The sequence below is a fragment of the Oryctolagus cuniculus genome, chromosome 18 (assembly GCF_964237555.1).
Source record: "Oryctolagus cuniculus chromosome 18, mOryCun1.1, whole genome shotgun sequence".
In the NCBI taxonomy this organism is placed as follows: Eukaryota; Metazoa; Chordata; class Mammalia; order Lagomorpha; family Leporidae; genus Oryctolagus; species Oryctolagus cuniculus.
Genome location: NC_091449.1, coordinates 39,049,425 through 39,189,166, shown reverse-complemented (window position 1 = coordinate 39,189,166; position 139,742 = coordinate 39,049,425). Strand labels below are relative to the sequence as shown.

Genomic DNA, 139,742 nt, shown 5'->3' with positions numbered 1-139,742 from the left:
CAACTAGCACAAATCAACGCACAAATGGAGATCAGGTGGATATAACCATAGGAATAATAAAGGGTGGGATTGACAGGAGCCAAGAGTTGGATCTGAAAGTCAAAGAGCCAGGGCATGTGGCAGCTTCCAGCAGCTGGGAGAGGCAGTGACAGATTCTCCAGTGGAGAATTCATTGACTGATTAATGAGATGCAATGTGATAGAGAAGGAGAGACAGAGAGAGAGAAATTCCATGTGCTGCCTCATCTCCAAAGGCAGACAGAGCTGGACCAGGCAGAACCAGGATCTGGGAACTTGTCCAGCTCTCCCACAAGGGTGCAGGGGCCCTCTCCAAGGCTGTCAGCTGCTGCCTCCCAGGCTCTTTGGCAGGAAGCTGGATCAGAGCAGAGTGGCCAGGCCTGGAACTTACATTCTGACATGAGACGCAGACGCCCCAGTGTGGGGCTCCATGGGATGCGCAGCCATGGAGCCCCCATGTCAAGGTCGGTCTGATAGCTGTTGCTGTGTCTTTATCACAAGGCGGATGTTGCTAGTTTCAGTTAGGGCAATGCTTTCCCATGGTCAGGACGTTCCAGAGGAGTTGAGAATGTGGTAAACAACAAGATGGCTCCGAGGACCGCGCGGTGAGCCTGCCTGCTGCGTGACACCTCATCTGATTGGCCCGAGGACGCATGCACACTGCGTGAACAGACGACGGATTGGAGTGTTCCGTGCATGGACTTGAGCCCGCTTGCAATTGGCCAGATTTTGTATATAAGCTATGTGCTGAGGAAGGAGGGGGCTTTCCTGTCCACTCTCCTCCTTTCATTCTTTCTCTGTCCCTGTTATTTTCCCATTAAAAGTCTGCTGAAGACCGATGAGCTGCGAACAGTGTCGTTCCTTTGCGGGCAAGGGAGCGGCAAGTGGTGCCGTGACTCGGATCCGGACCACTTTCTCCACGCAGGAATAGGTAAGGAACAAAGGGTAAGCGTGCGAGTGCACGGAAATCCAGCTGGGGAAAGAATAGAAACCGCGGTTCCGTCGAGGAAAGACGGGGAAATTAAGCGCCAGAAAAAAGGGTAAAGGAATCCCTTAAAAGGCGGGAGTACAAAGTGTTAAGAAACGCCAGGAAATAGGCGGAAACTTCCTTTTTACCTCGAAATGGACAATACTCAGAAACTTCCTTTTTACCTCCAAATGGACTATTCTCCGTCCACCACTAGGTTGCACATGCTGTTGAGCTGCTTGTTAAAAGCTGCGGGGACGCCCGTTAAGGCGGCCACAGTATGTGCATTCACTAGGGCTGTTGCCAAGACGTCACCACGGTTTGTGGAAGGTGGCCAATTAGATGAGCAACAGTGGCGGAGAGTAGGGGGACAGTTGAGAGCAGCCAGAGAGCCGGCAGAAATACTTAGATTATGGCAACTCATTGAACAGACACTTCAGCACCCCACTGAGAGCATAGGGCTTTTACTTGATGAAGGATGCGAGCTCCTAGAGAAGGTTCAGGAGGAGTCTCGGCATGATAGTCAGTCTAGTGACTGTGGTAGTCAGTGGGACAGGAAACAGACGGACAAAGGTCCCTGTAGGGACCAGCCACCGGATGAGACAGAGAAAAATTCAGTGAAGGACCATCCCCCATCGAGTGCACCCCTGCGCTCGAGGGGGCCATCTCATTTATATCCCAGTTTGACTAGGCTAGCAAATTTGTGCTTAGAGGACGAACCGCCGCCGTGGTATCGTCCATTGACTCTCCCTAAATCGGCCCCTAGAAAAAAGAAAAAAAAAAAAAAAGCTATAAAGACTCCATTACAAATACAGAAAATAGGGTTAAACAAGGCGAGCCATAGAACAGTTCATTAATGCTATAAAAATAGTCAGTCCTTGGTTCGCAAAAGGAGTCGTGAATAAGCAACATTGGGATTTCCTCAGAAAAAACTTAAATGTGCATTTAAAGAAACAAAGCAAGCCGTGACAAAGGCTGTGAAAACTTTGTTACAGATGTAGAAAATAGGGTTAAAGAAACAAACTGTAGAGCAGCTTATCAGTGCTGTTGAAACAATTAGTCCTTGGTTTGCTGAAGAAGGTGTTGTGGATAAGAAACACTGGGAGTAAAAAATATAGATCAGTGTACACTGGACAGCCCTCACCTTGCATTTAAATATTTCATTTAAAGTAAATGTTCTCTGTTATAAAGTTAATATTACTATGTGCAATGAGAAATTGTGGTGACAAAGTGTCCGGACTACCCATTTTGTTTTTGTTTTATGTACTAACTCTACCCCTATTATTGATAGGAATGCTTGGACAGATTATGCTTGGTTTGCTTCACAAAAAAAAAAAATATATATATATATATATATAAATCAAGATATGCCGCAAGTAGTTAAGATTCCACACACCTGTAGAAATGTAATAATTACAAATAATAAGAGGCTAGTTCCCTCAGATATGTTTCAATTTATCCTTGAAACATATTGAATATTATTGTGTTTTATTGCTGGATGTATATTTGTATAGAAAATTTGTATTATATTCGTATGATGTATTAATTATGCCTATACCTTGGTGCAACTCTAGGGCCAAATGTAAGGACAGATTTTTGGGATGGAGAGGCTTGTGTCTTTGTTTGGCTCTGATAAACAAGTAACTTGTCTGCCAGATAACCTTCTCCTGCTCCTTGGGAGCCTGGCCAGCTCCCCGGGAGGGGATAAAGGAATATTTTCTGATAAACAGGTGGGCATGCTTCGTGTCTCGGCTCTCTGGCCAAGATCCGGGATGGGACGCACTGCTTGCCTAAGATCTTGGCAATGAGCCACCCTTGTCCTTGGGGGCTTTAAGGAGGAGCCGGAGCAAGCCTCTGCTGCTGCTGTTTCATCCCGGGGGAACACGCAGTCAAGCTGAACGTTAAACGTGCCCATGATGATTACTAATAATGTTTGATTCTCAGTATGGATCTTTTTCTGGTGCTGTGTAAAAATTGCTTAGTAATGCCCATAGTACTGTAAATTCTACAAAACATAAGTACAACGCAAATATGAATCGATTGGCTATTGTGGCTGAGGTGTTCTGTAACAGTCCCTTTAATAAAAAATTAACAAAATAAATTAATTTAAAAAACAGAACATTCAGGACCTGCCACTCTGCTTGGTATGTCATTACAAAAATCAACAAGGAGGACTATGCCTGGTAAATGAGGGTGCTATCAATGTGGGCAACAGGGACATGTACAAATATTGTCCAAAAGTCAAACATCAAAAAAGCCCCTCCTCCTGGGATTTGCCCCTGGTGCTAAAGGGAAAGGCATTGGACCAATAAATGTCACTCCAAAACTGATAAAAATGATAATTCCTTAAATAAATAGAGTTCAGAAAACTAAAAGTGGGACTGGCCCCAGGCCCCATCCCAACAAATTTTGGGGGCCATGACATTTGTTCCTCAACAGAACAGCCTAAATCCATCAATTTCCCCCACGGAGCCATAGAGGGTAGTGCAGGACTGGACCTCAGTGCCACCTCCTATACAGTATTGACCCCTGAGATGGGCCCACAAGGCCTCCCTACTGGGATTTTTGGTCCTTTGCCAACTGGGATTTTTGGTCTCCTACTGGGCAGAAGTAGTATAACTATGAAAGGGTTACAGGTTTTTCCTGGAGTTATAAACACTGACTTTACTGGTGAGATAAAAATTATGACTCAAGCCAATAATGTAACTTTACCTCCAGGACAATGCATTGCTCACTTGATTCTGTTCCCCTTCTCTTCAATTGGTAGGTCTTTTTTAAATAAAAGAGAAAATAACGGTTTTGGATCTTCTAATGCTTATTGAATACAACCCATAACTAAGGACTGACCCAAATTTTTCTTAAAACTAAATAAAAAGTTATTCAGTGGTCTTTTAGATACTGGAGCTGATGTCTCTGTTATTTCAGCAGCAAGCTGGCCCACAAATTGGAAAAAAAGAAAATTACCATAACTCAATTGCAAGGTATTGGTCGGAGTCAAAGATTAACACAAAGTTCCAAATTGCTACAACGGGAGGATAAAGCAGGTAATGCTGGAGCCTGTCGCCCCTATATTTTGGCTGCATTACTTGTTAATCTCTGGAGACATGATATTCTAACTCAAATGGGGGCTTTCATACATAGTCCAAGTAAGATTATTACCATTAACATACTTCAACAAGGTCATTTGCCAGGTAAGGGTTTAGACAAACAACAAAGCATCGCATCTCCAGTTACTTTAACTGTCAATCATGACCAGAGAGGCTTAGGTTTCCCTTGATGGCTACTGGTCAGCCTGTGCCCCATGCAAAAAATAAAATAAAATAAAAATCAGATAATCCCGTGTGGGTGGATCAGTGGCCTTTACTACAGGAAAAGATAACTGCTGCACAGATATTGGTGAAAGAACAATTAACAGCAGGACATATAGTTCCTTCTAATTCTCCTTGGAATAGTCCTATTTTTGTTATCAGAAAAAAAAAATCTGGGAGATAGCGATTGCTTCCAGGCCTTAGGGCTGTTAATGCTACTGTGGAAATTATGGGGGCTTTACAACCAGGTTTACCATTGCCTACTGCAATTCCAAAGGACTCTTATATTGCAATAATAGATTTAAAAGATTATTTTTATACTATACCTTTACATCCAAAAGATTGTCCCCGATTTGCTTTCAGTGTTCCATCAGTAAATTTTCAAGAACCTATACAAAGATGCCAATGGAGGATCTTACCTCAAAAAATGGCTAATAGCCCTACTTTGTGCCAACAATTCATTGATGCTGCTCTTCAAAAAATTTGCAAAAAATATAGCAATTTATATATTATACACTATATAAATGATATTTTAATAGCTGGACCCGAGGAATTTTTGGAGATGCAATGTCTAACAGTAATGAAAGAGCAATCATCTACTTTTGGTCTTATCATAGCCCCTGAGAAAATGCAACTTCAATATCCTTGTCAATATCTAGGCTTCCAATTGTACCCATGAAAAATACTTCCACAAAAAGTCACCTTACAATTGGATTCTTTACAGACTTTAAATAAGTTTCAAAAACTTCTGGGGAATATTAATTTGCTTTCTGCACATCTCCACCTCACAACAGGAGACCTTAAACCTTTATTCAATATCCTAAAAGGAGGTCAAGCTTCTGTAATTTGTGATGGTCACCATACAGTTATTAACACCTCTTTTTCATCTCTACAGCTAGTTGAATTAGTTGCTGTTGCACTTGCATTGCGGTCTACTTTGGATGTAGTGGTTAACATACACACCAATAGCAAATATGTGTTCCTATCAGTGCCTCAATTGGACACTTGTTCATTCCTTCCTAAATCCTCAGCTGCTTCTCCTTTGTTTTCTCGCATTTGCACGCATTTGCACTGTCATTCGACAGCATACCTGCCCTTTCTTTATAGGTCATATTCGAGCACATTCCAACCTTCCTGGACCATTGGTAGAGGGTAATCATTTGGCAGCTTCTGCTCTATGCATATATTCTATTGCTACAGCAACAAAAGATCACGTTTTACATCATTTAAATGCTCATACGTTACACTTAAAACATAATATTACTCAAGAACAAGCTCGACAAATTGTAAAATTCTGTTCTACTTGCTCCATCCAGTTACCAGTACCTCACTTTCACATTATTCCTCGTGATTTATTCCCCCAATCAACTATGGCAAATGGATATCACCCACTTCATGGAATTTGGTAAACAAACATATATACATGTGTCTATTGATGCTTATTTTAAATTTATTTTTGCTTCCTTACATACAGGTAAAGCTACAAGACATGTTATTGCCCGTTGCTTACAAGCTTTTGCTTCCCTAGGAACTCCAAAGCAGATTAAAACGGATAATGGACCTGCTTATATTTCTGCCTCTTTTAGAAATTTTTGTGTAACTTTCTATCTCATGTTACTGACATTCCTTATAATCCTCAGGGTCAAGACAATATTCTACATACACATCACACTTTAAAACAATATTTTAATAATATAAACAAAAGGGGGAGTTTAAGGTTCTTGCCCATTCTCCTAACAAATGGCTCTCACATGCTTTATTCATTTTAAATTTTTTCACATTGGATAAAGATGGTCGTCTTGCAGCTATTCAACAGTGGCATCCACAAACAGCTGGGGTAAGAACAATGGTAAAATGAAAGGATCCTATCACCAATCAATGGAATGGACCTGATCCAGTACTGGTATGGGACATGGGCTCTTAAGGGATGGGTATTTTTATGCAACCAATTTGCTTTTACATTGTTAGCCCCTAATGATTTTCACAACTGCTCATTGGGCCGTGTGGCCCCAATGCTAACATCTGTATTTCCAAAGGCACAACAGTGATGCTCATTACCTGAGAACTGTGATGATGATGTCATCTTCATTGGAGACCTGCTTTCACCATGGCTATACAGCTAGTGGGAGTTCCTGGATTGGCTTATGGAAATAATTGTGGGCTACAAAGGCTTACATGTTTGGTGACCAAAACAATCAATTGTACTGCTACTGCGCTATCCAATATAGCTAAAAAATTGGATCAAGTTCGTTCAGGAGTACTCTTAAACCAAGCAGCTATCGATTATTTGCTGTTAAAAGATCATGTAAACTGTAAATCTGTTCCAGGGGAATGTTGTTTTAACATTACTAACAATGCCATATATAGAGTCTGTTATGGATAAACTTAAGAGTAAAATGCAACATATGTTTATTACTAACCCACTAACATTTGAAGGGTTTCAATGGATTCATTGGTTATTAATGTGGGCTGGATTGTTACTGCTTTTCCTACTTTGTATGGGATGTTTTCCGTGTGTTCTGCAATTTGTGCTATCTTCGCTACAGTCTGTATGGACTGACATTCATCACTTAAAACTTTATACCAAACCTCCTTTGTAATCAAAAATATTAATATTTGGCTGTATGCTTCATCTCTCACCTAATGTTGGGCTAAAATGGTACTCAAGAATGGGTAAGACACTCCACATCCTGTACCTACCTAAGACAGGGCTCAAGTTAAAGAATGGGTCACTATCGGTTGCTTGTTTGTCATGGTACTACTGGGCCTTGCCTTCATAGCCAGATGGATCAGAGCCTTAGCACTCCGTCAGCAGAATACCAACTTGATAATCCAACAGGCTATGCTGGCCACCTTGCGATCTCACCCCAATAAAGAAGTATGGCTTAGCATGATGGAGCGGTAGTCAAAGACGGGTAAACACTGATGGGCGCTCCTAGCAACCTAAGACAGAGGGTAGGACAGGCTTCCTATTACCTCCATGACGGGTAAGCAGGTAGCGCGCCATTGGGTACCTAAGACAGGCACGTTTCCATGCCATTTAAATAATAAAGAAGGGGGAGATGTGGGGCTCCATGGGATGCGCAGCCATGGAGCCCCCATGTCAAGGTCGGTCTGATAGCTGTTGCTGTGTCTTTATCACAAGGCGGATGTTGCTAGTTTCAGTTAGGGCAATGCTTTCCCACGGTCAGGACGTTCCAGAGGAGTTGAGAATGTGGTAAACAACAAGATGGCTCCGAGGACCGCGCGGTGAGCCTGCCTGCTGCGTGACACCTCATCTGATTGGCCCGAGGACGCATGCACACTGCGTGAACAGACGACGGATTGGAGTGTTCCGTGCATGGACTTGAGCCCGCTTGCAATTGGCCAGATTTTGTATATAAGCTATGTGCTGAGGAAGGAGGGGGCTTTCCTGTCCACTCTCCTCCTTTCATTCTTTCTCTGTCCCTGTTATTTTCCCATTAAAAGTCTGCTGAAGACCGATGAGCTGCGAACAGTGTCGTTCCTTTGCGGGCAAGGGAGCGGCACCCCAGGAGTCACCTTAACTCAGGGCCCCACTCCCCCCACCCAGGACACTGTTTAGGCTTGCTCATCTAGGTTGTCCAGAGCACTAAATTCAGAGGCCTCATTTTGAGCAGGGTCGCCCCTGTGACTGACAGGTCTCTGCCGCCCTCTTGTGGGCAGTGCTGTACAGCCACACCTGCTCTGCAGTGGTGCTGGCCTGTGCTGACAGCTTTGAGAGGGACCTCTTGGCTCTCTCAGACTGGGCTCCTAGTCACTTGGGGCTGTTTGGGGGAAAGCTCCCACATCTTAGTCCTCTGTCCAACAAGATCAAGTGACGCTGGCCCGGGGCCTCCCCAGACACCAACAATGAATTCATCTTGCTCCTGGCACCCAAGAAGGCCTTGGGAGACTCCTCCTACCCAGCACTGCTCTGCAAAAGGTCCATCCTGTGCCTCCCTCCTGGGCTGCTCTAAGATTCCTGAGTGAGGAAAATCCACTGTTTGCCCCACATCCTCACACTCACTCTCCTCACCACACTGACAGTGGGGTCAGGGTTCTTTGCCCAGGCAGCAGTGTTCCCAGTGGACACCAACGGGAGGTCCTACAACCTGACGCCTCCCCTGTCTGCCTGGAGATGGCGTCAGATGTCCCCAGACTGCCCCTCACGCCTGATGCCAGCGGCAGGGCCCGGGGGGTCACCGTTGAGCAGGTTCACGTTGTGCTGCACACCAACTTGTCTGTGTCTGGGGAGACGGTGCACACTCACGTGCAGTGAGGTACATGGAGCTGCTGATCGCCTACAAGGCCCGCCCGGGACAGCAGAGCGCAGGATCTAGTGTGAGCCCGTCAACCAAGGCTGTGGACAGCTGCCCAGGGCAATGCAGTCTCACGGGCACAAACTCCACTTGCACCACTGTGAGGGACCCAGAATGCAGGCTCTGCTGGGTGTGGACCCTGGGACATCAGGACACATTGGGTTGATCATTTTTGGACAAACCCAGCCCGGGTCTAAGGCCGCCCTCCCAGCTCGTGACGCTGGACTCCCAGCACATTCGGAAGTTGTCCTGGAGAACCACAAGGAAGAAGGTAGGGGAACCATGTCTGTCCAACCCCCCCACTCCCAGGAAAGTGTCCTGCAGTGACCTGTGCTTCTGACCACCCGGCTCGATACCCAGCGTCCCCGTGCCCTCCCCACCTCAGGTCAGTCCTGTGTGAGAAGGGCTCACAGAACACAGGGCAGCACTTACCTGTCCAGTTTATGATGACGATCACTGCAGAGAAAGAGGCGTCCACAGCCGAGCCTGCAGAGGGGAGAGGCGTGGGGCTTCTGCCCTCCCTGGGGAGCACCACCCTCCCAGCGCCTCCTGTGTCCAGCAGGTTCTCCAGGCTCTCCATGGAGGCTTCCTCGGGCAGCATGATGACCAGGTCATTGGCACTGGTGGGGACCTCAGCCCTCACCTCCCTACTCCCAACCCTGCCCGCTCTTGGAAAGAGGCAGAAAGTTCCAACCTCCGAACCACACGGATGTTCCCCTTGCACCTAGCCCCATCCTGAGACTGACCGGGACTCCCTGCCTCCACCTGCCATCCCCTAGCATCCAAACCACACATACTGGGGAGTCATTGTCCTAGCAGTTATGCTGTCTCTGGGACCCCTTTGCTCCATATGGGAGAACCTGGGTTTAAATCTCAGTGTAACTCCTTGTCCAGCTCGAACTCCTGCACACGGTGGGATGCGGCAGTGAGGGCTGAAGTCACGGGTTCCCTTCTACCCACCTGGGAAAATTGGATGGAGTCCTGGACTCTTGAACTCAATCTGGCCCAGTCCTGGCCATTGTGTACTGGCAAATGGAAGCTCCCTCTCTCTCTGTCTCTCTCTCTGTGTCTCTGTCTCTTCTCTCTCTCTCTCTCCCAGCCTTCCTCCTGCTCTGAAATATATGTTTTAAAAGACACTTATGCAAGACTTTTAAGGACAATGTGTCAATAAGAGTAAGAAGGGAAGAAACCACATCCATATTTCTTTTTTAAAACTGATTTTAGGGCTGGCACCGTTGCTCACTTGGTTAATCCTCCACCTGTGGAGCTAGCAACCCACATGGGCGACGAGTTCTAGTCCCGGTTTCTCCTCCTCTAGTCCAGCTCTCCGCTGTGGCTCGGGAAGGCAGTGGAGGATGGCCCAGGTGCTTGGGCTCTGCACCCGCATGGGAGACCAGGAGAAGCACCTGGCTCCTGGCTTCGGATCGGTGTGGTGCGTCAGCTGTGGCGGCCATTTTGGGTGTGAACCAACTGAAGGAAGACCTTTCTCTCTGTCTCTCTCTCACTGTCTAACTCTGCCTGTCAATTTAACAAACCAGATTTTATTTTTTTCTCTGAGAGGTAGAATTAGAGTGGGGAGTAAAGAGTAGGAGAGAGAGAGATAGAGAGAGAGAGAGGGAGAGGGAGAGAAAGAGAGAGGTCTTCCACCTACTGGTTCACTCCCCCAGATGGCCACAATGGTTGGAGATGGACAGATCTGAAGTCAGGAACCAGGAGCTTATTCTAGGTCTCCTACACAGGTGCTGGGACCCAAGCACTTGTGCCATCTTCTAGTGCTTTCCCAGGCCATAGCAGAGAGCTGGGTCAGAAGAGGAGCAGCCGGGACACCAACCTGAGCCATATGGGATGTCAGTGTGGCTGGAGAAGCTTAGCCCTCTACAGCACAGCACTGGCCTCGTACATTTCTTCTTATTTCACACTTCATCCTTGGGGATGCAGTCTCCCTGTTTGTGTTTGCTGGTTCCTTCCTAGTACTTGGTGGTGCTAGGGTTTGGACGGATGACTCACCAAGATAAGACACAACCGTGACCTTTCCTTCCAGACAGGAACTTCTTTCCAACCCTGGCTCAGGAGGGTCCACGGGCCCTGAGCAGTGTCCAGAGAGCAGAAACCCCAGGGCTCACTGCTTCCTTCAGCCTCTGCTTAGCAGCAGGAGCGTGGTGCTGCCACCTGGTGGACACGGACAGCGTTCTATCTTAACCCGCTTCCTCCATGGATGCTGAGGTGCCCTCTTCTGCAGGGCAGAGAAGAGAGAGATTGTAGACTTGCATTGATTGGGATGTCTTTCCTTGTCCAATCTGGCAGGTGACACCACCGAACGCAAACACACACACACACACTCAGGATGCTGGGCTACCAAGGCTTAGGGCCAATGATGGGCTTCGGGTGGCCGTGCAGAAACCCAGGGGCTCCAACAGAAGAACTTCGGGATTGTGCCCAGAGAACTGGGCTGCCATGAACTTGCCTATCTCCAGTGCCGGGATCTCCCGTGTTCAGCAGAAGCCTCGTCTGTGTTCTGCTCTAAACTTCCTGATAGCTGCTGATGTGGACTTCTCACAGCTGGCCCTCGGGCCATCACCCACTCCCTTTCAGCCTTTAAACATACAAGGGTGTTAATTGCATTGATATTTAACAATACCTCCTGTCTATGGATGTAGCCATCTCTTTGCTGCCTTGTATTGAGAGTGTTTTTCTGAGGGTGTGTGTCTGGCCTGGGAGTTAAGGCATGTTTGGCACAGTGGGTAAAGCCACTGCCTGCAGTGCCAGCATCCTATATGGGTACCACTTTGAGTACCAACTTCTGACTTCAGATCCAGCTCTCTGCTATGGCCAGGGAAAGCAGTATAAGGTTGCCCTAGTCTTTTGGCCCCTGTGCCCCCATGGGAGACCCAAAAGAAGCTCCTGGTTCCCTGTTTCGAATTGTTGCATCTCTAGTCATGTGCCCTTGGGGAGTGAATCAGAAGATGGAGGATATCTTCTCTCTTTCCTCTTACTCTCTCTCTCTCAGTCTCTCTCTCTGTCCCCCCCCACCCCAGCCTCTAAAATAAATGTTTAAAAATAAATAAAAAAAATCAGGCCTGTGTCAGGTATGTAGCACCAGGCTTCAAGGCCCAGGTGCACTCCTGACTGCAGCTTCCTGCTAACACACATCCTAGAAGGATGATGATGCCCAAAGAGCTTGATCCATACGACTCACACGGAGACCTGAACTCAGCTCCCAGCTCTAGGCTTTGGTCTGTTGTAGGCATCTGGGGATGAAATAGTGGACAGGATCATTCTCCTTCAGAAACATAAATTTAAAAACAAAATAAAAGAAGAATTCCAGGATGCATGCTTCTTCCCCAAAGGGTGGCAGTGCTGAGGTCTCAGGGCCTCAGAGTGAGTGGTGTCCTTCCCCGAGGAGTCAGTCCGGGAGCCCCAGTGCCCTTGAAATTCAGCCCTAGAGAAGAGACGGGGGTGGAATACCACAGTGAAAGCAGACGGCCAAACCTGCCCTCACTTTCAGTGGATTTTATGAAATAAAAATGCATCCCGATCTCAGGGACAGAATCCTCCCCAGTCTCTTGTCTGATAGGAAATACAAGTGTCGTAAAACGAGGTATGTGGGTGACAGGTGGGCCACTCTAACCAGAATCTCTGTTTTGCAAACAGCAGACTGGTCATAGGGAAACCGCTCACGTCACAAACCCGCAGCATCTTATGGCTGCGGCAGACAGCACTCATACGCTGTCACCAGGTGCTTGGCATGAGAGACAGCCTTCATTGTTCTGCACACCTATTTCCTCCAGGAGGAGAATAACTTTGAAATAAAATGCAAAGCAGACATAGGAATTGGCAATGACACTGGGACAGTCCATGACACAGAGAGGACACGGCTGAAGCAGAGACGCAGGGGTGAGGGTGTGGGGAGCAAACCGGACTAGACTGAGTTACTGGAATTAAGACTTATTCTATGCATCTGCTCTCCCACAATATGGCGATGGGAGAGAAGTAAACAGCTTCCGCACAGCTGCCTCCAGTTCAACCAATTAACTGTAGGACTTGCTCCTGATTGGAGAGCAGCGTACTCGGCGTGTGGGCAGCCGAGTTGGGATTGGCGGAGGAGGACTATAAAGGAGGAGAGAGACGGCATGCACCGGGAACATCTATGGGGAACATCTAAGGGAACCCGTGCAGCCCCCGAGAGAGCCGGCCGGCAGTGTGCCGCTCCCCTGCGGAAGTGGGGAATGCGGCCAGGGGGAACTGCCCTTCCACGGAGGTGGAAGGGATAGTAGCCAACCCGGGAAGAACCAGCAGCAAACCCGGGGAGGGCCGAGCAGACGAAAGAACAGCGCAGGGTCCTGTGTCGTTCCTCCACGAAGAGGGGGAGCGACAGAGGGTGGGCAATTGGACGTGATTTTGCATCAAGGATGTGAGGGGTGTGGCTTCTATGGTGGCGACATCAGTTCTGCTTCCCACCTGACCAGTGTGGCTCCTTGGACTTACAAGGTTGTGGCCCAGAGTCACCCTCCAATTCTTACAAAAAAATCAAGACACAAAGGATAGCCATTTTTAAAAATACAAGTACTTCTGGCACCAGCTGAGGAAGGATCTACAAAAGGGTGGGACTGGATGTCCAGAAAACTCCAAGTTCTGGGGACAGAAGGCTGGCATGGTCTGCTCCATAGCTCATTGGCCAAAAGGTCGCTTGGGACAGTCCTGCTGGAAGCATGGTGCCTCCTCCACGGTGAATCCAGCACAAGTCAGGGCTGGATGGGACCTTTCATCACTGACACAATCCCTGATGTTCCACAGACCCATGAGCTCAAGGAGATGAAGCCCCTTCCCCAGGGCACCCAGCTGGGCAGCCACAGACCCAGAGCTGTGCAGCTCCTGATGCTGTGCTGTTTGTACCACACCTCACACCCTCTCTGTTCCTCCTCATCCCTGACGTTCCAGGGAAATGAGCAAACAAATGAGGTGAGTTCCATGGGCTTTTCTTTTTTTTATCTAAGAAATGACTTCTTCAGTAAGACGCCTCATTCTTCCATGGCCAAGGCCAGAATACCCATATTAGGGCAAGAGATTGGCTCTGTCCTGGGTGTGAAGGCAGCTCTGGGACTGTTGGTCAGCAGGGAATTTGGCAAGAGCCAGCAGCTCCCTCCCTTTTGTCTCATTTGCATGCAGAATGGAGGCAGGCAGGGTGGGTGCTGGACACCTAGAAGGGGACTGCACGCTGATGTGATGGTCTGAAACTGATAACTTACACTTCACAGAAAATAACAGTTCTAGATTGAGGTCTCCCACATGGATGCTTGAGGTCCAAGCACGTGGGCCATCTTCCACTGCGTTCCCAGAGCATTAGTAGGGAACTGGATCAGAAGTGGATCTGCTGGGACACAAACCAGAGCTCACATGGGATGCAGATGTTGCCGGCAGTGCATTAACAGATGAGCCACAGCACCAGACACTAATAGGAGCATTGACACCAGGATTATGGAGGTTGAGAACTCCCAGGGTAAGACTGCAAGCTGGAGACCCTGGGATCACCATGGCATGGCTCAGTCCCAGCAGGGAGGCCTCACAGCCAAGGAAACCAATGGCACAGCTCCAAGTCTGAGACTGAAACATTGAAACCCTGGGGTCCCTGCTGTGCTCTGAATTCAAATGGCAGAGAACCCGGGGTCCTGAGGCCCAAGGACAGGAGAAGAGTGTCCCTGCTCCAGGAGAGAAAGCACATCGCCTGTCCCAGCTGGGTGAACCCCTCCTGCCCATGTTGGCAGTCAGTCTTCTACCTCTTAGTCCACCTACTCCCATGCCAATTTCCTTTGGAAATGTCCTCCCAGACAATGCTGAGAGAAGGCATTGCCAGTTCTTAGGGATTCCATAATCTAGTCAAGTTGACCCATCACAGCTGGCTGAAACCTAGTTTGCTAAAGTTAACAGGAGCAGGGGAGGAGTGGGGGCCAATCCTGGGACCCAGAGTTTCTCCAGGACCAGGAAGGCCCAGAGGAGGGGCACTGAGGGTGGTGCCAGGATGGGGAGGAGCCAGTGTCTGTGGCCGGGTTTGCTCTGTGGTTTCCAAAACGCAGGCTTCCACCACCTTTTGTCATTGCCTCACTCTTTTTGACAAAAAGAAATTTTCTCAAAAAAAAATACTTTACAATTGCAGAAAGCTTTGAAAATACAGGAAATATGAAGAAGAAGCTGCATGACGCTCATAATGTTCACATTCATAATGTTCACTGAGGCATCCACAATCTGCTTTTTTGTCTATATTTCCAGCTAATAAATGTTCATACCTCACATATAATTTAAAAATAAATTTTATATTACATGATTGTTTAGAGAAGAATATGGTGCAGCCCACTATGCTAATCCTCCTCCTGCGGCTTCAGTACTCCGGGTTCTAATCACTGTTGGGGCACCGGATTCTGTCCCGGTTGCTCCTCTTCCACTCCAGCTCTCTGCTGTGGCCCTGGAGGGCAGTGGAGGATGGCCAAGTGGCTTGGGCCCTGCACCCGCATGGGAGACCAATAGGAAGCACCTGGCTCCTGGCTTCAGATCGGCCCAGTGCGCCAGCCATGGTGGCCATTTGGGGGGTGAACCAACTGAAGGAAGACCTTCTCTCTCTCTCTCTCTCTCTCTCTCTCTCTCTCTCTCACTGTCTAACTCTGCTTGTACAAAATAAAGAAAGAAAGGTATATTTATTTAAAATCCATCAAGAACATCCATTACGGGCAGTCATGGTAGCTCAGTGAACTAAAACATTGCTTGTGGTACTAGCATCATGTATCAGTTTGCGGGTTCCTGTCCCATCTTCCCTGTTTTTGATCTAGCTTCCTGCCACTGTGCCAGGGAGAGCAGTGCATGATTTCCCAAGTGCTTTGGCCCCTGCCACCTGCATGGGAGATCCAGATGGAGTTCCTGGCTCCTGGCTTTAGGCTGACCAAGCCCTGGCTATTGTGGTTATTGTGGCCATTTGGGAAGTGAACCAGCAGCTAGAAGTTTCTCTCTCTTTCTCTCTTCATTCTCTCTCCCTTGCTCTCTCTCTTTTTCTCTCATCTATTTCTGTGTCTATCTCTATCTCATCTGTCTTTCTCTCTCTGAATCTCTGCCTTTCAAATAAATAAACCTTTAAAAACATCCATTATTCCATCGAATGGGTATATTAATTTTTACCAGTCCTACCCTCGTGGATATTTGGACTGATTGCTCAGAGTCTGCTTATAGTCTGATGCTACAAATAACATTACTCTCACTTTGTGTACATAAATCTTTAACCACATCCCTAGTAATTTTCTTAACATTGCTTATTGGTTTTCAGAAGAGAAGTTGCTTGATTAGAACCTAAGAACATTTCAAGGCAAGTTGATACACATTGCAGAATTCCTATCCAGAGATTATGAGTATAATTCCTTAATTCAATTTCTCACCTGGAATACTTAGATTAAAAATAAAAATAAAGCACACTGTTTACATGTTAATTTGCAGATATCTGATTACTAGTTCAACCCTTGTCTCTGCTTCTCTAGCTCCAGATGGGTATGACGAAATTTGTGCCCTGTGTTCCATTTAAGGATTGTTTCAGGATTGCAGGGATTTTATAATTTTAATCATTTCAGGCAAAAAAATTTACAAATAAATAGTTTGGGCAGCATACTGCTAAAATGAGTTCTCACATTTGAAAAGGATCCTTTCTCTGTGGTTAGGTTCCCAGTTCACTGATGAAACCATTAGTGGTAGAGGCAAGGTTAAGCCCTCCTTTCAGCAAGTTCTCTGATCTTACCCTGCTGTGTACCAAGGTGTTGTGGACCTGGGAAAGCTCACTTGTTCCATACAGCAGCTCTTGCTAACGTAGGGCAGAGTGGTGGGTGTGAGGAAGTGACTATAAAATTATTACACGCCTTCATGTTGATCTTAAACCTGTTGATGTTGTCACATCCATTTGTGCAGGAATATTTACTGATAGGAAGGCATGGTTATAGTATGGAATAAAATAACATATACACCATGAACCCCTTGTACATAAGAACAGAAATATGTACTAAAACATCCAGGTGGTGTTCTCTGAGTGGTGGAATTATGAAGGAGTCTCTGTTCTTTTCGGCTATCACAGTTCTGAGTTCATTACTGTCCCAGGGGGAACATAAATTCCCCACCAGCCTGACTGAGGCTGGTCCTTCTCTCCTAGGGGCTCTCCCCTGAGCAATGAGTTGCTGGAGGACAGGGGTGGGGAACGACCACCCGGTGGGTCTATAATCTGAGGAAATCATTACGTCTGACTCTGCCAAGCAACCACAGGAAGAACTAGAATTTCGATAAATCTCTAGAAAAGGCTAGCTTGTGAGTTGATAATTGTGTTGTCCCACAAATGATGTTAAAACTATCCAAATGGCACTGGGCAGACAAAAATTTCCCCACCCTTGCTGAGGAAGAAACACTAGGGTATGATGTGGCAGCCCTGGGGGTGAGGCGGGCAGGTGGGCACAGAAGACTGAGCAAGGTAGGCTGGCTGCATGCTCACTGATGAGTGCTCAGACAGTGATGCTCCTAGTGCAGACCTATTCATGAGGATCTTGCTAAATACAGGTGTTGGCTCACTAGGTGTGGAATAAGGGCTAAGCGTACATTTTTTTTGACAGGCAAGCTTAGACATGAGAGAGAGACAGAGAGAAAGGTCTTCCTTTTTCTGTTGGTTCACCACCAAGTGGCCGCTATGGCCAGTGTGTTGTGGACGGTGCACTGCTGATCCGAAGCCAGGAGCTAGGTGCTTCCTCCCGGTCTGCCATGGGAGTGCAGGGCCCAAGGACCTGGGCCATCCTCCACTGCCTTCACGGGCCACGGGAGAGAGCTGGACTGGAAGAGGGGCAACCAGGACAGAATCCGGCGCCCCAACCGGGACAAGAATCTGGGGTGACGGCGCCGCAGGCAGAGGATTAGCCTAGTGAGCCACAGTGCTGGCCATAAGAGTGTATTTCTAACAAGCTCCCAAGTGGTGTCGATGCTGCTGGCTCATGGACTACATGTTCAATAGCAAAGACTTGTCTTTGATGTCCCCAGACAGAGGGTGCTTCAGAAGAGGAGACCCAACTCAGCCAAATGGTGATGAAATTCTGGGCCAACTTTGCTGGGAATGGGTGAGGCTGGTGACCAGGATGGAGCAGGGTGGGAGGGTCGGAAGCTCATACCTATAGAGGGGTAGTGTCTAAGGTTTGGGTGATCAGATTCCTGACTCTGTTACAAGGGAATAACTCCAAAACGAAAGGCATTGAACGAGATGGTGAGCTCCTCATATCTTGCAGATGTGAGAGTGAGGGGGCCTCTAAGTGCCTCAGAGGGGTTTTGGTACTGAGGAGAAGCTTAAAGGAATTTCTATTTTTTTCTGTTCCCAGGAACCCCAATAGGGAGGGGCTGCCCCATTGGCCAAAATATGATCAGAAGGAAGGGTATCTGAAGACTGGTGCCATCACACAAGCAGCCCAGAGCTGAAAGACGAGGAGTGGCTTTCTGGACAGAACTACTGGCCAAGCAGGTGTTGGAGAAATCACCCTAGACAGAACACGTGGAGTGGGAAGTGTGAGACCCAGCCAGCCTCAGGAATATGAAGGAACCAGGAGGCATTTGCAGGTCAAAGAGGCATCTGATTGTGGAGGCTGGAGATTGTTCTGGTGCAAAGAGGCAGAGGCCAGGGGAAGAAATGTACTTGTGACGGCAGTGGGGTGAATAAATACTCACGGGGGACCGCATCAGTGTCTTTGTCTAGGACTGGAGGTTGGTCCATCATCCAAGAGAGTGAGGGGTGAAGAGAGAGCCACTGTCAATAGGTAAGTGACTACGCTGTTGTTGATGTGTTCACTGGACTAGCAGCGTGCAGGAGGCAGGGCCCTTGAGGTATTAGGTAGACGCTGGACACAAACCAGTCTCTGGGCCACCGAGGATTTATGCAATAGGCAATGGGCATTCCTCTCCTGTCTTCCAGAGTGAGACGTGTGAATCATCAGCGTGGAGTGCTTCTGTAAAGGAATGGGGCTGGTGACTGCCAAAGTGTTCCGATGCTGCTGATGCCCACGTCCCCTAATGTAGTGCCTATGGGTTCAAGTCCTGTCTTCCAACCCTGCTTCCTGGGGATGGGCACCCTGAGTGGTTATGGTTCACATACATGGGTCCCTGCCACCCTTGCCAGGAACACGGTGGGCTTTGTGGGCTTATATGCCACGCCCAGCTCTGTGGGCACTCGGGGACTGACCCAGCGGATGAAGATCTCTCTCCATCTGTCCTCTCCTATCTCTCACTGCCTCTGCCTTTCAAATAAAAGAACCAAAACATCATGAAGGCAGAGGGAGACACCAGCATGTTTGCTTTCCATTGTATTTTCTGTGAACAAATGTTTACTCAAGTCCTTAAGCCAAACAAAAATTTTGCCTGCAATTATGTACTTGAAAAACAGAGGCAGACAGTCACACACACACACACACACACAAACACACACACACACGCAGAGTGGGTGGGGAGGGAGATCTTCCCATGGTCACCATTTTCCCAGGCATTTTGTTTTGGACACGGGTTTTTTTTCTTGTCTACTGTTTTCTTTGCCCTGAGACAGGAGCTCGGCTGTTTAGGAAGCAGCGCAAGTGAAATGGCCCCAAGGTTCAGCATGGAAGACCTGGGTCCTCAGGAGGGTGCTGCTGTATGTTTGTTTTCTGATAGCTCTCACTGCCACACTGGAAGGAGTAGGACGTGCCTCAACAAACTTACTGTGTCCCTGAGTGTGACAGGGAGAGGAGGGTCCAGCGTTGTGGTGTAGTGTGTAAGGTTACCACCTGCAATGCTGGCATCCCATATGGGTATCTGTGTCTGGCTGCTTCACTTCTGATCCAGCTCCCTGCGATGGCCTGGGAAAGCAGTGGAAGAGGCCCAAGTGCTTGCACTCCTGCCACCCACACGGGAGACCTGGACGGAACTGCTGGCTCCTGGCTTTGGCCTGGTCAGTCCTGTGTGTTGTGGCCATTTGGGGAGTAAACCAGGGGAAGGAAAGTCTGTCTGTCTCTCCCTCTCTGTCTTTGCCTCTTCCTCTCTCTATGTAGCTCAGAATTTAAAAAAAAAAAAAAAGAAAGAAAGGAAAAATAGATAGTGAGAGAAGCCAGTCCCTCTGTCACAGTTGATGTGGATGGGAAGTTTTTGGTTTTGTTTATGTTTTTAAAGATATATGGATTTGTTTGAAATGCAGAGTTACAGAGAGGCAGATAGAGAAAGAGAAAGAAACAGTGAAGTTTTCCATCTGCTGGTTCACTCTCCAGATGGCCCCAGTGCCTGGAATTGTGCAGATGGGAAGCCAGGAGCCAGAGCTTCTTCCAGGTCTCCCACAAGTTGCAGGAGCCTAAGGACTTGAGCCATTTGTACTGCTTTCCCAGGCCACGGCAGAGAGCTGGATGGGAAGTGGAGTAGCCGGACTGGAACTATTGCACATGTGGGATGCAGGCAGTGCAGCGGTGGCTCCAGCCCCAGTGAGAGGTTCTGAACGTCCATCCAACTCTCCCATCAGAGCAGCTACTTCCAGGTGATGAATGAGAAGTGGAACCATTGAACCCCATGGCCATAAGACTCCTGCTTCACCTCTTTCTTATGAAAGTGATTCCTTGATTAAGGAATTGTTCTCTGGGGTCTATGACCACCACTGGGTCTTCTGAAAGCATCACAGGAAGGAAAAGAAATCTCTGTACCTGGGAAGATGGCGGAATAGAGAGGGAGGGAGCACAGCGAATCTCCACTAAGGGAAGGTTCAAAGAGGGATGAAAATTTGTAGTTTTTAAGCCCTTCCTCAAACTGGGGTATTAGGGTGGACACGCGTGGAGGACGCGGACGCCTGAGACTCAGGACACCAGCAGGAGCGTGTACGCACCAGCGCTGGAAGCCGAGGTGAGACAGGGCACTAGCCCAGCACCGCGGCACAGCTGCCGCCGCCCCTCCCCCAACACACCCTGGGACGGACACTGAGACATGCACGACTGAGTGGGGGAGGAAATAGAAAAATGGAACAGAGTGAGTGGCGCTGGCGGAGAGAGTGCACGATTCAGGGACACTAACTGAGAGACTGAGTAAGCCAGTATCTCTTGGTGCCTCCCCGGAGCTCCAGCGGGCGGGAAGCAGCCATTTTGTTTGTTTACATTCGGGCTTAAAGGAGAGCTATCTTTGCCTCCACACTAACCTTCGGAGGCGGAGCCCAAAGGTGGAGCTGAGGGTGCTCGAGGGAGGGCAGCCCAAAGTCCTGAGACCCGACTACTCAAGTTACTGAATAGCGCCTCCTGGCGGGGAAAAAGCACAGGATCCAGAGCTGCAGTGGGCAGAGAGCAGCCACCCTGTCTGTTTACCTGCGGGCTGTGTAGAGCAGCCTGGTTACACTGGATATTGGTAGAGACTCACAGCAGCCTATAGTAGAGGGAAATCAACCCGAAAAATCACCCAGACGGAATGCCAAAAAACAAAACCAAAAACCAAAAAAATATAGAAGATAATATAAATTTGCCAATGGAGCAGGCTAAACCAACCATAACAGAGGCAGAAGAAGAAGTTGAAAACATGCCAGAAAAAGAATTCAGAAAATTAATAATCAGAATACTTAGAAATAATGAGAAACAGTGTCAAGAGCTGAATGAAAATCCCAAGGATTAGAGATCTTAAAGAGAAGCCAGAATGAGATACTAGAACTGAAAAACTCAATTGACCATATAAAAAACACCGTGGAATCCCTCGGAAATCGAACAGATGAAATAGAAGACCGAATATCAGAATTCGAAGACAAACTTCCAGAAATAATACAGTCAGTTCAATCGCAGGAAGAAGAAATTAAAAAATTAAAAAACACGGTCGGAGACCTACAAGATTCAATCAAACGGTGTAATGTTCGGATAATAGGAGTCCCTGAGGGGGTGGAAAGAGAGAATGGATTAGACGGTGTCTTCAACGAAATAATATCAGAAAACTTTAAACAAAGGCAGCTGGATAACAACACACAAATACAACAGATAGCCAGGACTCCGAACAGAGTAGACCAGAAGAGAAATTCACCACGACACATTGTGGCAACACTCAGTTCAGTGACACACAAAGAACAAATCCTAAAATGTGCCAGAGAAAAGCGACAAATCACATTCAGGGGTAAGTCAATCAGACTCACCCCAGACTTCTCATCGCAAACACTACAGGCAAGGAGACAATGGCATGATATATTTCAAGTTTTAAAAGACAAACAATGCCAACCTAGAATACTATATCCTGCAAAGCTATCATTTATGAATGAAGGGGAAATAAAGATCTTCCACGACAAACAGAAACTGAAAGAATTTGCATCCACGCGTCCAACCCTACAACACTTGCTCAAAGACGTGCTGCACACAGAAATACAAAAACAAGAACTTCACTGCAAAAAAAAAAAAAAGCGAATGTAGAATAACCCACAAATAAAGTTCAAAATACATAAACAGCTCGTTTCAGGAAACATGAAGGGAAAAAGACAGTACTTAACAGTAATCACATTGAATGTGAATGGTCTTAATTCCACGACAAAGAGGCACAGACTAGCGGATTGGATAAAACAAGAGGATCCAACTATATGCTGCCTTCAGGAGACACACCTCATCAGCAAAGATGCACGCAGACTGAAAGTGAAAGGATGGAAAAAGATACTCCAAGCTAATGGAAATCAAAAAAGAGCTGGTGTGGCCATCCTAATATCAGACAAAATAGACTTTAACATAAAAACTATTGAAAGAGACAGAGAAGGGCACTATATAATGATTAAAGGATCTATCCAACAGGAAGACATTACTATTATAAATGTATACGCACCTAATTACAGGGCGCCTGGCTACCTGAAAGAATTACTAAAGGATTTAAAGGGAGATATAGACTCAAATACAATAGTAGCAGGGGACTTCAACACCCCACTCTCACCAATGGACAGATCAACCAGACAGAAATTCAACAAGGAAACAACTGAGCTAATTGACGCCATAGACCAAATAGACCTAATAGATATCTTCAGAACCCTCCACCCCACAGACACAGAGTTCACGTATTTCTCCCCAGTACATGGAACATTCTCTAGGATTGACCATATACTAGGCCATAAAGGGAGCCTCAACAAGTTCAAAAAAATTGAAACCATACCATGCAGCTTCTCAGACCATAGTGCAGTGAAACTTGAAATCAACAACCCAAGAATCTCTACACCATATGCAAATATATGGAGAATGGACAACATGATCCTAAATGAACAGTGGGTCATCGAAGAAATTAAAAGAGAAATCAAAAGATTTCTAGAAACAAATGAAAATGATAACACAACCTATCAAAACCTGTGGGACACAGCAAAAGCAGTGCTAAGAGGAAAGTTTATAGCAATTAGTGCCTACATCAAGAAGCTGGAAAGGAACCAAACAAATGAACTCTCCATGCACCTCAAGGAACTAGAAAAACAGCAGCAAATCAAGCCCAAATCCAAAAGGAGGAAAGAAATACTAAAGATCAGAGAAGAAATAAACAGAATTGAAACCAAAAAAACAATACAAAAGATCAACAAAACCAGGAGCTGGTTCTTTGAAAAAATAAACAAAATTGACACACCATTGGCCCAACTAACCAAAAAAAGGAGAGAGAAGACCCAAATCTGTAAAATCAAAGATAGTAATGGAAATGTAACAACTGACACAATAGAAATAGAAAGAATCATCAGAAACTACTACAAAGAGATGTATGCTAACAAATTGGGGAACCTGGAAGAAATGGATAGATTCCTGGACAAATGCAACCTTCCTAAACTGAGCCGTGAAGATATAGAAAATCTAAACAGACCCATAACCATGGAAGAAATTGAATCAGTAATAAACGCACTACCAAAAAAGAAGAGCCCAGGACTGGATGGCTTCACTGCCGAATTTTACCAGGCATTTAGAGAACAACTAACCCCAGTTCTTCTCAAATTATTTCAAACGATTGAAAGAGAGGGAATCCTCCCAAATTCCTTCTACGAAGCCAATATCACCTTAATTCCTAAGCCCAGAAAAGACACAACAGAGAAGAAAACTACAGACCTATCTCCCTGATGAACATAGATGCAAAAATACGCAATAAAATTCTGGCAAACCGAATCCAACTACACATCAGGAAGATCATTCACCCGGACCAAGTGGGATTTATCCCTGGTATGCAGGGATGGTTCAATATTCGAAAGTCAATCAACGTAATCCAGCACATTAACAAATTGAGAAACAAAAATCATATGGTTATCTCAATAGATGCAGAGAAAGCATTTGACAAAATACAACACCCCTTCATGATGAAAACCCTAAGCAAATTGGGGTTAGAAGGAACATTCCTCAACACAATTAAGGCAATCTATGATAAACCAAAGGCCAGCATCATATTGAATGGGGAAAAGTTGGAGGCATTTCCATTGAGAACTGGCACCAGACAGGGATGCCCACTCTCACCATTGCTATTCAATATAGTCCTAGAAGTCTTAGCCAGAGCCATCAGGCAAGAAAAAGAAATTAAAGGGATACAAATGGGAAAGGAGGAAGTCAAACTATCCCTGTTTGCAGATGACATGATACTATATATAGAGGACCCAATAAACTCCTATAAGAGGCTACTGAAACTCATAGAAGAGTTTGGTAAAGTAGCAGGATACAAAGTCAACGCTCAGAAATCAACAGCCTTTGTATACACAGACAATGCCAGGGCCGAGGAAGAACTACTAAGATCAATCCCATTCACAATAGCCACAAAAACAATAAAGTACCTTGGAATAAATTTAACCAAGGAGGTCAAAGACCTCTATGATGAAAATTACAAAACACTAAAGAAAGAAATAGAAGACGACACAAAAAAATGGAAAAACCTACCATGCTCATGGATTGGAAGAATCAATATCATCAAAATGTCCATTCTCCCAAAAGCAATTTACAAGTTCAATGCAATACCAATCAAAATACCAAAGTCATTCTTCAAAGACCTAGAAAAAACGATGCTGAAATTCATATGGAGAAACAGGAGACCCAGAATAGCTAAAGCAATCCTTTACAATAAAAACAAGGCCGGAGGCATCACAATTCCAGACTTCAAAGCATACTACAGGGCAGTTATAATCAAAACAGCCTGGTACTGGTACAAAAACAGATGGATAGACCAATGGAACAGAATAGAAACACCGGAGATCAATCCAAACATCTATAACCAACTCATATTTGACAAAGGACCTAAAACCAACCCCTGGAACAAGGACAGCCTCTTCAACAAATGGTGCTGGGAAAACTGGATGTCCACATGCCGCAGTATGAAGCAAGACCCCTACCTTACACCTTATACAAAAATCCACTCAACATGGATCAAAGAACTAGAGTTGCGCCACGACACCATGAAACTAATTGAGAGCATAGGGGAAACCCTCCAAGATATCGGAATAGGCGAAGAATTCCTGGAGAAGACCCCACAGGCACGGATAATCAAAGATAAAATAAACAAATGGGATTACCTAAAATTGAAGAGTTTCTTAACAGCAAAGGAAACAGTCAGGAAAGCGAAGAGGCAACCAACAGAATGGGAGATGTTATTTGCAAACTACACAACAGATAAAGGATTAACAACTAGAATCTACACAATGATCAAAAAACACCACAGAATCAAAACAAACAACCCAATAAAAAAAATGGGCCAAGGACCTTAACAGGCATTTTTCAAAAGAGGAAATCCAAATGGCCAACAGGCACATGAAAAAATGCTCAGGATCCCTAGCCATCAGGGAAATGCAGATCAAAACCACAATGAGATACCACCTCACTCCGGTTAGATTGGCTTACATACAGAAATCAACCAACAACAGATGCTGGCGAGGATGTGGAGAAAAGGGGACACTAATCCACTGTTGGTGGGAATGCAAGCTGGTAAAGCCACTATGGAAGACAGTCTGGAGAGTTCTCAGAAACCTGAACATAGCACTACCACAGGACCCAGCCATCCCACTCCTTGGAATATACCCAAATGGAATTAAAGGGGTGAAAAAAGCCATTTGCACCTCAATATTTGTTGCAGCTCAATTCACAATAGCTAAGACATGGAATCAACCTAAATGTCCATCAACGGATGACTGGATAAAGAAACTATGGGATATGTACTCTATGGAACACTATACAGCAGTAAAAAACAACGAAATCCGGGCATTCACAACAAAATGGAGGAAGCTGGAAAACATCATGCTGAGTGAAATAAGCCAGTCCAAAAGGGATAAATATCACATGTTCTCCCTGATCGATGGCAACTAAACGAGCACCTAAAATGATACCCATTGAAGTGAAATGGACACTATGAGAGACAATGACATGAGCAGCCCTTGTCTAGACTGTTGAGGAAAAACTTACTATTTTGTTCCTTTAGTATTTTTGTTGTTGTTGTTGTTGCTCGGTATGCTCTACACAAGACCACTGGTTGAACTCTGTAATCAATGCACAACCATTCTTAAGCGTTTAAAAATTAATAGGAAATTGATCTTTGTGGAACATGGGAGTGGGAATAAGAGAGGGAGGAGATATATAGGACGGCACATACTCACTCAGACCTACCTCCAATGGTGGATCTGGAAATGTGCCAGGGGATTTCAACTCAATCTTACCAAGGAGGCAGGTACCAATGCCAGCACACTTGGTAAAGAGACAAATATAAATACACAACTGATCCAAAAGACAGGGTAAGTGTCGAAGAGATTACACAAATAAGACCAGTGTAAGCAAATAATGAAAGATAGAATCAAAAGGGTTGAGAATGATCCTGCGGGGGAAGCAGGTCACACAGCAGACTCATAGAATGGCAAATGCCCAAAACAGCACTCCTGCCTCAGAATCAACCCTTGGGACATTCGGATCTGACTAAAAGGTCCATGAGAGTCTCGCAGGCATGGAAAGCCATGACATGGTGGCAAAAAACAATCTAAATGAAGGATCCTGGTGAACAACACTCCAGCAGAAGGATCAGGCCATCAAGGAGAGAGGTGCCTTTCTCTGAAGGGAGGAAGGAACCTCCACTGTGATATGGCCTTGACTAAACAAATTCAGAGTTGGTGAACTCAAGGGGCTTCCATAGCCTAGACAGCTCATAGCAAGAGTCTCGGGTGATTGCTGACGTCATAAATAAGAGTGCCAATTGTTAAATCAACAACGGGAGTCACTGGGTTCATGCTCCCCTCTCAGGATCTCTGTCCTTAATATGTTTATCTATGAAACTCAAATACAACACTACTAGTCGAACAATACCCTATACCTGGTTCGGTTGTGTGAGTGCAACCTGTTGAAATCCCTGCTTAGTATATACTAAATTGATCTTCGGTATATGAAGGTAACCGAAAATGAAACGTGATGAGGGGGGGGGAGGGGAGAGGAAGTGGGTGAGGGGAGGGCCACGGGAGGGAGGGAGGTCGGGGGGAAGCCACAACAATGCAAAAGATGCATTTTATATTCTACTTAAAACTATTGGTTGAGCTCTGTAATTAATACACAATTACTCTTAGGTGTTTAATTAATGCTATAACTAGTACTCAAATAGTATTTTGCACTTTATGTTTCTGTGTGGGAGCAAAATGTGGTAATCTTTACTTAACATACGCTAAATTGATCTTCTGTATATAAAGATAATTGAAAATTAATTCTGATGTGAAGGGGAAGGGGAAAGGGAGTGGGAGAGGGGAGCGTTGTGGATGGGAGGGAAGACACGGGGGTGGGGGGAGGAGGCTATTGTGGTCCAGAAGCTGTACTTTGGAAATTTATGCTCATTAAATAAATAAAAAAAAAAGAAATCTCTGTACCTGTACCTGTACCTGTCGCTGTGGCTGTGTCTGTATCCACATGTGTGTGTGTGTGTGTCTCTATCTAAGCTGAATCTCTCTATCTATACACCTTTGTCTACCTGTGTATCTGTATCCATTTCTGTATCTAAATCTCTGTCTCTCTGTATATCTGTGTTTGTACACACACGTATATCTGTATTCCCGTCCAGATCCACAGTTGTGTATCCATGACCACACGCGTATCCTCAGCTGTCTGTAGATCTACCCAGAATCTATTCCCGTGAGGACTAATCGCTGCTGCTTCCATGATGCACACCAGCTTTCCAGCAAGTGGCCAGGGAGGGGCCCTGGAGGCAGAGCATCCACCAGCAGGCCCAGGGCCTGATCCCCCACCCAGGACAGAAGAACCCTGTGTCAGGGACCCAGGATTGGGCATGAAGGGGTACAGGCAGGGGCTGGCTGCTGCAAGAAGCCTCCATTCCAGGGGAGGGGGTGGCCCTGCGCTGTGCCGCACACAGGAGTCACAGCAGGGGCAGGGGATCATCTGGGGATCGGGACTGCTGACCACATGGACAGTGAGGGCCAGGGGGAGAAGGAGTCAGGGCACGGGGACCAGCAGGGCTTCAGGTGCTCGCTGCTGCCAACAAGTCCTCCTGAGCATCCAACAAGACCAGGAGCCGCCTGCTCCCTCCTCACTGCAGTGCTGCTGCTCAGGATCCCAGGGCTCACACAGGGCTGGGAGAGCAGCTGCTCCTGGAGCAGGCTCCCCACGCCCTCTGCCCACACTGGATGCAGCCATCTGGCTCCCCCATTCCCCATGCAGGGAGCAGATGAAATAGGTGCAGTCCAGGGTGTGCTCTGAGGGAACAGCGATGACAGGGCCATGGGCATTGGGAACTGGACTGACCCTTGCCCTCAATCATGGCCTACCCTAATATGGTAATATAGACAAGAAAGCTGGCTTCCCACACAGGGCCATGTTGGCCTCTGCTTTCATCTCCAGAGAGCACAAGTGAGCACTTGTGGCCCTGAGCCCTTTGTAGGACACCCAGTGACATGAGCCCAAGTCCAGGTTGGAGTTACACATGTAGTCCAGCCTTTCCCACACCTGGATCCTGGAAGGTCCCTGTACTTCCAGACACACACTTAGGAGTGAACCTGAACCACCAGGGTGGCGCTGTGGCCTTAAGGTGAGCTGGGTTCAGCTCCCTTTTGTGAGGCAGAGAGTTGAAGAAGGAGCTGGTGAAGTTGGGAGGTCAAGGGCCAGTGGGCAGCTGGAGCCCAGGCAGGACCCCACCCAGGGGATGGTCCCCCGGCTCATTCCTAGAGCACGAACGTGTGCCCTTACCCTGTTCCCTGTCTCAAGAGCACGCCCGTGCCCCAGATGAGGCTGCCGAAGAATGGAGGCTGACCCCAACAGGAGAGTGCCCACCTGGCTGCGCAGCAGGTGTCTGCACTTAGCCCCCAGGGTCGATGTCCAGGGCCACCCAGAGGGGACGCCAATGCTCCTTGACTTTCTCAGGAGACTGACCTACTGGTCCTAGGTCTGTGTTCTCTGAAGGCCTCTCTGGCCAGTCCCAGTTTCAGGTCTGGAGGACAGGATTCATGGAGGAGGGGTTAGAAAGGCAGGGAGGAGATGGACCCACGGAGGGGAAGGAACGCTGGACCTCACCAGACCAGGATGGGGGCCTGAGGTGACCTCACACCTCACACAATGCTGTGCACAATGTCATGGGACATGGGGACCCTCAGGTGTCACTGGATGGCCAGGAAACAAGCCTCTGGCTGAGATTGGGGCCTGCAGTATCTGTTGCCTTGCACGAAGTCCATCGGGAAGCTCTGCAGACAGGCCTTGGGGGCCACAAGAATGGACCAAACGCTTCAGAAACAAACTCTTTATTCTATTTCCATCAGCAAGGGCAGGGGGAACCCTGGGTCACTCCTACGAGTTTGAGGGAAACCAGCACCTCTGCTTTCGCCATCTCCACAATGTGTTGGCCTCACAGTCTCGCTGCCACCACAGGCCACCAAATTGGTGATTCAGTGCATGCCCAGACCCCAGGGAGTCAGAGAACGTTCTAAGAGGAGAGATGGGTGCCAGATGCAAGGCCGGCCCAGTGGACAGAAACAATGGACAGGATAGATTCCTCCTTACCTCAGCTACTTTGTACGGGGCACAAAGCATACATGGGACCCTGACTTTGGACCCAGGTGAGGCCAGGGAGGCTGCTAAGGATCAGGGACCCGAGCTGTTAAGGACCACTGTCAATAAGATGGACATGGTGTAGGCAGGGTCCATTGACTTGCAGGGTGTTGAGGTGGTCCCATATTTCCCTGCATGGCCTCAGTGTGACAGCCTCACCATGGAGGAGCCACCAGGCTCTGCCAGCACTCGGGGTTGTGAACCCACCATGGGCCTGGCCCTAGGGATGCTCCGCCCACCACTGCCTGAGTGCATGGTCTGCAGGGGCCACAGGGCAGGGGTCCTCGGGCCTGTCTCAAGTTCTGGGGTACACAGGTGGGGCTGGAGTAACAGGGGCCAGGGCAGAAGGGGCGGGGCTCACAGTTCTACTTGGTTTTGTTCTCTGGGGTTCCAGGGTCTCCAGCTGGCAAGGACTCCCTAGGTTTAGGAAAGCCAGCTCCTTGTGCCATGCGGAGGTCGTCCCCTGAGATGTGGACTGAGCACAGAGGCTCTGATGCCCCGAGGGACAGGTCTGGCTCCCAGGGCTCCAGGGAGCCCTCCTCGTCACCCCACTCCTCATCACTCCAGAAGGGCCCGCAGCAGGAGGCTTCTGCATCAAAGCTCCCTGGAGTGGAGACAGTGTCTCGGGGCTCCCCCAGGCCCTTGGTCCAGAGGGGAACCAGAGTGGCCTTGCAGGGGTCTAAGAGTGCCTGCAGGATGTTGCTATCCGGAGGCCAGCAGTCTGCGGCCAGCATGTAGACCACCAGGTCAGGGAGGGAGCCCCAGCCCGACAGCCCTTGCTGGTCCCCTGCTCGCTCCACAGGGCGGGAGAACTCGGAGGAGCCCAGGGAGAGTCTGGAGGCCCAGGCGTCGGGGGAGTCCTCTTCATGTTCCCAGTCTTCCAGCATGGAAACTTCTAGCACCTTCGTCGGTTGAGGGCAGGGAGGCTCCGTGGACCCACAGGTCTCTGCCTGTCCTCGGATTCCCAGGGAGGCCGTGGTGGGCTTGCCGGGCTCTAAGAGCGCCTGGAGGATGTGGCGCTGTGGGGGCCAGCGGTCTGCAGCCAGCGTGTACTCCACCAGGTCAGGCAGGGACGCCGGTGCTGACAGGCTCTGCTGCTTCCCAGGGTTGTGGGCGGTGGGAGTGACAGAGGCGGCACCCAGACACTCCAGGGACCCTTGCAGGAGGCCTGGGACCCCAGGCTCTGGGGAGGCCTCCTGTGTCTTCCATGTCTCCAGCTCCCACGTGGCCTCAGGGATGGAGCACTCGACTCCTCCCACAGCCTGGCAGCAGGGTGCTGAGCCCCGGAGCTCCTGGGGCAGGGTGGAACCAGAAGGGCAATGCACTGCGGCCTCATCACCCAGCACCTCGGGCCTCCCTGGTGTGGGGAGCGGCCCTGGCTCCGCGGCCTCCAGCGTCCGGCCAAGGGGACACTGGGCAGCTCCTCTGGCAGTGCTGAAAGGCAAGGAGAGGTGGTCGGCTACTCGCAGAGGCCAGTGATGCCCAGGCTGGGCTGGAGCTGGGGACCTGGGGCTCTCAAGGTACAGCCTGGCCCCTGGCCTGGTCCTGAGAACGCCTGGCTGCTGCTGCCCAGGGAAAGGTGTGGGCACCTGGGTGGGGGAGATGTGAGGGGACCCAGGATGCTGGGATGGACCCCACGGCAGGGCTGGCTCTGGGCTCCGTGTCTGACACGGTCATCCCAGACACATGGTCTCAATAAACTCCCATGAGGTCATTCTGTCACCTGACCCACCTGTCACCTAAGAGCCCTGACACACACCACGGGCGCTGCTGTGGCAATGACAGGGACACGCCTGGCAGGTATTCGGGCACCCGGGTTTGGGCACCCACCTTGAGGTTCCATTGGCCAGGATGTGTGAAAGCCGCTTGGAGCAGATGACATGCAGGAGGAAAGCCCAGGGCAGGTCCTGGGTACCTGGCGCGCCCACTCCTGACTCCCAGGGGGGATGGGGAGCATGCAAGGGGGCCCACCTGGAGGAGGCAGCAGGCAGCGGAGCTTGCGGAGCTTCGACTGGGAGGCCTGGAGCTGCCTCCCCACGACATGCTCGTCCAGGGCCCAGGCCTGGCTCAGCTGGTGCTGGAGGAACGCACTGAGGGTGTCCTGGGACAGCTGCAGGAGGCGGCCTACATGGGGTGGGGGGCAGTGGGGGTGTCTGGCTTGGAGGCGCCCAGGACAGGAACAGCACCCACGGACTCTCCACTCCCTGTCCACACACCCAGGTATCCGCTGGATCTGCAAAGTCCCCCACTGTGGTAAGGCTGAGACTCACATGTGAGGTACCCTGTCCACCCAGCCAAGGGACAGGGCCTTGCGAGGGGGTTCCTGGGGTACACTAACACCAGGTTCAAGCACGGGGCCCAGGCAGCTGCTCCTGCTCTCCCTCAGTCCATGCTCCAGGGGCTGAGCAGGATCCCCCACCCCCAGCCCAGCACCCCACCCTCCATGGCCCCAGGGGACTCACGCTTGTGGATCTTGAGAGCCACGTAGGACATGGCCGTCAGCACGGGCTCGCCCTCCAGAATGTAAATGTCCCAGAACCTGAGGGTCACTGGGAAGGGACTCTGTGGGGGCAGCAGGGGTGTGAGGATGCGGCCGTGCAGGCTGAGCAGGGAGCAGAGGGCAGCACAGGTACCCCTGCCCAGGGTGAGACCCCACTGAGGCTGCCCCAGTTGAGGTCCTGCCACTGCTCAAGGGCTGGACTTGTCCCAGTGGGGATGTGGGGCACCTGCCAGGGGGCTGCACGTCCCTCAGGGACGCAGTGGACTGGGGAGAAGGGGTGAGGAGGACTGGCAGCATGACCACTGGCCTCCATCCGGCCCTGTGGGCACAGCTTCCCAGGTGCAGGTGTCCCTGGGCATCTTACCCCATCAGTGAAGCAGCCTTTGAACCACTTGGGAATATAGGTCCTGGTGGCCACACCCTGGCTGTCCTACAGGAAGGGAGAGAGGGGCTCAGGGCCTGTCCGAGTCCTGCCCAGAGACGATACTCCAATGGAGGGGCGGCTCTTCAACCAGTGCAGTGCTGGGTGTGTGGGCACAGGCGACACCTGCTGGCCCCTGGTGACTGTGCCCCGGGATGCTCGGTGTGAGCAGGAAAAGGACAATGAGTCCTCCCTGCAGAGCCCGCTTCAGACCCCTCCCACCAAGACGGCCCCTGGTCAGGCCTTGGCTCCACCCCCGTGCCAGGGACAGCTCAGACCCTGCTCCAGAGCCCCCCCTTGCAGGTGCCAAGGGCCACACCACTCACCAGGTGGCTCTTGAGTGTGGGGAGCGCCAGCTTCAGGATGGTCTCGTGATGCTGCTGCAGACGCGCCAGCTTGGGCTGCCCGGCTTTATAGAACCCTGAGAGGCCCAGACCCCCCTCGGGGAATCAGAGCCTGCAGGCAGCACTGGGGCTGTCAGGGGGCGGCATAGTGGGTGCAGGCTGGGGGGTGGGGCACGTGAAGGCTCTGGCATGGACAGTAGAATCCCCTCTGTGGGGGGACAGGATGAAGGTGGAAGAAGGCTACAGGTGGGTGGCCCTGGGGTCCAGTCTGGACTGAACAGAAGTGCACCCAGAATATTGGGTGAGCAGCTGGTGGGAGCCTGGTCGAATCTTGGGTACAACGATTAGGTCGAAGGGACCCTGTAAGGGAGGCCACCATCTGGGCATCCTCCAGCTGTGTTGAGTGAGGGCTCGGGGGCGGCCATGGTGCAAAGCAGCAGGACCAGCAGGTACCTGGACCAGGACGCACCCAAGGGCTGGGGTGCGGGATGCAGAGGCAGCCATGGAGAGGCTGTGGGGCCCGGCTGGTGGGGAGACCCAGGGTCTCAGGCTGTGTGGGGGGCCCTCAGCCCCACATTCAGACTCTCCAAAGGGAGATGGTTGTGGACACCCAGATGTGGGGGCAGCTGTTGAGCCGGCCGTGGTGTCAGCTCGCAGCCTGGCTGCTGGGGGCTGGTCCAGCCAGCACCTACCCTGCATCGCATGCCTGTCGTTGGCCATGAGCTGCGCCAGGGCCCAGAAGGCATCTTCTTCATCTAAGAAGATGAGGAGCAGGGCGGCCACCTGGTTCAGGCCCGGGCTATAGCCCACCTCCTGCAAGAGCCCAAAGTCACCATGGAGCCGCACCGCCTGTCTGACCCGTGTCAGTTCTTGCTCCCGGGACTTGGCACCCCAGGGCAGCAGTCTCTGTGCCCCACCCCTTGCAGGCCCAGCTGACATCACACAGCCCCCTCACACCCAGCCCCCTGATTGCACCTTGCAGATACTCACAGGGTCATAAACAGAGTAGGCCAAGAGCAGGTGAAAAAGGGCCTGCTGCCTGGGGACGAGAGGAGGGAGGGCTGGCGAGGATCCTGAGAAGCCGTGAGCTCAGCTCTGTGTCCACACCCCTTCTCTGCAGCCCAGCCAGCGCCGTGCACACCTCTCACCCTGGTCACACCCTAGGGCTCCTTCCTACCCACCCACCCCACACGCCCACAGCCAGCTCCAGGTCACACTCAGCAATTGGCCTGCAGTGGAACTCAGGGGCTGGTCCTGGCCCCAGGCCACTCTGGCCTCCAGGGTCCTGGCTCCTGTCCCTGGGCTGTCTCTGCTGCTGTCCCTGTCCTCTGGAGCTTCCTGTGTTATGGCCCCACCTGCCCAGGTCTCCAACCAGCACCTCGCACCCAGCAGCTGCTCAAGGCCCAGTGCTGGCTCATCCTTCACGAGTCAGCCTCAGCACCTACTGTGGGCCCCAAAACTTCCAGGAACCCACACTTGTGCTAGCGCCACACATCTCACCTAGGACACTCCCAATTCTCCACGGCACTGGTTCCCACAGAATCCCTCCTCAGTCACAAACTGCCCATGGCCTCACTTGACTCCGAATCGCTCCCGGAACATGACATGTCCCCTGAAGGTCTTGCTCACGGCCACATCGATCTGCTGCACCCACTGTGACCACAGCCGGCCCTGCACCTTCAGCTTCTGGAGGGCGGGAGGAGGGCAGCACGAGCCTCAGCACGGAGCCCCCGCCTCCACCACCCCAGTGCCCACAGACCCCAGGGTCCAGCAGGGGCTGAAGGAGAGTTTGGGGACCAGGAGGCTCAGGTCCCTGAGTTCTTGACCAGGGAGGTCCCTGGTGTCAGCTAACCACGGTGCCCGTGTCACCCATGAGATCCAGAGCCCTGCCGAGGGGTCCCCTGAGGACCACACTCTGCTGATGGGCAGGCATGAGGTTCTGTGCTCCAGGGGACCAGTGTAAGCCATGGGCCCGCCCAGGACAAGCTGCATACAACCTCCCAGTGGGGACACTGGCAGGACATGGTGAGGAGACAGGGGCAATCACAAGTGGACAATGCTGAACAAGGCCAGAGGGACCATCCAGAGAGGAACAGGAGCACACAGTGCCCAAAGGAGGCCTCTTCCCATCCCAGGCTATGCCAACCATGCACTGAGCTCTGGACCCACCTGGCCCAGGAGTGGCATCTCTGGCCCCAAGCTCAGGGCCCTACCTGATAGGCCCCGGGGTTCTCCGCCTTCACCGCATCCACCCCGAGGAGCAGGCCCCACACCTTCCCCCGCACCTGGGCAGGGACGCCCTTGTAAATCCGGCGGCGCAGCTGCAGGAAGGAGGGGCTCTGGTGAGCCAGGCACAGGGCACCCTGGGCAGGCTGGGGGCAGAGGCTGCAGCAGGATGGGGGCCTGGGTGCCTGCTGTCCTGGGAGGGCTCGGGTCAATCCCCAGGGACAGAGGTGGTCTGGGCTTAGGGAACATGGATCTCAGCCATGGCCTCCCTTCCCTCGGCCGGGGCGTGGCCAATCCTGCCATCAGTTGTCTCCCAGCAGGACACTGAATGGGAGACAGGAGGCTGAGCCAAGGCCCATGTCCTTGGAAATAGGGACCGTGGGCCGCCAGCAGACTTGGAGAGAACCCAGCGCCCCCACAGACGTGGGTGATGAACTCCAAAGGGTCAGAGAAGGTCCCCACAGCTCCTCAGCCGCCACGCCACCTTCTGAGTGTTCTGATAATTCCGCCAATTCTTCAGAATTTTCAGCCATTTTTGGAGGCTTCGGTTCTGCCGATTCTGCAGGAAGACAGCGACTTTGTTGTCAGCACAGATCTGGGTCTTGGAGAGCAGCCCTCGGAGGCAGCGCCCAGCCTGACCTCACTGAACCGATGGACCCACAGGGGGCCCAGATCTGGGCCCAGTCCTTCTGAGTGGGTCAGAACCTGTGACCCGTGGTCGCCTCCACAGGAGCCACACTGAGGAGGGACACCCCCACTGTCCAACCCTCCAGGTGTCCCGTGGCTGTGGGCAGTGTCCCGTGGCTGCATGTCCTTTTAGGGTGGGAGGGTGTGGTGGGGTAGCCCTAGAGTTCCTGACTCTGGGTGACTTTAGGTTCTGCCCCTCACCACCACCCAAGACACCAGGCCCTGGGGGATCCTCCCAGCCCCACCCCGGCAGTCTCCAGGTGCCCCAGGCGCTGTCCCGGGGCAGCTGCTTCTCACTGGGAGGCAACGGAGGCACAGCCATGAGGACCTGAGGCAGGCCCGAGCCTCTCCACCGCCCACGCCAGGCCAGGGAAGGGACAACCCAGGCCCAAGCCCCAAGATGTAGACCAAGAGATCAAAGAGAAGGCACGAGGCAGCCGTCCTGCCCATGGACACCCCTGGGAAGATGGGACCTGGGAATGCGGGAAGCATAGGGCCCGCAAGGTCCCGGGTGTCGCAATGGGGCTCTGCCATGGGAGCTCCCTCCTGGGAAGAGCCCGGTCCCTGTGCAGGATCTGAGAATCCACAGTCCTGAGACAGGAAGGCTGCCTGGAAACAGAGGACTGGGCACCCTTGGGAGCCAGTGTCAAGAAATGGCAGAACCACCAACCAGAACACGACCTGGCCTGAAATCTGCCCAGTGCTGGCAGGGCTGTCATGGTGCCTGCTCCCGAAACCTACCCGGTCCTGGGCTTGCCCTCTGCCACCTTCCTCTCCTGATCTCAGGCTGCTCAGGCCGTAACACAAACTGACCCCCTTCCATGTCCCAAGACGCCTGGGGCACAGGACGAAGGCCTAGTACCTCGTCCCCAGTCCCCAGCTCCCCGGCTCAGACTCAGGCCAGAGCGCCTTTGCTGAGAACCCTCCCTGCCCGGTCCCTTCCTCAGACCCCAGCCAGGGGCTCCGCCCTCAGCTCAGCTGCCCCTCAGGCCATGCCCAAGGAGGCTGCTCTCCAGGGGCCCCAAGCCCCTGCAGCCCCGGTCTCTCGTCCTGTGCTCACACCTTCTCTGCCAGTGACAGGGCCCCTCCCCTCCCTGCTCTCCTCCTGGGCAGCCCTGTCCCACCCAGTGTCTCCTGAGGCTCCTATCACACAAGGAGAGCCCAGGCTGTAGAGACAGGTCCCTCCTCCAGAGCAGGCGCTCTGAGAACAGAAGCTGCCCTGAGTGGCCATGGGGTGTGCCGACTCACTGCAGGATGCCCAGCTGATCCGGGAATGGGCGGGTGGCCTTGTCCTCCTCCTCCCAAGGCATCACCAGCACCCCTCCTCGGCGACCCTGCAGCCAGAAGGGCACCCAGGTGAGAAGCCAGGGGCACACGGGCTGGGGAGAGCGGGAGGGCCCCAACAGCCGTCATGGCCCTTGGCAGCCCAGTCCGCTGTTGCCATGGACACGGCCGAGGTCCTAGGGCCCTTCCTCCCATGGCAGCTGCCTGGCCTGTACCTGCTCATACTTGGTGATGGTCACGGCTCGCTGCTGGGCCTCCAGCAACTCCAGAGCCTCCATGTCTGAGCTGCAAGAACACACTGTAAACAGGACAGAGCCCAGAAGCACCACAGGGAGCTGCTTCCTACCACCCCACCCTGGGACTCAAGTCCATCCCATCTGAGCCACCACCGGGCAGGTGGCACCTGACTCTCAGGAACCAGGAGGGTGTCAGTCCAGAGGTCGTGGACATGGATGACACACGAGGGAGAGGGGGTGCCCCTGACTTCTGCCCCAGACTGACTGAAGGAGCCTTCTCTCCCGTGTGGTGTGGGCTTCCCTCCACTGTGCCCAGACACACCCCTAGAACAGAAGGTCTCCTCCAGCTCCCAGTTCAGAGCCCCAAGTCTCCGATGAGCCCACAACAGGTACCTGTGCCCTGTGGGGAGCTCAGTGCTGACCTGGATGCCCACCCTGGGGACACCTGGGCTGGCACAGACCCACACTAAGGGCATAATCACAGCCACCCCACTCCATCATGGGAGCACTGACAGGGACCACAGTAGCCGCACTCAGCACACAGCAGGCAACGCCCGTGCTCGGCTCTCGTCACTCATCCGGGAGCCACTGTCCCTCCCCAAGACCCGTCCCTCTCACCTCTGTCCCAAATCCGTCCTCCTCTGCCGAGTCCGCTCCAGTCTAGGAAAGCACACGAGTCAGTCCCTCACAGACACGAGCAGCCTCTAACTGCCACCACCCACGCAGGAGGATTCCAGGAATGCTGACATCACGGGGTTCCACCAGCAGTGTCACAATGCCACCTTCCCGGGTCAGCAGGGCCTCGTCCCCTCAACTGTCAGATCCCTTGGAGGTGGGTCCTGTGCTGTCTCCACAGCTCTGGTCAGGAGGGCAGGCCCAGGACAGGTGTTCTGGAGCCAGGTGCACCTGTGCCTCTGGCCCCTGTCGGGCCCTGAGACTGAACCCTGCTCTCTATAGAACAGCCTTTAAGCCTCATAAGTTTGAATAAAGTTCCCGCAGTGAGCCCACTTCCTGACTGGGTTGCTTGTTTTGTCCTTGATGAGTTTCTCCTGTTCCTTATATACTCTGGGTGTTAACCCTTCATCGGATGCGTAGTTTGTAAATATTTTCTCCCGTGTCGTTGGTTTCTTCTTCACTTTGCTGGTTGTTTCCTTTGCTGTGCAGAAACTTCTTAGCTCAGGGTCATCCCATGTTCACTTTGCTTTCCTTTGCTTCTGGGGTCTTCTCCAAGTAGTATTTGCCAGACCCATGTCCTGCAGTGTTTCCCCTATCTTTTCCTTCAGGAGTTTCAGGGTTTCAGGTCTTAGGCTTAGATCATGGATCCACTGTGAGTTGACTTTTGTACAGGGTGCAAGATACGAGTCTTGTTTAAACTTCTGCAGGTAGAAACCCAATATTCCCAATGTCGTCTGAAAAAGTGTCCTTTCTTGAGGGATTTAGGTCTTTTGTCAAATATGAGTTGGTCAAAGATGAGTGGATTACTATCTGGGGATTCTCTTCTGTTCAATTAGACTACATGTCTATTTTTGAGCCAATACTAGTTTGTTTAGTTTATAACAGCCCTGCAGTAGGTTTTGATATCTGGTACTGTGATGCCTCCAGCTTTGATTTTGTTATTAAAGATTGGTTTGTCTATTTGAGATATTTGTGCTTCCATATGAATTTTTGGATTTCTTTTTACATATGTGATGTTTGTCCTTGGTATTTTCATTGAGATCATGTGGAATATGCAAATTGCCTTGAGTAATGTGATCCCTTGGATAGTTTAATTTTCCCAAATCAAAAACAAGGAAGATTTTTCCATTTTGGTGTGTTCTTGTATATCTTTCATTAATAATTTTTCATTTACATTCTAGAGATCATTTCCATTCTTAGTGAAATTTATATCAAGGTACTTGGTTTTTTTTTTAATGAGTATTTTTAATGAGATTTCTTTCTCAGCCAGAGCTGTATGTGAGAATGCTGTAGATTTTTATGTTCTATCCTGCAACTTTACAACTTCTTTGATGAGTTCCCAGAGTCTCTCAGTGGAGTCTTTTTGTGCCTGTGTGTAAGGAGCATGCCATCCCCAACAAGGTGGACCGCCTCCTTCCCACTTCGTATGCCTTTGATTCCTCTTCCTTGCCTAGTGGCTCTGAGTAAAACGTCTAGAACTATATAGAATAATTACGGTGAAACTGGGCACCCTTTTCTGGGTCCGGCTCTTAATGGGAATACTTCCATCTTATCCCCATTCAATATGATGATGGCTGCGTGTTTGCTCACTATTGCCTTGAGTGTGTTGCAGTGTATTCCTTCTATAGCCAGTCAATCTTTATGGTGTCCACCATGAAAGAATGCTCTATCTAATCAAATGCTTCCTCCTCATCTATTGAGATAATCGTATTTTTTATCCTCCATTTTGTTGATGTGACATATTGTGTTACTGATTTGCATGTGTGGACCCCTCCCTACAATGGGCACTGGGAGCATGTGGCTGGCAGCTCTGTGTCTGTTCTCTCTCCTCACTGCTCCATGGAGTCTGTGTTCTGTTCTGTCTGCTCCGTCCATTTGTTCACCACTGACAATCTCTCTCAGTCAGTCCCTGGGAACGTGGTCCTCCCTTTGTGTCTCTGGCATCTGTCTGTGCAGAGGTCAGTGTGGCCTCTCCCTGTTCAGGCATCCTGGACCCTCCCTGCTGGCCGTTCTTACTCTGCAGGCCACTCTAGCCTTGGGACTCTGTAGAGAGCCCAGCTAGAATGACCTCCAGCTCTGGGGAGCCCAGAAGGCCACCAGACACTGGGATCTCAGCAGCTCTTCCATCTCTCATTTTTTCTCCCCTTCCCTCTGTCACTCTGCCTTTCAAGTGTAGATAGATACAGAGAAAGAGAGAGAGAGAGAAGAGAGAGAGAGAGATCTTTTCTAAAATTGAATGGCTCCATCAGTTGCCAAGACCTTGAAATGTTTCTGCACGAGTGGGGTTGGTATAAGGAGCTCCTGGTTCCCCACTTCCCAGGGTAACCACAGGGCTGGTGATGGTCCCTCCTCCCAGAGTGCAGTGGGAGCTGAGTGCCCTGTTGTCTCCTACTGCCATTCTAGGGCCACCCCCAGGAAAGATGGTGCCCTCAGGTGTGAGCTGATCCCCACATGCCCGGACCTCCCTCATCCCCACACGAGCAAGGCAAGTGTGGAGCACATTGCTCAACTCTGCGCACCCACTGTGGGCACGCTCGGGTAGCCACAAGTCCACATTGGACAGGTGACTTCATTATCATAATGGACACTGTTCTGTGTCCTGCAGCAAAACTGCACCCAGGGAGCCCGGCCTCTACTGCCTCCATGAGACCCTACTCCCCACCTGAGCCAAGCACAGGGAAGACGTCGATAGGTTTCGCTCCATCAGAGTTCATCTGTGGGGGCAGACGCTCCCCAGACACATGGGGACACATGTGAAGCCACCAAGAAGCTGTTTACAGTGGACCCAAAATTGTCAAGAGTGAGCAACAACTAGCACAAATCAACGCACAAATGGAGAACAGGTGGATGTAACCATAGGAATAATAAAGGGAGGGGGTTGACAGGAGCCAAGAGTTGGATCTGAAAGTCAAAGAGCCAGGGCATGTGGCAGCTTCCAGCAGCTGGGAGAGGCAGTGACAGATTCTCCAGTGGAGAATTCATTTACTGATTAATGAGATGCAATGTGATAGAGAAGAAGAGACAGAGAGAGAGAGAGATTCCATGTGCTGCCTCAGTCCCCAAATGCAGACAGAGCTGGACCAGGCAGAGCCATGAGCTGGGAACTTGTCCAGCTCTCCCACAAGGGTGCAGGGGCCCTCACCAAGGCTGTCAGCTGCTGTCTCCCAGGCTCTTTGCCAGGAAGCTGGATTGGAGCAGAGTGGCCAGGCCTGGAACTTACATCCTGACATGAGACGCAGACTCCCCAGGAGTTACCTTAACACAGGGCCCCTCTCCCCCTTCCCCCAGGACACTGTTTAGGCTTGCTCATCTAGGCTGTCCAGAGCACTAAATTCAGAGGCCTGATTTTGAGCAGGGAAGCCCCTGTGACTGACAGGTCTCTGCTGCCCTCCTGTGGGCAGTGCTGTACAGCCACACCTGCTCTGCAGTGGTGCTGGCCTGTGCTGACAGCTTTGAGAGGGACCTCTTGGCTCTCTCAGACTGGGCTCCTAGTCACTTGGGGCTGTTTGGGGGGAAGCTCCCACATCTTAGTCCTCTGTCCAACAAGATCAAGTGACGCTGGCCCGGGGACCTTCCCAGACACCAACAATGAATTCATCTTTCTCCTGTCACCCAAGAAGGCCTTGGGAATCTCCTCCTACCGAGCTCTGCTCTGCAAAAGGTCCATCCTGTGCCTCCCTCCTGGGCTGCTCTAAGATTCCTGAGTGAGGAAAATCCACTGTTTGCCCCACATCCTCACACTCACTCTCCTCACCACACTGACAGTGGGGTCAGGGTTCTTTCCCCAGGCAGCAGTGTTCCCAGTGGACACCAACAGAAGGTCCTACAACCTGACGCCTCCCCTGTCTGCCTGGAGATGGCGTCAGAGGCCCCCAGACTGCCCCTCAAGCCCGATGCCAGCGGCAGGGCCCGGGGGGTCACCTTTGAGCAGGTTCACGTTGTGCTGCACACCAACTTGTCTGTGTCTGGGGAGACGGCGCACACTCACGTGCAGTGAGGTACATGGAGCTGCTGATCGCCTACAAGGCCCGCCCGGGACAGCAGAGCGCAGGATCTAGTGTGAGCCCGTCAACCAAGGCTGTGGACAGCTGCCCAGGGCAATGCAGTCTCACGGGCACAAACTCCACTTGCACCACTGTGAGGGACCCAGAATGCAGGCTCTGCTGGGTGTGGACCCTGGGACATCAGGACACATTGGGTTGATCATTGCTGGACAAACCCCAGCCCGGGTCTAAGGCCGCCCTCCCAGCTCATGACGCTGGACTCCCAGCACATTCTGAAGTTGTCCTGGAGAACCACAAGGAAGAAGGTGGGCGAAGCAGGTCAGTCCAAGCCCCCCACCCCGGGAAGTGTCCTGCAGTGACCTGTGTTTCTGACCACCCAGCTCCATACCCATCGTCCCCGTGCCCTCCCCGCCTCAGGGTCAGTCCTGTGTGAGAAGGGCTCACAAAACAGAGGGCAGCACTTACCTGTCCAGTTTAAGATGACAATCACTCCAGAGAAAGAGGTGTCCACAGCCGAGCCTGCAGAGGGGAGAGGCGCGGGGCTTCTGCCCTCCCTGGGGAGCACCACCCTCCCAGCGCCTCCTGTGTCCAGCAGGTTCTCCAGGCTCTCCATGGAGGCTTCCTCGGGCAGCATGATGACCAGGTCACTGGCACTGGTGGGGACCTCAGCCCTCACCTCCCTACTCCCAACCCTGCCCGCTCTTGGAAAGAGGCAGAAAGTTCCAACCTCCGAACCACACGGATGTTCCCCTTGCACCTAGCCCCATCCTGAGACTGCCCGGGACTCCCTGCCTCCACCTGCCATCCGCTAGCATCCAAACCACACGTACTGGGGGAGTAATTGTCCTAGCAGTTACGCTGTCTCTGGGACCCCTTTGCTCCATATGGGAGAACCTGGGTTTAAATCTCAGTGTAACTCCTTGTCCAGCTCGAACTCCTGCACACGGTGGGATGCGGCAGGGAGGGCTGAAGTCACGGGTTCCCTTCTACCCACCTGGGAAAATTGGATGGAGTCCTGGACTCTTGAACTCAATCTGGCCCAGTCCTGGCCATTGTGTACTGGCTAATGGGAGCGCTCTCTCTCTCTCTCTCTCTCTCTGTCTCTCTCTCTGTGTCTCTGTCTCTTCTCTCTCTCTCCTGCTCTGAAATAAATGTTTTAAAAGACACTTATGCAAGACTTTTAAGGACAATGTGTCAATAAGAGTAGGAAGGGAAGAAACCACATACACATTTCTTTTTTAAAACTGATTTTAGGGGCTGGCGCCGTTGCTCACTTGGTTAAATTTCTGCCTGCAGAGCTGGCATCCCATATGGGCGACGAGTTCTAGTCCCGGTTTCTCCTCCTCCAGTCCAGCTCTCTCTGTGGCCCCAGAAGGCAGTGGAGGATGGCCAAAGTGGTTGGGCTCTGCACTGCATGAGAGACCAGGAGGAAGCACCTGGCTCCTGGCTTCGGATCGGTGTTGTGCGTCAGCTGTGGCGGCCATTTTGGGTGTGAACCAACTGAAGGAAGACCTTTCTCTCTGTCTCTCTCTCACTGTCTAACTCTGCCTGTCAAATTAAAAAAACAGATTTTACTTCTTTATCTGAGAGGTAGAATTAGAGTGAGGAGGAAAGAGTAGGGGGGAGAGAGAGAGAGAGAGAGGTCTTCCACCTACTGGTTCACTCCCCCAGATGGCCACAATGGTTGGAGATGGACAGATCTGAAGTCAGGAACCAGGAGCTTATTCTAGGTCTCCTACACAGGTGCTGGGACCCAAGCACTTGGGCCATCTTCTAGTGCTTTCCCAGGCCATAGCAGAGAGCTAGGTCAGAAGAGGAGCAGCCGGGACGTGAACCTGAGCCATATGGGATGTCAGTGTGCCTGGCAGAAGCTTAGCCCTCTACAGCACAGCACTGGCCTCGTACATTTCTTATTATTTCACACTTCATCCTTGGGGATGCAGTCTCCCTCTTTGTGTTTGCTAGTTCCTTCCTAGTACTTGGTGGGGCTAGGGTTTGGATGGATGACTCACCAAGATAAGACACAACCATGACCTTTCCTTCCAGACAGGAACTTCTTTCCAACCCTGGCTCAGGAGGGTCCACGGACCCTGAGCAGTGTCCAGAGAACAGAAACCCCAGTGCTCACTGCTTCCTTCAGCCTCTGCTTAGCAGCAGGAGCGTGGTGCTGCCACCTGGTGGACACGGACAGCGTTCTATCTTAACCCGCTTCCTCCAAGGATGCTGAGGTGCCCTTTTCTGCAGGGCAGAGAAGAGAGAGGTTGTAGAGGTGGGTTGATTGGGATGCCTTCCATTGTCCAATCTGGCAGGTGCCACCACTGAACGCAAACAAACACACACACTCAGGATGCTGAGCTACCGAGGCTTAGGGCCAATGATGGGCTTCGGGTGGCCGTGCAGAAACCCAGGGGCTCCAACAGAGGAACTTCGGGATTGTGCCCAGAGAACTGGGCTGCCATGAACTTGCGTATCTCCAGTGCCGGGATCCCCCGTGATCAGCAGAAGCCTCGTCTGTGTTCTGCTCTAAACTTCCTGATAGCTGCTGATGTGGACTTCTCCGAGCTGGCCCTCGGGCCATCACCCACTCCCTTTCAGCCTTTAAACATACAAGGGTGTTAACTGCATTGATATTTAACAATACCTCCTGTCTATGGATGTAGCCATCTTTTTGCTGCCTTGTATTGAGAGTATCTGCGGGTGTGTGTCTGGCCTGGGTGTTAAGGCATGTTTGGCACAGTGGGTAAAGCACTGCCAGCACTGCTGGCATCCTATATGGGTACCAGATTGAGTCCCAACTGCTGACTTCAGATCCAGCTCTCTGCTATGGCCAGGGAAAGCAGTATAAGGTTGCCCTAGTCTTCTGGCCCCTGTGCCCCTATGGGAGACCCAAAAGAAGCTCCTGGTTCCCTGCTTTGAATTGGTGCATCTCTAGTCATGTGCCCTTGGGGAGTGAACCAGAAGATGGAGGATATCTTCTCTCTTTCCTCTCACTCTCTCTTTCTGTCTCGCTCTCTGTCCCCCCCACCCCAGCCTCTAAAATAAATGTTTAAAAATAAATAAAAAAAATCAGGCCTGTGTCAGGTATGGAGCACCAGGCTTCAAGGCCCAGGTGCACTCCTGACTGCAGCTTCCTGCTAACACACATCCTAGAAGGATGATGATGCCCAAAGAGCTGGGTCCCTACCACTCACACGGAGACCTGAACTCAGCTCCCAGCTCTAGGCTTTGGTCTGTTGTAGGCATCTGGGGATGAAACAGTGGATAGGATCACTCTCTCTCAGAAACATAAATTTAAAAACAAAATAAAAGAAGAATTCCAGGATGTGTGCCTCTTCCCCAAAGGGTGCAGTGCTGAGGTCTCAGGGCCTCAGAGTGAGTGGTGTCCTTCCCCGAGGAGTCAGTCCAGGAGCCCCAGTGCCCTTAAAATTCAGCCCTAGAGAAGGGACGGGGGCGGAATACCACAGTGAAAGCAGACGGCTAAACCTGCCCTCACTTTCAGTGGATTTTATGAAATAAAAATGCATTCCAATCTCAGGGACAGAATCCTCCCCAGTCTCTTGTCTGATAGGAGATACAAATGTTGTAAAACGAGGTATGTGGGTGACAGGTGAGCCACTCTGACCAGAATCTCTGTTTTGCACAGCAGACTGGTCATAGGGAAACCGCTCTCGTCACAAAGCCCGCAGCATCTACGGCTGCCACAGACAGCACTCACTGTGCCATCACCAGGTGCTCGGCACGAGAGCCATCTTTATTGTTCTGCACACATAGTTCCTCCAAGAGGAGAACAACTTTGAAATAAAATGCAAAGCAGACGTAGGAATTGGCAATGACACTGGGACAGTCTATGACACAGAGAGGACACGGCTGAAGCAGAGACGCAAGGGTGAGGGTGGGCACTTGGATGTGATTTTGCATCAAGGATGTGAGGGCTGGTGGCTTCTATGGTGGCGACATCAGTTCTGCTTCCCACCTGGTGAGTGTGGCTCCTTGGACTTACAAGGTTGTGGCCCAGAGTCACCCTCCAATTCCTGCAAAAACCTCAAGACACAAAGGATAGCCATTTTTAAAAATACAAGTACTTCTGGCACCAGCTGAGGAAGGATCTACAAAAGGGTGGGACTGGATGTCCAGAAAAATCCAAGTTCTGGGGACAGAAGGCTGGCGTGGTCTGCTCCATAGCTCATTGGACAAAAGGTCGCTTGGGACAGTCCTGCTGGAAGCATCGTGCCTCCACCATGCGGAATCCAGCACAAGTCAGGGCTGGATGGGACCTTTCATCACTGACACAATCCCTGATGTTCCACAGACCCATGAGCTCAAGGAGATGAAGCCCCTTCCCCAGGGCACCCAGCTGGGCAGCCACAGACCCAGAGCTGTGCAGATCTAGATGCTGTGCTGTTTGCACTACACCTCACACCCTCTCTGTTCCTCCTCATCCCTAACTTTCCAGAAAAATGAGCAAACAAATGAGGTGAGTTCCATGGGCTTTACTTTTTTTATCTAAGAAATGACTTCTTCGGTAAGATGCTTCAGTCTCCCATGGCCAAGGCCAGAATACCCATATTAGGGCAAGAGATTGGCTCCATCCTGGGCGTGAAGGCAGCTCAGGGACTGTTGGTCAGCAGGGAATTTGGCAAGAGCCAGCAGCTCCCTCCCCTTTGTCTCATTTGCATGCAGAACAGAGGCAGGCAGGGTGGGTGCTGGACACCTAGAAGGGGACTGCACGCTGGCATGATGGTCTGAAACTGATACCTTACACTTCACAAAAATAACAGTTCTAGATCGAGGTCTCCCACATGGATGCTTGAAGTCCAAGCACGTGGGCCATCTTCCACTGCTTTCCCAGAGCATTAGTAGGGAACTGGATCAGAAGTGGATCTGCTGGGACACAAACCAGAGCTCACATGGATGCAGATGTTGCCGGCAGTGCATTAACTGATGAGCCACAGCACCAGACACTAAGAGGAGCATTGACGCCAGGATTATGGAGGTTGAGAACTCCCAGGGTAAGACTCTGCAAGCGGGAGACCCTGGGATCACCATGGCATGGCTCAGTCCCAGCAGGGAGGCCTCACAGCCAAGGAAACCAATGGCACAGCTCCAAGTCTGAGACTGAAACATTGAAACCCCGGGGGCCCCTGCTGTGGCTCTGAATTCAAATGGCAGAAAACCCGGGTCTTGAGGCCCAAGAACACGAGAGAGTGTCCCTGCTCCAGGAGAGAAAGCACATCGCCTGTCCCAGCTGGGTGAACCCCTCCTGCCCACGTTGGCAGTCAGTCTTCTACCTCTTAGTCCCCTGACTCCCAAGCCAATTTCGTTTGGAAATGTCCTCCCAGACAATGCAGAGAGAAGGCGTTGCCAGTTCTTAGGAATTCCTTAATCTAGTCAAGTTGACACATCACAGCTGGCTGAAACCTAGTTTGCTAAAGTTAACGGGAGCAGGGGAGGCGTGGGGGCCAATCCTGGGACCCAGAGTTTCTCCAGGACCAGGAAGGCCCAGAGGAGGGGCCCTGAGGGTGGTGCCAGGATGGGGAGGAGCCAGTGTCTATGGCTGGTGTTGCTCTGTGGTTTCCAGAACGCAGGCTTCCACCACCTTTTGTCATTGCCTCACTCTTTTTGAAAAAAGGACTTTCCTCAAAGAAAATTACTACATTACAATTGCAGAAAGCTTTGAAAATACAGGAAATATGAAGAAGAAGCTGCATGCACTCATAATGTTCACATTCATAATTTCCACTGAGGCATCCACAATCTACTTTTTTGTCTATATTTCCAGCTAATAAATGTTCATACCTCACATATAATTTAAAAATAAATTTTATATTACATGTTTGTTTAGAGAAGAATATGGCACAGCTCACTATGCTAATCCTCCAACTGCGGCTCCAATACTCCGGGTTCTATTTCCTGTTGGGGCACCGTATTTTGTCCCGGTTGCTCCTCTTCCACTCCAGCTGTCTGCTGTGGCCCTGGAGGGCAGTGGAGGATGGCCAAATGTTTGGGCCCTGCACCCTCATGGGAGACCAACAGGAAGCACCTGGCTCCTGGCTTCAGATCGGCGCAGTGCGCCAGCCGTGGTGGCCACCTGAGGGGTGAACCAACCGAAGGAAGACCTTTTCTCTGTCTCTGTCTCTCTCTCTCTCTCTCTCTCTCTCTCACTGTCTAACTCTGCTTCTACAAAATAAAAAAAGAAAAGGTTATTTATTTAAAATCCATCAAGAACATCCATTACGGGCAGTCATGGTAGCTCAGTGAACTAAAACATTGCTTGTGGTGCTAGCATCATGTATCAGTTTGCCGGTTCCTGTCCCAGCTTCTCTGTTTTTGATCTAGCTTCCTGCCACTGTGCCAGGGAGAGCAGTGGATGATTTCCCAAGTGCTTTGGCCCCTGCCACTTACATGGGAGATCCAGATGGAGTTCCAGGCTCCTGGCTTTAGGCTGACCAAGCCCTGGTTATTGTGGTTATTGTGGCCATTTGGGAAGTGAACCAGCAGCTAGAAGTCTAGAAGTTTCTCTCTCTTTCTCTCTTCTCTCTCTCTCCCTTGCTCTCTCTCTTTTTCTCTCATCTATCTCTGTGACTATGTCTATCTCATCTGTCTTTCTCTGAATCTCTGCCTTTCAAATAAATAAACCTTTAAAAACATTCATTATTCCATGGAATGGGTACATTAATTTTTACCAGTCCTACCTTCGTGGATATTTCGACTGATTGCTCAGAGTCTGCTTATAGTCTGATGCTACAAATAACATTACTCTCACTTTGTGTACATAAATCCTTAACCACATCTCTAGTAATTTTCTTAACATTGCTTATTGGTTTTCAGAAGAGAAGTTATTTGATTAGAACCTAGGCAAGTTGATGCACAGTGCAGAATTTCTATCCAGAGATTATGAGTATAATCCCTTAATTCAATTTCGCACCTGGAATACTTAGATTAAAAAATAAAAATAAAGCACACTGCTTTACATGTAAATTTGCAGATATTTGATTACTAGTTCAATCCTTGTCTCTGCTTCTCTTGCTCCAGATTGGTATGACGAAATTTGTGCCCTGTGTTCCATTTAAGGGTTGTTTTAGGATTGCAGGGATTTTATAATTTTAATCATTTCAGGCAAAAAAATTTTACAAATAAATAGTTTGGGCAGCATACTGCTAAAATAAGTTCTCACATTTGAAAAGGATCCTTTCTCTCTGGTTAGGGTCCAAGTTCACTGATGAAACCATTAGTGGTAGAGGCAAGGTTAAGCCCTCCTTTCAGCAACTTCTCTGATCTTACCCTGCTGTGTACCAAGGTGTTGTAGACCTGGGAAAGCTCACTTGTTCCATACAGCAGCTCTTGCGAACGTAGAGCAGAGTGGTGGAGGTGAGGAGTTGACTATAAAATTATTCCACACCTTCATGTTGATTTTAAACCTGTTGATGTTGTCACATCCATTAGTGCAGGAATACTTACTGATAGGAAGACATGGTTATAGTATGGAATAAAATAACATATACACCATCAACCCCTTGTACATACAGAACAGAAATATGTACTAAAACATCCAGGTGGTGTTCTCGGAGTGGTGGAATTATGAATGAGTCTCTGTTCTTTTCGGCTATCACAGTTCTGAGTTCATCACTGTCCCAGGGGGAACATAAATTCCCCACCAGCCTGACTGAGGCTGATCCTTCTCTCCTAGAGGCTCTCCCCTGAGGAATGAGTTGCTGGAGGACAGGGGTGGGGAACGACCACCCGGTGGGTCTATAATCTGAGGAAATCATTACGTCTGGCTCTGCCAAGCAACCACAGGAAGAACTAGAATTTCGATAAATCTCTAGCAGGCTAGCTTGTAAGTTGATAATTGTGTTGTCCCACAAATGATGTTAAAACTATCCAAATGGCACTGGGCAGACAAAAGGTTCCCCATCCTTGCTGAGGAAGAAACACTAGGGTATGACGTGGCAGCCCTGGGGGTGAGGCGGGCAGGTGGGCACAGAAGACTGAGCAAGGTAGGCTGGCTGCATGCGCACTGATGAGTGCTCAGCCAGTGATTCTCCAAGTGCAGACCTATTCATGAGGATCTTGCTAAATACAGGTGTTAGCTCACTAGGTGTGGAATAAGGGCTAAGAGTACATTTTTTTTTTGACAGCCAGAGTTAGACATGAGAGAGAGACAGAAAGAGAGAGAAAGGTCTTCCTTTTTCCGTAGGTTCACACCCCAAGTGGCCGCTATGGCCGGTGCGTTGCGGACGGTGCACCGCGCCGATCTGAAGCCAGGAGCCAGGTGCTTCCTCCCAGTCTCCCATGCGAGTGCAGGGCCCAAGGACCTGGGCCATCCTCCACTGCACTCCCGGGCCTCAGCAGAGAGCTGTACTGGAAGAAGAGTGACCAGGACACAATCCGGCGCCCAAACCGGGACAAGAATCCGGGGTGCCGGCGCCACAGGCAGAGGATTAGCCTAGTGAGCCACAGTGCTGGCCATAAGAGTGTATGTCTAACAAGCTCCCAAGTAGTGTGGATGCTGCTGGCTCATGGACTACATGTTCAATAGCAAAGACTTGTCTTTGATGTCCCCAGACAGAGGGTGCTTCAGAAGAGGAGACCCAACTCAGCCAAATGGTGATGAAATTCTGGGCCAACTTTGCTGGGAATGGGTGAGGCTGGTGACCAGGATGGAGCAGGGTGGGAGGGTCGGAAGCTCATACCTATTGAGAGTGGTAACGTCTAAGGTTTGGGTGATCAGATTCCTGACTCTGTTACAAGGGAATAACTCCAAAACGTTAGTTATTCAATGAGACGGTGAGCTCCTCATATCTTGCAGATGTGAGAGTGAGGGGGCCTCTAAGTGCCTCAGAGGGGTTTTGGTACTGTGGAGCAGCTTAGAGGAATTTCTATTTTTTTCTGTTCCCAGGAACCCCAATAGGGAGGGGCTGCCCCATTGGCCAAAATATGATCAGAAGGAAGGGTATCTGAAGACTGGTGCCATCACACAAGCAGCCCAGAGCTGAAAGACAAGGAGTGGCTTTCTGGACAGAACTACTGGCCAAGCGGGTGTTGGAGAAATCACCCTAGACAGAACACGTGGAGTGGGAAGTGTGAGACCCAGCCAGCCTCAGGAATATGAAGGAAGCAGGAGTGGGGTATTCCACAGGCATTTGCAGGTCAAAGAGGCATCTGATTGTGGAGGCTGGAGATTGTTCTGGTGGAAAGAGGCAGAGGCCAGGGGAAGAAATATACTTGTGACGGCAGTGGGGTGAATAGATATTCACGGGGGACCACATCATTGTCTTTGTCTAGGACTGGAGGTTGGTCCATCATCCAAGAGAGTGAGGGGTGAAGAGAGAGCCACCATCAATAGGTAAGTGACTATGCTGGTGTTGATGTGTTCACTGGACTAGCAGCGTGCAGGAGGCAGGGCCCTTGGAGGTATTAGGTAGGTGCTGGACACAAACCAGTCTCTGGGCCACCGAGGATTTACGCAATAGGCACTGGGCACTCCTCTCCTGTCTTCCAGAGTGAGACGTGTGAATCATCAGTGTGGAGTGCTTCTGTAACGGAACAGGGCTGGTGACTGCCAAAGTGTTCCGATGCTGCTGATGCCCACGTCCCCTAATGTAGTGCCTATGGGTTCAAGTCCTGTCTTCCAACCCTGCTTCCTGGGGATGGGCACCCTGAGTGGTTATGGTTCTCATACGTGGGTCCCTGCCACCCTTGCCAGGAACACGGTGGGCGTTGAGGGCTTATATGCCACGCCCAGCTCTGTGGGCACTCGGGGACTGACCCAGCGGATGAAGATCTCTCTCCATCTGTCCTCTCCTATCTCTCACTGTCTCTGCCTTTCAAATGAAAGAACCAAAACATCATGAAGGCAGAGGGAGACACCAGCATGTTTGCTGTCCATTGTATTCTTCTGTGAACAAATGTTTGCTAAAGTCCTTAAGCCAAACGAAAATTTTGCCTGCAATTATGTACTTGAAAAACAGAGGCAGACAGACAGTCACACATACACACAAACACACACACACACGCAGAGTGGGTGGGGAGGGAGATCTTCCCATGGTCACCATTTTCCCAGGTATTTTGTTTTGGACACGGGTGTTTTTCTTGTCTACTGTTTTCTTTGCCCCGAGACAGGAGCTCGGCTGCTTAGGAAGCTGCACAAGTGAAATGGCCCCAAGGTTCAGCATGGAAGACCTGGGTCCTCAGGAGGGTGCTGCTGTATGTTTGTTTTCTGATAGCTCTCACTGCCACACTGGAAGGAGTAGGACGTGCCTCAACAAACTTAACTGTGTCCCTGAGTGTGGCAGGGAGAGGGGGGGCCAGCGTTGTGGTGTAGTGTGTAAGGTCACCACCTGCAATGCTGGCATCTCATATGGGTATCTGTGTCTGGCTGCTCCACTTCTGATCCAGCTCCCTGCGATGGCCTGGAAAGCAGTGGAAGAGGCCCAAGTGCTTGCACTCCTGCCACCCACACGGGAGACCTGGATGGAACTCCTGGCTCCTGGCTTTGGCCTGGTCAGTCCTGTGTGTTGTGGCCATTTGGGGAGTAAACCAGGGGAAGGAAAGTCTGTCTGTCTGTCTCTCCCTCTCTCTGTCTCTGCCTCTTCCTCTCTCTATGTAACTCTGAATTTAAAAAAAAAAAAAAAAAAAAGAAAGAAAAAATAGATAGTGAGAGAAGCCAGGCCGTCTGTCACAACTGACAATCAAACCTTTGCAGTCTGGCTTTGGGGAAAGAGTGCCATCGATGGATCCCGAGTAAAGATTCTCTCACAGCCTGTAAAAGGCAGCCCAGCCCCAGGCTCTTGTCCCACAGTTGATGTGGACGGGAAGTTTTTGTTTTTGTTTATGTTTTTAAAGATATATATATTTGTTTGAAATGCAGAGTTACAGAGAGGCAGAGAGAGAAAGAGAAAGAAAGAGTGAAGTTTTCCATCTGCTGGTTCACTCTCCAGATGGCCCCAATGCCTGGAATTGTGCAGACCGGAAGCCAGGAGCCAGACCTTCTTCCTGGTCTCCCACAAGTTGCAGGGGCCTAAGGACTTGGGCCGTCTTGTATTGCTTTCCCAGGACAGAGCAGAGAGCTAGATGGGAAGTGGAGCAGCCGGACTGGAACTATTGCCCATATGGGATGCAGGCAGTGCAGCGGTGGCTCCAGCCCCAGTGAGAGGTTCTGAACGTCCATCCAACCCTCCCATCAGAGCAGCTACTTCCAGGTGATGAATGAGAAGTGGAACCATTGAACCCCATGGACATGAGACTCCTGCTTCACCTCTTTGGTTATGACAGAGATTCCTTGGTTAAGGAATTGTTCTCTGGGGTCTATGACCACCACTGGGTCTTCTGAAAGCATCACAGGAAGGAAGATACACCTCTGTACCTGTACCTGTACCTGTCGCTGTGACTGTGTCTGATCCACATGTGTGTGTGTGTGTGTCTCTATCTAAGCTGAATCTCTCTATATATACACCTTTGTCTACCTGTGTATCTGTATCCATTTCTGTATCTAAATTTCTATCTCTCTGTATATCTGTGTTTGTACACACACGTATGTCTGTATTCCCGTCCAGATCCACAGTTGTGTATCCATGTGCACACCCGTATCCACACCTGTCTGTAGATCTACCCAGAATCTATTCCCGTGGGGACAAATCGCTGCTGCTTCCATGATGCACACCAGCTTTCCAGCAAGTGGCCAGGGAGGGGCCCTGGAGGCAGAGCATCCACCAGCAGGCCCAGGGCCTGATCCCCCAGCCAGGACAGAAGAACCCTGTGTCAGGGACCCGGGATTGGGCATGAAGGGGTACAGGCAGGGGCTGGCTGCAAGAAGCCTCCATTCCAGGGGAGGAGTGGCCCTGCGCTGGGCCTCACACAGGAGTCACAGCAGGGGCAGGGGATCATCTGGGGATCGGGTCTGCTGACCACATGGACAGTGAGGGCCAGGGGGAGAAGGAGTCAGGGCACGGGGACCAGCAGGGCTTCAGGTGCCTGCTACTGCCAACAAGTCCTCCTGAGCATCCAACAAGACCAGGAGCCGCCTGCTCCCTCCTCACTGCAGTGCTGCTGCTCAGGATCCCAGGGCTCACACAGGGCTGGGAGAGCAGCTGCTCCTGGAGCAGGCTCCCCACGCCCTCTGCCCACCCTGGATGCAGCCGTCTGGCTCCTCCATTCCCCATGCAGGGAGCCGATGAAATAGGTGCAGTCCAGGGTGTGCTATGAGGGACCAGTGATGAAAGGGCCATGGGCATTGGGAACTGGACTGACCCTTGCCCTCAATCATGGCCTACCCTACATGGTAATATTGGCCAGACTAGACAAGAAAGCTCGCTACCCACAGAGGGCCATGTTGGCCTCTGCTTTCATCTCCAGAGAGCACCAAGTGAGCACTTGTGGCCCTGAGCCCTTTGTAGGACACCCAATGACATGAGCCCAAGTCCAGGTTGGAGTTACACACATGTAGTCCAGCCTTTGCCACACCTGGATCCTGGAAGGTCCTGGTCCTTCCAGACACATGCTTAGCAGTGAACCTGAACCACGAGGGTGGCGCTGTGGCCTTCAGATGAGCTGGGTTCAGCTCCCTTTTGTGAGGCAGAGAGTTGAAGAAGGAGCTGGTGAAGTTGGAAGGTCAAGGGCCAGTGGGCAGCTGGAGGCCAGGCAGGGAACCCACCCAGGGGATGGTCCCCCGGCTCATTCCTAGAGCACGAACGTGTGCCCTTACCCTGTTCCCCTGTCTCAAGAGCATGCTCTGCCCCAGATGAGGCTGCCGAAGAATGGAGGCTGACCCCAACAGGAGAGTGCCCACCTGACTGGGCAGCAGGTGTCTGCACTTAGCCCCCAGGGTCGAAGTCCAGGGCCACCCTGAGGGGACACCGATGCTCCTTGACTTTCTCAGGTGACTGACCTACTGGTCCTAGGTCTGTGTTCTCTGGAGGCCTCTCTGGCCAGTCCCAGTTTCAGGAGGTCTGGAGGACTGGATTCATGGAGGAGGGGGAAGAAAGGCAGGGAGGAGTTGGACCCACGGAGGGGAAGGGACGCTGGACCTCGCCAGCCCAGGATGGGGGCCTGAGGTGACCTCACACCTCACACAATGCTGTGCACAATGTCAAAGGCCATGGGACATGGGGACCCTCAGGAATCAATGGATGGCCGGGAACCAGGCCTCTGGCTGAGATTGGGGCCTGCAGTATCTGTTGTCTTGCACGAAGTCCATTGGGAACCTCTGCAGACAGGCCTTGAGGGACACAAGAATGGACCAAACCCTTCAGAAACAAACTCTTTATTCTATTTCCATCAGCAAGGGGCAGGGAGAACCCTGGGTCACTCCTATGAGTTTGAGGGCAACCAGCACCTCTGCTTTTGCCATCTCCACAATGTGTTGGCCACACAGTCTTGCTGCCTCCACAGGCCACCAAATTGGTGATTCAGTGCATGCCCAGACACCAGGGAGTAAGAGAATGTCCTAAGAGGAGGGATGGGTGCCAGATGCAAGCCCGGCTCAGTGGACAGCAACCATGGACTGGATGGACTCCTCCTGACCTCAGCTACTGGGTAGGGGGCACAAAGCATACATGGGACCCTGACTTTGGGACCCAGGTGCAGGTGAGGCCAGGGGAGGCTGCTAAGGATCAGGGACCCAAGCAGTGAAGGACCCTTGTCAATAAGAAGGACACGGTGTAGGCAGGGTCCATTGACTTGCAGGGTGGTGATGTGGTCCCATATTTCCCTGCATGGCCTCAGCGTGACAGCCTCACCATGGAGGAGGCCACCAGGCTCTGCCAGCACTCGGGGTCATGAACCCACCATGGGCCTGGCCCTAGGGATGCTCCGCCCACCACTGCCTGAGTGCATGGTCTGCAGGGGCCACAGGGCAGGGGTCCTCGGGCCTGTCCCAAGTTCTGGGGGACACAGATGCGGCTGGTGTAACAGGGGCCAGGGCAGAAGGGGCGGGGCTCACAGTCCTACTTGGTTTTGTTCTCTGGGGTTCCAGGGTCTCCAGCTGGCAAGGACTCCCTAGGCTTAGGAAAGCCAGCTCCTTGTGCCATGCGGAGGTCATCCCCTGAGATGTGGGCTGAGCACAGAGGCTCTGATGCCCCGAGGGACAGGTCTGGCTCCCAGGGCTCCAGGGAGCCCTCCTCGTCACCCCACTCCTCATCGCTCGAGAAGGGCCCCCAGCAGGAGGCTTCTGCATCAAAGCTCCCTGGAGTGGAGACAGTGTCTCGGGTCTCCCGCAGGCACTTGGTCCAGAGGGGAACCAGAGTGGCCTTGCAGGGGTCTAAGAGTGCCTGCAGGATGTTGCTATCCGGAGGCCAGCAGTCTGCGGCCAGCATGTAGACCACCAGGTCAGGGAGGGAGCCCCAGCCCGACAGCCCTTGCAGGTCCCCTGCTTGATCCGCAGGGCGAGAGAACTCGGAGGAGCCCAGGGAGAGGCTGGAGGCCCAGGCGTCGGGGGAATCCTCTTCATGTTCCCAGTCTTCCAGCATGGAAACTTCTAGCACCTTCGTCGGGGGAGGGCAGGGAGGCTCCGTGGACCCACAGGGCTGGCCCTGTCCTCGGATTCCCAGGGAGGCCGTGGTGGGCTTGCTGGGCTCTAAGAGCGCCTGGAGGATGTGGCGCTGTGGGGGCCAGCGGTCTGCAGCCAGCATGTACTCCACCAGGTCAGGCAGGGACGCCGGTGCTGACAGGCTCTGCTGCTTCCCAGGGTTGTGGGCGGTGGGAGTGACAGAGGCGGCACCCAGACACTCCAGGGACCCTAGCAGGAGGCCTGGGACTCCAGGCTCTGGGGAGGCCTCCTGTGTCTTCCATGTCTCTGGCTCCCACGTGGCCTCAGGGATGGAGCAGTTGACTCCTCCCACAGCCTGGCTGCAGGGTGCTGAGCCCCGGAGCTCCTGTGGCAGGGTGGAACCTGCAGGGCGATGCACTGCGGCCTCATCACCCAGCACCTCGGGCCTCCCTGGTGTGGGGAGCGGCCCTGGTTCCACGGCCTCCAGCGTCCGGCCAAGGGGACCACTGGGAAGCTCCTCTGGCAGTGCTGAAAGGCAAGGAGAGGTGGTCGGCTTCTCGCAGAGGCCAGTGATGCCCGGGCTGGGCTGGAGCTGGGGCCCTGGGGCCCTCAAGGGACTGCCAGGCCCCCTGGCCTGGTCTGAGGACCCCTGGCTGCTGCTGCCCAGGGAAAGGTGTGGGCACCTGGGTGGGGGAGATGCGAGGGGGCCCAGGATGCTGGGATGGACCCCACGGCAGGGCTGGCTCTGGGCTCCCTGTCTGACACGGTCGTCCCAGAGACATGGTCTCAACAAACTCCCAGGAGGTCATTCTGTCACCTGACCCACCTGTCACCTAAGAGCCCTGACACACACCACGGGGGCTGCTGTGGCAATGACAGGGACACGCATGCCAGGGATTCGGGCACCCAGATTTGGGCACCCACCTGGGTCTCCATCGGCCAGGATGTGTGAAAGCCGCTTGGAGCAGATGACATGGAGGAGGAAAGCCCAGGGCAGGTCTTAGGAACACGGCGCGCCCACTCCTGACACCCCAGGGGCGATGGGGAGCATGCACGGGGGCCCACCTGGAGGAGGCAGCAGGCAGCGGAGCTTGCGGAGCTTCGACTGGGAGGCCTGGAGCTGCCTCCCCACGACATGCTCGTCCAGGGCCCAGGCCTGGCTCAGCTGGTCCTGGAGGAACGCACTGAGGGTGTCCTGGGACAGCTGCAGGAGGCGGCCTACATGGGGTGGGGACAGTGGGGTGTCTGTCTGGCTCGGAGGCGCCCAGGGCAGGAACAGCACCCACGGACTCTCCACTCCCTGTCCACACACCCAGGTATCCGCTGGATCTGCAAAGTCCCCCACTGTGGTAAGGCTGAGACTCACATGTGAGGTACCCTGTCCACCCAGCCAAGGGACAGGGCCTTGCGAGGGGGTTCCTGGGGTACACTAACACCAGGTTCAAGCACGGGGCCCAGGCAGCCACTCCTGCTCTCTCTGACCATGCTCCAGGGGCTGAGCAGGATCCCCCACCCCCAGCCCAGCACCCCACCCTCCATGGCCCCAGAGGACTCACGCTTGTGGATCTTGAGAGCCACATAGGACATGGCCGTCAGCACGGGCTCGCCCTCCAGAATGTAAATGTCCCAGAACCTGAGGGTCACTGGGAAGGGACTCTGTGGGGGCAGCAGGGGTGTGAGGATGCGGCCGTGCAGGCTGAGCAGGGAGCAGAGGGCAGCACAGGTACCCCTGCCCAGGGTGAGACCCCGGTGAGGCTGCCCCAGTTGAGGTCCTGCCACTGCTCAAGGGGTGGACTTGTCCCAGTGGGGATGTGGGGCACCTTCCAGGGGGCTGCACGTCCCTCAGGGATGCAGTGGACTGGGGAGAAGGGGTGAGGAGGACTGGCAGCATGACCACTGGCCTCCACCCGGCCCTGTGGGCACTGCTTCCCGGGTGCAGGTGTCCCTGGGCATCTTACCCCATCAGTGAAGCAGCCTTTGAACCACCTGGGAATATAGGTCCTGGTGGCCACACCCTGGCTGTCCTACAGGAAGGGAGAGAGGGGCTCAGGGCCTGTCCGAGTCCTGCCCAGAGACGATACTCCAATGGAGGGGCGGCTCTTCAACCAGCACAGTGCTGGGTGTGTGGGCACAGGCGACACCTGCTGGCCCCTGGTGACTGTGCCCCGGGATGCTGGGTGTCAGCAGGAAAAGGACAATGAGTCCTCCCTGCAGAGCCCGCTGCAGACCTCTCCCACCAAGACGGCCCCTGGTCAGGCCTTGGCTCCACCCCGTGCCAGGGACAGCTCAGACCCTGCTCCAGAGCCCCCCCTTGGAGGTGCCAGGGGCCACACCACTCACCAGGTGGCTCTTGAGTGTGGGGAGCGCCAGCTTCAGGATGGTCTCGTGATGCTGCTGCAGACGCGCCAGCTTGGGCTGCCCGGCTTTATAGAACCCTGAGAGGCCCAGACCCCCCTCGGGGAATCAGAGCCTGCAGGCAGCACTGGGGCTGTCAGGGGGCGGCATAGAGGGTACAGGCTGGGTGGGGGCATGTGAAGGCTCTGGCGTGGGCAGTGGAATCCCCCCTGTGGGGTGACAGGATGAAGGTGGAAGAAGGTTACAGGTGGGTGGCCCTGGGGTCCAGTCTGGACTGAACAGAAGTGCAAAAAGAATAATGGATGAGCAGCTGGTAGGGGCCTGGTTGAATCTTTGGTACAAGGATTAGGTCGAGGGAACCCCGTAAGGGAGTCCACTGTGGGCATCCTCCAGCTGTGTTGAGTGAGGGCTCGTGGGGGCCATGGTGCAAAGCAGCAGGACCAGCAGGCACCTGGACAAGGACACACCCCAAGGCCTGGGGTGCGGGATGCAGAGGCAGCCATGGAGAGGCTGTGGGGCCCCGGCTAATGGGGAGACCCAGGGTCTCAGGCTGTGTGGGGGCCCCCAGCCCCACATTCAGACTCTCCAAAGGGAGATTGTTATGGATACCCAGATGTGGGGGCAGCTGGTGAGCCGGCCGTGGTGGCGGCTCGCAGCCTGGCTGCTGGGGGCTGGTCCAGCCAGCACCTACCCTGCATTGCATGCCTGTCGTTGGCCATGAGCTGCGCCAGGGCCCAGAAGGCATCTTCTTCATCTAAGAAGATGAGGAGCAGGGCGGCCACCTGGTTCAGGCCCGTGCTATAGCCCACCTCCTGCAAGAGCGCAAAGTCACCATGGAGCCTCACCGCCTGTCTGACCCGTGTCAGTTCTTGCTCCCGGGACTTGGCACCCCAGGGCAGCAGTCTCTGTGCCCCACCCCTTGCAGGCCCAGCTGACATCACACAGCCCCCTCACCCCCAGCCCCCTGATTGCACCTTGCAGATACTCACAGGGTCATAAACAGAGTAGGCCAAGAGCAGGTGAAAAAGGGCCTGCTGCCTGGGGACGAGAGGAGGGAGGGTTGGCGAGGATCCTGAGAAGCCGTGAGCTCAGCTCTGCGTCTCACCCCTTCTCTGCAGCCCAGCCAGCGCCGTGCACACCTCTCACCCTGGTCACACCCTAGGGCTCCTTCCTACCCAACCACCCCACACGCCCACAGCCAGCTCCAGGTCACCCTCAGCAATTGGCCTGCAGTGGAACTCAGGGGCTGGTCCTGGCCCCAGGCCACTCTGGCCTCCAGGGTCCTGGCTCCTGTCCCTGGGCTGTCTCTGCTGCTGTCCCTGTCCTCTGGAGCTTCCTGTGTTATGGCCCCACCTGCCCAGGTCTCCAACCAGCACCTGGCACCCAGCAGCTGCTCAAGGCCCGGTGCTGGCTCATCCTTCACGAGTCAGCCTCAGCACCTACTGTGGGCCCCAAAACTTCCAGGAACCCACACTTGTGCTAGCGCCACACATCTCACCTAGGACACTCCCAATTCTCCACGGCACTGGTTCCCACAGAATCCCTCCTCAGTCACAAACTGCCCATGGCCTCACTTGACTCCGAATCGCTCCCAGAACATGACATGTCCCCTGAAGGTCTTGCTCACGGCCACATCGATCTGCTGCACCCACTGTGACCGCAGCCGGCCCTGCACCTTCAGCTTCTGGAGGGCGGGAGGAGGGCGGCACGAGCCTCAGCACGGAGCCCCCGCCTCCACCACCCCAGTGCCCACAGACCCCAGGGTCCAGCAGGGGCCGAAGGAGAGTTTGGGGACCAGGAGGCTCAGGTCCCTGAGTCCTTGACCAGGGAGGTCCCTGGTGTCAGCTGACCACGGTGCCCGTGTCACCCATGAGATCCAGAGCCCTGCCGAGGGGTCCCCTGAGGACCACCCTCTGCTGATGAGCAGGCATGAGGTTCTGTGCTCCAGGGTTCCAGTGTAAGCCATGGGCCCACCCAGGACAAGCTGCATACAACCTCCCAGTGGGGACACTGGCAGGACATGGTGACGGGACAGGGGCAATCACAAGTGGACAATGCTGAACAAGGCCAGAGGGACCATCCAGAGAGGAACAGGAGCACACCGTGCCCAAAGGAGGCCTCTTCCCATCCCAGGCTATGCCAACCACGCACTGAGCTCCGGACCCACCTGGCCCAGGAGTGGCATCTCTGGCCCCAAGCTCAGGGCCCTACCTGATAGGCCCCGGGGTTCTCCGCCTTCACCACATCCACCCCGAGGAGCAGGCCCCACACCTTCCCCCGCACCTGGGCAGGGACGCCCTTGTAAATCCGGTTGCGCAGCTGCAGGAAGGAGGGGCTCTGGTGAGCCAGGCACAGGGCACCCTGGGCAGGCTGGGGGCGGAGGCTGCAGCAGGATGGGGGCCTGGGTGCCTGCTGTCCTGGGAGGGCTCAGGTCAATCCCCAGGGACAGAGGTGGTCTGGGCTTAGGGAACATGGATCTCAGCCATGGCATCCCTTCCCTCGGCCAGGGCGTGGCCAATCCTGCCATCAGTTGTCTCCCAGCAGGACCTTGAATGGGAGACAGGAGGCTGAGCCAAGGCCCATGTCCTTGGAAATAGGGACCGTGGGCCGCCAGCAGACTTGGAGAGAACCCAGCGCCCCCACAGACGTGGGTGATGAACTCCGAAGGGGCAGAGAAGGTCCCCACAGCTCCTCAGCCGCCACGCCACCTTCTGAGTGTTCTGATAATTCTGCCAATTCTTCAGAATTTTCAGCCATTTTTGGAGGCTTCGGTTCTGCCGATTCTGCAGGAAGACAGCGACTTTGTTGTCAGCACAGATCTGGGTCTTCGAGAGCGGCCCTCTGAGGCAGCGCCCAGCCTGACCTCACTGAACCGATGGACCCACAGGGGGCCCAGATCTGGGCCCAGTCCTTCTGAGTGGGTCAGAACCTGTGACCCGTGGTTGCCTCCACAGGAGCCACACTGAGGACAGACACCCCCACTGTCCAACCCTCCAAGTGTCCCGTGGCTGTGGGCAGTGTCCCGTGGCTGCATGTCCTTTTAGGGTGGGAGGATGTGGTGGGGTAGCCCTAGAGTTCCTGACTCTGGGTGACTTTGGGTTCTGCCCCTCACCACCACCCAAGACACCAGGCCCTGGGGGATCCTCCCACCCCCACCCCGGCGGTCTCCACAGACAGCGCTCACCTTGGTGCCCCAGGCGCTGTCCCGGGGCAGCTGCTTCTCACTGGGAGGCAACGAAGGCACCACCGTGAGGACCTGAGCCAGGCCCGAGCCTCTCCACCGCCCACACCAAGCCAGGGAAGGGACTACCCAGGCCCAAGCCCCAAGACTTAGACCAAGAGATCAAAGAGAAGGCACGAGGCAGCCGTCCTGCCCATGGACACCCCTGGGAGGATGGGACCTGGGAATGCGGGGAGCACGGGGCCCGCAAGGTCCCGGGTGTCGCAATGGGGCTCTGCCATGGGAGCTCCCTCCTGGACAGAGACCGGTCTCTGTGCAGGATCTGAGAATCCACAGTCCTGAGACAGGAAGGCTGCCTGGAAACAGAGGACTGGGCACCCTTGGGAGCCAGTGTCAAGAAATGGCAGAACCACCAACCAGAACATGACCTGGCCTGAAATCTGCCCAGTGCTGGCAGGGCTGTCATGGTGCCTGCTCCCCGACACCCTACCCGGTCGTGGGCTTGCCCTCTGCCACCTTCCTCTCCTGATCTCAGGCTGCTCAGGCCGCAACACAAACTCACCCCCTTCCCATGTCCCAAACACCTGGGGTTCAGGATGAAGGCCTAGTACCTCCTCCCCAGTCCCCAGCTCCCCGGCTCAGACTAAGGCCAGAGCGCCTTTGCTGAAAACCCTCCCTGCCTGGTCCCTTCCTCAGACCCCAGCCAGGGGCTCCGCCCTCAGCTCAGCTGCCCCTCGGGCCCTGCCCAAGGAGGCTGCTCTCCAGGGGCCCCGAGCCCCTGCAGCCCCGGTATCGCGTCCTCTGCCCACACCCTCTCTGCCAGTGACAGGGCCCCTCCCCTCCCTGCTCTCCTCCTGGGCAGCCCTGTCCCACCCAGTGTCTCCTGAGGCTCCTATCACAGGAGGAGAGCCCAGGCTGTAGAGACAGGTCCCTCCTCCAGAGCAGGCGCTCTGAGAACAGAAGCTGCCCTGAGTGGCCATGGGGTGTGCCGACTCACTGCAGGATGCCCAGCTGATCCGGGAATGGGCGGGTGGCCTTGTCCTCCTCCTCCCAAGGCATCACCAGCACCCCTCCTCGGCGACCCTGCAGCCAGAAGGGCACCCAGGTGAGAAGCCAGTGGCACACGGGCTGGGGAGAGTGGGAGGGCCCCAACAGCCGCCATGGCCCTTGGCAGCCCAGTCCGCTGTTGCCATGGACACGGCCGAGGTCCTAGGGCCCTTCCTCCCATGGCAGCTGCCTGGCCTGTACCTGCTCATACTTGGTGATGGTCACGGCTCGCTGCCGGGCCTCCAGCAACTCCAGAGCCTCCATGTCTGAGCTGCAAGAACACACTGTAAACAGGACAGAGCCCAGAAGCACCACAGGGAGCTGCTTCCTACCACCCCACCCTGGGACTCAAGTCCATCCGATCTGAGCCACCGCCAGGCAGGTGGCACCTGACTCTCAGGAACCAGGAGGGTGTCAGTCCAGAGGTCGTGGACATGGATGACACACGAGGGAGGCGGGGTGCCCCTGACTTCTGCCCCAGACTGACTGAAGGAGCCTTCTCTCCCGTGTGGTGTTGCTGCCCTCCACTGTGCCCAAACACACCCCTAGAACAGAAGGTCTCCTCCGGCTCCCAGTTCAGAGCCCCAAATCTCTGATGAGCCCACAACAGGTACCTGTGCCCCGTGGGTAGCTCAGTGCAGCTGGACGCCAACCCTGGGGACACCTGGGCTGGCACAGACACACACTAAGGGCATCCTCACAGCCACCCCACTCCATCATGGGAGCACTGACAGGGACCACAGTAGCTGCACTCAGCACACAGCAGGCAACGCCCGTGCTCAGCTGGAGTCACTCATCTGGGAGCCACTGTCCCTCCCCAAGACCCGTCCCTCTCACCTCTGTCCCAAATCCGTCCTCCTCTGCCGAGTCCGCTCCAGTCTAGGAAAGCACACGAGTCAGTCCCTCACAGACACGAGCAGCCTCTAACTGCCACCACCCACGCAGGAGGATTCCAGGAATGCTGACATCACGGGGTTCCACCAGCAGTGTCACAATGCCACCCTCCCGGGTCAGCAGGGCCTCGTCCCCTCAACTGTCAGATCCCTTGGAGGTGGGTCCTGTGCTGTCTCCACAGCTCTGGTCAGGAGGGCAGGCCCAAGACAGGTGTTCTGGAGCCAGGTGCACCTGTGCCTCTGGCCCCTGTCTGGCCCTGAGACCGAACCCTGCTCTCTATAGAACAGCCTTTAAGCCTCATAAGTTTGCATAAAGTTCCCGCAGTGAGCCCACTTCCTAACTGGGTTGCTTGTTTTGTCCTTGATGAGTTTCTCCTGTTCCTTATATACTCTGGGTGTTAACCCTTCATCGGATGCGTAGTTTGTAAATATTTTCTCCCGTGTCGTTGGTTTCTTCTTCACTTTGCTGGTTGTTTCCTTTGCTGTGCAGAAACTTCTTAGCTCAGGGTCATCCCATGTTCACTTTGCTTTCCTGTGCTTCTGGGGTCTTCTCCAAGTAGTCTTTGCCCAGACCCGTGTCCTGCAGTGTTTCCCCTATCTTTTCCTTCAGGAATTTCAGGGTTTCAGGTCTTAGGCTTAGATCATGGATCCACTGTGAGTTGACTTTTGTACAGGGTGCAAGATACGAGTCTTGTTTCAAACTTCTGCAGGTAGAAACCCAATATTCCCAACGTCGTCTGAAAAAGTGTCCTTTCTTGGAGGAATTTAGGTCTTTTGTCAAATATGAGTTGGTCAAAGATGGGTGGATTACTATCTGGGGATTCTCTTCTGTTCAATTAGACTTCTCGTCTATTTTGAGCCAATACTAGTTTGTTTAGTTTATAACAGCCCTGCAGTAGGTTTTGATATCTGGTACTGTGATGCCTCCAGCTTTGATTTTGTTATTAAAGATTGGTTTGTCTATTTGAGATATTTGTGCCTCCATATTAATTTTTGGATTTCTTTTTACATATGTGATGTTTGTCCTTGGTATTTTCATTGAGATCACGTGGAATATGCAAATTGCATTAAGTAATGTGATCCCTTGGATAGTTTAATTTTCCCAAATCAAAAACAAGGAAGATTTTTCCATTTTGGTGTGTTCTTGTATATCTTTCATTAATAATTTTTCATTTACATTCTAGAGATCATTTCCATTCTTAGAGAAATTTATATCAAGTTACCTGGGTTTTTTAATGGGTATATTTAATGAGATTTCTTTCTCAGCCAGAGCTGTATGTGAGAATGCTGTAGATTTTTATGTTTTATCCTGCAACTTTACAACTTCTTTGATGAGTTCCCAGAGTCTCTCAGTGGAGTCTTTTCGTACCTGTGTATAAGGAGCATGCCATCCCCAACAAGGTGGACCGCCTCCTTCCCACTTCGTATGCCTTTGATTCCTCTTCCTTGCCTAGTGGCTCTGAGTAAAACGTCTGGAACTATATAGAATAATTACGGTGAAACTGGGCACCCTTTTCTGGTCCGGCTCTTAATGGGAATACTTCCATCTATTCCCCATTCAATGTGATGATGGCTGCGTGTTTGCTCACTATTGCCTTGAGTGTGTTGCAGTGTGTGCCTTCTATAGCCAGTCAATCTTTATGGTGTCCACCATGAAAAAATGTTCTAATCAAATGCTTCCTCCTCATCTATCGAGATAATCTTATTTTTTATCCTCCATTTTGTTGATGTGACATATTATGTTGCTGATTTGCATGTGTGGACCCCTCCCTACAATGGGCACTGGGAGCATGTGGCTGGCAGCTCTGTATCTGTTCTCTCTCCTCACTGCTCCATGCAGTCTGTGTTCTGTTCTGTCTGCTCTGTCCATTTGTTCACCACTGACAATCTCTCTCAGTCAGTCCCTGGGAACATGGTCGCCCTCTGTGTCTCTGGCATCTGTCTGTGCAGAGGTCAGTGCGGCCTCTCCCTGTTCAGGCATCCTGGGTCCTCCCTGCCGGCCATTCTTACTCTGCAGGTCACTCTAGCCCTGGAACTCTGTAGAGAGCCCAGCTAGAACGACCTCTAGCTCTGGGGAACCCAGAGGTCCACCAGCCACCAGGGATCTCAGCAGCTCTTCCATCTCTCATTTTTTTCTCCCCTTCCCTCTGTCACTCTGCCTTTCAAGTCTAGATAGATACAGAGAGAGAGAGTGAAAGAGAGAGAGAGAGAGAGAGATCTTTTCTAAAATTGAATGGCTCCGTCAGTTGCCAAGACCTTGAAATGTTTCTGCACGAGTGGGGTTGGTATAAGGAGCTCCTGGTTCCCCACTTCCCAGGGTAACCACAGGGCTGGTGATGGTCCCTCCTCCCAGAGTGCAGTGGGAGCTGAGTGCCCTGTTGTCTCCCACTGCCCTTCTAGGGCCGCCCCCAGGAAAGATGGTGCCATCAGGGGTGAGCTGATCACCACATGCCCAGGTCTCCCTCATCCCCACAGGAGCAAGGCAGGTGTGGAGCACATTGCTCGCCTCCCGGCACCCACCGTGGGCACGCTTGGGTAGCCACAAGTCCACATTGGACTGGTGACTACATTATCATAATGGACGCTGTTCTGTGTCCTGCAGCAAAACTGCTCCCAGGGAGCCCTGCCTCTACTGCCTCCATGAGACCCTGCTCCCCACCTGAGCCAAGCACAGGGAAGACATCGATAGGTTTCACTCCATCAGAGTTCATCTGTGGGGGCAGGTGCTCCCCAGACACATGGGGACACATGTGAAGCCACCAAGAAGCTGTTTACAGTGGACACGAAATTGTCAAGAGTGAGCAACAACTAGCACAAATCAACGCACAAAAGGAGAACAGGTGGATGTAACCATAGGAATAATAAAGGGAGGGGGTTGACAGGAGCCAAGAGTTGGATCTGAAAGTCAAAGAGCCAGGTATGTGGCAGCTTCCAGCAGCTGGAAGAGGCAGCGACAGATTCTCCAGTGGAGATTTGATTGTTTAACTGAGAAGCAATGTGATAGAGAAGAAGAGACAGAGAAATTCCATGTGCTACCTCAGTCCCCAAAGGCAGACAGAGCTGGACCAGGCAGAGCCAGGATCTGGGAACTTGTCCAGCTCTCCCACAAGGGTGCAGGGGCCCTCGCCAAGGCTGTCAGCTGCTGCCTCCCAGGCTCTTTGGCAGGAAGCTGGATCGGAGCAGAGTGGCCAGGCCTGGAACTTACATTCTGACATGAGACGCAGACGCCCCAGGAGTCACCTTAACTCAGGGCCCCCCCATCCCCCTCCCCCCCAGGACACTGTTTAGGCTTGCTCATCTAGGCTGTCCAGAGCACTAAATTCAGAGGCCTGATTTTGAGCAGAGAAGCCCCTGTGACTGACAGGTCTCTGCCGCCCTCTTGTGGGCAGTGCTGTCCAGCCACACCTGCTCTGCAGTGGTGCTGGCCTGTGCTGACAGCTTTGAGAGGGATCTCTTGGCTCTCTCAGACTGGGCTCCTAGTCACGTGGGGCTGTTTGGGGGGAAGCTCCCACATCTTAGTCCTCTGTGCAACAAGACCAAGTGACGCTGGACCGGGGGCCTCCCCAGACACCAACAATGAATTCATCTTGCTCCTGGCACCCAAGAAAGCCTTGGGAGACTCCTCCTACCCAGCACTGCTCTGTAAAAGGTCTGTCCTGTGCCTCCCTCCTGGGCTGCTCTAAGATTCCTGAGCAAGGAAAATCCACTGTTTGCCCTGCATCCTCACACTCACTCTCCTCACCACACTGACAGCGGGGTCAGGGTTCTTTCCCCAGGCAGCAGTGTTCCCAGTGGACACCAACAGAAGGTCCTACAACCTGACGCCTCCCCTGTCTGCCTGGAGATGGCGTCAGAGGCCCCCAGACTGCCCCTCACGCCCGATGCCAGCAGCAGGGCCCGGGGGGGTCACATTGAGCAGGTTCACGAGGTGCTGCACACCAACTTGTCTGTGTCTGGGGAGACGGTGCACACTCACGTGCAGTGAGGTACATGGAGCTGCTGATCGCCTACAAGGTCCGCCCGGGCAGCAGAGCCCAGGATTTAGTGTGAGCCCATCAAGCAAGGCTGTGGACAGCTGCCCAGGGCAATGCAGTCTCACGGGCACAAACTCCACTTGCACCACTGTGAGGGACCCAGAATGCAGGCTCTGCTGGGTGTGGACCCTGGGACATCAGGACACATTGGGTTGATCATTTCCAGACAGACCCCAGCCCAGGTCTAAGGCCGCCCTCCCAGCTCATGACGCTGGACTCCCAGCACATTCTGAAGTTGTCCTGGAGAACCACAAGGAAGAAGGTGGGGGAAGCAGGTCAGTCCAAGCCTCCCACCCCCAGGGAAGTGTCCTGCATTGACCTGTGCTTCTGACCACCCGGCTCGATACCCAGCGTCCCTGTGCCCTCCCCGCCTCAGGGTCACTCCTGTGTGAGAAGGGCTCACAGAACAGAGGGCAGCACTTACCTGTCCAGTTTATGATGACAATTGCTCCAGAGAAAGACGCGTCCACAGCCAAGCCTGCAGAGGGGAGAGACACTGGGCTTCTGCCCTCCCCGGGGAGCACCACCCTCCCAGCGCCTCCTGTGTCCAGCAGGTTCTCCAGGCTCTCCACGGAGTCTTCCTCGGGCAGCATGATGACCAGGTCATTGGCACTGGTGGGGACCTCAGCCCTCACCTCCCTACTCCCAACCCTGCCCGCTCTTGGAAAGAGGCAGAAAGTTCCAACCTCCGAACCACACGGCTGTTCCCCTAGCACCAAGCCCCATCCTGAGACTGCCTGGGACTCCCTGCCTCCACCTGCCATCCGCTAGCATCCAAACCACACGTACTGGGGGAGTCATTGTCCTAGCAGTTACGCTGTCTCTGGGACCCCTTTGCTCCATATGGGAGAACCTGGGTTTAACTCTCAGTGTAACTCCTTGTCCAGCTCGAACTCCTGCACACGTGGGATGCAGCAGGGAGGGCTGAAGTCACGGGTTCCCTTCTACCCACCTGGGAAAATTGGATGGAGTCCTGGACTCTTGAACTCAATCTGGCCCAGTCCTGGCCATTGTGTACTGGCTAATGGGAGCGCGCGCTCTCTCTCTCTCTCTCTCTGTGTGTCTCTGTCTCTTCTCTCTCTCTCCTGCTCTGAAATAAATGTTTTAAAAGACACTTATGCAAGACTTTTAAGGACAATGTGTCAATAAGAGTAGGAAGGGAAGAAACCACATACACATTTCTTTTTTAAAACTGATTTTTGGGGCTGGCGCCGCTGCTCACTTGGTTAAATTTCTGCCTGCAGAGCTGGCATCCCATATGGGCGACGAGTTCTAGTCCCGGTTTGTCCTCCTCCAGTCCAGCTCTCTGCTGTGGCCCCGGAAGGCAGTGGAGGATGGCCAAAGTGGTTGGGCTCTGCACCGCATAAGAGACCAGGAGGAAGCACCTGGCTCCTGGCTTCGGATCGGTGTTGTGCGTCAGCTGTGGCGGCCATTTTGGGTGTGAACCAACTGAAGGAAGACCTTTCTCTCTGTCTCTCTCTCACTGTCTAACTCTGCCTGTCAAATTAAAAAAACAGATTTTACTTCTTTATCTGAGAGGTAGAATTAGAGTGGGGAGGAAAGAGTAGGGGGGAGAGAGAGAGAGAGAGAAATGCAGAGGGAGAGAGAGAGAGAGAGAGGTCTTCCACCTACTGGTTCACTCCCCCAGATGGCCACAATGGTTGGAGATGGACAGATCTGAAGTCAGGAACCAGGAGCTTATTCTAGGTCTCCTGGGACCCAAGCACTTGTGCTATCTTCTAATGCTTTCCCAGGCCATAGCAGAGAGCTAGGTCAGAAGAGGAGCAGCCGGGACATGAACCTGAGCCATATGGGATGTCAGTGTGCCTGGCAGAAGCTTAGCCCTCTACAGCACAGCACTGGCCTCGTACATTTCTTCTTATTTCACACTTCATCCTTGGGGATGCAGTCTCCCTCTTTGTGTTTGCTAGTTCCTTCCTCATACTTGGTGGTGCTAGGGTTTGGACGGATGACTCACCAAGATAAGACACAACCGTGACCTTTCCTTCCAGACAGGAACTTCTTTCCAACCCTGGCTCAGGAGGGTCCACGGGCCCTGAGCAGTGTCCAGAGAGCAGAAACCCCAGTGCTCACTGCTTCCTTCAGCCTCTGCTTGGCAGCAGGAGCGTGGTGCTGCCACCTGGTGGACACGGACCGCGTTCTCTCTTAACCCGCTTCCTCCATGGATGCTGAGGTGCCCTCTTCTGCAGGGCAGAGAAGAGAGAGGTTGTAGAGGTGGATTCATTGGGATGCCTTCCCTTGTCCAATCTGGCAGGGGCCACCACCGAACGCAAACACACACACACACTCAGGATGCTGAGCTACCGAGGCTTAGGGCCAATGATGGGCTTCGGGTGGCCGTGCAGAAACCCAGGGGCTCCAACAGAAGAACTTCAGGATTGTGCCCAGAGAACTGGGCTGCCATGAACTTGCCTATCTCCAGTGCCGGGATCTCCGGTGTTCAGCAGAAGCCTCGTCTGTGTTCTGCTCTAAACTTCCTGATAGCTGCTGATGTGGACTTCTCCGAGCTGGCCCTCGGGCCATCACCCACTCCCTTTCAGCCTTTAAACATACAAGGGTGTTAACTGCATTGATATTTAACAATACCTCCTGTCTATGGATGTAGCCATCTCTTTGCTGCCTTGTATTGAGAGTATTTTTCTGAGGGTGTGTGTCTGGCCTGGGTGTTAAGGCATGTTTGGCACAGTGGGTAAAGCACTGCCAGCACGCTGGCATCCTATATGGGTACCAGATTGAGTCCCAACTGCTGACTTCAGATCCAGCTCTCTGCTATGACCAGGGAAAGCAGTATAAGGTTACCCTAGTCTTCTGGCCCCTGTGCCCCTATGGGAGACCCAAAAGAAGCTCCTGGTTCCCTGCTTCGAATTGTTGCATCTCTGGTCATTGTGCCCTTGGGGAGTGAACCAGAAGATGGAGGATATCTTCTCTCTTTCCTCTCACTCTCTCTTTCTGTCTCGCTCTCTGTCCCCCCCACCCCAGCCTCTAAACTAAATGTTTAAAAATAAATAAAAAAAATCAGGCCTGTGTCAGGTATGGAGCACCAGGCTTCAAGGCGCATCTGCACTCCTGACTGCAGCTTCCTGCTAACACACATCCTAGAAGGATGATAATGCCCAAAGAGCTTGGTCCATACCACTCACACGGAGACCTGAACTCAGCTCCCAGCTCTAGGCTTTGGCCTGTTGTAGGCATCTGGGGAATGAAACAGTGGATAGGATCACTCTCTCTCAGAAACATAAATTTAAAAACAAAATAAAAGAAGAATTCCAGGATGCGTGTCTCTTCCCCAAAGGGTGGCAGTGCTGAGGTCTCAGGGCCTCAGGGTGAGTGGTGTCCTTCCCCGAGGAGTCATTCCGGGAGCCCCAGTGCCCTTGAAATTCAGCCCTAGAGAAGGGACGGGGGCGGAATACCACAGTGAAAGCAGACGGCCAAACCTGCCCTCACTTTCAGTGGATTTTATGAAATAAAAATGCATTCCAATCTCAGGGACAGAATCCTCCCCAGTCTCTTGTCTGATAGGAGATACAAATGTTGTAAAACGAGGTATGTGGGTGACAGGTGAGCCACTCTGACCAGAATCTCTGTTTTGCACAGCAGACTGGTCATAGGGAAACCGCTCTCGTCACAAAGCCCGCAGCATCTACGGCTGCCACAGACAGCACTCACTGCACCGTCACCAGGTGCTCGGCACGAGAGACAGCCTTCATTGTTCTGCACACATATTTCCTCCAAGAGGAGAACAACTTTGAAATAAAATGCAAAGCAGATGTAGGAATTGGCAATGACACTGGGACAGTCTATGACACAGAGAGAACACGGCTGAAGCAGAGACGCAAGGGTGAGGGTGGGCACTTGGACGTGATTTTGCATCAAGGATGTGAGGGCTGGTGGCTTCTATGGTGGCGACATCAGTTCTGCTTCCCACCTGGCGAGTGTGGCTCCTTGGACTTACAAGGTTGTGGCCCAGAGTCACCCTCCAATTCCTGCAAAAACCTCAAGACACAAAGGATAGCCGTTTTTAAAAATACAAGTACTTCTGGCACCAGCTGAGGAAGGATCTACAAAAGGGTGGGACTGGATGTCCAGAAAACTCCAGGTTCTGGGGACAGAAGGCTGGCGTGGTCTGCTCCATAGCTCATTGGCCAAAAGGTCGCTTGGGACAGTCCTGCTGGAAGCATCGTGCCTCCTCCATGCGGAATCCAGCACAAGACAGGACTGGATGGGACCTTTGATCATCTGGCACAATCTCTGATGTTCCACAGACCCATGAGCTCAAGGAGATGAAGCCCCTTCCCCAGGGCACCCAGCTGGGCAGCCACAGACCCAGAGCTGTGCAGATCTAGATGCTGTGCTGTTTGCACCACACCTCACACCCTCTCTGTTCCTCCTCATCCCTGACTTTCCAGAAAAATGAGCAAACAAATGAGGTGAGTTCCATGGGCTTTACTTTTTTTATCTAAGAAATGACTTCTTCGGTAAGATGCTTCAGTCTCCCATGGCCAAGGCCAGAATACCCATATTAGGGCAAGAGATTGGCTCCATCCTGGGCGTGAAGGCAGCTCAGGGACTGTTGGTCAGCAGGGAATTTGGCAAGAGCCAGCAGCTCCCTCCCCTTTGTCTCATTTGCATGCAGAACAGAGGCAGGCAGGGTGGGTGCTGGACACCTAGAAGGGGACTGCACGCTGGCATGATGGTCTGAAACTGATACCTTACACTTCACAGAAAATAACAGTTCTAGATCGAGGTCTCCCACATGGATGCTTGAAGTCCAAGCACGTGGGCCATCTTCCACTGCTTTCCCAGAGCATTAGTAGGGAACTGGATCAGAAGTGGATCTGCTGGGACACAAACCAGAGCTCACATGGATGCAGATGTTGCCGGCAGTGCATTAACTGATGAGCCACAGCACCAGACACTAAGAGGAGCATTGACGCCAGGATTATGGAGGTTTAGAATTCCCAGGGTAAGACTCTGCAAGCGGGAGACCCTGGGATCACCATGGCATGGCTCAGTCCCAGCAGGGAGGCCTCACAGCCAAGAAAACCAATGGCACAGCTCCAAGTCTGAGACTGAAACATTGAAACCCCGGGGGCCCCTGCTGTGGCTCTGAATTCAAATGGCAGAGAACCCGGGTCTTGAGGCCCAAGGACACGAGAGAGTGTCCCTGCTCCAGGAGAGAAAGCACATCGCCTGTCCCAGCTGGGTGAACGCCTCCTGCACACGTTGGCAGTCAGTCTTCTACCTCTTAGTCCACCTACTCCCATGCCAATTTCCTTTGGAAATGTCCTCCCAGACAATGCAGAGAGAAGGCATTGCCAGTTCTTAGGAATTCCTTAATCTAGTCAAGTTGACCCATCACAGCTGGCTGAAACCTAGTTTGCTAAAGTTAACAGGAGGAGGGGAGGAGTGGGAGCCAATCCTGGGACCCAGAGTTTCTCCAGGACCAGGAAGGCCCAGAGGAGGGGCACTGAGGGTGGTGCCAGGATGGGGAGGAGCCAGTGTCTGTGGCTGGGGTTGCTCTGTGGTTTCCAGAACGCAGGCTTCCACCACCTTTTATCATTGCCTCACTCTTTTTGACAAAAAGAACTTTTCTCAAAGAAAATTAATACAATACAGTTGCAGAAAGCTTTGAAAATACAGGAAATATGAAGAAGAAGCTGCATGTACTCATAATGTTCACATTCATAATTTCACTGAGGCATCCACAATCTACTTTTTTTCTATATTTCCAGCTAATAAATGTTCATACCTCACATATAAATTAAAAATAAATTTTATATTACATATTTGTTTAGAGAAGAATATGGCACAGCTCACTAGGCTAATCCTCCACCTGCGGCTCCGGTACTCGGGTTCTAGTCCCTGTTGGGGCACCGGATTCTGTCCCGGTTGCTCCTCTTCCAGTCCAGCTCTCTGCTGTGGCCCTGGAGGGCAGTGGAGGATGGCCAAATGTTTGGGCCCTGCACCCGCATGGGAGACCAGCAGGAAGCACCTGGCTCCTGGCTTCAGATTGGCGCAGTGCGCCAGCCATGGTGGCCACCTGAGGGGTGAACCAACCGAAGGTAGACCTTTTCTCTGTCTCTCTCTCTTTCTCTCTCTCTCTCTCACTGTCTAACTCTGCTTGTACAAAATAAAAAAAGGCAGGGATATTTATTTAAAATCCATCAAGAACAACCATTACGGGCAGTCATGGTAGCTCAGTGAACTAAAACATTGCTTGTGGTACTAGCATCATATATCAGTTTGCCGGTTCCTGTCCCAGCTGCTCTGTTTTGGATCTAGCTTCCTGCCACTGTGCCAGGTAGAGCAGTGCATGATTTCCCAAGTGCTTTGGCCCTGCCACCTACATGGGAGATCCAGATGGAGTTCCAGGCTCCTGGCTTTAGGCTGACCAAGCCCTGGCTATTGTGGTTATTGTGGCCATTTGGGACGTGAACCAGCAGCTAGAAGTTTCTCTCTCTTTCTCTCTTCTCTCTCTCCCCCTTGCTCTCTCTCTTTTTCTCTCATCTATCTCTGTGACTATGTCTATCTCATCTGTCTTTCTCTCTCTGAATCTCTGCCTTTCAAATAAATAAACCTTTAAAAACATCCATTATTCCCTGGAATGGGTACATTACTTTCACCAGTCCTACCCTCGTGGATATTTGGACTGATTGCTCAGAGTCTGCTCATAGTCTGATGCTACAAATAACATTACTCTCACTTTGTGTACATAAATCTTTAACCACATCTCTTTAAATATTCTTTACATTGCTTATTGGTTTTCAGAAGAGAAGTTATTTGATTAGAACCTAAGAACATTTCAAGGCAGTTGATACACATTGCAGAATTGCTATACAGATTATCAGTATAATTCCTTAATTCAATTTCTCACCTGGAATACTTAGCTTAAAAATAAAAATAAAGCACACAGCTTTACATGTTAATTTGCAGATATTTGATTACTAGTTCAACCCTTGTCTCTGCTTCTCTTGCTCCAGATTTGTATGAGGAAATTTATGCCCTGTGTTCCATTTAAGGGTTGTTTTAGGATTGCAGGGATTTTATAATTTTAATCATTTCAGGCAAAAAATTTTACAAATAAATAGTTTTGGCAGCATACTGCTAAAATAAGTTCTCACATTTGAAAAGGATCCTTTCTCTCTGGTTAGGGTCCAAGTTCACTGATGAAACCATTAGTGGTAGAGGCAAGGTTAAGCCCTCCTTTCAGCAAGTTCTCTGATCTTACCCTGCTGTGTACCAAGGTGTTGTAGACCTGGGAAAGCTCACTTGTTCCATACAGCAGCTCTTGCGAACGTAGGGCAGAGTGGTGGAGGTGAGGAGTTGACTATAAAATTATTCCACACCTTCATGTTGATTTTAACCCTGTTGATGTTGTCACATCCATTAGTGCAGGAATACTTACTGATAGGAAGACATGGTTATAGTATGGAATAAAATAACATATACACCATCAGCCCCTTGTACATACAGAACAGAAATATGTACTAAAACATCCAGGTGGTGTTCTCTGAGTGGTGGAATTATGAATGAGTCTCTGTTCTTTTCGGCTATCACAGTTCTGAGTTCATTACTGTCCCAGGGGGAACATAAATTCCCCACCAGCCTGACTGAGGCTGATCCTTCTCTCCTAGGGGCTCTCCCCTGAGGAATGAGTTGCTGGAGGACAGGGGTGGGGAACGACCACCCGGTGGGTCTATAATCTGAGGAAATCATTATGTCTGGCTCTGCCAAGCAACCACAGGAAGAACTAGAATTTCGATAAATCTATAAGCAGGCTAGCTTGTAAGTTGATAATTGTGTTGTCCCACAAATGATGTTAAAAATATCCAAATGGCACTGGGCAGACAACAGTTCCCCCACGCTTGCTGAGGAAGAAACACTAGGGTATGACGTGGCAGCCCTGGGGGTGAGGCGGCAGGTGGGCACAGAAGACTGAGGGAGGAAGGCTGGCTGCATGCTCACAGATGAGTGCTCAGCCAGTGATGCTCCTAGTGCAGACCTATTCATGAGGATCTTGCTAAATACAGGTGTTTGCTCACTAGGTGTGGAATAAGGGCTAAGAGTACATTTTTTTTTTTGACAGGTAGGGTTAGACATGAGAGAGAGACAGAGAGACAGAGAGAAAGGTCTTCCTTTTTCTGTTGGTTCACACCCCAAGTGGCCGTTATGGCCGGTGTGTTGAGACGGTGCACTGTGCCAATCCAAAGCAGGGAGCCAGGTGCTTCCTCTCAGTCTCCCATGCGAGTGCAGGGCCCAAGGACCTGGGCCATCCTCCACTGCCTTCCCGGGCCACAGCAGAGAGCTGGACTGGAAGAGGAGCAACCAGGACAGAATCCGGAGCACTGACCAGGACAAGAATCTGGGGTGCCGGCGAACAGGCGGAGGATTAGCTTAGTGAACCACAGTGCTGGCCATAAGAGTGTATTTTTAACAAGCTCCCAAGTGGTGTGGATGCTGCTGGCTCATGGACTACATGTTCAATAGCAAAGACTTGTCTTTGATGTCCCCAGACAGAGGGTGCTTCAGAAGAGGAGACCCAACTCAGCCAAATGGTGATGAAATTCTGGGCCAACTTTGCTCGGAATGGGTGAGGCTGGTGACCAGGATGGAGCAGGGTGGGAGGGTCGGAAGCTCATACCTATTGAGAGGGGTAGCGTCTAAGGTTTGGGTGATCAGATTCCTGACTCTGTTACAAGGGAATAACTCCAAAACGTTAGTTATTCAGTGAGACGGTGAGCTCCTCATATCTTGCAGATGTGAGAGTGAGGAGGCCTCTAAGTGCTTCAGAGGGGTTTTGGTACTGCAGGGCAGCTTAGAGGAATTTCTATTTTTTTCTGTTCCCAGCAACCCCAATAGGGAGGGGTTGCCCCATTGGCCAAAATATGATGAGAAGGAAGGGTATCTGAAGACTGGTGCCATCACACAAGCAGCCCAGAGCTGAAAGACAAGGAGTGGCTTTCTGGACAGAACTACTGGCCAAGCAGGTGGTGGAGAAATCACCCTAGACAGAACACGTGGAGTGGGAAGTGTGAGACCCAGCCAGCCTCAGGAATATGAAGGAACCAGGAGTGGGGTATTCCACAGGCATTTGCAGGTCAAAGAGGCATCTGATTGTGGAGGCTGGAGATTGTTCTGGTGGAAAGAGGCAGAGGCCAGGGGAAGAAATGTACTTGTGACAGCAGTGAGGTGAGTAAATATTCACGGGGGACCACATCATTGTCTTTGTCTAGGACTGGAGGTTGGTCCATCATCCAAGAGAGTGAGGGGTGAAGAGAGAGCCACCATCAATAGGTAAGTGACTACGCTGGTGTTGATGTGTTCACTGGACTAGCAGCGTGGGAGAGGCAGGGCCCTTGGAGGTATTAGGTAGGTGCTGGACATAAACCAGTCTCTGGGCCACCGAAGATTTACACAATAGGCAATGGGCATTCCTCTCCTGTCTTCCAGAATTAGACGTGTGAATCATCAGTGTGGAGTGCTTCTGTAAAGGAATGGGGCTGATGACTGCCAAAGTGTTCCGATGCTGCCGATGCCCACATCCCCTGTTGTAGTGCCTGGGGGTTCAAGTCCTGGCTGCTTGTTTCCAACCCTGCTTCCTGGGGATGGGCACCCTGAGTGGTGATGGTTCACATACGTGGGTCCCTGCCACCCTTGCCGGAAACACGGTGGGTGTTGTGGGCTTCTATGCCACGCCCAGCTCTGTGGGCACTCGGGGACTGACCCAGCTGATGAAGATCTCTCTCCATCTGTCCTCTCCTATCTCTCACTGCCTCTGCCTTTCAAATAAAAGAACCAAAACATCATGAAGGGAGAGGGGGACACCAGCATGTTTGCTGTCCATTGTATTTCTTCTGTGAACAAATGTTTGCTCAAGTCCTTAAGCCAAACAAAAATTTTGCCTGCAATTATGTACTTGAAAAACAGAGGCAGAGACAGACAGACACACACACGCAGAGTGGGTGGGGAGGGAGATCATCCCAAGGTCACCATTTTTCCAGGTATTTTGTTTTGGACACGGGTGTTTTTCTTGTCTACTGTTTTCTTTGCCCTGAGACAGGAGCTCGGCTGCTTAGGAAGCTGCACAAGTGAAATGCCCCAAGGCTCAGCATGGAAGACCTGGGTCCTCAGGAGGGTGCTGCTGTATGTTTGTTTTCTGATAGCTCTCACTGCCACACTGGAAGGAGTAGGAGGCACATCAATGAACTTACTTTGTCCCTGAGTGTGGCAGGGAGAGGAGGGGCCATTGTTGTGGTGTACTGGGTACGGCCACCGCCTGCAATGCTGGCATCCCATATGGGTATCTGTGTTCTGGCTGCTCCACTTCTGATCCAGCTCCCTGCGATGGCCTGGGAAAGCAGTGGAAGAGGCCCAAGTGCTTGCACTCCTGCCACCCACACGGGAGACCTGGACGGAATTCCTGGCTCCTGGCTTTGGCCTGGAACAGTCATGTGTGTTCTGGCCAATTGGGGAGTAAACCAGGAGAAGGAAAGTCTGTCTGTCTGTCTCTCCCTCTCTGTCTCTACCTATTCCTCTCTCTATGTAACTCTGAATTAAAAAAAAAGAGAGGAAAAATAGATAGTGAGAGAAGCCAGTCCCTCTGTCACAATTGACAATCAAACCTTTGCAGTCTGGCTTTGGGGAAAGAGTGCCATCGATGGATCCCCGAGTAAAGATTCTCTCACAGCCTATGAAAGGCAGCCCAGCCCCAGGCTGTTGTCCCACAGTTGATGTGAACGGGAAGTTTTTGTTTTTGTTTGTTTTTAACGATATATGTATTTGTTTGAAATGCAAAGTTACAGAGAGGCAGAGAGAGAAAGAGAAAGAAAGAGGGAAGTTTTCCATCTGCTGGTTCACTCTCCAGATGGCCCCAGTGCCTGGAATTGTGCAGATCGGAAGCCAGGAGCCTGAGCTTCTTCTTGGTCTCCCACAAGTTGCAGGGGCCTAAGGACTTGGGCCGTCTTGTACTGCTTTCCCAGGCCACAGCAGAGAGCTAGATGGGAAGTGGAGCAGCCGGACTGGAACTATTGCCCATATGGGATGCGGGCAGTGTAGCGGTGGCTCCAGCCCTAGTGAGAGGTTGTGAAGGTCCATCCAACCCTCCCATCAGAGCAGCTACTTCCAGGTGATGAATGAGAAGTGGAACCATTGAACCCCATGGACATGAGACTCCTGCTTCACCTCTTTGGTTATGAAAGAGATTCCTTGATTAAGGAATTGTTCTCTGGGGTCTGTGACCACCACTGGGTCTTCTGAAAGCATCACAGGAAGGAAGAGAAATCTCTGTACCTGTACCTGTACCTGTACCTGTCGCTGTGGCTGTGTCTGTATCCATGTGTGTGTGTGTCTCTATCTAAGCTGAATCTCTCTATATATACACCTTTCTCTCCTGTATATCTGTATTCATTTCTGTATCTAAATCTCTGTCTCTCTGTATATCTGTGTTTGTACACACACGTATATCTGTATTCCAGTGCAGATCCACAGTTGTGTATCCATGTCCACACCCGTATCCACACCTGTCTGTAGATCTACCCAGAATCTATTCCCGTGAGGACAAATCGCTGCTGCTTCCATGATGCACACCAGCTTTCCAGCAAGTGGCCAGGGAGGGGCCCTGGAGGCAGAGCATCCACCAGCAGGGCCAGGGCATGATCCCCCACCCAGGACAGAAGAACCCTGTGTCACGGACCCAGGATTGGGCAGGAGCCGGCTTCAAGAAGCCTCCATTCCAGGGGAGGGGGTGGCCCTGCACTGTGCCGCACACAGGAGTCACAGCAGGGGCAGGGGATCATCTGGGGATCGGGTCTGCTGACCACATGGACAGTGAGGGCCAGGGGGAGAAGGAGTCAGGGCACGGGGACCAGCAGGGCTTCAGGTGCCTGCTGCTGCCAACAAGTCCTCCTGAGCATCCAACAAGACCAGGAGCCGCCTGCTCACTCCTCACTGCAGTGCTGCTGCTCAGGATCCCAGGGCTCACACAGGGCTGGGAGAGCAGCTGCTCCTGGAGCAGGCTCCCCACGCCCTCTGCCCACCCTGGATGCAGCCATCTGGCTCCCCCATTCCCCATGCAGGGAGCAGATGAAATAGGTGCAGTCCAGGGTGTGCTCTGAGGGAACAGCGATGACAGGGCCATGGGCATTGGGAACTGGACTGGCCCTTGCTCTCAATCGTGGCCTACCCTACATGGTAATATTGGCCAGACTAGACAAGAAAGCTCACTTCCCACACAGGGCCATGTTGGCCTCTGCTTTCATCTCCAGAGAGCACCAAGTGAGCACTTGTGGCCCTGAGCCCTTTGTAGGACACCCAGTGACATGAGCCCAATTCCAGGTTGGAGTTACACACATGTAGTCCAGCCTTTGCCACACCTGGATCCTGGAAGGTCCTGGTCCTTCCAGACACACGCTTAGGAGTGAACCTGAACCAGCAGGGTGGCGCTGTGGCCTTCAGATGAGCTGGGTTCAGCTCCCTTTTGTGAGGCAGAGAGTTGAAGAAGGAGCTGGTGAAGTTGGGAGGTCAAGGGCCAGTGGGCAGCTGGAGGCCAGGCAGGGACCCCACCCAGGGGATGGTCCCCCGGCTCATTCCTAGAGCACGAACGTGTGCCCTTACCCTGTTCCCCTGTCTCAAGAGCACGCTCTGCCCCAGATGAGGCTGCCGAAGAATGGAGGCTGACCCCAACAGGAGAGTGCCCACCTGACTGGGCAGCAGGTATCTGCACTTAGCCCCCAGGGTCGAAGTCCAGGGCCACCCTGAGGGGACACCGATGCTCCTTGACTTTCTCAGGTGACTGACCTACTGGTCCTAGGTCTGTGTTCTCTGGAGGCCTCTCCGGCCAGTCCCAGTTTCAGGAGGTCTGGAGGACTGGATTCATGGAGAAGGGGGAAGAAAGGCAGGGAGGAGTTGGACCCACGGAGGGGAAGGGACGCTGGACCTCGCCAGCCCAGGATAGGGGCCTGAGGTGACCTCACACCTCACACAATGCTGTGCACAATGTCAAATGCCATGGGGCATGGGGACCATCAGGAATCAATGGATGGCCGGGAACCAGGCCTCTGGCTGAGATTGGGGCCTGCAGTATCTGTTGCCTTGCACGAAGTCCATTGGGAACCTCTGCAGACAGGCCTTGAGGGACACAAGAATGGACCAAACCCTTCAGAAACAAACTCTTTATTCTATTTCCATCAATAAGGGGCAGGGGGAACCCTGGGACACTCCTATGAGTTTGAGGGCAACCAGCACCTCTGCTTTTGCCATCTCCACAATGTGTTGGCCACACAGTCTTATGCCTCCACAGGCCACCAAATTGGTGATTCAGTGCATGCCCAGACACCAGGGAGTAAGAGAATGTTCTAAGAGGAGGGATGGGTGCCAGATGCAAGCCCGGCTCAGTGGACAGCAACCATGGACTGGATGGACTCCTCCTGACCTCAGCTACTGGGTAGGGGGCACAAAGCATACATGGGACCCTGACTTTGGGACCCAGGTGCAGGTGAGGCCAGGGGAGGCTGCTAAGGATCAGGGACCCAAGCAGTGAAGGACCCTTGTCAATAAGAAAGACACGGTGTAGGCAGGGTCCATTGACTTGCAGGGTGGTAAAGTGGTCCCATATTTTCCTGCATGGCCTCAGCGTGACAGCCTCACCATGGAGGAGGCCACCAGGCTCTGCTAGCACTCGGGGTCGTGAACCCACCATGGGCCTGGCCCTAGGGATGCTCCGCCCACCACTGCCTGAGTGCATGGTCTGCAGGGGCCACAGGGCAGGGGTCCTCGGGCCTGTCTCAAGTTCTGGGGGACACAGGTGGAGCTGGAGTAACAGGGGCCAGGGCAGAAGGGGCGGGGCTCACAGTCCTACTTGGTTTTGTTCTCTGGGGTTCCAGGGTCTCCAGCTGGCAAGGACTCCCTAGGCTTAGGAAAGCCAGCTCCTTGTGCCATGCGGAGGTCATCCCCTGAGATGTGGACTGAGCACAGAGGCTCTGATGCCCCGAGGGACAGGTCTGGCTCCCAGGGCTCCAGGGAGCCCTCCTCGTCACCCCACTCCTCATCGCTCGAGAAGGGCCCGCAGCAGGAGGCTTCTGCATCAAAGCTCCCTGGAGTGGAGACAGTGTCTCGGGGCTCCCCCAGGCCCTTGGTCCAGAGGGGAACCAGAGTGGCCTTGCAGGGGTCTAAGAGTGCCTGCAGGATGTTGCTATCCGGAGGCCAGCAGTCTGCGGCCAGCATGTAGACCACCAGGTCAGGGAGGGAGCCCCAGCCCGACAGCCCTTGCTGATCCCCTGCTCGCTGCGCAGGGTGGGAGAACTCGGAGGAGCCCAGGGAGAGGCTGGAGGCCCAGGCGTCGGGGGAGTCCTCTTCATGTTCCCAGTCTTCCAGCATGGAAACTTCTAGCACCTTCGTCGGGGGAGGGCAGGGAGGCTCCGTGGACCCACAGGGCTGGGCATGTCCTCGGATTCCCAGGGAGGCCGTGGTGGGTTTGCCGGGCTCTAAGAGCGCCTGGAGGATGTGGCGCTGTGGGGGCCAGCGGTCTGCAGCCAGCATGTACTCCACCAGGTCAGGCAGGGACGCCGGTGCTGACAGGCTCTGCTGCTTCCCAGGGTTGTGGGCGGTGGGAGTGACAGAGGCGGCACCCAGACACTCCAGGGACCCTTGCAGGAGGCCTGGGACCCCAGGCTCTGGGGAGGCCTCCTGTGTCTTCCATGTCTCCAGCTCCCACGTGGCCTCGGGGATGGAGCACTCGACTCCTCCCAAAGCCTGACTGCAGGGTGCTGAGCCCCGGAACTCCTGGGGCAGGGTGGGATCAGCAGGGAGACCCACTGCGGCCTCATCGACCAGCACCTCGGGCCTCCCTGGTGTGGGGAGCGGCCCTGGCTCCGTGGCCTCCAGCGTCTGGCCAAGGGGACCACTGGGCAGCTCCTCTGGCAGTGCTGAAAGGCAAGGAGAGGCAGTCGGCTTCTCGCAGAGCCCAGTGATGCCTGGGCTGGGCTGGAGCTGGGGACCTGGGGCCCTCAAGGTACTGCCTGGCCCCCTGGACTGGTCCTGAGGACACCTGGCTGCTGCTGCCCTGGGAAAGGTGTGGGCACCTGGGTGGGGGAGCTGTGAGGGGGACCCAGGATGCTGGGATGGACCCCACGGCAGGGCTGGCTCTGGGCTCCATGTCTGACACGGTCATCCCAGAGACCTGGGTCCCAACAAACTCCCATGAGGTCATTCTGTCACCTGACCCACCTGTCACCTAAGAGCCCTGACACACACCACGGGGGCTGCTGTAGGAATGACTGGGACTCGCCTGCCAGGTATTCGGGCACCCAGGTTTGGGCACCACCTTGAGGCTACATCGGCCAGGATGTGTGAAAGCCGCTTGGAGCAGATGACATGGAGGAGGAAAGGCCAGGGCAGGTCCTGGGTACCTGGCGCGCCCATTGCTGACACCCCAGGGGCGATGGGGAGCATTCACGGGGGCCCACCTGGAGGAGGCAGCAGGCAGCGGAGCTTGTGGAGCTTCGACTGGGAGGCCTGGAGCTGCCTCCCCACGACATGCTCGTCCAGGGCCCAGGCCTGGCTCAGCTGGTCCTGGAGGAACGCACTGAGGGTGTCCTGGGACAGCTGCAGGAGGCGGACTACATGGGGTGGGGGGCAGTGGGGGTATCTGGCTTAGAGGTGCCCAGTGCAGGAACAGCACCCACGGACTCTCCACTCCCTGTCCACACACCCAGGTAGCCACTGGATCTGCAAAGTCCCCACCTGGGGTAAGGCTGAGATTCACATGTGAGGTACCCTGTCCACCCAGCCAAGGGGCAGGGCCTGCTAGGGGGTTTCTGGGGGAACACTAACACCAGGTTCAAGCACGGGACCCAGGCAGCCGCTCCTGCTCTCCCTCAGTCCATGTTTCAGGGACTGAGCAGGATCCCCCACGCCCCAGCCCAGCACCCCACCCTCCATAGCCCCAGGGGACTCACTCTTGTGGATCTTGAGAGCCACGTAGGACATGGCCGTCAGCACGGGCTCGCCCTCCAGAATGTAAATGTCCCAGAACCTGAGGGTCACTGGGAAGGGACTCTGTGGGGGCAGCAGGGGTGTGAGGATGCGGCCGTGCAGGCTGAGCAGGGAGCAGAGGGCAGCACAGGTACCCCTGCCCAGGGTGAGACCCTGCTGAGGCTGCCCCAGTTGAGGTCCTGCCACTGCTCAAGGGCTGGACTTTCCCAGTGGGGATGTGGGGCACCTGCCAGGGGGTTGCAGGCCCCTCAGGGACGCAGTGGACTGGGGAGAAGGGGTGAGGAGGACTGGCAGCATGACCGCTGGCCTGCCACCTGGCCCTGTGGGCACAGCTTCCCGGGTGCAGGTGTCCCTGGGCACCTTACCCCGTCAGTGAAGCAGCCTTTGAACCACTTGGGAATATAGGTCCTGGTGGCCACACCCTGGCTGTCCTACAGGAAGGGAGAGAGGGGCTCAGGGCCTGTCCGAGTCCTGCCCAGAGACGATACTCCAATGGAGGGGCGGCTCTTCAACCAGTGCAGTGCTGGGTGTGTGGGCACAGGCGACACCTGCTGGCCCCTGGTGACTGTGCCCCGGGATGCTGGGTGTGAGCAGGAGAAGGACAATGAGTCCTCCCTGCAGACCCCTCCCACCAAGACGGCCCCTGGTCAGGCCTTGGCTCCACCCCGTGCCAGGGACAGCTCAGACCCTGCTCCAGAGCCCCCCCCTTGGAGGTGCCAGGGGCCACACCACTCACCAGGTGGCTCTTGAGTGTGGGGAGCGCCAGCTTCAGGATGGTCTCGTGATGCTGCTGCAGACGCGCCAGCTTGGGCTGCCCGGCTTTATAGAACCCTGAGAGGCCCAGACCCCCCTCGGGGAATCAGAGCCTGCAGGCAGCACTGGGGCTGTCAGGGGGCGGCATAGAGGGTGCAGGCTGGGTGGGGGCATGTGAAGGCTCTGGCGTGGGCAGTGGAATCCCCCCTGTGGGGGGACAGGATGAAGGTGGAAGAAGGTTACAGGTGGGTGGCCCTGGGGTCCAGTCTGGACTGAACAGACGTGCAACCATACTAATGGGTGAGCAGGTGGTGGGGGCCTGGTCGAATCTTGGGTAGAACGATTAGGTCGAGGGGACCCTGTAAGGGAGGCCACCGTCTGGACACCCTCCAGCTTTTTTGAGTGAGGGCTGGGAGGAAGCCATTGTGCAAAGCAGCAGGACCAGCAGGCACCTGGACCAGGATGCACCCAAGGGCTGGGGTGCGGGATGCAGAGGCAGCCATGGAGAGGCTGTGGGGCCCCGGGTGATGGGGAGACCCAGGGTCTCAGGCTGTGTGGGGGCCCCCAGCCCCACATTCAGATTCTCCAAAGGGAGATTGTTGTGGACACCCAGGTGTGGGGGCAGCTGGTGAGCCGGCCGTGGTGGCAGCTCGCAGCCTGGCTGCTGGGGGATGGTCCAGCCAGCACCTACCCTGCATTGTATGCCTGTTGTTGGCCATGAGCTGTGCCAGGGCCCAGAAGGCATCTTCTTCATCTAAGAAGATGAGGAGCAGGGCGGCCACCTGGTTCAGGCCCGGGCTATAGCCCACCTCCTGCAAGAGCCCAAAGTCACCATGGAGCCGCACCACCTGGCTGACCCATGTCTGTTCTCGCTCCCGGAACTGCGCACCCCAGGGCAGCAGTCTCTGTGCCCCACCCCTTGCAGGCCCAGCTGACATCACACAGCCCCCTCACACCCAGCCCCCTGATTGCACCTTGCATATACTCACAGGGTCATAAACGGAGTAGGCCAAGAGCAGGTGAAACAGGGCCTGCTGCCTGGGGACGAGAGGACGGAGGGTTGGGGAGGTTCCTGAAGGCCGTGAGCTCAGCTCTGTGTCCACACCCCTTCTCTGCAGCCCAGCCAGCACTGTGCACACCTCTCACCCTGGTCACAGCCCAGGGCTCCTACCCACCCACCCACCCCACACGCCCACAGCCAGCTCCAGGTCACCCTCAGCAATTGGCCTGTGGTGGAACTCAGGAGCTGGTCCTGGCCCCTGGCCACTCTGGCCTCCAGGGTCCTGGCTCCTGTCCCTGGGCTGTCTCTGCTGCTGTCCCTGTCCTCTGGAGCTTCCTGTGTTATGGCCCCACCTGCCCAGGTCTCCAACCAGCACCTGGCACCCAGCAGCTGCTCAAGGCCCAGCGCTGGCTGATCCTTCACGGGGCAGCCTCAGCACCTACTGTGGGCCCCAAAACTTCCAGGAACCCCACACTTGTGCTAGCGCCACACATCTCACCTAGGACACTCCCAATTCTCCACGGCACTGGTTCCCACAGAATCCCACCTCAGTCACAAACTGCCCATGGCCTCACTTGACTCCGAATCGCTCCCGGAACATGACGTGTCCCCTGAAGGTCTTGCTCACGGCCACATCGATCTGCTGCACCCACTGTGACTGCAGCCGGCCCTGCGCCTTCAGCTTCTGGAGGGCGGGAGGAGGGCGGGACCAGCCTCAGCACAGAGCACCCCCTACACCGCCCCAGTGCTCACAGACCCCAGGGTCCAGCAGGGGCCGAAGGAGAGTTTGGGGAGCAGGAGGCTCGGGTCCCTGAGTCCTTGACCAGGGAGGTCCCTGGTGTCAGCTGACCATGGTGCCCGTGTCACCCATGAGATCCAGAGCCCTGCCGAGGGGTCCCCTGAGGACCACCCTCAGCTGATGGGCAGGCATGAGGTTCTGTGCTCCAGGGGACCAGTGTAAGCTATGGGCCCGCCCAGGACAAGCTGCATACAACCTCCCAATGGGGACACTGCCAGGACATGGTGAGGGGACAGGGGCAGTCACAAGTGGAATATGCTGAACAAGGCCAGAGGGACCATCCAGAGAGGAACAGGAGCACACAGTGCCCAAAGGAGGCCTCTTCCCATCCCAGGCTATGCCAACCATGTGCTGAGCTCTGGACCCACCTGGCCCGGGAGTGGCATCTCTGGCCCCAAGCTCAGGGCCCTACCTGATAGGCCCCGGGGTTCTCCGCCTTCACCGCGTCCACCCCGAGGAGCAGGCCCCACACCTTCCCCCGCACCTGGGCAGGGACGCCCTTGTAAATCCGGCGGCGCAGCTGCAGGAAGGAAGGGCTCTGGTGAGCCAGGCACAGGGCACCCTGGGCAGGCTGGGGGCAGAGGCTGCAGCAGGATGGCAGCCTGGGTGCCTGCTGTCCTGGGAGGGCTTGGGTCAATCCCCAGGGACAGAGGTGGTCTGGGCTTAGGGAACATGGATCTCAGACATGGCCTCCCTTCCCTCGGCCAGGGCGTGGCCAATCCTGCCATCAGTTGTCTCCCAGCGGGGACCTTGAATGGGAGACAGGAGGCTGAGCCAAGGCCCATGTCCTTGGAAATAGAGACCGTGGGCCGCCAGCAGACTTGGAGAGAACCCAGCGCCCCCACAGACGTGGGTGATGAACTCCCAAGGGGCAGAGAAGTTCCCCACAGCTCCTCAGCCGCCAAGCCACCTTCTGAGTGTTCTGATAATTCTGCCAATTCTTCAGAATTTTCAGCCATTTTTGGAGGCTTCGGTTCTGCCGATTCTGCAGGAAGAGAGCAACTTTGTTGTCAGCACAGATCTGGGTCTTGGAGAGCGGCCCTCGGAGGCAGCGCCCAGCCTGACCTCTCTGAACCGCATGGACCCGCAGTGGGCCCAGACCTGGGCCCAGACCCTCTGAGTGGGTCAGAACCTGTGACCCGTGGCCGCCTCCACAGAAGCCACACTGAGGACGGACACCCCCACTGTCCAACCCTCCAGGTGTCCCGTGGCTGTGGGCAGTGTCCCGTGGCTGCATGTCCTTTTAGGGCGGGAGGATGTGGTGGGGTAGCCCTAGAGTTCCTGACTCTGGGTGACTTTGGGTTCTGCCCCTCAACACCACCCAAGACACCAGGCCCTGGGGGATCCTCCCAGCCCCACCCCTGCGGTCTCCACAGACAGCGCTCACCTTGGTGCCCCAGGCGCTGTCCCGGGGCAACCGCTTCTCACTGGGAGGCAACGGAGGCACAGCCATGAGGACCTGAGCCAGGCCTGAGCCTCTCCACCGCCCACGCCAGGCCAGGGAAGGGACAACCCAGGCCCAAGCCCCAAGACTTAGATCAAGAGTTCAAAGAGAAGGCACGAGGCAGCCGTCCTGCCCATGGACACCCCTGGGTGGATGGGACCTGGAAATGTGGAGAGCACTGGGCCCGCAAGGTCCCGGGTATCGCAATGCGGGTCTGCTATGGGAGCTCCCTCCTGGGCAGAGACCGGGCCCTGTGCAGGATCTGAGAATCCACAGTCCTGAGACAGGAAGGCTGCCTGGGAGTGGAGGACTGGGCACCCGTGGGAGCCAGTGTCAAGAAATGGCAGAACCACCGACCAGACCACGACCTGGCCTGAAATCTGCCCAGTGCTGGCAGGGCTGTCATGGTGCCTACTCCCCGACACCCTACCCAGCCGTGGGCTTGCCCTCTGCCACCTGCCTCTCCTGATCTCAGCTGCTCAGGCCGCAACACAAACTCACCCTCTTCCATGTCCCAGGACACCTGGGGCACAGGATGAAGGCCTAGTACCTCCTCCCCAGTCCCCAGCTCCCCGGCTCAGACTCAGGCCAGAGCGCCTTTGCTGAGAACCCTCCCTGCCCGGTCCCTTCCTCAGGACCCCAGCCAGGGGCTCGGCCCTCAGCCCAGCTGCCCCTCGGACCCTGCCAAGGAGGCTGCTCTCCGGGGGCCCCGAGCCCCTGCAGCCCTGGTCACTCGTCCTGTGCCCACACCCTCTCTGCCAGTGACAGGGCTCCTCCCCTCCCAGCTCCCGGGCAGCCCTGTCCCGCCCAGTATCTCCTGAGGCTCCTATCACAGGAGGAGAGCCCAGGCTGTAGAGACAGGTCCCTGCCTCCAGAGCAGGCGCTCTGAGAACAGAAGCTGCCCTGAGTGGCCATGGGGTGTGCCGACTCACTGCAGGATGCCCAGCTGATCCGGGAATGGGCGGGTGGCCTCGTCCTCCTCCTCCCAAGGCATCACCAGCACCCCTCCTCGGCGACCCTGCAGCCAGAAGGGCACCCAGGTGAGAAGCCAGGGGCACACGGGCTGGGGAGAGCGGGAGGGCCCCCTCCACCACCATGGCCCTTGGCAGCCCAGTCCACTGTTGCCATGGACACGGCCGAGGTCCTAGGGCCTTTCCTCCCATGGCAGCTGCCTGGCCTGTACCTGCTCATACTTGGTGATGGTCACGGCTCGCTGCCGGGCCTCCAGCAACTCCAGAGCCTCCATGTCTGAGCTGCAAGAACACACTGTAAACAGGACAGAGCCCAGAAGCACCACAGGGAGCTGCTTCCTACCACCCCACCCTGGGACTCAAGTCCATCCAATCTGAGCCACCGCCAGGCAGGTGGCACCTGACTCTCAGGAACCAGGAGGGTGTCAGTCCAGAGGTCGTGGACATGGATGACACACGAGGGAGAGGGGGGGTGCCCCTGACTTCTGCCCCAGACTGACTGAAGGAGCCTTCTCCCCGTGTGGTGTGGGCTACCCTCCTTGTGCCCAGACACACCCCTAGAACAGAAGGTCTCCTCCAGCTCCCAGTTCAGAGCCCCAAGTCTCCGATGAGCCCACAACAGGTACCTGTGCCCCGTGGGGAGCTCAGTGCAGACAGGACGCCAACCCTGGGGACACCTGGGCTGGCACAGACCCATACTAAGGGCATCCTCACAGCCACCCTACTCCATCATGGGAGCACTGACAGGGACCACAGTAGCCGCACTCAGCACATAGCAGGCAACGCCCGTGCTCGGCTCTCGTCACTCATCCGGGAGCCACTGTCCCTCCCCAAGACCCGTCCCTCTCACCTCTGTCCCAAATCCGTCCTCCTCTGCCGAGTCCGCTCCAGTCTAGGAAAGCACACGAGTCAGTCCCTCACAGACACGAGCAGCCTCTAACTGCCACCACCCACGCAGGAGGATTCCAGGAATGCTGACATCACGGGGTTCCAGCAGCAGTGTCACAATGCCACCCTCCCGGGTCAGCAGGGCCTCGTCCCCTCAACTGTCAGATCCCTTGGAGGTGGGTCCTGTGCTGTCTCCACAGCTCGATCAGGAGGGCAGGCCCAGGACAGGTGTTCTGGAGCCAGGTGCACCTGTGCCTCTGGCCTCTGTCGGGCCCTGAGACCAAACCCTGCTCTCTATAGAACAGCCTTTAAGCCTCATAAGTTTGAATAAAGTTCCCGCAGTGAGCCCACTTCCTGACTGGGTTGCTTGTTTTGTCCTTGATGAGTTTCTCCTGTTCCTTATATACTCTGGGTGTTAACCCTTTATCGGATCGTAGTTTGTAAATATTTTCTCCCGTGTCGTTGGTTCTTCTTCACTTTGCTGGTTGTTTCCTTTGCTGTGCAGAAACTTCTTAGCTCAGGGTCATCCCATGTTCACTTTGCTTTCCTGTGCTTCTGGGGTCTTCTCCAAGTAGTCTTTGCCCAGACCCGTGTCCTGCAGTGTTTCCCCTATCTTTTCCTTCAGGAGTTTCAGGGTTTCAGGTCTTAGGCTTAGATCATGGATCCACTGTGAGTTGACTTTTGTACAGGGTGCAAGATACGAGTCTTGTTTCAAACCTCTGCAGGTAGAAACCCAATATTCCCAACGTCGTCTGAAAAAGTGTCTTTTCGTGGAGGGATTTAGGTCTCTTGTCAAATATGAGTTGGTCAAAGATGAGTGGATTACTATCTGGGGATTCTCTTCTGTTCAATTAGACTACACGTCTATTTTTGAGCCAATGCTAGTTTGTTTAGTTTATAACAGCCCTGCAGTAGGTTTTGATATCTGGTACTGTGATGCCTCCAGCTTTGATTTTGTTATTAAAGATTGTTTTGTCTATTTGGGATCTTTGTGCTTCCATATGAATTTTTGGATTTCTTTTTACATATGTGATGTATGTCCTTGGTATTTTCATTGAGATCACGTGGAATATGCAAATTGCCTTGAGTAATGTGATCCCTTGGATAGTTTAATTTTCCCAAATCAAAAACAAGGAAGATTTTTCCATTTTGGTGTGTTCTTGTATATCTTTCATTAATAATTTTTCATTTACATTCTAGAGATCATTTCCATTCTTAGTGAAATTTATCTAAAGGTACTTGTTTTTTTTTTTTTATGGGTATTTTTAATGAGATTTCTTTCTCAGCCAGAGCTGTATGTGAGAATGCTGTAGATTTTTATGTTCTATCCTGCAACTTTACAACTTCTTTGATGAGTTCCCAGAGTCTCTCAGTGCCTGTGTGTAAGGAGCATGCCATCCCCAACAAGGTGGACCGCCTGCTTCCTACTTTGTATGCCTTTGATTCCTCTTCCTTGCCTAATGGCTCTGAGTAATATGTCTAGAACTATATAGAATAATTACGGTGAAACTGGGCACCCTTTTCTGGTCCAGTTCTTAATGGGAATACTTCCATCTTATCCCCATTCAATATGATGATGGCTGTGTGTTTGCTCACTATTGCCTTGAGTGTGTTGCAGTGTATTCCTTCTATAGTCAATCAATCTTTATGTTGTCCACCATGAAAGAATGCTCTATCTCATCAAATGCTTCCTCCTCATCTATCGAGATAATCTTTTTCTTTTATCCACCAATTTTGTTGATGTGACATATCGTGTTACTGATTTGCATGTGTGGACCCCTCCCTAAAATGGGCACTGGGAGCATGTGGCTGGCAGCTCTGTGTCTGTTCTCTCTCCTCACTGCTCCATGGAGTCTCTGGAGTCTGTTCTCACTCCTCACTGCTCCATGGACTCCATGGAGTCCCTGGGAACATGGTCCTCCCTTTGTGTCTCTGGCATCTGTCTGTGCAGAGGTCAGTGCGGCCTCTCCCTGTTCAGGCATCCTGGACCCTCCCTGCCGGCCGTTCTTACTCTGCAGGCCACTCTAGCCTTGGGACTCTGTAGAGAGCCCAGCTAGAATGACCTCCAGCTCTGGGGAGCCCAGAGGGCCACCAGCCACCGGGGATCTCAGCAGCTCTTCCATCTCTCATTTTTTCTCCCCTTCCCTCTGTCACTCTGCCTTTCAAGTATAGATAGATACAGAGAAAGAGAGAGAGAGAGAAGAGAGAGAGAGAGATCTTTTCTAAAATTGAATGGCTCCATCAGTTGCCAAGACCTTGAAATGTTTCTGCACGAGTGGGGTTGGTATAAGGAGCTCCTGGTTCCCCACTTCCCAGGGTAACCACAGGGCTGGTGATGGTCCCTCATCCCAGAGTGCAGTGGAAGCTGAGTGCCCTGTTGTCTTCACTGCCCTTCTAGGGCCGCCCCCAGGAAAGATGGTGCCATCAGGGGTGAGCTGATCACACGTGCCCAGACCTCCCTCATCCCCACACGAGAAAGGCAGGTGTGGAACACATTGTTAGCCTCCCCACACCCACTGTGGGCACGCACGGGTAGCCGCAAGTCCACATTGGACAGGTGACTTCATTATCATAATGGACGCTGTTCTGTGTCCTGCAGCAAAACTGCTCCCAGGGAGCCCTGCCTCTACTGCCTCCATGAGACCCTGCTCCCCACCTGAGCCAAGCACAGGGAAGACAGCGATGGGTTTCACTACATCAGAGTTCATCTGTGGTGGCAGACGCTCCCCAGACACATAGGGACACATGTGAAGCCACCAAGAAGCTGTTTACAGTGGACCCAAAATTGTCAAGAGTGAGCAACAACTAGCACAAATCAACGCACAAATGGAGAACAGGTGGATGTAACCATAGGAATAATAAAGGGAGGGGGTTGACAGGAGCCAAGAGTTGGATCTGAAAGTCAAAGAGCCAGGGTATGTGGCAGCTTCCAGCAGCTGGGAGAGGCAGCGACAGATTCTCCAGTGGAGAACTGATTGTTTAACTGAGATGCAATGTGATAGAGAAGAAGAGAGACACAGAGAGAAATTCCATGTGGTGCCTCATCCCCAAAGGCAGACAGAGCTGGACCAGGCAGAGCCATGAGCTGGGAACTTGTCCAGCTCTCCCACAAGGGTGCAGGGGCCCTCTCCAAGGCTGTCATCTGCTGCCTCCCAGGCTCTTTGGCAGGAAGCTGGATCGGAGCAGAGTGGCCAGGCCTGGAACTTACATCCTGACATGAGACGCAGACGCCCCAGGAGTCACCTTAACTCAGGGCCCCTCTCCCCCTTCCCCCAGGACACTGTTTAGGATTGCTCATCTAGGCTGTCCAGAGCACTAAATTCAGAGGCCTCATTTTGAGCAGAGAAGCCCCTGTGACTGACAGGTCTCTGCCGCCCTCTTGTGGGCAGTGCTGTCCAGCCACACCTGCTCTGCAGTGGTGCTGGCCTGTGCTGACAGCTTTGAGAGGGACCTCTGGCTCTCTCAGACTGGGCTCCTAGTCACTTGGGGCTGTTTGGGGGGAAGCTCCCACATCTTAGTCCTCTGTGCAACAAGATAAAATGACGCTGGACCGGGGGCCTCCCCAGACACCAACAAAGAATTCATCTTGCTCCTGGCACCCAAGAAAGCCTTGGGAGACTCCTCCTACCCAGCACTGCTCTGTAAAAGGTCCATCCTGTGCCTCCCTCCTGGGCTGCTCTAAGATTCCTGATTAAGGAAAATCCACTGTTTGCCCCGCATCCTCACACTCACTCTCCTCACCACACTGACAGCGGGGTCAGGGTTCTTTCCCCAGGCAGCAGTGTTCCCAGTGGACACCAACGGAAGGTAGTACTACCTGACGCCTCCCCTGTCTGCCTGGAGATGGCGTCAGAGGCCCCCAGACTGCCCCTCACGCCCGATGCCAGCAGCAGGGCCCGGGGGGTCACCTTTGAGCAGGTTCACGTTGTGCTGCACACCAACTTGTCTGTGTCTGGGGAGACGGCGCACACTCACGTGCAGTGAGGTACATGCAGCTGCTGATCACCTACAAGGCCCGCCCGGGACAGCAGAGCCCAGGATCTAGTGTGAGCCCATCAACCAAGGCTGTGGACAGCTGCCCAGGGCAATGCAGTCTCATGGGCACAAACTCCACTTGCACCACTGTGAGGGACCCAGAATGCAGACTCTGCTGGGTGTGGACCCTGGGACATCAGGACACATTGGGCTTGATCATTGCTGGATGCTGGACTAACCGCAGCCCATGGGCTAAGGCCACCCTCCCAGCTCGTGACACTGGACTCTAGCACATTCTGAAGTTGTCCTGGAGAACCACAAGGAAGAAGGTGGGGGAACCAGGTCAGTCCAAGACCCCCACCCCGGGAAGTGCCCTGCAGTGACCTGTGCTTCTGACCACCCGGCTCGATACCCAGCGACCCCGTGCCCTCACCGCCTCAGGGTCAATGCTGTGTGAGAAGGGCTCACAGAACACAGGGCAGCACTTACCTGTCCAGTTTATGATGAAGATCGCTGCAGAGAAAGAGGCGTCCACAGCCAAGCCTGCAGAGGGGCAGAAATGCACGACCAGAGGCACTGGGCTTTTGCACTCCCCGGGGAGCACCACCCTCCCAGCACCTCCTGTGCCCAGCAGGTTCTCCAGGCTCTCCATGGAGGCTTCTTCAGGCAGCATGATGACCAGGTCACTGGGACTGGTGGTGTCCTCAGCCCACCAACTCCCAACCCCTCAACCCTGCCTGTTCTTGGAAAGAGATGGAGAGTTCCAACTCCACTGGGAAAATTGGATGGAGTCCTGGACTCCTGGCCTCAGCCTGGCCCTGTCGGGGCTTTTGTGTACTAGAAGATGGGAGATATCTCTCTCTCTCTCTCTCTCTCTCTCTCTCTCTTTCTCTTCCCCTGCTCTGAAATGAATGTTTTTAAAGACAATTATAGGAGTGTGTTAAGGACAATGTGGCAATAAGGGTAAGAAGGGAAGAAATCACAGACACATTTCTTATTTAAAACGGACTTTATATTTTATCTGAGAGGTAGAATTACAGAGTTGGGAGGAGAGAGTAGGAGAGAGAGAGAGAGAGTGAAGAGGGAGGGAGGGAGGGAGAGAGAGAGAGAGAGTCTTCCATCCACTGGTTCACTGCCCCAAATAGCCACAATGGCTGGAGCTGGATGGAACTGAAGCCAGAAGCCAGGAGGTTCTTCCAGGTCTCCCACACGGGTTCAAGGACTCAAGCACTTAGACCAACTTCTAGTGCCTTCCCAGGCCATAGCAGAGAGCTGGATCAGAAGAGGAGCAGCTGGAACATGAACTGGCACCCATATGGGATGCCGGGGTGGCAGGCAGAATCTTATCCTAACACAGCACAGCACCGGCCTCGTACGTTTCTTATTATGTCACACCCCACCTTCTTGTGTCCCTCTGGCCACAGACCACTTACAGCAAAACAGTGAACAACTCCCAGGGCCCTGCCCACTGTGGAATCCTTTGTCTCTCACCACGCACGCAGTGCACCCCTCCCTGCAGCTCAGTGCCCTTGATCCAGCGGTGACGCCCTGAGGGAGGCTGATGCAGACCCCAAGCTGGTGCTGAGCAGCAGCCCCTCCCAGGCTCAGGAAACAAACACACGTTGTCCTTGTCAGGTTGGGGACGGTTTGTCCTGCAGCCGCCGTTCTTGGATGCACCCTCTAGCAACAGTCTGATCACACGGCTGCGCCCCTTTAAACTCTCGGAGCTGACGACTCCTCCTGGGCAGACTCCTATACCCTCAACAGTTCCTGCCTCGTCTGCTGTCGCTTTGGCTTCTCTCAAGATCAAAGGTTTCACTCAAGACCCAGTTCAAGTGCACCTGTTATGGGGAGCCCGCTCTGATCCCCCAGATGGGCCTTGTGTGTGGTTCTCTGCCGGGGTGCGAGGTGGCCTAGTCTCACCTGCCTCTGTAAGCCAGGCATCCGCTGAGGGCCTGCCCTGTGCCAGGATTGGAGTAAGGACGTGGTTGCTGCCTCTTGTCCCACAAGCTGCTGGTGCCCAGAAGGGCCATTCAATATATTGTGATGAGTGCAGTGACAGGGGAAGGTTAACAAAGACTTTTCTTTGAGGGTGGAAACCTGAGAGACAATATCAGAGAGAAGGAAAAAAGCAAAAGTTGACACTCATGGGGTGAAGAACAAGTGGCGGATTGCACCTGACATGGGTTGACTGGAGCCAAGAGGCTGTGAGCAGAGCGGAGGTGGGCTGGGAGCTTGGATTGACCCTAAGCCCATTGGGGAACCACTAGAGAACTTTCCAGGAGCACGTATACAGTTGGTGCTCAGTAACTGACTCCTTTTGAGCACACTACCTGCCTTCCCAGCAGAATGGGTGTTCCATGGGGATGCTGTATTCCTGTTGTGTTTGCTAGTTCCTTCCTAGTACTTGGTGGGGCTAGGGTTTGGACAGATGACTCACCAAGATAAGACACAACCGTGACCTTTCCTTCCAGACAGGAACTTCTTTCCAACCCTGGCTCGGGAGGGTCCACCGGCCCTGAGCAGTGTCCAGAGTACAGAAACCCCAGTGCTCACTGCTTCCTTCAGCCTCTGCTTAGCAGCAGGAGCGTGGTGCTGCCACCTGGTGGACACGGACCGCATTCTCTCTTAACCCGCTTCCTCCATGGATGCTGAGGTGCCCTCTTCTACAGGGCAGAGAAGAGAGAGGTTGTAAAGGCAGAATTGTGCTCCGTGGACACTTCCGCCCGCGGGCTCAGAGGAGCCTCTGTGAGGCCGGCTCGGGTCCGTGTGTCCTCTGCCTGCAGTCAGGAGAGTAAGTGAGCTCAGCTCGGACCTCAGGACGTAGGAGGACTCTTCCAAATGTACTGGACCATAGAAGTAAAGATAAGTGTTTCTGCTTAGGACACCTGCGTCCCATCCAGGAGTGTCTGGAGCTGCGTCCCAGGTCAGCTCCCGGGTCTGGCTTCCTGCTAAGGCAGACCCTGGGAGGGAGTGGTGGTGGCCCAGGGAGCTGCGTTCCTGCCACCCTTGTAAGAGCTGGGGACTGAGTTAGCTGTTCTCAGCCTTGGTCCTTCCCCGCCCCTGTCACTGAGGGCGTCTGGGGATGGGAACTGTGTGCGTGTGCATGTGTGTTTCAGTCTCTCTGATTGGGATTTCTTCCCCTGTCCAAGTAGAGTGTCACCACCTCACACACACAGCCCAGATGCTCGGCTCCCGAGGCTCACGGCCAAGGGCGGGCTGGCAGTTGGCCATGCAGAATCCCAGGGGCTCCAAATGGAGGAATTTGGGGATTGTGCGCAAGAGACCTGGCCTACCATGAGGTCAAGATCCCCAGTGGCAGAGCTCCCGTGTCGGGCAGCAGGCTCATCTCTGTTCTGCTCTAAACTTCCTGAAAGCTGCTGACGCAGACTTCTCACTGCTGGCCCTTGGGCCACCTCCCACTACCTTTCAGCCTTCAAATACACAAGGGTGTTAACCACATTGCTATTGGGCAATACCTCCTGTATATGGGTGTTGCCATCTCCTTGCTGCCTTGCATTGAGAATGTTTCTCTAAGGGTGGGTTTCTGTCCTGGGAGTTAAGGCATCCCTGGCACAGAGGCTAAAGCTGCTGCCTGCAGTGCTGGTGTCCTATCTGGGCACCAATTCAAGTCCCAGCTGCTGTACTTCTGGTACAGCTCTCTGCTATGGCCTTAGAAAGCGGTAAAAGGTTGGCCAAATCTATGGGCCCCTGCACCTGTACAGGAGACCCAGAAGAAGCTCCTGGCTCCTGGCTTTGGGTTTTTGCAGCTCTGGCCATTGTAGCCATTTGGGGAGTGAACCAGGAGATGCAGAATCCGCCCCCCTCCACTGCCTCTCTTTTTCTTTCTGCAGTTCTGACTTTTGAATAAAAAAATTTTTAATAAATAAATCAAAAGCATTAGTTACAATGCCTGTGTCAGGTATGGAGCACCAGGCTCTGACCCAGGTGCACTCCTGACTGCAGCTTCCTGCTAACACACATCCTAGATGATGGCCCATGAGCTGGGTCCCTGCCACTCACATGGAGACCTGAACTCAGCTCCCAGCTCTAGGCTTTGGCCTGTGGTGGGCATCTGGGGATGAAACAGTGGACAGGATCACTCTCCTTCAGAAACATAAATTTAAAAACAAAATAAAAGAAGAATTCCAGGATGCGTGCCTCTTTCCCAAAGGGTGGCAGTGCTGAGGTCTCAGGGCCTCAGAGTGAGTGGTGTCCTTCCCCGAGGAGTCAGTCTGGGAGCCCCAGTCCCCTTGAAATTCAGCCCTAGAGAAGGGACGGGGGCGGAATATCACAGTGAAAGCAGACGGCCAAACCTGCCCTCACGTTCAGTGGATTTTATGAAATAAAAATGCATTCCGATCTCAGGGAAAGAATCCTCCCCAGTCTCTTGTCTGATAGGAGATACAAGTGTCATAAAACGAGGTATGTGGGTGACAGGTGAGCCACTCTGACCAGAATCTGTTTTGCACAGCAGACTGGTCATAGGGAAACCGCTCACCTCACAAAGCCCACAGCATCTTACGGCTGCCGCAGACAGCACTCACTGCGCTGTCACCAGGTGCTCGACACGAGAGACAGCCTTCACTGTTCTGCACACCTATTTCCTCCAAGAGGAGAACAACTTTGAAATAAAATGCAAAGCAGACGTAGGAATCGGCAATGACACTGGGACAGTCCATGACACAGAGAGGACACGGCTGAAGCAGAGACGCAGGGGTGAGGGTGGGCACTTGGATGTGATTTTGCATCAAGGATGTGAGGGCTGGTGGCTTCTATGGTGGCGACATCAGTTCTGCTTCCCACCTGGCAAGTGTGGCTCCTTGGACTTACAAGGTTGTGGCCCAGAGTCACCCTCCAATTCCTACAAAAACTTCAAAACACAAAGGATAGCCATTTTTAAAAATACAAGTACTTGTGGCACCATCTGAGGAAGGATCTACAAAAGGGTGGGACTGGATGTCCAGAAAACTCCAGGTTCTGGGGACAGAAGGCTGGCGTGGTCTGCTCCATAGCTCATTGGCCAAAAGCTCGCTTTGGACAGTCCTGCCGGAAGCATCGTGCCTCATCCACAGTGAATCCAGCACAAGTCAGGACTGGATGGGACCTTTCATCACTGACACAATCTCTGATGTTCCACAGACCCATGAGCTCAGGGAGATGAAGCCCCTTCCCCAGGGCACCCAGCTGGGCAGCCACAGACCCAGAGCTGTGCAGCTCCTGATGCTGTGCTGTTTGCACTACACCTCACACCCTCTCTGTTCCTCCTCATCCCTGACGTTCCAGGGAAATGAGCAAACACATGAGGTGAGTTCCGTGGGCTTTTCTTTTTTATCTAAGAAATGACTTCTTCGGTAAGATGCTTCAGTCTCCCAATGCCAAGGTCAGAATACCCATATTAGCGCAAGAGATTGGCTCCATCCTGGGCGTGAAGGCAGCTCTGGGGCTGTAGGTCAGCAGGGAATTTGACAAAAGCCAGCAGCTCCCCCGCTTTGTCTCATTTGCATGCAGAATGGAGGCAGGCAGGGTGCTGGACACCTAGATGGGGACTGCACGCTGGCATGATGGTCTGAAACTGATACCTTACACTTCACAAAAATAAGTTCTAGATCGAGGTCTCCCACATGGATGCTTGAGGTCCAAGCACTTGGGCCATCTTTCACTGCTTTCCCAGAGCATTAGTAGGGAACTGGATCAGAAGTGGATCTGCTGGGACACAAACCAGAGCTCACATGGGATGCAGATGTTGCCAGCAGTGGATTTACTGATGAGCCACAGCACCAGACACTATGAGCATTGACGCCAGGATTATGGAGGTTGAGAATTCCCAGGGTAAGACTCTGCAAGCTGGAGACCCTGGGTGTCACTCCCCCTCTTCGTGGAGGAACGACACTAGACCCTGCCCTGTTCTTTCGTCTGCTCGGCCCTCCCTGGGTTTGTTGCTGGTTCTTCCCGGGTTGGCTGCCGATCCTTCCACCTCCGTGGAAGGGCGGCTCCCCCAGCCACTTTCCCCACTTCCGCGGGGGAGCGGCACACCGCCGGCCAGCTCTCTCAGGGGCTGCTCAGATGTTATCCAGATGTTCCCCTTAGATGTTCCTGGTGCATGTTGTCTCTCTCTCCTCCTTTATAGTCCTCTTCCACCAATCCCAACTCTGCTACCCACACGCCGAGTATGCTGCTCTCCTCCAATCAGGAGCAGGATCAGCTCCTGCAGGTTATTGGTCAAACTGGAGGCAGCTGCGTAGAAGCTGTTTACTCCTCTCCCAGCGCCATATTGTGGGAGAGCAGATGAATAGAATAAGTCTTAATTTCAGTAACTTAGTCTAGTCCGAGTTGCTCCCCACAGTTCCTCCTTTCTTTTTATTTTTTATGTTGATACGCGCCTGTCTTCGGTGCCCCCCGGCACACACTCTGCTCTGCTTGCTAGAGTTGCCCACAGGTGCTTACAAGCCCTACCAATCAGGCAAACCGAATCCGGGTCCTCTCTTCGCCATGTTGTGAGGAGGTTTTTAGGTGCTGATGCGTGCCTGTGTTCGATGCCCTGCAGTGCATGCTCTGCTCGAGCTGCCTGCAAGTGCTTGCAAGCCCTACCAATCAGGCAAACTGCATCCGAGCCTTCTCATTGCCGTATTGTGGGGAGACTTATTGATATTGATACGTGCCTATCTTCGGTGACCTGTGGGGCATACTCTGCCTGCAGGTGCTTATCGCCTTACTAATCAGGCAGACCGAATCCAAGCCCTCATTGCCGTGTTGTGGGAAGGCCTTATTTTTCTCTATTTCTCTATCTCCGGGCATTCCTATCTCTCCTATTTTACTTCTATCTGCCAGCATTCCTATTTCTCTCATTTTACTTCTATACTTCTGTTTCTCTTATCCCCATGGCTTCCCAGCGCCCACCCCGAGGCAGCTTCTCGGCGCCTCACCCCGTGGCGGCTTCCCAGCTCTGCGCCACTTCAGCCTGCGCTTCTCTCATCTGCGCGGCTTCCCGGCTTCACGCGTGCTCCGTGGTCTCCACGCCTTCTCGCGCCCGCCCCATGGACTCCGCGCTAGCCCCACACTTCCTATCTACTCGCGCCCTGTGTGCTCTCTCCGCTTGTGCCCCGCGTGCTCCCTCTGCGCTCGGTGGCTTCCGCAAATCACGGCCTAGGCTCACGTTTCCACTTCTCGGTTGATTTACTTTTCAGTCTAAGTTCCCTGGGCTAACCTGACGAAATCCAACCTAGCTTACATCTCCGCCTCTCTTTTTAGTTTTTCGCCTTTTGCTCCCCGGGCTGACTTGACGAATCCCAACCTAGCTTACGTCTCCGCTTCGGCCTGCCCCCGCGGCTTCATTTTCCCTAACATATTTTTCTCTACCCGGTATGTTTCCTAACTTTTCTTCCAACAATATTTCTCTCTCATTTCTCCTGGCTTCTCCCCACAGTCCGTATCCGAGTCTAAGTTTCTTCTAGCTTTCACTTTCGCTTTCAACCATAGATTTCTCCTAACTTCCCCACCATAGTCCGTATCTGAGTCTATGTTTCTTCCAGCTTTCACTTTCGCTTTCAATCCTAACTTCTTCCGGCACTTTTTCCGTCCGGCTTTTCCCTAGGCTCTTCCTTAGTCTCTCTCTCTGGTATTTTCCCACTTCTTCCCACTTCTTCCCTCCTAGGTTTCCTATCCAAGTCATGGCACCATTATGTCGCTCCCCCTCTTCGTGGAGGAACGACACTAGACCCTGCCCTGTTCTTTTGTCTGCTCGGCCCTCCCCGGGTTTGCTGCTGGTTCCTCCCGAGCTGGCTGCCGATCCTTCCACCTCCGTGGAAGGGCGGCTCCCCCAGCCACTTTCCCCACTTCCGTGAGGGAGCGGCACACCGCCAGCCAGCTCTCTCGGGGGCTGCTCAGATGTTATCCAGATGTTCCCCTTAGATGTTCCTGGTGCATGTTGTCTCTCTCTCCTCCTTTATAGTCCTCTTCCACCAATCCCAACTCTGCTACCCACACGCCGAGTATGCTGCTCTCCTCCAATCAGGAGCAGGATCAGCTCCTGCAGGTTATTGGTCAAACTGGAGGCAGCTGCGTAGAAGCTGTTTACTCCTCTCCCAGCGCCATATTGTGGGAGAGCAGATGCATAGAATAAGTCTTAATACCAGTAACTTAGTCTAGTCCGAGTTGCTCCCCACACTGGGATCACAATGGCATGGCTCAGTCCCAGCAGGGAGGACTCACAGCCAAGGAAACCAGTGGCACAGCTCCAACTCTGAGACTGAAACATTGAAACCCTGGGGGCCCCTGCTGTGGCTCTGAATTCAAATGGTAGAGAACCCTGGCTCTTGAGGCCCAAGGACAGGGGAGAGTGTCCCTGCTCCAGGAGAGAAAGCACATCGCCTGTCCCAGCTGGGTGAACGCCTCCTGCACACGTTGGCAGTCAGTCTTCTACCTCTTAGTCCACCTACTCCCAAGCCAATTTCCTTTGGAAATGTCCTCCCAGACAATGCAGAGAGAAGGCATTGCCAGTTCTTAGGGATTCCATAATCTAGTCAAGTTGACCCATCACAGCTGGCTGAAACCTAGTTTGCTAAAGTTAACAGGAGGAGGGGAGGAGTGGGAGCCAATCCTGGGACCCAGATTTCTCCAGGACCAGGAAGGCCCAGAGGAGGGGCCCTGAGGGTGGTGCCAGGATGGGGAGGAGCCAGTGTCTGTGGCTGGGGTTGCTCTGTGGTTTCCAGAACGCAGGCTTCCACCACCTTTTGTCATTGCCTCACTCTTTTTGACAAAAAGAACTTTTCTCAAAGAAAATTACTACATTACAATTGCAGAAAGCTTTGAAAATGCAGGAAATATGAAGAAGAAGCTGCATGCACTCATAATGTTCACATTCATAATTTCACTGAGGCATCCACAATCTACTTTTTTTCTATATTTCCAGCTAATAAATGTTCACACCTCACATATAAATTAAAAATAAATTTTATATTACATATTTGTTTAGAGAAGAATATGGCACAGCTCACTATGCTAATCCTCCACCTGCGGCTCCGGTACTCGGGTTCTAGTCCCTATTGGGGTGCCGGATTCTGTCCCGGTTGCTCCTCTTCCACTCCAGCTCTCTGCTGTGGCCCAGGAAGGCAGTGGAAGATGCCCAAGTGTTTGGGCCCTGCACCCGCATGGGAGACCAGCAGGAAGCACCTGGCTCCTGGCTTCAGATTGGCGCAGTGCGCCAGCATGGTGGCCACCTGAGGGGTGAACCAACCGAAGGTAGACCTTTTCTCTGTCTTTGTCTCTCTCTCTCTCTCTCTCTCTCTCTCTCTCTCTCACTGTCTAACTCTGCTTGTACAAAATAAAAAAAGAAAAGGATATTTATTTAAAATCCATCAAGAACAACCATTACGGGCAGTCATGGTAGCTCAGTGAACTAAACCATTGCTTGTGGTGCTAGCATCATCTATCAGTTTGCCGGTTCCTGTCCTAGCTGCTCTGTTTTTGATCTAGCTTCCTGCCACTGTGCCAGGGACAGCAGTGGATGATTTCCCAAGTGCTTTGGCCCTGCCACCTACATGGGAGATCCAGATGGAGTTCCAGGCTCCTGGCTTTAGGCTGACCAAGCCCTGGCTATTGTGGTTATTGTGGCCATTTGGGAAGTGAACCAGCAGCTAGAAGTTTCTTTCTCTCTTCTCTCTCTCTCCCCCTTGTTCTCTCTCTTTTTCTCTCATCTATCTCTGTGTCTATGTCTATCTCATCTGTCTTTCTCTCTCTGAATCTCTGCCTTTCAAATAAATAAACCTTTAAAAACATCCATTATTCCATGGAATGGGTACATTAATTTTTACCAGTACTACCCTCGTGGATATTTGGACTGATTGCTCAGAGTCTGCTTATAGTCTGATGCTACAAATAACATTACTCTCACTTTGTGTACATAAATCTTTAACCACATCTCTTTAAATATTCTTTACATTGCTTATTGGTTTTCAGAAGAGAAGTTACTTGATTAGAATCTAAGAACATTTCAAGCAAGTTATACACATTACAGAATTGCTATACAGATTATCAGTATAATTCCTTAATTCAATTTCTCACCTGGAATACTTAGATGAAAAATGAAAATAAAGCACACAGCTTTACATGTTAATTTGCAGATATTTGATTACTAGTTCAACCCTTGTATCTGCTTCTCTTGCTCCAGATTTGTATGAGGAAATTTGTGCCCTGTGTTCCATTTAAGGGTTGTTTTAGGATTGCAGGGATTTTATAATTTTAATCATTTCAGGCAAAAAATTTTACAAATAAATAGTTTGGGCAGCATACTGCTAAAATAAGTTCTCACATTTGAAAAGGATCCTTTCTCTCTGGTTAGGGTCCAAGTTCACTGATGAAACCATTAGTGGTAGAGGCAAGGTTAAGCCCTCCTTTCAGCAAGTTCTCTGATCTTACCCTGCTGTGTACCAAGGTGTTGTAGACCTGGGAAAGCTCACTTGTTCCATACAGCAGCTCTTGCGAACGTAGGGCAGAGTGGTGGAGGTGAGGAGTTGACTATAAAATTATTCCACACCTTCATGTTGATTTTAAACCTGTTGATGTTGTCACATCCATTAGTGCAGGAATACTTACTGATAGGAAGACATGGTTAGAGTATGGAATAAAATAACATATACATCATCAGCCCCTTGTACATACAGAACAGAAATATGTACTAAAACATCCAGGTGGTGTTTTCTGAGTGGTGGAATTATGAAGGAGTCTCTGTTCTTTTTGGTTATCACAGTTCTGAGTTCATCACTGTCCCAGGGGGAACATAAATTCCCCACCAGCCTGACTGAGGCTGGTCCTTCTCTCCTAGGGGCTCTCCCCTGAGGAATGAGTTGCTGGAGGACAGGGGTGGGGAACGACCACCCGGTGGGTCTATAATCTGAAGAAATCATTACGTCTGGCTCTGCCAAGCAACCACAGGAAGAACTAGAATTTCGATAAATCTATAAGCAGGCTAGCTTATAAGTTGATAATTGTGTTGTCCCACAAATGATGTTAAAAATATCCAAATGGCACTGGGCAGACAAAAGATTCCCCATCCTTGCTGAGGAAGAAACACTAGGGTATGACGTGGCAGCCCTGGGGGTGAGGCGGGAAGGTGGGCACAGAAGACTGAGCGAGGTAGGCTGGCTGCATGCTCACTGATGAGTGCTCAGCCAGTGATTCTCCAACTGCAGACCTATTCATGAGGATCTTGCTAAATACAGGTGTTTGCTCACTAGGTGTGGAATAAGGGCTAAGAGTACATTTCTTTTTTGTCAGGCAGAGTTAGACATGAGAGACAGACAGAGAGACAGAGAGAAAGGTCTTCCTTTTTCTGTTGGTTCACACCCCAAGTGGCCGTTTTGGCCGGTGTGTTGAGACGGTGCACTGTGCCAATCCAAAGCAGGGAGCCAGGTGCTTCCTCTCAGTCTCCCATGGGAGTGCAGGGCCCAAGGACCTGGGCCATCCTCCACTGCCTTCCCGGGCCACAGCAGAGAGCTGGACTGGAAGAGGAGCAACCAGGACAGAATCCGGCGCACTGACCAGGACAAGAATCTGGGGTGCTGGCGAACAGGCGGAGGATTAGCTTAGTGAACCACAGTGCTGGCCATAAGAGTGTATTTTTAACAAGCTCCAGTGGTGTGGATGCTGCTGGCTCATGGACTACATGTTCAATAGCAAAGACTTGTCTTTGATGTCCCCAGACAGAGGGTGCTTCAGAAGAGAAGACCCAACTCAGCCAAATGGTGATGAAATTCTGGGCCAACTTTGCTCGGAATGGGTGAGGCTGGTGACCAGGATGGAGCAGGGTGGGAGGGTCGGAAGCTCATACCTATTGAGAGGGGTAGCGTCTAAGGTTTGGGTGATCAGATTCCTGACTCTGTTACAAGGGAATAACTCCAAAACGTTAGTTATTCAGTGAGACGGTGAGCTCCTCATATCTTGCAGATGTGAGAGTGAGGAGGCCTCTAAGTGCCTCAGAGGGGTTTTGGTACTGCAGGGCAGCTTAGAGGAATTTCTATTTTTTTCTGTTCCCAGCAACCCCAATAGGGAGGGGTTGCCCCATTGGCCAAAGTATGATCAGAAGGAAGGGTATCTGAAGACTGGTGCCATCACACAAGCAGCCCAGAGCTGAAAGACAAGGAGTGGCTTTCTGGACAGAACTACTGGCCAAGCAGGTGGTGGAGAAATCACCCTAGACAGAACACGTGGAGTGGGAAGTGTGAGACCCAGCCAGCCTCAGGAATATGAAGGAACCAAGAGTGGGGTATTCCACAGGCATTTGCAGGTCAAAGAGGCATCTGATTGTGGAGGCTGGAGATTGTTCTGGTGGAAAGAGGCAGAGGCCAGGGGAAGAAATGTACTTGTGACGGCAGTGGGGTGAGTAAATATTCACGGGGGACCACATCAGTGTCTTTGTCTAGGACTGGAGGTTGGTCCATCATCCAAGAGAGTGAGGGGTGAAGAGAGAGCCACCGTCAATAGGTAAGTGACTACGCTGGTGTTGATGTGTTCACTGGACTAGCAGCGTGCGGGAGGCAGGGCCCTTGGAGGTATTAGGTAGGTGCTGGACATAAACCAGTCTCTGGGCCACCGAAGATTTACACAATCGGCAATGGGCATTCCTCTCCTGTCTTCCAGAATTAGACGTGTGAATCATCAGCGTGGAGTGCTTCTGTAAAGGAATGGGGCTGGTGACTGCCAAAGTGTTCCGATGCTGCCGATGCCCACATCCCCTGTTGTAGTGCCTGGGGGTTCAAGTCCTGGCTGCTTGTTTCCAATCCTGCGTCCTAGGATGGGCACCCTGAGTGGTGATGGTTCACATACGTGGGTCCCTGCCACCCTTGCCTGAAACACGGTGGGCGTTGTGGGCTTCTATGCCACGCCCAGCTCTGTGGGCACTCGGGGACTGACCCAGCGGATGAAGATCTCTCTCCATCTGTCCTCTCCTATCTCTCACTGTCTCTGCCTTTCAAATAAAAGAACCAAAACATCATGAAGGGAGAGGGGGACACCAGCATGTTTGCTGTCCATTGTATTTCTTCTGTGAACAAATGTTTGCTCAAGTCCTTAAGCCAAACAAAAATTTTGCCTGCAATTATGTACTTGAAAAACAGAGGCAGAGACAGACAGACACACACACACAGAGTGGGTGGGGAGGGAGATCATCCCAAGGTCACCATTTTTCCAGGTATTTTGTTTTGGACACGGGTGTTTTTCTTGTCTACTGTTTTCTTTGCCCTGAGACAGGAGCTCGGCTGCTTAGGAAGCTGCACAAGTGAAATGCCCCAAGGTTCAGCATGGAAGACCTGGGTCCTCAGGAGGGTGCTGCTGTATGTTTGTTTTCTGATAGCTCTCACTGCCACACTGGAAGGATCAGGAGGCACATCAATGAACTTACTTTGTCCCTGAGTGTGGCAGGGAGAGGAGGGGCCAGTGTTGTGGTGTACTGGGTAAGGCCACCGCCTGCAATGCTGGCATCCCATATGGGTATCTGTGTTCTGGCTGCTCCACTTCTGATCCGGCTCCCTGCGATGGCCTGGGAAAGCAGTGGAAGAGGCCCAAGTGCTTGCACTCCTGCCACCCACACGGGAGACCTGGACGGAACTCCTGGCTCCTGGCTTTGGCCTGGAACAGTCCTGTGTGTTCTGGCCATTTGGGGAGTAAACCAGGGGAAGGAAAGTCTGTCTGTCTGTCTCTCCCTCTCTGTCTCTACCTATTCCTCTCTCTATGTAACTCAAATTAAAAAAAAAAAAATAAATGAAAAATAGATAGTGAGAGAAGCCAGGCCGTCTGTCACAACTGACAATCAAACCTTTGCAGTCTGGCTTTGGGGAAAGAGTGCCATCGATGGATCCCGAGTAAAGATTCTCTCACAGCCTGTGAAAGGCAGCCCAGCCCCAGGCTGTTGTCCCACAGTTGATGTGAACGGGAAGTTTTTGGTTTTGTTTGTTTTTAACGATATATGTATTTGTTTGAAATGCAAAGTTACAGAGAGGCAGAGAGAGAAAGAGAAAGAAAGAGTGAAGTTTTCCATCTGCTGGTTCACTCTCCAGATGGCCCCAGTGCCTGGAATTGTGCAGATCGGAAGCTAGGAGCCTGAGCTTCTTCTTGGTCTCCCACAAGTTGCAGGGGCCTAAGGACTTGGGCCGTCTTGTACTGCTTTCCCAGGCCACAGCAGAGAGCTAGATGGGAAGTGGAGCAGCCGGACTGGAACTATTGCCCATATGGGATGCAGGCAGTGCAGCGGTGGCTCCAGCCCTAGTGAGAGGTTGTGAAGGTCCATCCAACCCTCCCATCAGAGCAGCTACTTCCAGGTGATGAATGAGAAGTGGAACCATTGAACCCCATGGCCATAAGACTCCTGCTTCACCTCTTTGTTATGAAAGACTTTCCTTGATTAAGGAATTGTTCTCTGGGGTCTATGACCACCACTGGGTCTTCTGAAAGCATCACAGGAAGGAAGATACAACTCTGTACCTGTACCTGTACCTGTCGCTGTGGCTGTGTCTGTATCCACGTGTGTGTGTGTGTGTCTCTATCTAAGCTGAATCTCTCTATATATACACCTTTGTCTACCTGTGTATCTGTATCCATTTCTGTATCTAAACTCTGTCTCTCTGTATATCTGTGTTTGTACACACACGTATATCTGTATTCCCGTCCAGATCCACAGTTGTGTATCCATGTGCACACCCGTATCCACACCTGTCTGTAGATCTACCCAGAATCTATTCCCGTGAGGACAAATCGCTGCTGCTTCCATGATGCACACCAGCTTTCCAGCAAGCGGCCAGGGAGGGGCCCTGGAGGCAGAGCATCCACCAGCAGGCCCAGGGCCTGATCCCCCAGCCAGGACAGAAGAACCCTGTGTCAGGGACCAGGATTGGGCATGAAGGGGTACAGGCAGGGGCTGTCTGGCTGCAAGAAGCCTCCATTCCAGGGGAGGGGGTGGCCCTGTGCTGTGCCGCACACAGGAGTCACAGCAGGGGCAGGGGATCATCTGGGGATCCGGTCTGCTGACCACATGGACAGTGAGGGCCAGGGGGAGAAGGAGTCAGGGCACGGGGACCAGCAGGGCTTCAGGTGCTCGCTGCTGCCAACAAGTCCTCCTGAGCATCCAACAAGACCAGGAGCCGCCTGCTCCCTCCTCACTGCAGTGCTGCGGCTCAGGATCCCAGGGCTCACACAGGGCTAGGAGAGCAGCTGCTCTTGGAGCAGGCTCCCCACGCCCTCTGCCCACCCTGGATGCAGCCATCTGGCTCCCCCATTCCCCAGGCAGGGAGCAGATGAAATAGGAGCGGTCCAGGGTGTGCTCTGAGGGACCAGCGATGACAGGGCCATGGGCATTGGGAACTGGACTGACCCTTGCCCTCAATCGTGGCCTACCCTACATGGTAATATTGGTCAGACTAGACAAGAAAGCTGGCCTCCCACACAGGGCCATGTTGGCCTCTGCTTTCATCTCCAGAGAGCACCAAGTGAGCACTTGTGGCCCTGAGCCCTTTGTAGGACACCCAGTGACATGAGCCCAAGTCCAGGTTGGAGTTACACACATGTAGTCCAGCCTTTGCCACACCTGGATCCTGGAAGGTCCTGGTACTTCCAGACACACGCTTAGCAGTGAACATGAACCACCACGGTGGCGCTGAGGCCTTAAGGTGAGCTGGGTTCAGCTCCCTTTTGTGAGACAGAGAGTTGAAGAAGGAGATGGTTAACTTGGGAGGTCAAAGGCCAGTGGGTAGCCGGAGCCCAGGCAGGGACCCCACCCAGGGGATGGTCTCCCGGCTCATTCCTAGAGCACAAACGTGTGCCCTTACCCTGTTCCCCTGTCTCAAGAGCACGCCCGTGCCCCAGATGAGGCTGCCGAAGAATGGAGGCTGACCCCAACAGGAGAGTGCCCACCTGACTGGGCAGCAGGTGTCTGCACTTAGTCCCCAGGGTCGATGTCCAGGGCCACCCAGGGGGGACACCAATGCTCCTTGACTTTCTCAGGTGACTGATCTACTGGTCCTAGGTCTGTGTTCTCTGAAGGCCTCTCTGGCCAGTCCCAGTTTCAGGTCTGGAGGACTGGATTCATGGAGGAGGGGGAAGAAAGGCAGGGAGGAGATGGACACACGGAGGGTAGGGACGCTGGACCTCGCCAGCCCAGGATGGGGGCCTGAGGTAACCTCACACCTCACACAATGCTGTACACAATGTCAAAGGCCATGGGACATGGGGACCCTCAGGTGTCACTGGATGGCCGGGAAACAGGCCTCTGGCTGAGATTGGGGACTGCAGTAATGTTGCCTTGCACGAAGTCCATTGGGAACCTCTGCAGACAGGCCTTGAGGGACACAAGAATGGACCAATCACTTCAGAAACAAACTCTTTATTCTATTTCGATCAGCAAGGGGCAGTTGGAACCCTGGGGCATTCCTGTGAGTTTGAGGGATACTAGTACCTCTGCTTTTGCCATCTCTATAATGTGTTGGCCGCACAGTCTCGCTGCCTCCACAGGCCACCAAACTGGTGATTCAGTGCATGCCCAGACCCCAGGGAGTCAGAGTATGTTCTAAGAGGAGGGATGGGTGCCAGATGCAAGCCCGGCTCAGTGGAAAGCAACCATGGACAGGATGGACTCCTCCTGACCTCAGCTACTGGGTAGGGGGCACAAAGCATACAATGGACCCAGGTGAGGCCAGGGGAGGCTACTAAGGATCAGGGACCAGAGCTGATAAGGAACCTTGTCAATAAGAAGGACATGGTGTAGGCAGGGTCCATTGACTTGCAGGGTGGTGATGTGGTCCCATATTTCCCTGCATGGCCTCAGCGTGACAGCCTCACCATGGAGGAGCCACCAGGCTCTGCCAGCACTCGGGGTCGTGAACCCACCATGGGCCTGGCCCTAGGGATGCTCCACCCACCACTGCCTGAGTGCATGGTCTGCAGGGGCCACAGGGCAGGGGTCCTTGGGCCTATCCCAAGTTCTGGGGGACACAGGTGGGGCTGGAGTAACAGGGGCCAGGGCAGAAGGGGCGGGGCTCACAGTTCTACTTGGTTTTGTTCTCTGGGGTTCCAGGGTCTCCAGCTGGCAAGGACTCCCTAGGCTTAGGAAAGCCAGCTCCTTGTGCCATGCGGAGGCCATCCCCTGAGATGTGGGCTGAGCACAGAGGCTCTGATGCCCCGAGGGACAGGTCTGGCTCCCAGGGCTCCAGGGAGCCCTCCTCGTCACCCCACTCCTCATCGCTCGAGAAGGGCCCCCAGCAGGAGATTTCTGCATCACAGCTCCCTGGAGTGGAGACAGTGTCTCGGGGCTCCCGCAGGCCCTTGGTCCAGAGGGGAGCCAGAGTGGCCTTGCAGGGGTCTAAGAGTGCCTGCAGGATGTTGCTATCCGGAGGCCAGCGGTCTGCGGCCAGCATGTAGACCACCAGGTCAGGGAGGGAGCCCCAGCCCGACAGCCCTTGCTGGTCCCCTGCTTGCTCTGCAGGGCGGGAGAACTCGGAGGAGCCCAGGGAGAGGCTGGAGGCCCAGGCGTCGGGGGAGTCCTCTTCATGTTCCCAGTCTTCCAGCATGGAAACTTCTAGCACCTTCGTCGGGGGAGGGCAGGGAGGCTGTGTGGACCCACAGGGCTCTGCCTGTCCTTGGATTCCCAGGGAGGCCGTGGTGGGCTTGCCGGGCTCTAAGAGTGCCTGGAGGATTTGGCGCTGTGGGGGCCAGCGGTCTGCAGCCAGCATGTACTCCACCAGGTCAGGCAGGGACGCCGGTGCTGACAGGCTCTGCTGCTTCCCAGGGTTGTGGGCGGTGGGAGTGACAGAGGCGGCACCCAGACACTCCAGGGACCCTTGCAGGAGGCCTGGGATCCCAGGCTCTGGGGAGGCCTCCTGTGTCTTCCATGTCTCCAGCTCCCACGTGGCCTCGGGGATGGAGCACTCGACTCCTCCCACAGCCTGGCTGCAGGGTGCTGAGCCCCGGAGCTCCTGGGGCAGGGTGGAACCAGAAGGGCAATGCACTGCGGCCTCATCACCCAGCACCTCGGGCCTCCCTGGTGTGGGGAGCGGCCCTGGGTCCACAGCCTCCAGCATCCGGCCAAGGGGACCAGTGGGCAGCTCCTCTGGCAGTGCTGAAAGGCAAGGAGAAGCGGTCGGCTTCTCGCAGAGCCCAGTGATGCCCAGGCTGGGCTGGAGCTGGGGCCCTGGGGCTCTCAAGGTACTGCCTGGCCCCTGGCCTGGTCCTGAGGACGCCTCGCTGCTGCTGCCCAGGGAAAGGTGTGGGCACCTGGGTGGGGAAGATGTGAGGGGACCCAGGAGGCTGGGATGGACCCCACGGCAGGGCTGGCTCTGGGCTCCGTGTCTGACACTGTCATCCCAGACACATGGTCTCAATAAACTCCCATGAGGTCATTCTGTCACCTGACCCACCTGTCACCTAAGAGCCCTGACACACACCACGGGCGCTGCTGTGGCAATGACAGGGACACGCCTGGCAGGTATTCGGGCACCCGGGTTTGGGCACCCACCTTGAGGTTCCATTGGCCAGGATGTGTGAAAGCCGCTTGGAGCAGATGACATGGAGGAGGAAAGCCCAGGGCAGGTCTTAGGAACATGGCGCGCCCACTCCTGACACCCCAGGGGCGATGGGGAGCATGCACGGGGGCCCACCTGGAGGAGGCAGCAGGCAGCGGAGCTTGCGGAGCTTCGACTGGGAGGCCTGGAGCTGCCTCCCCACGACATGCTCGTCCAGGGCCCAGGCCTGGCTCAGCTGGTCCTGGAGGAACGCACTGAGGGTGTCCTGGGACAGCTGCAGGAGGCGGCCTACATGGGGTGGGGGGCAGTTGGGGTGTCTGGCTTGGAGGCGCCCAGGGCAGGAACAGCACCCACGGACTCTCCACTCCCAGTCCACACACCCACGTAGCCGCTGGATCTGCAAAGTCCCCACCTGGGGGAAGGCTGAGACTCACATGTGAGGTACCCTGTCCACCCAGCCAAGGGGCAGGGCCTTGCTAGGAGGTTTCTGGGGTACACTAACACCAGGTTCAAGCACGGGGCCCAGGCAGCCACTCCTGCTCTCCCGCAGTCCATGCTCCAGGGGCTGAGCAGGATCCCCCACCCCCAGCCCATCACCCCACCCTCCACGGCCCCAGGGGACTCACTCTTGTGGATCTTGAGAGCCACGTAGGACATGGCCGTCAGCACGGGCTCGCCCTCCAGAATGTAAATGTCCCAGAACCTGAGGGTCACTGGGAAGGGACTCTGTGGGGGCAGCAGGGGTGTGAGGATGTGGCCATGCAGGCTGAGCAGGGAGCAGAGGGCAGCACAGGTACCCCTGCCCAGGGTGAGACCCCGCTGAGGCTGCCCCAGTTGAGGTCCTGCCACTGCTCAAGGGGTGGACTTGTCACACTGGGGATGTGGGGCACCTGTCAGGGGGCTGCAGGCCCCTCGGGGATGCAGTGGACTGGGGAGAAGGGGTGAGGAGGACTGGCAGCATGACCACTGGCCTGCCACCCGGCCCTGTGGGCACAGCTTCCCAGGTGCAGGTGTCCCTGGGCACCTTACCCCGTCAGTGAAGCAGCCTTTGAACCACTTGGGAATATAGGTCCTGGTGGCCACACCCTGGCTGTCCTACAGGAAGGGAGAGAGGGGCTCAGGGCCTGTCCAAGTCCTCCCAAGAGAGGATACTCCAATGGAGGGGCGGCTCTTCAACCAGCGCAGTGCTGGGTGTGTGGGCACAGGCGACACCTGCTGGCCCCTGGTGACTGTGCCCCGGGATGCTGGGTGTGAGCAGGAGAAGGACAATGAGTCCTCCCTGCAGAGCCCGCTGCAGACCCCTCCCACCAAGACGGCCCCTGGTCAGGCCTTGGCTCCACCCCCGTGCCAGGGACAGCTCAGACCCTGCTCCAGAGCCCCCCCTTGGAGGTGCCAGGGGCCACACCACTCACCAGGTGGCTCTTGAGTGTGGGGAGCGCCAGCTTCAGGATGGTCTCGTGATGCTGCTGCAGACGCGCCAGCTTGGGCTGCCCGGCTTTATAGAACCCTGAGAGGCCCAGACCCCCCTCGGGGAATCAGAGCCTGCAGGCAGCACTGGGGCTGTCAGGGGGCGGCATAGAGGGTGCAGGCTGGGGGGGGGGGCATTGAAGGCTCTGGATGGGCAGTAGAATCCCCCCTGTGGGGGGACAGGATGAAGGTGGAAGAAGGCTACAGGTGGGTGGCCCTGGGGTCCAGACCGGACTGAACAGAATTCAACCAGAATAATGGGTGAGCAGCTGGTGGGGGCCTGGTCAAATCTTGGGTACAAGGATTAGGTCGAGCGGACCCCGTAAGGGAGGCCACCGTCTGGGCATCCTCCAGCTGTGTTGAGTGAGGGCTGGGGACGGCCATGGCGCAAAGCAGCAGGACCAGCAGGCACCTGGACCAGGACGCACCCAAGGGCTGGGGTGCGTGATGCAGAGGCAGCCATGGAAAGGCTGTGGGGCCCCGGCTAATGGGGAGACCCAGGGCCTCACGCTGAGTGGGGGCCCCCAGCCCCACATTCAGACTCTCCAAAGGGAGGTTGTTGTGGACACCCAGATGTGGGGGCAGCTGTTGAGCCGACCGTGGTGGCAGCTCGCAGCCTGGCTGCTGGGGGCTGGTCCAGCCAGCACCTACCCTGCATCGCATGCCTGTCGTTGGCCATGAGCTGCGCCAGGGCCCAGAAGGCATCTTCTTCGTCTAAGAAGATGAGGAGCAGGGCGGCCACCTGGTTCAGGCCCGGGCTGTAGCCCACCTCCTGCAAGAGCCCAAAGTCACCATGGAGCCACACCGCCTGGCTGACCCGTGTCAGTTCTTGCTCCCGGAACTGGGCACCCCAGGGCAGCAGTCTCTGTGCCCCACCCCTTGCAGGCCCAGCTGACATCACACAGCCCCCTCACCCCCAGCCCCCTAATTGCACCTTGCAGATACTCACAGGGTCATAAACGGAGTAGGCCAAGAGCAGGTGAAACAGGGCCTGCTGCCTGGGGACGAGAGGAGGGAGGGTTGGCGAGGTTCCTGAAGGCCGTGAGCTCAGCTCTTTGTCCCCACCCCTTCTCTGCACCCCAGCCAGTGCTGTGCACACCTCTCACCCTGATCACAGCCCAGGGCTCCTTCCTCCCCACCCACCCCACACGCCCATAGCCAGCTCCAGGTCACCCTCAGCAATTGGCCTGCGGTGGAACTCAGGGGCTGGTCCCGGCCCAGGCCACTCTGGCCTCCAGGGTCCTGGCTCCTCTCCCAGGGCTGTCTCTGCTGCTGTCCCTGTCCTCTGGAGCTTCCTGTGTTATGGCCCCACCTGCCCAGGTCCCAACCAGCACCTCGCACCCAGCAGCTCAAGGCCCGGTGCTGGCTGATCCTTCTCGGGGCAGCCTCAGCACCTACTGTGGGCCCCAAAACTTCCAGGAACCCCACACTTGTGCTAGCGCCACACATCTCACCTAGGACACTCCTAATTCTCCACGGCACTGGTTCCCACAAAATCCCTCCTCAGTCACAAACTGCCCATGGCCTCACTTGACTCCGAATCGCTCCCGGAACATGACGTGTCCCCCAAAGGTCTTGCTCACGGCCACATCGATCTGCTGCACCCACTGTGACCGCAGCTGGCCCTGTGCCTTCAGCTTCTGGAGGGCGGGAGGAGGGCGGGGCCAGCCTCAGCACAGAGCCCCCGCCTCCACCATCTCAGTGTCCACATACACAGGGTCCAGCAGGGGCCGAAGGAGAGTTTCGGGACCAGGAGGCTCAGGTCCCTGAGTCCTTGACCAGGGAGGTCCCTGGTATCAGCTGACCATGGTGCCCGTGTCACCCATGAGATCCAGAGCCCTGCCGAGGGGTCCCCTGAGGACCACCCTCTGCTGATGGGCAGGCATGAGGTTCTGTGCTCCAGGGGACCAGTGTAAGCCATGGGCCCGCCCAGGACAAGCTGCATACAACCTCCCAATGGGGACACTGCCAGGACATGGTGAGGGGACAGGGGCAGTCACAAGTGGAATATGCTGAACAAGGCCAGAGGGACCATCCAGAGAGGAACAGGAGCACACAGTGCCCAAAGGAGGCCTCTTCCCATCCCAGGCTATGCCAACCATGCACTGAGCTCTGGACCCACCTGGCCAGGGAGTGACATTTCTGGCTCCAAGCTATCGTCCTACCTGATAGGCCCCGGGGTTCTCCGCCTTCACCGCGTCCACCCCGAGGAGCAGGCCCCACACCTTCCCCCGCACCTGGGCAGGGATGCCCTTGTAAATCCGGCGGCGCAGCTGCAGGAAGGAGGGGCTCTGGTGAGCCAGGCACAGGGCACCCTGAGCAGGCTGGGGGCAGAGGCTGCAGCAGGATGGGGGCCTGGGTGCCTGCTGTCCTGGGAGGGCTCGGGTCAATCCCCAGGGACAGAGGTGGTCTGGGCTCAGGGAACATGGATCTCAGCCATGGCTCCCTTCCCTGGGCCGGGGCGTGGCCAATCCTGCCATCAGTTGTCTCCCAGCGGGGACCTTGAATGGGAGACAGGAGGCTGAGCCAAGGCCTGTGTCCTTGGAGTTAGGGACAGTGGGCCGCCAGCAGACTTGGAGAGAACCCAGTGCCCCCACAGACGTGGGTGATGAACTCCCAAGGGGCAGAGAAGTTCCCCACAGCTCCTCAGCCGCCACGCCACCTTCTGAGTGTTCTGATAATTCTGCCAATTCTTCAGAATTTTCAGCCATTTTTGGAGGCTTCGGTTCTGCCGATTCTGCAGGAAGACAGGGACTTTGTTGTCAGCACAGATCTGGGTCTTGGAGAGCGGCCCTCGGAGGCAGCGCCCAGCCTGACCTCTCTGAACCGCATGGACCCACAGGGGGCCCAGACCTGGGCCCAGACCCTCTGAGTGGGTCAGAACCTGTGACCCTTGGCCGCCTCCACAGAACCCACACTGAGGACGGACACCCCCACTGTCCAACCCTCCAGATGTCCCGTGGCTGTGGGCAGGGTCCCGTGGCTGTATGTCCTTTTAGGGCGGGAGGATGTGGTGGGGTAGCCCTAGAGTTCCTGACTCTGGGTGACTTTGGGTTCTGCCCCTCACCAACACCCAAAACACCAGGCCCTGGGGGATCCTCCCAGCCCCACCCCTGCGGTCTCCACAGATAGCTTTCACCTTGGTGATCCAGGCGCTGTCCCGGGGCAACCGCTTCTCACTGGGAGGCAACGGAGGCACAGCTGTGAGGACCTGAGCCAGGCCCGAGCCTCTCAACCGCCCACGCCAGGCCAGGGAAGGGACAACCCAGGCCCAAGCCCCAAGACTTAGATCAAGAGTTCAAAGAGAAGGCACGAGGCAGCCATCCTGCCCATGGACACCCCTGGGAGGATGGGACCTGGGAATGTGGGAAGCACAGGGCCCGCAAGGTCCCGGGTATCGCAATGTGGTTCTGCTATGGGAGCTCCCTCCTGGGCAGAGACCGGGCCCTGTGCAGGATCTGAGAATCCACAGTCCTGAGACAGGAAGGCTGCCTGGGAGCGGAGGACTGGGCACCCGTGGGAGCCAGTGTCAAGAAATGGCAGAACCACCAACCAGCCCACGACCTGGCCTGAAATCTGCCCAGTGCTGGCAGGGCTATCATATGCCTACTCCCCGACACCCTACCCGGCCGTGGGCTTGCCCTCTGCCACCTGCCTCTCCTGATCTCAGGCTGCTCAGGCCGCAACACAAACTCACCCTCTTCCATGTCCCAGGACACCTGGGGCACAGGATGAAGGCCTAGTACCTCCTCCCCAGTCCCCAGCTCCCCGGCTCAGACTCAGGCCAGAGCGCCTTTAATGAGAACCCTCCCTGCCCGGTCCCTTCCTCAGGACCCCAGCCAGGGGCTCGGCCCTCAGCCCAGCTGCCCCTCGGACCCTGCCAAGGAGGCTGCTCTCCGGGGGCCCTGAGCCCCTGCAGCCCTGGTCACTCGTCCTGTGCCCACACCCTCTCTGCCAGTGACAGGGCTCCTCCCCTCCCAGCTCCCGGGCAGCCCTGTCCCTCCCAGTGTCTCCTGAGGCCCCTATCACACAAGGAGAGCCCAGGCTGCAGAGACAGGTCCCTGCCTCCAGAGCAGGCGCTCTGAGAACAGCAGCTGCCCTGAGTGGCCATGGGGTGTGCCGACTCACTGCAGGATGCCCAGCTGATCCGGGAATGGGCGGGTGGCCTCGTCCTCCTCCTCCCAAGGCATCACCAGCACCCCTCCTCGGCGACCCTGCAGCCAGAAGGGCACCCAGGTGAGAAGCCGGGGGCACATGGGCTGGGGAGAGCGGGAGGGCCCCCACCACCACCATGGCCCTTGGCAGCGCAGTCCACTGTTGCCATGGACACGGCCGAGGTCCTAGGGCCCTTCCTCCCAGGGCAGCTGCCTGGCCTGTACCTGCTCATACTTGGTGATGGTCACGGCTCGCTGCCGGGCCTCCAGCAACTCCAGAGCCTCCATGTCTGAGCTGCAAGAACACACTGTAAACAGGACAGAGCCCAGAAGCACCACAGGGAGCTGCTTCCTACCACCCCACCCTGCGACTCAAGTCCATCCCATCTGAGCCACCGCCAGGCAGGTGGCACCTGACTCTCAGGAACCAGGAGGGTGTCAGTCCAGAGGTCGTGGACATGGATGACACACGAGGGAGAGGGGGGGTGCCCCTGACTTCTGCCCCAGACTGACTGAAGGAGCCTTCTCCCCGTGTGGTGTGGGCTACCCTCCACTGTGCCCAGACACACCCCTAGAACAGAAGGTCTCCTCCAGCTCCCAGTTCAGAGCCCCAAGTCTCCGATGAGCCCACAACAGGTACCTGTGCCCCGTGGGGAGCTCAGTGCAGACTGGACGCCAACCCTGGGGACATCTGGGCTGGCACAGACCCATACTAAGGGCATAATCACAGACACCCCACTCCATCATGGGAGCACTGACAGGGACCACAGTAGCCGCACTCAGCACACAGCAGGCAACGCCCGTGCTCGGCTCTCGTCACTCATCCGGGAGCCACTGTCCCTCCCCAAGACCCGTCCCTCTCACCTCTTTCCCAAATCCGTCCTCCTCTGCCGAGTCTGCTCCAGTCTAGGAAAGCACACGAGTCAGTCCCTCACAGACACGAGCAGCCTCTAACTGCCACCACCCACGCAAGAGGATTCCAGGAATGCTGACATCACGGGGTTCCACCAGCAGTGTCACAATGCCACCCTCCCGGGTCAGCAGGGCCTCGTCCCCTCAACTGTCAGATCCCTTGGAGGTGGGTCCTGTGCTGTCTCCACAGCTCGATCAGGAGGGCAGGCCCAGGACAGGTGTTCTGGAGCCAGGTGCACCTGTGCCTCTGGCCTCTGTCGGGCCCTGAGACCAAACCCTGCTCTCTATAGAACAGCCTTTAAGCCTCTTCAGTTTGAATAAAGTTCCCGCAATGAGCCCACTTCCTGACTGGGTAGCTTGTTTTGTCCTTGATGAGTTTCTCCTGTTCCTTATATACTCTGGGTGTTAACCCTTTATCGGATCGTAGTTTGTAAATATTTTCTCCCGTGTCGTTGGTTCTTCTTCACTTTGCTGGTTGTTTCCTTTGCTGTGCAGAAACTTCTTAGCTCAGGGTCATCCCATGTTCACTTTGCTTTCCTGTGCTTCTGGGGTCTTCTCCAAGTAGTCTTTGCCCAGACCCGTGTCCTGCAGTGTTTCCCCTATCTTTTCCTTCAGGAGTTTCAGGGTTTCAGGTCTTAGGCTTAGATCATGGATCCACTGTGAGTTGACTTTTGTACAGGGTGTAAGATACGAGTCTTGTTTCAAACCTCTGCAGGTAGAAACCCAATATTCCCAACATCGTCTGAAAAAGTGTCTTTTCGTGGAGGGATTTAGGTCTCTTGTCAAATATGAGTTGGTCAAAGATGAGTGGATTACTATCTGGGGATTCTCTTCTGTTCAATTAGACTACACGTCTATTTTGAGCCAATACCATGTTGTTTAGTTTATAACAGCCCTGCAGTAGGTTTTGATATCTGGTACTGTGATGTCTCCAGCTTTGATTTTGTTATTAAAGATTGTTTTGTCTATTTGGGATCTTTGTGCTTCCATATTAATTTTTGGATTTCTTTTTACATATGTGATGTATGTCCTTGGTATTTTCATTGAGATCACGTGGAATCTGCAAATTGCCTTGAGTAATGTGATCCCTTGGATAGTTTAATTTTCCCAAATCAAAAACAAGGAAGATTTTTCCATTTTGGTGTGTTCTTGTATATCTTTCATTAATAATTTTAAATTTACATTGTAGAAGTCATTTCCATTCTTAGTGAAATTTATCTCAAGGTACTTGTTTTTTTTTTTTTTATGGGTATTTTTAATGAGATTTCTTTCTCAGCCAGAGCTGTATGTGAGAATGCTGTAGATTTTTATGTTCTATCCTGCAACTTTACAACTTCTTTGATGAGTTCCCAGAGTCTCTCAGTGTAGTCCTTCCGTGCCTGTGTGTAAGGAGCATGCCATCCCCAACAAGGTGGACCTCCTCCTTCCCACTTCATATGCCTTTGATTCCTCTTCCTTGCCTAGTGGCTCTGAGTAAAACATCTAGAACTATATAGAATAATTACGGTGAAACTGGGCACCCTTTTCTGGTCCGGCTCTTAATGGGAATACTTCCATCTTATCCCCATTCAATATGATGATGGCTGTGTGTTTGCTCACTACTGCCTTGAGTGTGTTGCAGTGTGTGCCTTCTATAGTCAATCAATCTTTATGGTATCCACCATGAAAGAATGCTCTATCTAATCAAATGCTTCCTCCTCATCTATCGAGATAATCTTTTTCTTTTATCCACCAATTTGTTGATGTGACATATCGTGTTACTGATTTGCATGTGTAGACCCCTCCCTAAAATGGCCACTGGGAGCATGTGGCTGGCTTCTCTGTGTCTGTTCTCTCTCCTCACTGCTCCATGGAGTCTCTGGAGTCTGTTCTCTCTCCTCACTGCTCCATGGGCTCCATGGAGTCCTTGGGAACATGGTCCTCCCTTTGTGTCTCTGGCATCTGTCTGTGCAGAGGTCAGTGTGGCCTCTCCCTGTTCAGGCATCCTGGACCCTCCCTGCCGGCCGTTCTTACTCTGCAGGTCACTCTAGCCTTGGGACTCTGTAGAGAGCCCAGCTAGAATGACCTCCAGCTCTGGGGAGCCCAGAGGGCACCAGCCACCGGTGATCTCAGCAGCTCTTCCATCTCTCATTTTCTCTCCCCTTCCCTCTGTCACTCTGAATTTCAAGTCTAGATAGATACAGAGAAAGAGAGAGAGAGAGAGAGAGAGAGAGAGAGATCTTTTCTAAAATTGAATGGCTCCATCAGTTGCCAAGACCTTGAAATGTTTCTGCACGAGTGGGGTTGGTATAAGGAGCTCCTGGTTCCCCACTTCCCAGGGTAACCACAGGGCTGGTGATGGTCCCTCCTCCCAGAGTGCATTGAGAGCTGAGTGCCCTGTTGTTTCCCACTGCCTTTCTAGGGCCGCCCCCAGGAAAGATGGTGCCCTCAGGGGTGAGCTGATCCCCACATGCCCGGACCTCCCTCATCCCCACACGAGAAAGGCAGGTGTGGAACACATTGTTAGCCTCCCCACACCCACTGTGGGCACGCACGGGTAGCCGCAAGTCCACATTGGACAGGTGACTTCATTATCATAATGGACGCTGTTCTGTGTCCTGCAGCAAAACTGCTCCCAGGGAGCCCTGCCTCTACTGCCTCCATGAGACCCTGCTCCCCACCTGAGCCAAGCACAGGGAAGACGTTGATAGGTTTCGCTCCATCAGAGTTCATCTGTGGGGGCAGACGCTCCCCAGACACATGGGGACACATGTGAAGCCACCAAGAAGCTGTTTACAGTGGACCCAAAATTGTCAAGAGTGAGCAACAACTAGCACAAATCAACGCACAAATGGAGAACAGGTGGATGTAACCATAGGAATAATAAAGGGAGGGGGTTGACAGGAGCCAAGAGTTGGATCTGAAAGTCAAAGAGCCAGGGCATGTGGCAGCTTCCAGCAGTTGGGAGAGGCAGCGACAGATTCTCCAGTGGAGAATTGATTGTTTAACTGAGATGCAATGTGATAGAGAAGAAGAGAGACACAGAGAGAAATTCCATGTGCTGCCTCATCCCCAAAGGCAGACAGAGCTGGACCAGGCAGAGCCATGAGCTGGGAACTTGTCCAGCTCTCCCACAAGGGTGCAGGGGCCCTCACCAAGGCTGTCAGCTGCTGTCTCCCAGGCTCTTTGGCAGGAAGCTGGATTGGAGGAGAGTGGCCAGGCCTGGAACTTAAATCCTGACATGAGACGCAGACGCCCCAGGAGTCACCTTAACTCAGGGCCCTTCTCCCCCTTCCCCCAGGACACTGTTTAGGATTGTTCATCTAGGCTGTCCAGAGCACTAAATTCAGAGGCCTCATTTTGAGCAGGGAAGCCCCTGTGACTGACAGGTCTCTGCTGCCCTCCTGTGGGCAGTGCTGTCCAGCCACACCTGCTCTGCAGTGGTGCTGGCCTGTGCTGACAGCTTTGAGAGGGACCTCTTGGCTCTCTCAGACTGGGCTCCTAGTCACTTGGGACTGTTTGGGGGGAAGCTCCCACATCTTAGTCCTCTGTGCAACTGAGACCAAGTGACGCTGGCCCGGGGGCCTCCTCAGACACCAACAATGAATTCATCCTGCTCCTGGCACCCAAGAAGGCCTTGGGAGACTCCTCCTACCCAGCACTGCTCTGTAAAAGGTCCATCCTGTGTCTCCCTCCTGGGCTGCTCTAAGATTCCTGAGCAAGGAAAATCCACTGTTTGCCCCGCATCCTCACACTCACTCTCCTCACCACACTGACAGCAGGTTAAGGTTCTATCCCCAGGCAGCAGTGTTTTCAGTGGACACCAACGGGAGGTCCTACAACCTGATGCCTCCCCTGTCTGCCTGGAAATGGCGTCAGAGGCCCCCAGACTGCCCCCCATGCCCAGTGCCAGCAGCAGGGCCCGGGGGGGTCACCGTTGAGGAGGTTCACGTTGTGCTGCACACCAACTTGTCTGTGTCTGGGGAGACGGCGCACACTTCGTGCAGTGAGGTACATGCAGCTGCTGATCACCTACAAGGCCCACCCGGGACAGCAGAGCCCAGGATCTAGTGTGAGCCCATCAAGCAAGGCTGTGGACAGCTGCCCAGGGCAATGCAGTCTCACGGGCACAAACTCCACTTGCACCACTGTGAGGGACGCAATATGTAAGCTGTGCTGGGTGTGGACCCTGGGACATCAGGACACACTGGGCTTGATCATTGCTGTTTGCTGGACTAACCGCAGCCCATGGGCTAAGGCCACCCTCCCAGCTCGTTACACTGGACTCTAGCACGTTCTGAAGTTGTCCTGGAGAACCACAAGGAAGAAGGTGGGGGAACCAGGTCAGTCCAATCCCCCCATCCCCAGGAAAGTGCCCTGCAGTGACCTGTGCTTCTGACCACCCGGCTCGATACCCAGCGACCCCGTGCCCTCCCCGCCTCAGGGTCAATGCTGTGTGACAAGGGCTCACAGAGCACAGGGCAGCACTTACCTGTCCAGTTTATGATGAAGATCGCTGCAGAGAAGGAGGCGTCCACAGCCAAGCCTGCAGAGGGGCAGAAATGCACGAGGCAGAGGCACTGGGCTTCTGCCCTCCCCGGGGAGCACCACCCTCCCAGCACCTCCTGTGTCCAGCAGGTTCTCCAGGCTCTCCATGGAGGCTTCTTCAGGCAGCATGATGACCAGGTCACTGGGACGTGTGGTGTCCTCAGCCCACCAACTCCCAACCCCTCAACCCTGCCTGTTCTTGGAAAGAGATGGAGAGTTCCAACTCCACTGGGAAAATTGGATGGAGTCCTGGACTCCTGGCCTCAGCCTGGCCCTGTCGGGGCCTTTGTGTACTAGAAGATGGGAAATCTCTCTCTTTCTTTCCCTCTCTCTCTCTCCCCCTCTCCTTCTCCTTTTTCCTCTCCCTCTTCCTCTCCCTCTTCCTCTCTCTCTCTCTCTCTCTTTCTCTTCCCCTGCTCTGAAATGAATGTTTTTAAAGACACTTATAGGAGTGTGTTAAGGACAATGTGGCAATAAGGGTAAGAAGGGAAGAAATCACAGACACATTTCTTATTTAAAACGGACTTTATATTTTATCTGAGAGGTAGAATTACGGAGTTGGGAGGAGAGAGTAGGAGAGAGAGAGAGAGAGAGAGAGAGAGAGAGAGAGAAGAGGGAGGGAGGGAGGGAGGGAGGGAGAGAGAGAGAGAGAGAGAGAGAGAGTCTTCCATCCACTGGTTCACTGCCCCAAATAGCCACAATGGCTGGAGCTGGATGGAACTGAAGCCAGAAGCCAGGAGGTTCTTCCAGGTCTCCCACACGGGTGCAAGGACTCAAGCACTTAGACCAACTTCTAGTGCCTTCCCAGGCCATAGCAGAGAGCTGGATCAGAAGAGGAGCAGCTGGAACATGAACTGGCACCCATATGGGATGCCGGGGTGGCAGGCAGAATCTTATCCTAACACAGCACAGCACCGGCCTCGTACGTTTCTTATTATGTCACACCCCACCTTCTTGTGTCCCTCTGGCCACAGACCACTTACAGCAAAACAGTGAACAACTCCCAGGGCCCTGCCCACTGTGGAATCCTTTGTCTCTCACCACGCACGCAGTGCACCCCTCCCTGCAGCTCAGTGCCCTTGATCCAGCGGTGACGCCCTGAGGGAGGCTGATGCAGACCCCAAGCTGGTGCTGAGCAGCAGCCCCTCCCAGGCTCAGGAAGCAAACACACGTTGTCCTTGTCAGGTTGGGGACGGGTTGTCCTGCAGCCGCCATTCTTGGATGCACCCTCTAGCAACAGTCTGATCACACGGCTGCGCCCCTTTAAACTCTCGGAGCTGACGACTCCTCCTGGGCAGACTCCTATACCCTCAACAGTTCCTGCCTCGTCTGCTGTCGCTTTGGCTTCTCTCAAGATCGAAGGTTTCGCTCAAGACCCAGTTCAAGTGCACCTGTTATGGGGAGCCCGCTCTGATCCCCCAGATGGGCCTTGCGCGTGGTTTCTCTGCCGGGGTGCGAGGTGGCCTTGTCTCGCCTGCCTCTGTAAGCCAGGCATCCGCTGAGGGCCTGCCCCGTGCCAGGTTTGAGTAAGGACGTGGTTTCTGCCTCTTGTCCCAAAAGCTGCTGGTGCCCAGAAGGGTCATTCAATATATTGTGATGAGTGCAGTGACAGGGGAAGGTTAACAAAGACTTTTCTTCAAGGGTGGAAACTTGAGAGACAATATCAGAGAGAAGGAAACGGCAAAGGATGACACTCGTGGGGTGAAGAACAAGTGGCGGATTGCACCTGACATGGGTTGACTGGAGCCAAGAGGCTGTGAGCAGAGAGGAGGTGGGCTGGGAGCTTGGATTGACCCTAAGGCCATTGGGGAACCACTAGAGAACTTTCCAGGAGCACGTATACAGTTGGTGCTCAGTAACTGACTCCTTTTGAGCACACTACCTGCCTTCCCAGCAGAATGGGTGTTCCGTGGGGATGCTGTATTCCTGTTGTGTTTGCTAGTTCCTTCCTAGTACTTGGTGGGGCTAGGGTTTGGACAGATGACTCACCAAGATAAGACACAACCGTGACCTTTCCTTCCAGACAGGAACTTCTTTCCAACCCTGGCTTGGGAGGGTCCACGGGCCCTGAGCAGTGTCCAGAGAGCAGAAACCCCAGTGCTCACTGCTTCCTTCAGCCTCTGCTTGGCAGCAGGAGCGTGGTGCTGCCACCTGGTGGACATGGACCGCGTTCTCTCTTAACCCACTTCCTCCATGGATGCTGAGGTGCCCTCTTCTGCAGGGCAGAGAAGAGAGAGGTTGTAAAGGCAGAATTGTGCTCCGTGGACACTTCCGCCCGCGGGCTCAGAGGAGCCTCTGTGAGGCCGGCTCGGGTCCGTGTGTCCTCTGCCTGCAGTCAGGAGAGTAAGTGAGCTCAGCTCGGACCTCAGGACGTAGGAGGACTATTCCAATTGTACTGGACCATAGAAGTAAAGATAAGTGTTTCTGCTTAGGACACCTGCGTCCCATCCAGGAGTGCCTGGAGCTGCGTCCCAGCTCAGCTCCCGGGTCTGGCTTCCTGCTAAGGCAGACCCTGGGAGGGAGTGGTGGTGGCCCAGGGAGCTGCGTTCCTGCCACCCTTGTAAGAGCCGGGGACTGAGTTAGCTGTTCTCAGCCTTGGTCCTTCCCCGCCCCTGTCACTGAGGGCGTCTGGGGATGGGAACTGTGTGCGTGTGCGTGTGTGTTTCAGTCTCTCTGATTGGGATTTCTTCCCCTGTCCAAGTAGAGTGTCACCACCTCACACACACAGCCCAGATGCTCGGCTCCCGAGGCTCACGGCCAAGGTCGGGCTGGCAGTTGGCCATGCAGAATCAAAGGGGCTCTAAATGGAGGAACTTGGGGATTGTGCGCAAGAGACCTGGCCTACCATGAGGTCACAGATCCCCAGTGCCGGAGCTCCCATGTCGGGCAGCAGGCTCATCTCTGTTCTGCTCTAAACTTCCTGAGAGCTGCTGACACAGACTTCTCACTGCTGGCCCTTGGGCCACCTCCCACTACCTTTCAGCCTTCAAATACACAAGGGTGCTAACCGCATTGCTATTGGGCAATACCTCCTGTATATGGGTGTCGCCATCTCCTTGCTGCCTTGCATTGAGAATGTTTCTCTGAGGGTAGGTTTCTGTCCTGGGAGTTAAGGCATCTCTGGCACAGCGGGTAAAGCCACTGCCTGCAGTGCTGGTGTCCTATCTGGGCACCAATTCGAGTCCCAGCTGCTGCACTTCTGGTACAGCTCTCTGCTATGGCCTTAGAAAGCGGTAAAAGGTTGCCCAAATCTTTGGGCCCCTGCACTTGCATAGGAGACCCAGAAGAAGCTCCTGGCTCCTGGCTTTGGGTTTTTGCAGCTCTGGCTATTGTAGCCATTTGGGGAGTGAACCTGGAGATGGAGAATCCGCCCCCCTCCACCGCCTCTCTTTCTCTTTCTGCAGTTCTGAATTTTGAATGAAAAAATTTTAATAAATAAATCAAAAGCATTAGTTACAATGCCTGTGTCAGGTATGGAGCACCAGGCTCTGACCCAGGTGCACTCCTGACTGCAGCTTCCTGCAAACGCACATCCTAGATGATGGCCCATGAGCTGGGTCCCTGCCACTCACACGGAGACCTGAACTCAGCTCCCAGCTCTAGGCTTTGGCCCCCAGTAGGCATCTGGGCATGAAACAGTGGACAGGATCATTCTCATTCAGAAACATACATTTAAAAATAAAATAAAATAAAATAAAATGAAAGAATTCCAGGATGCGTGTCTCTTCCCCAAAGGGTGGCAGAGCTGAGGTCTCAGGGCCTCAGAGTGAGTGGTGTCCTTCCCCGAGGAGTCAGTCCGGGAGCCCCAGTCCCCTTGAAATTCAACCCTAGAGAAGGGACGGGGGCAGAATACCACAATGAAACCAGACGGCCAAACCTGCCCTCACTTTCAGTGGATTTTATGAAATAAAAATGTATCCCGATCTCAGGGACAGAATCCTCCCCAGTCTCTTGTCTGATAGGAGATACAAGTGTCGTAGCACAAGGTATGTTGGTGACAGGTGAGCCACTCTGACCAGAATCGCTGTTTTGCCCAGCAGACTGGTCATAGGGAAACCGCTCTCGTCACAAAGCCCGCAGCATCTTACGGCTGCCGCAGACCGCACTCACTGTGCCGTCACCAGGTGCTCGGCACGAGGGACAGCCTTCACTGTTCTATACACATATTTCCTCCAAGAGGAGAACAACTTTGAAATAAAATACAAAGCAGATGTAGGAATTGGCAATGACAGGAACCCCAATAGGGAGGGGCTGCCCCATTGGCCAAAATATGATCAGAAGGAAGGATATCTGAAGACTGGTGCCATCATACAAGCAGCCCAGAGCTGAAAGACAAGGAGTGGCTTTCTGGACAGAACTATTGGCCAAGCAGGTGGTGGAGAAATCACCCTAGACAGAACACGTGGAGTGGGAAGTGTGAGACCCAACCAGCCTCAGGAATATGAAGGAACCAGGAGTGGGGTATTCCACAGGCATTTGCAGGTCAAAGAGGCATCTGATTGTGGAGGCTGGAGATTGTTCTGGTGCAAAGAGGCAGAGGCCAGGGGAAGAAATGTACTTGTGACAGCAGTGAGGTGAGTAAATATTCACGGGGGACCACATCAGTGTCTTTGTCTAGGACTGGAGGTTGGTCCATCATCCAAGAGAGTGAGGGGTGAAGAGAGAGCCACCATCAATAGGTAAGTGACTACGCTGGTGTTGATGTGTTCACTGGACTAGCAGCGTGCAGGAGGCAGGGCCCTTGGAGGTATTAGGTAGGTGCTGGACGTAAACCAGTCTCTGGGCCACCGAGGATTTACGCAATAGGCACTGGGCATTCCTCTCCTGTCTTCCAGAGTTAGACGTGTGAATCATCAGTGTGGAGTGCTTCTGTAAGGATTGGGGCTGGTGACTGCCAAAGTGTTCCGATGCTGCTGATGCCCACGTCCCATATTGGAGTGCCTGGGGGTTCAAGTCCTGCCTGCTTGTTTCCAATCCTGCGTCCCAAGGATGGCCACCCTGAGTGGTTATGGTTCACATATGTGGGTCCCTGCCACCCTTGCCACAAACACGGTGGGCGCTGTGGGCTTCCATGCCACGCCCAGCTCTGTGGGCACTCGGGGACTGACCCAGCTGATGAAGATCTCTCTCCATCTGTCCTCTCCTATCTCTCACTGCCTCTGCCTTTCAAATAAAAGAACCAAAACATCATAAAGGGAGAGGGGGACACCAGCATGTTTGCTGTCCGTTGTATTTCTTCTGTGAACAAATGTTTACTCAAGTTCTTAAGCCAAACAAAAATTTTGCCTGCAATTATGTACTTGAAAAACAGATGCAGACAGACACACACACACACACACACACACAAGTGGAGTGGGTGGGGAGGGAGATCTTCCATGGTCACTATTTTTCCAGGTATTTTGTTTTGGACACAGGTGTTTTTTCTTGTCTACTGTTTTCTTTGCCCTGAGACAGGAGCTCGGCTGTTTAGGAAGCTGCACAAGTGAAATGCCCCAAGGTTCAGCATGGAAGACCTGGGTCCTCAGGAGGGTGCTGCTGTATGTTTGTTTTCTGATAGCTCTCACTGCCACACTGGAAGGAGCAGGAGGCGCCTCAATGAACTTACTGTGTCCCTGAGTGTGGCAGAGAGAGGAGGGGCCAGCGTTGTGGTGTAGTGGGTAAGGTCACCACCTGCAATGCTGGCATCCCATATGGGTATCTGTGTCTGGCTGCTCCACTTCTGATCCAGCTCCCTGCGATGGCCTGGGAAAGCAGTGGAAGAGGCCCAAGTGCTTGCACTCCTGCCACCCACACGGGAGACCTGGACGGAACTCCTGGCTCCTGGCTTTGGCCTGGCCCAGTCCTGTGTGTTGTGGCCATTTGGGGAGTAAACCGGGGGAAGGAAAGTCTGTCTATCTGTCTCTCCCTCTCTCTGTCACTGCCTCTTCCTCTCTCTATGTAGCTCAGAATTTAAAAAAAAAAAAAAAAAAAGAAAGGAAAAATAGATAGTGAGAGAAGCCAATCCCTCTGTCACAACTGACAATCAAACCTTTGCAGTCTGGCTTTGGGGAAAGAGTGCCATCGATGGATCCCCGAGTAAAGATTCTCTCACAGCCTGTAAAAGGCAGCCCAGCCCCAGGCTGTTGTCCCACAGTTGATGTGGACGGGAAGTTTTTGGTTTTGTTTATGTTTTTAAAGATATATGTATTTGTTTGAAATGCAGAGTTACAGAGAGGCAGATAGAGAAAGAGAAAGAAACAGGGAAGTTTTCCATCTGCTGGTTCACTCTCCAGATGGCCCCAATGCCTGGAATTGTGCAGATCGGAAGCCAGGAGCCTGAGCTTCTTTCTGGTCTCCCACAAGTTGCAGGGACCTAAGGACTTGAGCCATCTTGTACTGCTTTCCCAGGACACAGCAGAGAGCTGGATGGGAAGTGGAGCAGCCGGACTGGAACTATTGCCCATATGGGATGCAGGCAGTGCAGCGGTGGCTCCAGCCCCAGTGAGAGGTTCTGAACGTCCATCCAACCCTCCCATCAGAGCAGCTACTTCCAGGTGATGAATGAGAAGTGGAACCATTGAACCCCATGGACATGAGACTCCTGCTCCACCTCTTTCTTATGAAAGAGATTCCTTGATTAAGGAATTGTTCTCTGGGGTCTATGACCACCACTGGGTCTTCTGAAAGCATCACAGGAAGGAAGATACACCTCTGTACCTGTACCTGTACCTGTCGCTGTGGCTGTGTCTGTATCCACATGTGTGTGTGTGTCTCTATCTAAGCTGAATCTCTCTATATATACACCTTTGTCTACCTGTGTATCTGTATCCATTTCTGTATCTAAATCTCTATTTCTCTATATATCTGTGTTTGTACACACACGTATATCTGTATTCCCGTCCATATCCACAGTTGTGTATCCATGTGCACACCCGTATCCACACCTGTCTGTAGATCTACCCAGAATCTATTCCCGTGAGGACAAATCGCTGCTGCTTCCATGATGCACACCAGCTTTCCAGCAAGTGGCCAGGGAGGGGCCCTGGAGGCAGAGCATCCACCAGCAGGGCCAGGGCCTGATCCCCCGGCCAGGACAGAAGAACCCTGTGTCAGGGACCAGGATTGGGCATGAAGGGGTACAGGCAGGGGCTGGCTGCAAGAAGCCTCCATTCCAGGGGAGGGGGTGGCCCTGCGCTGTGCCTCACACAGGAGTCACAGCAGGGGCAAAGGATCATCTGGGGATCCGGTCTGCTGACCACATGGACAGGGAGGGCCAGGGGCAGAAGGAGTCAGGGCACGGGGACCAGCAGGGCTTCAGGTGCTCGCTGCTGCCAACAAGTCCTCCTGAGCATCCAACAAGACCAGGAGCCGCCTGCTCCCTCCTCACTGCAGTGCTGCTGCTCAGGATCCCAGGGCTCACACAGGGCTGGGAGAGCAGCTGCTCCTGGAGCAGGCTCCCCACGCCCTCTGCCCACCCTGGATGCAGCCATCTGGCTCTCCCATTCCCCATGCAGGGAGCCGATGAAATAGGTGCAGTCCAGGGTGTGCTCTGAGGGACCAGCGATGACAGGGCCATGGGCATTGGGAACTGGACTGACCCTTGCCCTCAATCGTGGCCTACCCTACATGGTAATATTGTCCAGACTAGACAAGAAAGCTGGCTTCCCACAGAGGGCCATGCTGGCCTCTGCTTTCATCTCCAGAGAACATCAAGTGAGCACTTGTGGCCCTGAGCCCTTTGTAGGACACCCAATGACATGAGCCCAAGTCCAGGTTGGAGTTACACACATGTAGTCCAGCCTTTGCCACACCTGGATCCTGAAAGGTTCTGGTACTTCCAGACACACGCTTAGGAGTGCACCTGAACCAGCAGGGTGGCGCTGAGGCCTTAAGTTGAGCTGGGTTCAGCTCCCTTTTGTGAGGCAGAGAGTTGAAGAAGGGGCTGGTGAAGTTGGGAGGTCAAGGGCCAGTAGGCAGCCGGAGCCCAGGCAGGGACCCCACCCAGGGGATGGTCCCCCAGCTCATTGCTAGAGCACGAACATGTGCCTTTACCCTGTTCCCCTGTCTGAAGAGCACGCCCTGCCCCAGATGAGGCTGCCGAAGAATGGAGGCTGACCCCAACAGGAGAGTCCCCACCTGACTGGGCAGCAGGTGTCTGCACTTAACCCCCAGGGTCGATGTCCAGGGCCACCCAGGGGGGACACCAATGCTCCTTGACTTTCTCAGGTGACTGACCTACTGGTCCTAGGTCTGTGTTCTCTGGAGGCCTCTCAGGCCAGTCCCAGTTTCAGGTCTGGAGGACTGGATTCATGGAGGAGGGAGAAGAAAGGCAGGGAGGAGATGGACCCATGGAGAGGAAGGGACGCTGGACCTCACCAGCACAGGATGGAGGCCTGAGGTGACCTCACACCTCACACAGTGCTGTGCACAATGTCAAAGGCCATGGGACATGGAGGACCCTAAGGTGTCACTGGATGGCCGGGAAACAGGCCTCTAGCTGAGATTGGGGCCTGCAGTATCTGTTGTCTTGCACGAAGTCCATTGGGAACCTCTGCAGACAGGCCTTGAGGGCCACAAGAATGGACCAAACCCTTCAGAAACAAACTCTTTATTCTATTTCCATCACAAGGGCAGGGGGAACCCTGGGTCACTCCTATGAGGTTGAGGGCAACCAGCACCTCTGCTTTTGGCATCTCCACAATGTGTTGCTCGCACGGTCTCGCTGCCACCACAGGCCACCAAATTGGTGATTCAGTGCATGCCCAGACCCCAGGGAGTCAGAGTATGTGCTAAGAGGTGGGATGGGTGCTGGATTCAAGCGCGGCTCAGTGGACAGCAACCAAGGACAGGATGGATTCCTCCTAACCTCAGGGACTGGGTAGGCGGCACAAAGCATACATGGAACCCTGACTTTGGGACCCAGGTGAGGCCAGGGGAGGCTGCTAAGGATCAGGGACCCGAGCTGATAAGGACCCTTGTCAATAAGAAGGACACGGTGTAGGCAGGGTCCATTGACTGGCAGGGTGGTGATGTGGTCCCATATTTCCCTGCATGGCCTCAGCGTGACAGCCTCACCATGGAGGAGGCCACCAGGCTCTGCCAGCACTCGGGATCATGAACCCACCATGGGCCTGGCCCTAGGGATGCTCCGCCCACCACTGCCTGAGTGCATGATCTGCAGGAGCCACAGGGCAGGCAGGGGTCCTCGGGCCTGTCCCAAGTTCTGGGGGACACAGGTGGAGCTGGAGTAACAGGGGCCAGGGCAGAAGGGGCGGGGCTTCAGTTCTACTTGGTTTTGTTCTCTGGGGTTCCAGGGTCTCCAGCTGGCAAGGACTCCCTAGGCTTAGGAAAGCCAGCTCCTTGTGCCATGCGGAGGTCATCCCCTGAGATGTGGGCTGAGCACAGAGGCTCTGATGCCCCGAGGGACAGGTCTGGCTCCCAGGGCTCCAGGGAGCCCTCCTCGTCACCCCACTCCTCATCGCTCGAGAAGGGCCCGCAGCAGGAGGTTTCTGCATCACAGCTCCCTGGAGTAGAGACAGTGTCTCGGGGCTCCCCCAGGCCCTTGGTCCAGCGGGGAACCAGAGTGGCCTTGCAGGGGTCTAAGAGTGCCTGCAGGATGTCGCTATCCGGAGGCCAGCGGTCTGCGGCCAGCATGTAGACCACCAGGTCAGGGAGGGAGCCCCAGCCCGACAGCCCTTGCTGGTCCCCTGCTCGCTGTGCAGGGCGGGAGAACTCGGAGGAGCCCAGGGAGAGGCTGGAGGCCCAGGCGTCGGGGGAGTCCTCTTCATGTTCCCAGTCTTCCAGCATGGAAACTTCTAGCACCTTCGTCGGGGGAGGGCAGGGAGGCTCCGTGGACCCACAGGGCTGGGCCTGTCCTCGGATTCCCAGGGAGGCCATGGTGGGCTTGCTGGGCTCTAAGAGCGCCTGGAGGATGTGGCGCTGTGGGGGCCAGCGGTCTGCAGCCAGCATGTACTCCACCAGGTCAGGCAGGGACGCCGGTGCTGACAGGCTCTGCTGCTTCCCAGGGTTGTGGGAGGTGGGAGTGACAGAGGCGTCACCCAGACACTCCAGGGACCCTAGCAGGAGGCCTGGGACCCCAGGCTCTGGGGAGGCCTCCTGTGTCTTCCATGTCTCCGGCTCCCACGAGGCCTCAGGGATGGAGCACTCGACTCCTCCCACGGTCTGGCTGCAGGGTGCTGAGCCCCGGAGCTCCTGGGCCAGGGTGGAACGAGCAGGGAGACCCCCTGCGGCCTTATCACCCAGCACCTCGGGCCTCCCTGGTGTGGGGAGCGGCCCTGGCTCCGCGGCCTCCAACGTCTGGCCAAGGGGACCAGTGGGCAGCTCCTCTGGCAGTGCTGAAAGGCAAGGAGAGGCGGTCGGCTTCTCGCAGAGGCCAGTGATGCCCGGGCTGGGCTGGAGCTGGGTCCCAGGGGCCCTCAAGGTACTGCCAGGCCCCCTGGACTGGTCCTGAGGATGCCTGGCTGCTGCTGCCCAGGGAAAGGTGTGGGCACCTGGGTGGGGGGAGCTGTGAGGGGGACCCAGGATGCTGGGATGGACCCCATGGCAGGACTGGCTCTGGGCTCCATGTCTGACACTGTCGACCCAGAGACATGGTCTCAACAAACTCCCATGAGGTCATTCTGTCACCTGACCCACCTGTCACCTAAGAGTCCTGACACACACCACGGGCGCTGCTGTGGCAATGACAGGGACACGCCTGGCAGGTATTCGGGCACCCTGGTTTGGGCACCACCTTGAGGCTCCATCGGCCAGGATGTGTGAAAGCCGCTTGGAGCAGATGACATGCAGGAGGAAAGCCCAGGGCAGGTCCTGGGTACCTGGCGCGCCCACTCCTGACTCCCCAGGGGGGATGGGGAGCATGCACGGGGGCCCACCTGGAGGAGGCAGCAGGCAGCGGAGCTTGCGGAGCTTCGACTGGGAGGCCTGGAGCTGCCTCCCCACGACATGCTCGTCCAGGGCCCAGGCCTGGCTCAGCTGGTCCTGGAGGAACGCACTGAGGGTGTCCTGGAACAGCTGCAGGAGGCGGCCTACATGGGGTGGGGGGCAGTGGGGGGAGTCTGTCTGGCTTGAAGGCGCCCAGGGCAGGAACAGCACCCACAGACTCTCCACTCCCTGTCCACACACCCAGGTAGCCACTGGATCTGCAAAGTCCCCACCTGGGGGAAGGCTGAGACTCACATGTGAGGTACCCTGTCCACCCAGCCAAGGGGCAGGGCCTTGCGAGGGGGTTCCTGGGGTACACTAACACCAGGTTCAAGCACGGGGCCCAGGCAGCCACTCCTGCTCTCCCTCAGTCCATGCTCCAGGGGCTGAGCAGGATCCCCCACCCCCCAGCCCAGCACCCCACCCTCCATGGCCCCAGAGGACTCACGCTTGTGGATCTTGAGAACCACGTAGGACATGGCCGTCAGCACGGGCTCGCCCTCCAGAATGTAAATGTCCCAGAACCTGAGGGTCACTGGGAAGGGACTCTGTGGGGGCAGCAGGGGTGTGAGGGTGCGGCCGTGCAGGCTGAGCAGGGAGCAGAGGGCAGCACAGGTACCCCTGCCCAGGGTGAGACCCCAGTGAGGCTGCCCCAGTTGAGGTCCTGCCACTGCTCAAGGGGTGGACTTGTCCCAGTGGGGATGTGGGGCACAAGCCAGGGGGCTGCAGGCCCCTCAGGGATGCAGTGGACTGGGGAGAAGGGTGAGGAGGACTGGCAGCATGACCACTGGCCTGCCACCCGGCCCTGTGGGCACAGCTTCCCGGGTGCAGGTGTCCCTGGGCACCTTACCCCATCAGTGAAGCAGCCTTTGAACCACTTGGGAATATAGGTCCTGGTGGCCACACCCTGGCTGTCCTACAGGAAGGGAGAGAGGGGCTCAGGGCCTGTCTGAGTCCTGCCCAGAGACGATACTCCAATGGAGGGGCGGCTCTTCAACCAGCGCAGTGCTGGGTGTGTGGGCACACGCGACACCTGCTGGCCCCTGGTGACTGTGCCCCGGGATGCTGGGTGTGAGCAGGAGAAGGACAATGAGTCCTCCCTGCAGAGCCTGCTGCAGACCCCTCCCACCAAGATGGCCCCTGGTCAGGCCTTGGCTCCACTCCCGTGCCAGGGACAGCTCAGACCCTGCTCCAGAGCCCCCCCTTGCAGGTGCCAGGGGCCACACCACTCACCAGGTGGCTCTTGAGTGTGGGGAGCGCCAGCTTCAGGATGGTCTCGTGATGCTGCTGCAGACGCGCCAGCTTGGGCTGCCCGGCTTTATAGAACCCTGAGAGGCCCAGACCCCCCTCGGGGAATCAGAGCCTGCAGGCAGCACTGGGGCTGTCAGGGGGCGGCATAGAGGGTGCAGGCTGGGTGGGGGGGTTAATGTGAAGGCTCTGGCATGGGCAGTAGAATCCCCCCTCTGTGGGGGGACAGGATGAAGGTGGAAGAAGGCTACAGGTGGGAGGACCTGGGGTCCAGTCTGGACTGAACAGAAGTGCAACCAGAATAATGGGTGAGCAGCTGCTGGGGGCCTGGTCGGATCGGGTACAAGGATTAGGTCGAGTGGACCCCGTAAGGGAGGCCACCATCTGGGCATCATCCATCTGTGTAGAGTAAGGCTGGGGGGTGGCCATGGCACAAAGCAGCCGGACCAGCAGGCACCTGGACCAGGACGCACCCCAAGGGCTGGGGTGCGGGATGCAGAGGCAGCCATGGAGAGGCTGTGGGGCCCCGGCTGATGGGGAGACCCAGGGTCTCAGGCTGTGTGGGGGCCCCCAGCCCCACATTTAGACTCTCCAAAGGGAGATTGTTGTGGACACCCAGATGTGGGGGCAGCTGGTGAGTCGGCCGTGGTGGCAGCTCCAGCCTGGCTGCTGGGGGATGTCCAGCCTGCACCTACCCTGCATTGCATGCCTGTCGTTGGCCATGAGCTGTGCCAGGGCCCAGAATGCATCTTCTTCGTCTAAGAAGATGAGGAGCAGGGCGGCCACCTGGTTCAGGCCGGGGCTGTAGCCCACCTCCTGCAAGAGCCCAAAGTCACCATGGAGCCGCACCGCCTGGCTGACCTGTGTCAGTTCTTGCTCCCGGAACTGGGCACCCCAGGGCAGCAGTCTCTGTGCCCCATCCCTTGCAGACCCAGCTGACATCACACAGCCCCCTCACACCCAGCCCCCTGATTGCACCTTGCATATACTCACAGGGTCATAAACAGAGTAGGCCAAGAGCAGGTGAAACAGGGCCTGCTGCCTGGGGACGAGAGGAGGGAGGGTTGGCGAGGTTCCTGTGAGGCCGTGAGCTCAGCTCTGTGTCCACACCCCTTCTCTGCAGCCCAGCCAGCGCCGTGCACACCTCTCACCCTGGTCACAGCCTAGGGTTCCTTCCTACCCACCCACCCCACACGCCCACAGCCAGCTCCAGGTCACCCTCAGCAATTGGCCTGTGGTGGAACTCAGGGGCTGGTCCCAGCCCAGGCCACTCTGGCCTCCAGGGTCCTGGCTCCTGTCCCTGGGCTGTCTCTGCTGCTGTCCCTGTCTTCTGGAGCTTCCTGTGTTATGGCCCCACCTGCCCAGGTCTCCAACCAGCACCTGGCACCCAGCAGTTGCTCAAGGCCCGGTGCTGGCTGATCCTTCACGGGGCAGACGCAGCACCTACTGAGGGCCCCAAAACTTCCAGGAACCCACACTTGTGCTAGCGCCACACATCTCACCTAGGACACTCCCAATTCTCCACGGCACTGGTTCCCACAGAATCCCTCCTCAGTCACAAACTGCCCATGGCCTCACTTGACTCCGAATCGCTCCCGGAACATGACGTGTCCCCTGAAGGTCTTGCTCACGGCCACATCGATCTGCTGCACCCACTGTGACCGCAGCCGGCCCTGTGCCTTCAGCTTCTGGAGGGCGGGAGGAGGGCGGGGCCAGCCTCAGCACAGAGCCCCCGCCTCCACCATCTCAGTGTCCACATACACAGGGTCCAGCAGGGGCCGAAGGAGAGTTTCGGGACCAGGAGGCTCAGGTCCCTGAGTCCTTGACCAGGGAGGTCCCTGGTATCAGCTGACCATGGTGCCCGTGTCACCCATGAGATCCAGAGCCCTGCCGAGGGGTCCCCTGGGACCACCCTCTGCTGATGAGCAGGCATGAAGTACTATGCTCCAGGGGACCAGTGTAAGCCATGGGCCCACCCAGGACAAGCTGCATACAACCTCCCAATGGGGACACTGCCAGGACATGGTGACGGGAAAGGGGCAATCACAAGTGGAATATGCTGAACAAGGCCAGAGCGACCATCCAGAGAGGAACAGGAGCACACAGTGCCCAAAGGAGGCCTCTTCCCATCCCAGGCTATGCCAACCATGCACTGAGCTCTGGACCCAGATGGCCCAGGAGTGGCATCTCTGGCCCCAAGCTCAGGGCCCTACCTGATAGGCCCCGGGGTTCTCCGCCTTCACCGCATCCACCCCGAGGAGCAGGCCCCACACCTTCCCCCGCACCTGGGCAGGGACGCCCTTGTAAATCCGGCGGCGCAGCTGTAGGAAGGAGGGGCTCTGGTGAGCCAGGCACAGGGCACCCTGGGCAGGCTGGGGGCAGAGGCTGCAGCAGGATGGCAGCCTGGGTGCCTGCTGTCCTGGGAGAGCTCGGGTCAATCCCCAGGGACAGAGGTGGTCTGGGCTTAGGGAACATGGATCTCAGCCATGGCCTCCCTTCCCTCGGCCAGGGCGTGGCCAATCCTGCCATCAGTTGTCTCCCAGCAGGACACTGAATGGGAGACAGGAGGCTGAGCCAAGGCCCATGTTCTTGGAAATAGGGACCGTGGGCCGCCAGCAGACTTGGAGAGAACCCAGCGCCCCCACAGACGTGGGTGATGAACTCCGAAGGGGCAGAGAAGTTCCCCACAGCTCCTCAGCCACCACGCCACCTTCTGAGTGTTCTGATAATTCTGCCAATTCTTCAGAATTTTCAGCCATTTTTGGAGGCTTCGGTTCTGCCGATTCTGCAGGAAGACAGCGACTTTGTTGTCAGCACAGATCTGGGTCTTGGAGAGCGGCCCTCGGAGGCAGCGCCCAGCCTGACCTCACTGAACCGATGGACCCACAGGGGGCCCAGATCTGGGCCCAGTCCTTCTGAGTGGGTCAGAACCTGTGACCTGTGGTCGCCTCCACAGGAGCCACACTGAGGACGGACACCCCTACTGTCCAACCCTCCAGGTGTCCCGTGGCTGTGGGCAGTGTCCCGTGGTTGCATATTCTTTTAGGGTGGGAGGGTGTGGTGGGGTAGCCCTAGAGTTCCTGACTCTGGGTGACTTTGGGTTCTGCCCCTCACCACCACCCAAGACACCAGGCCCTGGGGGATCCTCCCACCCCCACCCCGGCGGTCTCCACAGACAGCGCTCACCTTGGTGCCCCAGGCGCTGTCCCGGGGCAGCTGCTTCTCACTGGGAGGCAACGAAGGCACCACCGTGAGGACCTGAGGCAGGCCCGAGCTTCTCCACCGCCCACACCAAGCCAGGGAAGGGACTACCCAGGCCCAAGCCCCAAGACTTAGACCAAGAGATCAAAGAGAAGGCACGAGGCAGCCGTCCTGCCCATGGACACCCCTGGGAGGATGGGACCTGGGAATGCGGGGAGCACGGGGCCCGCAAGGTCCCGGGAGTCGCAATGGGGCTCTGCCATGGGAGCTCCCTCCTGGGCAGAGACCGGTCCCTGTGCAGGATCTGAGAATCCACAGTCCTGAGACAGGAAGGCTGCCTGGAAGCGGAGGACTGGGCACCCGTGGGAGCCAGTGTCAAGAAATGGCAGAACCACCAACCAGAACACGACCTGGCCTGAAATCTGCCCAGTGCTGGCAGGGCTGTCATGGTGCCTGCTCCCCGACACCCTACCCGGTCGTGGGCTTGCCCTCTGCCACCTTCCTCTCCTGATCTCAGGCTGCTCAGGCCGTAACACAAACTCACCCCCTTCCATGTCCCAAACACCTGGGGCACAGGACAAAGGCCTAGTACCTCGTCCCCAGTCCCCAGCTCCCCGGCTCAGACTCAGGCCAGAGCGCCTTTGCTGAAAACCCTCCCTGCCTGGTCCCTTCCTCAGACCCCAGCCAGGGGCTCCGCCCTCAGCTCAGCTGCCCCTCGGGCCCTGCCCAAGGAGGCTGCTCTCCAGGGGCCCCGAGCCCCTGCAGCCCCGGTCTCTCGTCCTGTGCTCACACCTTCTCTGCCAGTGACAGGGCCCCTCCACTCCCAGCTCCAAGGCAGTCCTGTCCCGCCCAGTGTCTCCTGAGGCTCCTATCACACAAGGAGAGCCCAGGCTGTAGCGACAGGTCCCTCCTCCAGAGCAGGCGCTCTGAGAACAGAAGCTGCCCTGAGTGGCCATGGGGTGTGCC

The 139,742-nt window shown here is 54.3% G+C and overlaps 3 protein-coding genes and 6 long non-coding RNA genes across 11 annotated transcripts; 1 reads left to right on the top strand and 8 right to left on the bottom strand.

Moving 5' to 3' along the window:
• Positions 1-442: 442 nt before the first annotated feature.
• LOC138846666 (uncharacterized) lies at positions 443-7,775 on the top strand. Its single transcript, XR_011384202.1, has 2 exons — positions 443-948; positions 5,767-7,775. It is a non-coding gene; the product is annotated as an uncharacterized lncRNA (long non-coding RNA).
• Positions 7,776-32,086: 24,311 nt separating this feature from the next.
• On the bottom strand, positions 32,087-33,709 carry LOC138846680 (uncharacterized). Its single transcript, XR_011384207.1, has 3 exons — positions 33,586-33,709; positions 32,876-32,970; positions 32,087-32,558 (listed from the first exon to the last, which is right to left on the bottom strand). It is a non-coding gene; the product is annotated as an uncharacterized lncRNA (long non-coding RNA).
• Positions 33,710-55,948: 22,239 nt separating this feature from the next.
• On the bottom strand, positions 55,949-58,439 carry LOC138846530 (uncharacterized). Its single transcript, XM_070062543.1, has 3 exons — positions 58,047-58,439; positions 57,556-57,708; positions 55,949-57,018 (listed from the first exon to the last, which is right to left on the bottom strand). Exons 1-3 carry the CDS (start codon positions 58,075-58,077, stop codon positions 55,949-55,951), a joined length of 1,254 nt encoding a protein of 417 aa, XP_069918644.1. The 5' UTR covers positions 58,078-58,439.
• Positions 58,440-70,428: 11,989 nt separating this feature from the next.
• LOC138846569 (uncharacterized) lies at positions 70,429-89,947 on the bottom strand. 3 transcript variants are annotated; one of them, XR_011384075.1, is made up of 4 exons: positions 89,829-89,947; positions 89,191-89,260; positions 88,940-89,025; positions 70,429-70,562 (listed from the first exon to the last, which is right to left on the bottom strand). It is a non-coding gene; the product is annotated as an uncharacterized lncRNA (long non-coding RNA). The 3 variants fall into 3 exon arrangements; XR_011384076.1 differs by lacking the exon at positions 70,429-70,562 and adding an exon at positions 87,965-87,990; XR_011384074.1 differs by lacking the exon at positions 70,429-70,562 and having other exon boundaries at positions 88,286-89,025.
• LOC138846731 (TBC1 domain family member 3E-like) lies at positions 81,317-86,695 on the bottom strand. Its single transcript, XM_070063310.1, has 9 exons — positions 86,615-86,695; positions 86,340-86,449; positions 85,754-85,802; positions 85,456-85,645; positions 84,748-84,842; positions 84,377-84,442; positions 83,975-84,074; positions 83,483-83,635; positions 81,317-82,942 (listed from the first exon to the last, which is right to left on the bottom strand). The coding sequence occupies exons 1-9, from the start codon at positions 86,693-86,695 to the stop codon at positions 81,873-81,875; spliced, it is 1,914 nt and encodes a 637-aa protein (XP_069919411.1). The 3' UTR covers positions 81,317-81,872.
• Positions 89,948-110,227: 20,280 nt separating the features above from the next.
• LOC138846529 (uncharacterized) lies at positions 110,228-113,001 on the bottom strand. The gene is made up of 3 exons (XM_070062542.1): positions 112,942-113,001; positions 112,480-112,756; positions 110,228-111,941 (listed from the first exon to the last, which is right to left on the bottom strand). The coding sequence occupies exons 1-3, from the start codon at positions 112,999-113,001 to the stop codon at positions 110,872-110,874; spliced, it is 1,407 nt and encodes a 468-aa protein (XP_069918643.1). The 3' UTR covers positions 110,228-110,871.
• Positions 113,002-113,373: 372 nt separating this feature from the next.
• Positions 113,374-114,976, bottom strand: LOC138846663 (uncharacterized). Its single transcript, XR_011384199.1, has 4 exons — positions 114,761-114,976; positions 114,463-114,583; positions 113,757-113,851; positions 113,374-113,439 (listed from the first exon to the last, which is right to left on the bottom strand). It is a non-coding gene; the product is annotated as an uncharacterized lncRNA (long non-coding RNA).
• Positions 114,977-116,318: 1,342 nt separating this feature from the next.
• On the bottom strand, positions 116,319-118,101 carry LOC138846668 (uncharacterized). The gene is made up of 3 exons (XR_011384203.1): positions 117,940-118,101; positions 116,951-116,990; positions 116,319-116,548 (listed from the first exon to the last, which is right to left on the bottom strand). It is a non-coding gene; the product is annotated as an uncharacterized lncRNA (long non-coding RNA).
• Positions 118,102-134,954: 16,853 nt separating this feature from the next.
• LOC138846724 (uncharacterized) lies at positions 134,955-136,426 on the bottom strand. The gene is made up of 3 exons (XR_011384274.1): positions 136,271-136,426; positions 135,561-135,655; positions 134,955-135,243 (listed from the first exon to the last, which is right to left on the bottom strand). It is a non-coding gene; the product is annotated as an uncharacterized lncRNA (long non-coding RNA).
• Between the last annotated feature and the right edge of the window lie 3,316 nt (positions 136,427-139,742).

Excerpts from the sequence above, each read along its gene's own strand:
- LOC138846530 (XM_070062543.1), bottom strand. The coding sequence starts at position 58,077 with ATGTCCTATGTGGCTCTCAAGATCCACAAGC. Across the intron at positions 57,709-58,046 it reads GGCTCTCAAGATCCACAAGC|GCCGCCTCCTGCAGCTGTCC; the intron begins GTGAGTCCTCTG and ends CACCCCATGTAG. Across the intron at positions 57,019-57,555 it reads CTGCCTGCTGCCTCCTCCAG|CACTGCCAGAGGAGCTTCCC; the intron begins GTGGGCCCCCGT and ends CTTGCCTTTCAG.
- LOC138846731 (XM_070063310.1), bottom strand. The coding sequence starts at position 86,695 with ATGCCTGCCCATCAGCTGAGGGTGGTCCTCAGGGGACCCCTCGGCAGG. Across the intron at positions 85,646-85,753 it reads CCTACTCCGTTTATGACCCT|TTCCGGGAGCGAGAACAGAC; the intron begins GTGAGTATATGC and ends TGGGGTGCGCAG. Across the intron at positions 83,636-83,974 it reads GGCTCTCAAGATCCACAAGA|TCCGCCTCCTGCAGCTGTCC; the intron begins GTGAGTCCCCTG and ends CACCCCATGTAG.
- LOC138846529 (XM_070062542.1), bottom strand. The coding sequence starts at position 113,001 with ATGTCCTACGTGGCTCTCAAGATCCACAAGAGTGAGTCCCCTGGGGCC. Across the intron at positions 112,757-112,941 it reads CTGGGGCCGTGGAGGGTGGG|GTGGGGACTTTGCAGATCCA; the intron begins GTGATGGGCTGG and ends GCCTTCCCCCAG. Across the intron at positions 111,942-112,479 it reads CTGCCTGCTGCCTCCTCCAG|CACTGCCAGAGGAGCTGCCC; the intron begins GTGGGCCCCCGT and ends CTTGCCTTTCAG.